This window comes from Hyperolius riggenbachi, chromosome 2 (genome assembly GCF_040937935.1).
Source record: "Hyperolius riggenbachi isolate aHypRig1 chromosome 2, aHypRig1.pri, whole genome shotgun sequence".
In the NCBI taxonomy this organism is placed as follows: domain Eukaryota; kingdom Metazoa; phylum Chordata; class Amphibia; order Anura; family Hyperoliidae; genus Hyperolius; species Hyperolius riggenbachi.
In genome coordinates, this window is record NC_090647.1 from 369,491,135 (window position 1) to 369,633,427 (window position 142,293).

At 46.5% G+C, this 142,293-nt stretch overlaps 2 long non-coding RNA genes across 2 annotated transcripts; both read left to right on the forward strand.

Moving 5' to 3' along the window:
• The first annotated feature begins 46,274 nt into the window (after positions 1-46,274).
• On the forward strand, positions 46,275-120,910 carry LOC137544489 (uncharacterized). The gene is made up of 2 exons (XR_011025881.1): positions 46,275-46,316; positions 120,388-120,910. It is a non-coding gene; the product is annotated as an uncharacterized lncRNA (long non-coding RNA).
• On the forward strand, positions 79,690-80,696 carry LOC137544487 (uncharacterized). The gene is made up of 2 exons (XR_011025879.1): positions 79,690-79,799; positions 80,616-80,696. It is a non-coding gene; the product is annotated as an uncharacterized lncRNA (long non-coding RNA).
• Positions 120,911-142,293: the final 21,383 nt, after the last annotated feature.

The window sequence follows — 142,293 nt, forward strand, 5'->3', positions numbered from 1 at the left end:
CAATGACACAGTAATCCTAAGCTTGTGTGTGAGGTCCTTGATCACAACACCCCAGAACTGGTCTAAAGTATAACACAGCAATGACACAGTAATCCTAAGCTTGGGTGTGAGGTCCTTGGTCACAACACCCTGGAACTGGTCTAAAGTATAACACAGCAATGACACAGTAATCCTAAGCTTGGGTGTGAGGTCCTTGGTCACAACACCCCGGAACTGGTCTAAAGTATAACACAAGCGTAATCTGGCTAAGTGTGAATTCCCGAGGTCCACCTGGTTCTAACACACTGTGGGATCTGACTATGGTCTGAGTGCTTACACGTATGTATTCGCAACGGCAGAAAACTTGAGACTGACCAGCGAGATCTATATATAGTGAAGCGCTCCTCAGCGCCACCCAGCGCTACTCAGCCAATCAAAGCCTGCGCTGGGATCAGCTGATCAACCTGATCAGCTGATCCCTCTCCTACTGACATAAAGGTCCTGCCTCCCAGCGCGCGCGCGCGTAGCTCTCCATCTGTGTGCACTAGAAGGCTCAGACAAACCAGACGCATGCTGCTGTGCGGAAACCGCCGGTCTGAACGCGGAGACCGCCGCCCCGCTGCCAGACCGCGCGGCGGCATCTCCGCAATCCATTACACTAAGAGCCCACACCAGGGGGGCTGGTGAGTGCTATCAGCAAAAGTAATCAGATAGTTTAACTAGACCTCACCAGAGAAGCTGGTGGGTACTATCAGAGCACCTCTCCAGTGACTAGGGCTCACTGGAGAGTAGAAGGGTCAGACAGGCAAAGTTCAGCAACAGAGAGGCAGGTATAATACAAAATCAGAGGGCAAGAGAATAGTAAAGATTCAGGCAGAGGTTCGGCAACTAGATCAGATGGGCAGAAGTACAGAAACGTTGAGCAAAAGCAGAGTCAGAGATAAGCCCGAGTCATACACAGAATATCAATAATACAATAAAGCAATAATCCTAGTCTTGTGTGAATTCCCTGGTTTCCTCCCAGATCAAAGCACACCGGATACTAGTCTAAGGTCTGAGCGCTAACACTTACGTATTCGCAACAGCAGACAGTTTGCAAGTGAACGGAGAAAGCTTTTAAAGCAGCGAGGAGAGCCCACAGCCGCGCCCATGCCCAAGCAGCCAATCCGAGCGCTGTGAGTCTCCCCTGATGTCAGCCGACCGGCAGGTCAGCTGACGTGCCTTCTCCCAGCATAAAGGTCCTGTCTCCGCGCACGCGTGAGACAGCGACCCTATGAGCAACAGACAGTCCCGTCCCTGGCGCGCTAGACGCCGGCGGAACAGATGAGGCCTCAGAACAGGGAACAAAGGTGGCAGAGACATCCTGCATACCCGCAGCCGCCATCACAGGGGATGTTACACATGCCTTTTGTTTTGTTGTTGCAGCTGCAGTGCAATCAGAAAAATTAGGCAGGCATGTACACGCACCAGAAAAATTATTACAGCGGCCTTAAAAATTCAGGAATCCACCTGGAGTCCTGGACCCTGTTGGTGGTGGCAGAGAAGGCAGTCAAGCGGCCTGCAGGCAGAGATGTTGTGTGGGGACGAACTTAGTCATGGGGCAGGCAGTCACACGACATGCAGGCAGAGATGCTGTGTGCAGGGACTGACTTAGTCTTCGGGTGGGCAGTAGCCCTCCAGGGATCCGTGCCTCATTCATTTTGATAAAGGTGAGGTACTGAACACTTTTTTGACCTAGGCGACTTCTCTTCTCAGTGACAATGCCTCCCGCTGTGCTGAAGGTCCTTTCTGACAAGACGCTTGTGGCAGGGCAAGACAGAAGATGGATGGCAAATTGGGACAGCTCTAGCCACAGGTCAAGCCTGTGCACCCAGTAGTCCAAGGGTTCATCGCTGCTCACAGTGTCTACATCCGCACCTAAGGCCAGGTACTCGGCTATCTGCCAGTTGAGGCGTTGGTGGAGGGTGGATCCAGAAGGGCTAAGGCGAGACGTTGGACTAAAGAATGTCCGCATGTCCGATATCACCATGAGATCGCTAGAGCGTCCTGTCCTTGCCTGCGTGGACATGGGAGGAAGAGGATTACTGGCAGTGGCGCCTTTATTCCGTTGTGCTGTCACATCACCCTTAACCACTTGAGGACCTAGGGCTTTACCCCCTTTAAGGACCGGCCACTTTTTTTCCATTCAGACCACTGCAGCTTTCACGGTTTATTGCTCGCTCATACAACCTACCACCTAAATGAATTTTGGCTCCTTTTCTTGTCACTAATAAAGCTTTCTTTTGGTGCTATTTGATTGCTCCTGCGATTTTTACTTTTTATTATATTCATCAAAAAAGACATGAATTTTGGCAAAAAATGATTTTTTTAACTTTCTGTGCTGACATCTTTCAAATAAAGTAAAATTTCTGTATACATGCAGCGCGAAAAATGTGGACAAACATGTTTTTGATTAAAAAAAACCCATTCAGTGTATATTTATTGGTTTGGGTAAAAGTTATAGCGTTTACAAACTATGGTGCAAAAAGTGAATTTTCCCATTTTCAAGCATCTATGACTTTTCTGACCACCTGACATGTTTCATAAGGGGCTAGAATTCCAGGATAGTATAAATACCCCCCAAATGACCCCATTTTGGAAAGAAGACATCCCAAAGTATTCACTGAGAGGCATAGTGAGTTCATAGAAGCTATTAATTTTTGTCACAAGTAAGGGGAAAATGACACTTTGTGACAAAAAAAAAAAAAAAAAGTTTCCATTTCTTCTAACTTGCGACAAAAAAAAATGAAATCTGCCACGGACTCACCATGCCCCTCTCTGAATACCTTGAAGTGTCTACTTTCCAAAATGGGGTCATTTGTGGGGTGTGTTTACTGTCCTCGCATTTTGGGGGGTGCTAATTTGTAAGCACCCCTGTAAAGCCTAAAGGTGCTCATTGTACATTGGGCCCCTTAGCGCAGTTAGGCTGCAAAAAAGTGATACACACATGTGGTATTGCCGTACTCAGGAGAAGTAGTATGTTGTGTTTTGGGGTGTATTTTTACACATACCCATGCTGGATGGGAGAAATACCTCTGTAAATGACAATCTTTTGATTTTTTTTACACACAATTGTCCATTTTCAGAGTTATTTCTCCCACCCAGCATGGGTATGTGTAAAAATACACCCCAAAACACATTGTACTACTTCTCCCGAGTACGGCGATACCACATGTGTGGCACTTTTTTGCACCCTAACTGCGCTAAGGGGCCCAAAGTCCAATGAGTACCTTTAGGATTTCACAGGTCATTTTTAGAAATTTCGTTTCAAGACTACTCCTCGCGGTTTAGGGCCCCTAAAATGCCAGGACAGTATAGGAACCCCACAAATGACCCCATTTTAAAAAGAAGACACCCCAAGGTATTCCGTTAGTAGTACGGTGAGTTCATAGAAGATTTTATTTTTTGTCACAAGTTAGCGGAAAATGACACTTTGTGAAAAAAAACAATAAAAATCAATTTCCGCTAACTTGTGACAAAAAATAAGCATGAAAGATGCCACCTGCACAAAGTTGGATGCAGATGTACTATCCATCTCCTCTTGCTCTTCCTCAGTGATGTCAGCTAAGTTCTCCTCCTCCCCCCAGCCACGAACAATACCACGGGAAAGTTAAACAGCACAAGCCCCCTGCTACACCTGCTGCAGTTGTTCTTCTGCCGCCTCCTCCTCCTCCAAAAAAAAAAACACCTTCCTCATCATCTGACTCCTCTTCCCCGCACGACTCTTCCTCCTCCTCCCCCTGTGCTGCCGCAGGTGTTGAGGAATCATCTGCTTCTGCTGAGAATTAATCCCACAATTCTTCCTCCTGTTCCTGTTCCTGTTCATGCTCCTCCACAGCCTGATCCACCACTCTACGCATGACACGCTCCAGGAAGAAAGCATATGGGATCAAGTCACTGATGGCACCTTCACAGCGACTAGGTTTGTCACCTCCTCAAACGGCCGCATGAGCCTGCAGGCATTTTGCATGAGTGTCCAGTACTTCGGCCAGAACATCCCCATCTCCCCAGAGCGTGTCCTTTGACTGTAGGTGTAGAGATACTGTTTGACAACTTTCTCAGGTTGTAGCAGGCAGTTGAACATCAGGAGGGTCGAATTCCATCGAGTCGGGCTATCACAAATCAAGCGTCTCACCGGCAATTTGTTTCTCCGCTGAATATCGGAAAAGCGTGCCATGGCTGTGTAAGACAGCCTAAAATGCCCACACACCTTCCTAGCCGTGGAGGTGTAACAACTTGGTCCACTGCACAGCCATGTACTCCCTGCTTGCCAGTGGTCACCAGGTTGACCCAATGGGCTGTGTAAGTAATGTACCTGCCCTGACCGTACTTGGCAGACCAGGCATCTGTGGTCAGATGGACCCTTGACCCAACACTGTGTGTCAGAGATGACACCACTTGCCTTTCAACTTCACAGTACAGTTTGGGTATCGCCTTTTTCGAGAAATAATTGCAGCCTGGTATCTTCCACTGCGGTGTCCCAATGGCTACACATTTTCGGAAGGCCTCAGAGTCCACCAGCTGGTATGGTAACAGCTGGTGAGCTAACAGTTTCGCTACGCCAGCTGTCAGACGCCCGGGCAAGGGGGTGACTGGCAGACATTGGCTTCTTCCGCTCAAAGATTTCCCTCACGGACACCTGGCTGCTGCTGTGTGCAGAGGAGCAGGAACCGCTCAAGATGATAGGTGGTGTGGAGGAGGTTGGCTGAGATTGTGAAGGTGCAAGGGAGAAAGCGGCTGAAGATGATGCACCTGAAGGAGGAAGAGGAGAAGGAGTTTGGCTTTGCTTTTGTGTGCTGCTTTTCCTCTGGTGCTCTTTCCATTGCAGTTTGTGCCTTTTCTCCATGTGCCTTCGTAAGGCAGTTGTCCCTACACGGCTGTTGGCCTTTCCATGGCTCAATTTTTGGTGGCAGAGAGAACAGATGGCATTGCTCTGATCTAAGGCAGACACACAAAAAAATTTCCAAACCACTGAGCCCCCCTGGGGTGTGGGCACTATGGTGGCCTCAGCAGCTGACGTTGAAGGGCATGTTGGCTGCTGTCCATAGGTGGCGATACATGGCGACGGACACTGCCACCAGCTGTTTCTGAAGATGAGCTCCCCCTGCTTCTTTCAGCAACTTGTCTCCTCCTACTCCTCTCTGACTCCCCCTCTGAATTGTCCCCTTGGTCATCTTGCCTCTTAGGATCCCACATGGCATCCGTATCATCATAATCATCATAATCATCCTGCCCAGCTTCGCTTGCCTCAGACACCTCATAAACTGCACCAACAGCAGGTACTTCAACCTCCTCCTCCTCACACGTTACACCCATAGTGTCGCCTAACTCAGACATATGAGGTGGTGTAACTTGCTTAGCGCCTTCATCTTGTTGTAACAATAATGTCTGTGAATCAGTTAATTCCCCACCAAATAACTCCTGCAAAGTGTCAAATGCAGCCGATGTGGTGCTTGTAGTAGCGCTGGTGGCTGCAGAAGATGAGATGTTCTGTGTTAAATAGTCAACCACGTCCTGACAATCTTGGGAGTTAATGGGACGTGCCTTCTTGTGAGCACCATACTTTGGGCCAGGGCCGCACAAAATCATGTCAGTACGACCTTGAACAGACCTGCCGGGTAGCTTGCCTCTGGGTCTGCCTTTGGCTCTGCCTCTGCCTGTTGTTTTGTCCATATGTGCAGTCACACAGGTGAAATGAAAGTTATGCAGTGACTGGTATTACAATACAATGTACAGCTGTCACACACGTGCCGTTAACAGGTATGCACAGACTGGTATATTACACAGCATGCGGTCACACAGGTGCTGTGAACAATTATGCAATGACTAGTATTACAAATGTGCAGCTGTCACACACACAGGTACCGTGAACAGGTGCAGTGACACTGCATATATAACACTGTGTGCAGTCACGTAGGTAGGTAGGTGCACGAAACACAGGTGGGTATGCAGTGATTGGTATTACAAATGTGCAGCTGTCACCCACACAGGTACCGTCAACAGGTGCAGTGACACTGCATGCACTCACGTAGGTAGGTAGGTGTACTGAACACAGGTGGGTATGCAGTGATTGGTATTACAAATGTGCAGCTTTCACACACACAGGTAGTCACTGAATGTGCTGGGCCTGGCAGTGGCACAGTAGGAATTACCAAGGGGCCAAGGTCCCACCAGCAGCTGCGACTGACTGACAGGGCTGTATATGCAACACAAGTGTCTGTGGGACACACACACCAACAACAACAAAAATAGATCACAATAACAACATTAGCTCTCAAAAGAGCTGTTGAGGATGAAGAGTGCTTTTTAGCAATAAGATCAGCAAGAAACAGCAACCTAACAAGCTTAACACAAGAGCCTAACTAAGCTTTCCCTATGTCAGCAGCAAGGTTCTCTCCCTTCTTTAATTACTGTAGCCACAAGAGTGAGTGAAAAGGCTGACGCTGCCTGCCTTTTATAAGGGCGGGGGGGGGGGGGGGCTCCAGGAGGGAGTGTAGCCTGATTGGCTACCCTGTGCCTGCTGACTGTGATGTAAAGGGTCACAGTTGACCTTAATGATGTAGTATAGGGGGCGGGTCGAACTCGCATGTAGAATGTTAACCACCGAAGTTCGCGCGAATAAGTTTGCGGGCGAACCGTTCAAGCCATCTCTAATCCTTGTAAAACAATACTACAGCATAAAGATGATTACATAGTGTACTTGTTGTACATAGATTGCATGAGGAATAAAAATGGCAAGCATTCTGATATTGAGCAGCATTTATATATGGCTGTTTCTCAAGCACCAATATAGCAGGAGCTGAAAAACAACTTGTCTTCCCTTTAACTGAAAAAGAGACATTGGTTCCACCTATTGCAATATATGTGGCTAGGGACCAGGGCCGGGCCGAGGCAGAGGAGAGAGAGAGGCTCCAGCCTCAGGGCGCAGTGTAGGAGGGGCTCACAACTCACTCAGCTATCATTCCCCTGTTGTGTTTGAAGCAGAGATAAATAATAAAAGGGGATACATGGCAGTGACTGCAAGCCAGATAACTAGAGATTAAGGTGTTGGGGCCCTGGGCCGCCTCTTAGTCTGATAGCAATCAGTGTGTTACAGCTGGGGTGGGAGGGATGGAGGGGCGCACTTTGGTGTTACAGCCTTGAGTGCCGGAGGACCTTGTCCCGGCTCTGCTAGGGACACCATGTGCGGGCTTGCCTCATGTCCCCTTATACCCTCTTTTGAGAGTTACTCAATTTTGGGAACAAGTATGCACAGTGACTTGGGAGCTGGTTTACCTGGAAGCTGAAAAAAAACAAAACAATGGATAATTGCATGAAGAGCAAAATAGCAAGCACTCTTAAACCAAGCTGAACCTGCTTAATATGGTGCTTTTGAGCCAAATAAAGGAGCAGGCACAACATTTGTATACAGGTACAAATGCTTTCAAACCTATCTAAATATAAAGTGAAATAAATCCACAGCAAGGCTGGTGCTGACCAGTTCAGCACTACCTACCCTGATGGTCCCATGGCATCCATCACTATTTATTTTGTATAGTTTTCTGTTTAAGTATGGTCAAGACAAGACAAATAACATTTATATCGCGCTTTTCTCCTGGCGGACTCAAAGCGCCAGAGCAGCAGCCACTAGGACGCGCTCTATAGGCAGTAGCAGTGTTAGGGAGACTTGCCAAAGGTCTCCTACTGAATAGGTGCTGGCTTACTGAACAGGCAGAGCCGAGATTCGAACCCTGGTCTCCTGTGTCAGAGGCAGAGCCCTTAACCATTACACTATCCAGCAAAGCCCATTGCTGAGAAAAGTAAGGCCTCTAATATTTAAAGAATATAAAATTACTGGATTTAAAGAGACACTGAAGCGAAAAAAAATGATGATATTATGATTTGTATGTGTAGCACAGCTAAGAAATAAAACATTAAGATCAGATACATCAGTGTAATTGTTTCCAGTACAGGAAGAGTTGAGAAACTCCAGTTGTTATCTCTATGCAAACAAGCCATTAAGCTCTCCGACTAAGTTAGTCCTGGAGAGGGCTGTTATCTGACTTTTATTATCTCAACTGTTCCTGGACTATTTACTTTTCCTCTGCTAGAGGAGAGGTCATTACTTCACAGACTGCTCTGAAAGACTCATTTTGAATGCTGAGTGTTGTGTAATCTGCACATATTATAGAATGATGCAATGTTAGAAAAAACACTATATACCTGAAAATAAAAGTATGAGAATATTTTCTTTGCTGCTAATCTTCTAGTAATTATTCATAGTACACAACCAATTCACTAAATCATATTTTTTTTCCGCTTCAGTGTCTCTTTAAGTTACACTTGTTTTTATAACAAAAAAGGAGAGAGAGAGAGAGAGAGAGAGAGGGGGGGGGGGGGAGAGAGAGAGAGAGAGAGAGAGAGAGAGAGAGAGAGAGAGAGAGAGAGAGAGAGAGAGAGAGAGAGAGAGAGAGAGAGAGAGAGAGAGAGAGATTGGTAACATGAGGTTGAAAAAACCAACTGTACATGGATAGAAATACAATATGGAAAAGCCCTGATCCTTGAGCTTTATATGGCGAGGTAGTTTATTTCTATTTTTATTCTTACAATTACATGATAAAATTCACTACACTACTTGTAGAAATGCCAAATATGCCAAACACTCCTTTCTGTCTCTTTAGGGATGGACATTTTTTCAAATTCCAAAATAAATTATATGGCATTGTTATAATATGGTCTGAAGTGCTGAATGTTAAGAGAAGTAATATCGACAGGCAACAATGAAAGGAGCGAAGATAGTTAGATCCTTTGTATCTCTACTAACCTTGTAATCATTACTACAAGCACTTGGTATCAGATCCTCAGATACAATCTTGATTGCCCTTGCAGTAAATAGGCTTTCCATAGCTGTTGGTTAAGGTACTTGCAGCCTCAAAGGGTGACCTTGCGTTTGGATGAAATGTTTAGCTTTACTTGACCTTGAATTTTATGCACAGGTAAAATCCCAGGGGGACTCCTTTGTAATGCATATATTTCTATTCATGGTACTACTTTAATATTTTAAGTGATTAAATGTTTCAGTTTATTTTTCCTGTGTTTGCAAACTTAAGGGCAAGCTTTCTGCTTGTTATAAATACATTCAAAATAAATATGCCAGAAAGTTGCTGAACAATTCATAATGCATTTATTACCATATAGGGTAGTAATCATAATAAATATGAAAGAGTCAATATCATCAGTTGCACTGATTACTGAATAGAGATCTAAAATGCATGAAATTCCTATATTGCAACTATATTTCTATATTTTCATAATTCCTCCACAGTTTCAAAAAATACATAAAAGTGGCATTTCGTGTTATATGGTTCATAGGTTTTCTACAGTGTTCTTGATGAAGATATTACTCCACCATAGTTCACTTCACTTGTGAACATCTACTAATACACACATAGGGCCACCATTAGAAATTGATGGACCTCATACTGGACAAACCTACTGGAACCCCCTCATTCGCCAAATCTCAATCTGTATAACAAAAATCTGGCTGTCACATCTTCTCCCCTGCTTTGCTGTGTGTTTCTCAATCATGCAGCATGGGGTAAAAGTAACGGACAGCAGCTGAAAGCAATGGCACTAGACCTAGCACAGCTCCCATGCCTTAAAGTGAACCAGAGACAAAGCACCCTCATGTATTTTACCATATATATCAGTGGGAACATTAGGGAAAACACCTACCCTGCTCTCCGTTTCATCCTCACTGCTAAAAGTGTCTGTTACCAGCTGTGATAAGAATCCCGGACTGAGCATTCAGTCTGGCATTGGCCCCGTTCACACTTGCGTTTTGGCAAGTAAACGGACCGGATCCTGATCGGATCCTGACCTGATCCTGATCAGAACCGTACGGTTCCGATCCGGATCCTGTCCGTTTGTATCGGGCATGCATCAGGCTGCCATCCGGATCCGTGGGCAAAAAATAGCGAAATTTAAAAAAAAAATGTTGGGGTCAGCAGAAGGTGCACCTGGTGCACCTGTAGAATCAGGTTCCTCTGCTGTAGGCCTCACCTCCACCTCCGACATTCTGCCAAACAGCTCCAGCACGTCTGTCACTGCTGCTCCACTCCAGACATGCTTGGCCCATGTGTCCCCATCCGAAATGGCCGCTTGGATACGCATAGGAAGTGGGGTAGAACGTCAGGTTTTTGTAGGCAGTGTGTTCTGTGCCTTCCGTTCCCCATTGGTTTCTGTGTATTTGTTCCGGCTGCGCAGGGCTCAGGCGGCTGGGGGGACCCTCTTTCGCAGAGCGGCGGCGATCGGGCAGCACACGCGGCTGGCAAAGTGCCGGCTGCGTGTGCTGCTCTTTATTTCATCAAAATCGGCCCAGCAGGGCCTGAGCGGCACCCTCTGGCGGTAATGGACGAGCTGAGCTCGTCCATACCGCTAAGGTGGTTAAAGTAGATCCACAAAGGGGCAGGCTTGGGCTTGAAAAGACACCAGAGAAGACAGACTCAGCTATAATCATTCCTTAGCAAAGCTAGACTGAATGCTCAGTTGGGGATTCTTATCAGAGGTGATAACTGTCAGATTAAACAGAGAACAATGAAACAAAGAGCAGATTAGGTGTTTACTGTCATGTTCCCACTGATTTATAAGGTAAAATACATGAGGGTACTTTGTCTCTGGTTCTCTTTAAATGGCCACACTGTGGGTGCATAAAGTAGTAATTGTTAGTTGGAGCCCCAAAGGCACTGCCACTGCTTGGGCCCCAGCCTGCCCAAAGACCACATATGGCAGTAATACTTGTACTGCCCTGATGGGGGCCCTGCACGCTACTTTACCCCATTTGAAGTAGAGTTTTTTTTTCTTTACCATTGCTTTTTTTCCCCAACTTTCTGGCAAACGATTTCTTTTTTTGTGTGACTTTTCCTATTTCATCAAGATACAAATTTACATTGTACTCTGTCAGAAACTACATAATAACAAAATAAATATATTGAAAATATATAAACATATCATACATATATTTAATAAAAAGTTTGAAGTTCAGTATTCATGATATAGTAAGTAAAGGATACCAAGCAGCTTTACATAGTGGCAGGACTAACTTGCTTGGCATAACATAATTCCTCTGACTTCTATGGCCTTGCATTCTCACACTATACATTATTGTCAACATTTAAATTAAATATACCTGGTGCAGTTTCACATAGGGTACATTATACCAATGAATAGGGTCTCATGTTTGAATCTCAGCCAGGACACTTTCTACAAGGAGCATGCATGTTCTACCCCTGTTGATTTCCTCTGAGTAATTTGGTTTCCTCCTCCTCCTCCCACACCTCAAAAGCATATTATATGTTAACTGGCTCCTCCCATATTGGCCTTAGACTATGATAGGGAAATTGGACCAGGGTTGCTTGAATGTACCAAAATTTAATTCGGGTACATTCGAATTCGGGCCCGCGGAAAATTCAGATTCGGATGCGATCGCCGAATTCGGTTCGGAATCGAAATCTGGTTCTGGTTGCATAAAAAAATTCAGGAAAAATTCGTGTTCGCGAACTCGGATGGGTTTTTTTTTTAAAGGGAAATCACATGTAAATAGGTCTAATATAAAAAAAAAAAAAAAATATGATGGAAAACTTTTTTTCAGCATTTCTTGTTTATTCATCGTCACCGTCTTCTTTTTTTTCTCTCCATCTTTTTCTTCACCATCTTCTTTTTCTGTTTTACCCTCTTTTTTTTTCTCGTCATCAATCATTCATTACTATCATCTTCATCATCTTCTTCTTCACTGGCATCTGTTTCTTTAAGTTCTTCTTCTTCTTCACCTGGTTCTTCTTCAATTGTTTTTTCATCTTCTTCTTCACCTGGTTCTTCTTCGTCTTCTTATTCTCCTTCTTCATCATTATCATCTGGTTCTTCTTCACCTTGTTCTTCTCTTCTTCTTCTTCACCTGGTTCTTTTCTTCTTCTTCTTCACCTGGTTCTTCTCTTCTTCATCTTCACCTGGTTCTTCTCTTCTTCATCTTCACCTGGTTCTTCTCTTCTTCTTCTTCACCTGGTTCTTCTCTTCTTCTTCTTCACCTGGTTCTTCTCTTCTTCTTGTTCACCTGGTTCTTCTTCATCTTCTTATTCTTCATCAACATCATCTGGTTCTTCTTCACCTGGTTCTTTTCTTCTTCACCTGGTTCTTCTTCTTCTTCTTCACATGTTTCTTCTTCTTCTTCTTCACCTGGTTCTTCTTCTTCTTCACCTGGTTCTTCTTTTTCTTCTTCTTTACCTGGTTCTACTTCCTCTTCTACTACTTCTTCACCTGATTCTTCTTCTTCTTCACATGGTTCTTCTTCTTCTTCTTCACCGTCCACCACCAACATTCTTTGTTTTTTCCCTTACCGAACTGTACTGTAAAATGTTATCTTCAACACCAGCATAGCTATTGTAGTGGCATAATAGCTAGTTGTGCATGGCAGCAGCGCATAATTCTGTGGACTTTGGCGGTGGGAACACAGACAGGCAGGAGGATAAACTTAGCAGGAGGAGGAGGAGTGGCGAATAGCAGGAGGCAATGTGTGGACCCTGGTGGTGGGAACACAGACAGGCAGGAGGATAACTATAGCAGCAACAGCAGCAGCAGGAGGAGGAGTAGTGACGTATGGCAGCAGGCAATGTCACAGGCCAATGGTACCTAGCGTTGGTACCATGGCTGCAAATAAACACCAAAGAGCAGAAGGAGGTTCCGGACAGCAGTCGTGCAGCCCAAACTGTGCCCAATGCACAACTGGGACAGCACAGTTTTCAACCCAGACACCTCAGAACAGTATAGCTATTGTAGTGGCGTAATAGCTAGTGGCGCATGGCAGCACATAATTCTGTGGACCCTGGCGGTGGGAACACAGACAGGCAGGAGGATAACTATAGCAGCAGCAGCAGCAGGAGGAGGAGGAGGAGGAGGAGTGACATATGGCAGCAGGCAATGTCACAGGCCAATGGTACCTAGCGTTGGTACCATAGCTGAAAATAAAACACCAAAGAGCAGGAGGAGGTTCCAGACAGCAGTCGTGCAGCCCACATTGTGCCCAATGCACAACTGGGACAGCACAGTTTTAAACCCAGGCACCTCAGAATTTTTTTTTATACAACAGTATAGCTATTGTAGTGGCGTAATAGCTAGTGGCGTCTGGCAGCAGCGCATAATTCTGTGGACCCTGGTGGTGGGAACACAGACAGGCAGGAGGATAACTATAGCAGCAGCAGCAGCAGGAGGAGGAGGAGAAGGAGTAGTGACGTAAGGCAGCAGGCAGTGTCACAGGCCAATGGTACCTAGCGTTGGTATCATGGCTGAAAATAAACACCAAAGAGCAGGAGGAAGTTCCGGACAGCAGTCGTGCAGCCCACATTGTGCCCAATGCACAACTGGGACAGCACAGTTTTCAACCCAGACACCTCAGAATTTTTTTTTTATACAACAGTATAGCTATTGTAGTGGCGTAATAGCTAGTGGCACATGGCAGCAGCGAATAATTCTGTGGATCCTGGTGGTGGGAACACAGACAGGCAGGAGGATAAACTCAGTAGGAGGAGAAGGAGTGGCGAATGGCAGCAGGCAATGTATTCTGTGGACCCTGGCGGTGGGAGCACAGACAGCAGGATAACTACAGCAGCAGGAAGCGGAGTGACGTGTGACAGCAGCAGGCATGCATTGTGTGGTGAACAGCAGGAGGATGAAAATCAGCACTTCGTAATATGTTGGCGCTGTATAAATACAATAAATAAATAAATACACAAATAAATAAATTCATAAATAAAGCAGTAAATTCATAAATATATAAATACATCAGCAACAGTAGCAGGAAGAGGAGTGACGTGTGGCAGCAGCAGGCATGTCACGGACCATGGTAGCTAGCGTTACTACCACAGCAAGTGAAGAAACACCAGGCCAAATTATCAGGACCCCGGGAATGAAGCTTTATGTTGTCAAAGAATGATTCCGAGGCACCTCATGTCCTCCTCTCGCCGACAGTAGGTGCCAGGAATGGCCTTCAATCCAGGTCTGGTTGATCTTCAAAAATGTCAGTCTGTCCACTCCCTCTGTGGACAGACGAGAGCGCTTCTCGGTGACTATGCCACCGGCCGGACTGAAGCACCTCTCGGACAGCACACTGGAAGGGGGGCAAGACAAAGACAGTACTTCCAGGGCGTACTGCGCCAGCTCACTCCAGCTGAGCAACCGCTCCACCTAGTACTCCATGGGGTCCACGCTGCCGGTGTCAAGCCCACTGAAGGACCCCATGTACTCAGCCACCATCTGGGTCATGCGCTGGCTGTGGCTTTCAGAGGAGGTGGCTGATGCTCGCACCTCCTCTCTCGGCTGTTCTACCATCATGTAGAGCGCCTGCATCAAGGACAGCAGGTCTCCTGGGCGCCTGACGCTGCTGCTGCTGGCCGCAGGCACCGGCTGCTGTGCTGGCTGGTCAGGGACAGAGGGGGTGGAAGCCTGGGGGAAGGCTTCCTCCAGTCGCCGAACAAGGAGCTGCTGCAACTCGCTTGTGCACTGCTCACATCCTGTAGCAGGCAGAAACTGAGCCCAATTCCCCCTCAGCCGTGGGTCCAGGATCATGCTGATGTAGGCGTCCTCCCTCGCTTGCATCTGCTTCACCCTGGGGTCTGTGCGCAGGCAACGCACATGTGCGCTGCCACCATGGGGAGCAGGGTGGTCCGTGACACAGAGACATCAGGGTCAGCGTCCTCCTCTGGCTCCTGAGCCTCTTCCTCCTCTCTCCACCCTCACACCACTGCTGCTGCGCTCCGCTGTTCCCCCTCAGTAGTGACATCCAGCACCTCCAACTCCTCCTCATCCTCCTCCAGGGATTCAAATTCCTGCACAGCAGTGGACTGCGCAGGCGGCTGCTGTTCCAGCTGGTTCCGGGCCTCCTCCCCCAAATCCACCAAATCGCCAAGTGCCCTGTCCAGCAGACAAACAAAGGGCACCCACTGGCAGAGGGATGCCCGCTCCTGGCTCACCAGGTTGGTTCCCTGCAGGAAGGGAGCCAACACCAAGCAGACCTGCTGCATCTGCCCCCACTGTGCGTTGGTGAGGAGCTGGAGTTTGGTGGTGCCTTCGAGAGTGCCATCCACGATGTACCAGTTGACAGCCCTCCTCTGCTCAACCAGCCGCTCCAACATCGCCAGGGTGGAGTTCCAGCGAGTCGGCACATCGATGACAAGGCGGTGTGGTGGCAGGCCCTCGCGCTGCTGGATCTCTGCCAGCTGTGATGCAGCAGCAGCTGAGCGGCAGAAAGTGCGCACAATTTTCCGCCCCGCGCCCAACAGCTCCTCCATCCCCTGGTAGGTGCGCAGGAACTTCTGCACCACCAGGTTCAGGGTGTGGGCCAAGTAGGGGATGTGGGATAAGTGTATCCCGCCGATGGCAGCCAGCAGGTTGGTGGCATTGTCGGACACCACCAATCCGACTCGGAGGCCTCTGTGGGTCAGCCACATCTTCTCCTGCTCCCTCAGGTAGCGGAGCACGTTGGCTGCTGTCAGACTGTTCTTCCCCAGGCTCACCATCTCCAGCAGCGCTTGGCAGTGGCGGGCCTTCACGCTGCTGTTGCGTTGTCGCTTGGCGGCGGGAGCTGCTGCTTCTCCCCTGACCCCGCGTGGTGGCACCACATAGTGGGTGACTGGTGCCGCTGCTGATGCGCCCGAGGGTGGACCTGCTGCTTCCTCGCTCAGGCTTTCCACCAGGCTGACCCAGTGTGCCGTAAAGGACAGATAGCGTTCTGTCCCAAAATGGCTGCTCCATGAATCCATGGTTATGTGGATCCGCGCACTCACAGCATGATCGAGTGTGCAGCCCACGTTCGCCATGGCAAACCGGTGCAGTGCTGGGATCACAGTGTGGGAGAAGTAGTGGCAGCTGGGGACTTGCCACTCCAGGATCCCAAAATGCAGCAGCGCTCTCATGTCACTCCCCTCCTGCACGAAGGAATATGGCAGGAGCTGGGAGCACATGGCCCGGGCAAGCAACCCGTTCAGCACCCGGATGCGCCTGTGAGTGCGAGGCAACACCTCGGTCACACCGGGAAAGGACTCACTGAGCAGGGTCTGGCGGCGTTTACCTGCGCGGGAGGATGAGGAGGCCACTGTGGAGGGAGCTGATAAGGCCACTGTGGAGGGAGCTGATAAGGCAACTGAGGACTGGCTGCCCGGGGGGGGGGGGGGGAGGAGTGAGTTGCTGCTGCTGTGCTCCTGCTGCTGCTGCTGCTGGGTGGGATGCTGCTGCTGCTGCTGAAATCTGTGCAGTGTGCTCTCTGGCTTTGACCACCACTGCCTGTGCCACTTTGCATCAGCTTCTCATACTCACATAAATTCTCAAAATGCCTGGTCTCTAAGTGGGTCGACAGGCACAAGGTACTCAGCTTGAGGAGATCGAGACCTCTGCTGAGACTGACCTTGCAACTGTTGCAAATTGCACGGGTCGGGTCCTCTGTGCACTTAGTGAAGAACCGCCAGACTGGGGACTTCAACCTGCCCTTTGAGCTTGAGGGCTGGGGTTTTTGGTGCCCTTTGAGGCTTGTGCCTTTTTTGGTTTGGTTGGAGGTTTGCTGCGGGTGGTGGTAGCGGCTGAAGCAGCAGGCTGTGGCTCCTGCCTTCCACGCCCTGTGTTTGCCGCCTTGCTGCTGCCATGCCTCTGCGCCAGAGATACCTCCTCCTCCGATGACGAGCTGCCTTCAAGCAAGTGTGCTGGTGGTACTGGTGGTGGCACATAGGGAGTATCCAGCATGTCATCATCATCCTCAAACATGTCCTCTGAGCCCGCCTCAACCACATCCAGTAGCCCAAAATCCCCTGCATTCCAAAAACATACGGATAAGTTAATTGGCTCCCCCTAAAAAATTGACCCTAGACTACAGTACTTACACTGCATAATATAGACATATGGCAATGGTAGGGATTAGATTGTGAGCTCCTTTGAGGGACAGTTAGTGACAATATATATATACAGGTATACACTGTACAGCGCTGCGTAATACGTCGGCGCTATATAAATACTAAATAATAATAATAAAATAATAATAATAATCACGCCCCTCCTCATCAACAACAAACTGCAACAAACTGCTCCACCTCCAACTCCTCCTCCTCCTCCTTGCCTGATGATGTCCCCATTATCTCCTGCTCAAACTTCTCCACAACATCCCTGTACACGGCTGCAGTCACTGGGGTGAAGACCGAGCTCAGTGAGGGCAGGCTGGTCAATGGGGTCACCGTGACCTCAAGCAGTGGTGGAGGCCTGCTGTGGACCGAAGTGCTGATGGTGGTGGCACTGGTCTCGCTGCTGCTGGAGGCCGGGCTGGAAACGGTGGCTTCCTGCTCCACCATCATTTCCTCCACAGCCTGCGCCTGACTCTCCACAATGGGCCGGGGGCGACGACCCCTTCTCAAAGATGAGCGCAATGCGCTGCTGTTGCGCCTCTGCTCCCTCCTCCACAACTCTGCGGTCAGTGGCTGTCGGCGGACCAGTCACAGACCTGCTGCTGCTGCTGCTGGCAGTGGCTGCTGTAATGGCGCTGCCTCTCCTGGTGGTGCCTCGTCCTCTACCTCTGCCAGTCATTTTGCACTTATATACGTATAAACAAATGTGTAGAAAACGGCGGGAAAGGGTGTAAACTTTAATAAAGTCTGGGTTGGTGGTGACAAAAAAAATGATTTTTTTTTAAGTAGTAGTAGTAGTAGTAGTAGTAGTAGTAGTAGTAGTAGTAGTAGTAGTAGTAGTAGTAGTAGTAGTAGTAGTAGTAGTAGTAGTAGTAGTACTACTACTACTACTACTACTACTACTAGCAGTGAGTCTCTACAGTACTAACTCATGTGACAGTGGGTGACAATTACGGTCGGTCACACACGGTCAGACGCAATCAATAGGGTGCGCCGGCAAATGACAGTCACAGCAGGTGACAACAAGGGATGCTGGCCTGCAAATGTAACAATTTACTACAGAAAGGTAATAAATGACACAGTACCAAATGAAAAAGATTAAATGAAGGGATGGGTGGTGGTAGTAGTAGTAGTGGAAGACTACCACCTACCTAGTAGTAGTATGGTTGTATGCGCAGGTAGTAACTATTAAACGCCTGCTGTACTAAACAGTACACAATATAACTAACTGCCAGACAGAGGGTGAACAATTACAGTCAGTCGGGCACACACGGTCAGACGCAATCAATAGGGTGCGCCGGCAAATGACAGTCACAGCAGGTGACAACAAGGGATGCTGGCCTGCGAATGTAACAATTTACTACAGAAAGGTAATAAATCACACAGTAACAAATGAAACAAATTAAATGAAGGGGTGGGTGGTGGTAGTAGTGGAAGACTACAACCTACCTAGTAGTAGTACAGTTGTACGCTCAGGTAGTAACTATTAAACGCCTGCTGTACTAAACAGTACACAATATAACTAACTGCCAGACAGTGGGTGACAAATTACAGTTGGTCGGTCACACACGGTCAGACGTAATCAATAGGGTGTGCCGGCAAATGACAGTCACAGCAGGTGACAACAAGGGATGCTGGCCTGCGAATGTAACAATTTACCACAGAAAGGTAATAAATCACACAGTACCAAATGAAAAAAATTAAATGAAGGGATGGGTGGTGGTAGTAGTAGTGGAAGACTACCACCTACCTAGTAGTAGTACGGTTGTAAACGCAGGAAGTAACTATTAAACGCCTGCTGTACTAAACAGTAAACAATATAACTAACTGCCAGACAGTGGGTGACCAATTACAGTCGGTCGGTCACACACGGTCAGACGCAATCAACAGGGTGCGCCGGCAAATGACAGTCACAGCAGGTGACAAAGGATGCTGGCCTGCGAATGTAACAATTTACTAAAGAAAGGTAATAAATCACACAGTAACAAATGAAAAAAATTAAATGAAGGGGTGGGTGGTAGTAGTAGTGGAAGAGAGACTACTACCTACCTAGTAGTAGTACGGTTGTACGCGCAGGTAGTAACTATTAACCGCCTGCTGTACTAAACAGTAAACAATATAACTAACTGCCAGACAGTGGGTGACAAATTACAGTGGGTCGGTCACATACGGTCAGACGCAATCAACAGGGTGGGCCGGCAAATGTCAGTCACACAGCAGGTGACAACAAGGGATGCTGGCCTGTACACAGTCAATCAGTAACTAACTAGTATTAACTAACAGTACTGAAGCTATAAACTAACAGACTACAGCAAACAGCAGCAGTACAATTTAACTAAACTACTATAGTACACAACTAACTAGAATTCCTAACCTACCTAAGCTAGTAGTAGGCTAAGGCTGCCCTAGGCTAGCAGGCCTAGCCTGCACACAGACTAACACTAGCCTAGCACAGTATACAGTACACACTAGCTGACTACAAACAATCAAATTACTATCTATCTATATAATAGTACAATTAATGTGTTTAGGAGGTGTTTAGGAAGCAAAACGCTAGGTTTAGCACAGAATACACAGACATGCAGCACAGCACTGGAGATGCTCTCAGTACCAGCTCAGTCACACAAGTGCGTAGCTCCACAAAATGGCCGCCGCCTTATATAGAGGAGGGGAGGGCCAGCCTCCCCTCCTCTGATTGGTTGCTAGCATTGCCAGGGACTCGGCTGGAGGAATTCTGATTGGCCCGCATCACTCCCGAATCCCGAATGCGAACCCAACGCGTCATCCGGCCGAATTCAAATGCGCACATTCGCCCGCCTTCGGCTTCGGGTCCGGCGCATTCAGCTTTGGCTTCGACTTCGGGAACGCCGAAATTTACCCGAATAATTTGGGTAAATTCGCATTCGGGAGTCCTGGAGAGTAAGCTCATATAAGGGACAAAACTGATTATGTACACTTTAACCACTTGCCGACCGGCCACCGCCGATGGGCGGCGGCAAAGTGGACGCCATAAGGACCGCAATATGCCCAAGGGCGTTGCGTCCTTTCGGCATGCCGGGGGAGCGATCGCGTCATTGACACGCTTCCCCCGGCAACTGGCTCCGCCCACCCGCGACGCCAACCCGCCGGCCGTTTACATCTATTGTTTACATCTGTTCTCTTCTGTAAACACCCACTAATTACCCATCAATCACCCCCTATCACCACCTGTCACTGTTACCTATCAGATCAGACCCTAATCTGCCCCTTGCGGGCACCCAATCACCCGCCCACAAGCTCAGATTGCAATCAGACCCCCCCTTTTTAATTCGCCAGTGCATTAATTACATCTGTTCTTCCCTGTAATAACCCACTGATCACCTGTCAATCACCTGCCAATCACCTATCACCCATCAATCACCCCCTTTTACCCCCTGTCACTGCCACCCATCAATCAGCCCCTAACCTGCCCCTTGCGGGCAATCCGAACACCAACCCACACAATCAGATCGCCTGCAAACCTGTCGTCAGATCACCTCCCAAGTGCATTGTTTACATCTGTTCTCTCCTCTAAACACCCACTAATTACCCATCAATCACCCCCTATCACCACCTGTCACTGTTACCCATCAGATTAGACCCTAATCTGCCCCTTGCGGGCACCCAATCAACTGTCAACACGCTCAGATTGCCCTCAGACCCCCCCCCCTTATCAATTCGCCAGTGCATTATTTGCATCTGTTCTTCCCTGTGATAACCCACTGATCACCTGTCAATCACCTGTCAATCACCTATCAATCACCCCCTGTCACCCCCTGTCACTGCCACTTATCAATCAGCCATTAACCTGCCCCTTGCGGGCAATCTGATCACCCACCCACACAATCAGATCGCCCGCAAACCTGTCGTCAGATCACCTCCCAAGTGCATTGTTTACATCTGTTCTCTTCTCTAAACACCCACTAATTACCCATCAATCACCCATCAATCACCCCCTATCACCACCTGTCACTGTTACCCATCAGATTAGACCCTAATCTGCCCCTTGCGGGCACCCAATCAACCGCCCGCATGCTCAGATTGCCCTCAGTGCATTATTTGCATCTGTTCTTCCCTGTGATAACCCACTGATCACCTGTCAATCACCTATCAATCACCCATCAATCACCCCCTGTCACTGCCACCCATCAATCACCCCCTGTCACTGCCACCCATCAATCAGCCCCTAACCTGCCCCTTGCGGGCAATCTGATCACCCACCCACACCATCCGATCGCCTGCAGACCCGCCGTCAGATCACCTCCCAAGTGCATTGCATCTGTTCTCTCCTCTAAACACACACTAATTACCCATCAATCACCCCCTGTCACTTCTACTCATCAGATTAGACCCCTATCTGCCCCTAGGGCACCCAATCCTCCGTCCACACCCTCAGACCCCAGCCCTGATCACCTCGCCAGTGCATTGCTTGCATCTATTCCCCCCACTAATCACACCTTGAGACACCCATCAATCACCTCCTGTCACCACCTGTCACCCCCTAGCACACCTACCTATCAGATCAGGCCCTAATTTGCCCCGTGTGGGCTCCTGATCACTCGGCCAAATGCTCAGATCCCCCTCAGACCCCCTTCCGATAACCTCCCCAGTCAGAATCAGAATCAGAATCAGAATCACTTTATTTCGCCAAGTACAGCAGGAGCTGTACTCGGAATTATTTGTGGTTCACATGGCATAGACAGAGTATAAGACAGACGCACAGCACGTACAATATAAAAAATGCAGTTATCAGATCATATCGTCCATTTCACTGTGGAGCAAGAGAAACACCCACAAAATAATACAATTACAATAATAATGATGGAAATAATAATAATAATAATGATGCAGGTAGTAGCCCGAGTCTGTCTGGATAGGCCAGGCAGGCCGCAGCGGGGACCTGTCGATCGACCCAGCTAGAGCGCGATGGTATGCGGGCCCGACAGGGGGAGGTTGGAGTTCAGTAGCCGAACAGCTTGGGGGAAGAAGGTGTTCCTCCGCCTGGTGGTTTTGGATGGTATAGTCCTGTAGCGACGGCCCAGCGGGAGGAGCTTGAAGTAGTGGCTGCCTGGGTGAGAGGGGTCACGGGAGATCATGGTGGCCCTCTTCCTCATCCTAGTGGAGTGGAGGAGATCGAGGGGTGGAAGGGGAGATCCGATGATCTTCTCCGCGTCCTTTATGACTCTCTGAAGTTTGTGTTTGTCGCTGGCCGTCGCGCCAGCATACCAGACAATGACTGAGGAGCAGAGGATGGATTCTATGGTGGAAGTATAGAAGCTGGTCAGCAGCTCCCTGGGCATGCCAAATCTCTTCAGTTGGCGCAGGAAGAACAGCCTCTGCTGAGATTTCTTCTGGATCTTGGTGGTGTTTTGCTCCCACTTCAGCTTGTTAGTGAGAGTTGTGCCGAGGAACCGAACAGATGTCACCTTAGATACTTCTGTACCCCCAATGAGGACAGGTGGGAGGGGGGTAGGGTTCCCGCCTGAAATCTACCACTAGTTCAACGGTCTTTGCTGCGTTGAGGACTAGGTTGTTGTCTTTGCACCAGTTGCATATTCTCACGACTTCGCTGCGGTACTCCTGCTCCCCGATGCTACCAATAAGGCCAATGATAGTGGTGTCATCTGCAAATTTGATGACTTTCACAGAGTCAGCGGATGAGATGCAGTTGTTGGTATAGAGGGAGAACAGTAGAGGTGACAGAACGCAGCCTTGTGGAGCCCCCGTGTTGGTGGTTCGAACGCTGGAGAGGTGGTTGCCGAGCTTCACCTGTTGCGTTCTGTTAGTCAGGAAGTCATTGATCCATGCACGGAGGGTGGGGTCAACTCCGAGCTGCGACAGATTGGCGAGCAGGATGTCTGGGCAGATCGTGTTGAATGCTGAGCTAAAATCCAGGAACAGGATCCGAGCGTAGGAGGCAGGGCTGTCTAGATGCTCAGTGATGTATGCCACGCTGGCATTGATGGCATCCTCCACAGATCTGTTAGCCCTATATGCAAATTGGAGTGGGTCTAAAAGGGCATCCGTGGACCTCTTCAGGTGGGCAAGAACCAACCGCTCAAGGAGTTTCATGACGTTCGAGGTAAGGGCCACTGGTCGGAAGTTATTGTGCTCGGTACTGCCTGTTTTTTTTGGGACTGGTACAATGATAGACTTCTTAAAGCAGGAGGGGACTATACCATCTGATAAGGACTGTTTAAATAGGGAGGTGAGCACCGGGGCTAGCTGATCGGCGCAGGATCTCAGGCAGGTAGACGACACTCCATCTGGGCCGGAGGATTTCCTGGGGTTCAACTTATGGAGGTGCCTGAGTACTTCTGATTCCAGAACAGCGACAGGAGACCGGGCGGCAAGTTCATCCGAAGGGGGGGGCACCAGAGTCGATGCTGTTCGGCTCACGGGCTGGTTGGGATGATGCTCGAATCTGCAGTAGAACTCGTTGAGCTCCTCTGCCAGTAGAAGGCTCGGGGTCGCCGTTTGGGGTACTGGTTTGAAGTTCATGGCTGCTCTCAGGCCCTTCCATACCTCCCGTGTGTTTGATGACTGGAGGCAGAGCCTCAGTTTATCGGCGTAGGCCCGCTTTGCAGATCGCAGTTCTTTTTTCAGGGCATACCTGGCCTCTCTGAATTCCTCTGAGGAGCCCGACCTGTGCGCTTCCTCTTTGCGTTTCCGAAGTCGGCGAAGCCTGTCGTTGAACCAAGGCTTGTTATTGGGGTAGACTCTGAAGGTCTTGGATGGGACACATGTTTCTTCGCAGAAGCTAATGTAGGAGGTGACGTTCTCGGCCCATTCATCAAGGGTGGGTGCCTCCAGAGTCGTCCAGTCGGTGGTTTCAAAGCATGCTTGGAGCTCCAGTTTGGCCTCTGCAGTCCATTTTTTAGTGGTTTTGACGATGGGCTTAGAGGTCTCCAGAAGCCTCCTGTAGGTGGGGATCAGGTGTATTGTGTTGTGGTCGGAGTTCCCCAGGGGGACGCCTTGGATGGCCTTGTAGGCATTCTTATGGACCGTGTAGCAGTGGTCCAGGGTGTTACTGTTCCTGGTAGGGCAGGTGATGTGCTGCTTGTAGCAGGGCAGCTCGTGCCGAAGGTTCGCCTTATTGAAATCGCCCAGGATGATGAACAGGGCCTCCGGGAGGGCAGTTTCCCACCACGAGATGCAGTCGCTGAGTACATGCAGGGCAGTCCTGGAGCATGCATCGGGAGGGATGTAGACCCCGACGAGGACAAGGGAAGAGAATTCCCTCGGGGAGTACTGAGGCCTGCAGTTTATGACAAGGAGCTCAACATCTGGGGTGCAGGCCTTGTGGAGAGTGGTGGTGTTGGAGCACCAGGAGGTGTTTATGTAAAAGCAGATACCGCCACCCCTCGTTTTTCCCGAGAGGGCAGCGTCCCGGTCTGCTCTTAGGAGGGTGTAGCCTGGAACATGTAGAGAGTTGTCGGGGATACTGTCGCACAGCCAGGTTTCGGTGAAACAGAGAACAGGGGTGTTCTTGCTGATCTGGGGTTTGCTGTCGAGTAGGAGGAGCAGCTCGTCCAGTTTGTTGGGGAGTGAGCAGACGTTTGTAAGTAGTATGGCAGGGACAGGGGAGCGTAGGCCTTTCCTTTTGAGACGGGCCTGGGCCCCCCCCTCCTTCCTCTGTGGCGGCGTTTGCTTGGTGCTCGTTTGGTGGCGAGGTAATCGATGTGTGCAGTGACGGCATACCACAGGGAAGAGCACGGAGAGGGCTTTGGGCTAACCGGGGGTTCCCATTTGAGAAGGGCCTCTCTGGAAAGGGTGTCAATCTGTTCAGCGCCCATGGCACAAGCTAGATGGTATGGAGCGGCCCGCCTGGCACCGATAGATGTAATGGAGCAGGAGGCACAGATAGGTGGTATGGAGCGGGCGGCACAGGCAGACTGTCACACAAATAGATGAGCAATGCACCTCAAACCCTCATATGAGAAATGCAGCACAGTCCGTCACATGGGCAATGCGACACAGTCTAACACATGAGCAGTGCAACACAGTCCAGCAATGCAACACAGTCCAGCAATGCAGCACAGTCCATCACATGAGCAGTGCAACCACCCAACCATCACGTGAGCAATGCAGCACAGTCCTGTCAGCACAGTCCATCACATGAGCAAAGCAGCACAGTCTAACACATGAGCAGAGCAGCACAGTCTAACACCTGATCAGTGCAACACGTTAGGAGGGGAGAGATCATCTGTGGGCAAGCCACGGCTCACAGCAACAAGCAGTGAGCACCCCTCGAGTTTGGAGCAGGGAGGCAGAGGGTAAAGAGCAGTAGTGCCTCACCTGGTGGTGCTGTAGTGGGGGGGCTCTGCGTGCTGATGGTGAGGGCAGACCGTCCGAGGAGTTTGCAGCACTCTCCAAGGTTGGAGCAGGGAGGCAAGGGGTAAAAAGCAGAGGTGCCTCCCCTGATGGCACTGTAGTGGGGGGCTCAGTGTGCTGATGGAGGGGACGGAGTCCCGTGCGGATGTCCGTGAGGGCACGTGGAGACCGCGTGGGCTGCGGCCGATGTGACGGAGATCAGCAGCGGCCTTCAGCAGCGGCCTTGCCAGACAGCCGGCCAGGTGGCTTTTTTGCGGTGACCCTGTAGTCCTGAGGCGGCAGCAGCAGAGAGTGCCCCGGCTTGACCGGAGGCCGGCCAGGCAGAGCGGACAGAGTGGAGTCTACCTAACCTCCTCGCCGGGCGGGGGTGTTGACCCGGAGGTCAGGTTGAAGCTGAGCAGGCTGGCCACATGGGAGACGTACCTCGGGATGGGAAGGGATCCGAGCGGCGGCAAGGAGCAGCGGGGCACGTGGCAGCGGCAGGATGCTGGAGGCTCGGATGCAGCATCAGCCAGGTGTGTTGCCGGGGGTGTGGCTCCAGGAGACGCCTTCAGTGAGCAGGCCGTGTGAAAGCGGTCCGAGGGAGCATCGGCAGTTGGGGCCTGAGGTTGCAGCGGCGGCCTGGAAGTAGTGGCCGGACAAGCGTGCTGTGGACGGGAGCCGTGAAGGTGAGATGGATGCAGGCCGGAGTGGGGGGCCTGGGCAGCAGGCTGTGTGAGGGCGGCATCAGGCAGTCAGGCAAGTGTCAGGACGCCAGGGGCTGGAGTTGCAGCGGCAGCCGCCTGGATCCAGGGGTTTGCAGCCAGGCGGTCTGTGGACAGGACGGCTCTTGTGTGTCCGAAGGTGGAAGGCAGGCAGGAGCGGCAGTCATGCAGAAAGCTGCTAGATGGGAGCTATCCACCTACGTACTCAGGTATAGAGGGCTGTTTCCAATTATCATTAAGCTATCACTAAAAAAGCTAGTGCATTGATTGCATCTATTTTCCCCTCTAACCACCCCCTGAGACACCCATCAATCACCTCCTGTCACCCCCCTAGCACTCCTATCCATCAGATCAGGCCCAATACAACCTGTCATGTAAGAGGCCACTCTGCTTATGACCGGTTCCACAAAATTCGCCCACTCATAGACCACCTGTCATCAAAATTTGCAGATGCTTATACCCCTGAACAGTCATTTTGAGACATTTGGTTTCCAGACTACTCACGGTTTTGGGCCCGTAAAATGCCAGGGCAGTAAAGGAACCCCACAAGTGACCCCTTTTTAGAAAAAAGACACCCCAAGGTATTCTGTTAGGTGTATGACGAGTTCATAGAAGACTTTATTTTTTTGTCAAAAGTTAGCGAAAATTGATTTTTATTGTTTTTACACAAAGTGTCATTTTTCACTAACTTGTGACAAAAAATAAAATCTTCTATGAACTCACCATACACCTAACAGAATACCTTGGGGTGTCTTCTTTCTAAAATGTGGTCACTTGTGGGGTTCCTATACTGCCCTGGCATTTTAGGGGCCCTAAACCGTGAGGAGTAGTCTAGAAAACAAATGCCTCAAAATGACCTATGAATCAGAAGAATCAGAATCAGAAATCTTTTAATCGCCAAGCACGACTGGGTCGTGCCCGGAATAGGGTTTGGCACATTCAATTGCTCAGAGAGAGAAGTAGAAGTAGTATCAACATAAGAATAAGAGCATAGTCATACAATCATACAACATAATCAGTGGTACATATTAATAGTTAGATGTGCAGCGGTATAACGGTAGTCTGCAGGGTGCGGTTTAAACAGTTTTACACTAGACAGCCCAAAAGGTCAGCAACTGCAACATTAGGGGGGGAAAAGCGCTAGAGATGGGATGGCCTGAAGGGAGTTCAGGAGGTTGACGGAAGAGGGGAAGAAGGAGTCTCTATTCCTCGAAGTTCTGGTGTAAATGGCTCGAAACCTGCGGCCTGAATGGAGCCGGCTGAAAAAGCGGTGGCCCGGGTGTGAGGGGTCGCTGGCAATCCTCAGTGCTCTAGATCGTAATCTGGAGTTGTGGAGGGGGTCGAGCGAGGGGAGAGGTCTACCGATGATTCTCTCTGCCGATCTAATGACCCACTGTAGCTTGTGTTTGTCGCTGTTGGAGGAGCCAGCGTACCAGACTAGGATAGATGAGCAGAGGACTCAATGGTGGCTGTGTAGAAGTTCGTCATCAGCTCCTGAGCCATGCCAAACTTCTTCAGTTGTTGGAGGAAAAAGAGCCTCTGTTGGGCTTTCCTCTGGGTCAAGGCAGTGTTTGCTTTCCATCTCAGGTCCTTAGAGATGGTAGTGCCCAGAAGGCGGACGCTAGCCACTCTTTCAACCTCTGTGCCATCAATGTAGATTGGCGATGGAGTGGGGGCCTGCTTCCTGAAGTCCACTATCAACTCCACAGTCTTGGCTGTATTGAGGACCAGCCTGTTCTCCTTACACCACTGGAAAATTCTGTCAACCTCCCGGCGATGTTGGGCCCCTTAGCGCACCTAGGCTGCAAAAAAGTGTCACACGTGTTGTATTGCCGTACTCAGGAGAAGTAGTACAATGTGTTTTGAGGTGTATTTTTACACATATCCATGCTGGGTGGGAGAAATCTCTCTGTAAATAGACAATTGTGTGTAAAAAACACCACAAAACACATTATACTACTTCTCCTGAGTACAGTGGTTCCACATGTGTGGCACTTTTTTGCACCCTAAGTGCGCTAAGGGGCCCAAAGTCCAATGAGTACCTTTAGGATTTCACAGGTCATTTTGCGACATTTGGTTTCAAGACTACTCCTCACGGTGTAGGGCCCTTAAAATGCCAGGGCAGTATAGGAACCCCACAAATGACCCCATTTTGGAAAGAAGACACCCAAAGGTATTCCGTTAGGAGTATGGTGAATTCATAGAAGATTTTTTTTTTGTCACAAGGTAGCGGAAAATTACACTTTGTGAAAAAAAAACAATTAAAATCAATTTCCGCTTACTTGTGACAAAAAATAAAATCTTCTATGAACTCACCATACTCCTAACAGAATACCTTGGGATGTCTTCTTTCTAAAATGGTATCACTTGTGGGGTTCCTACAATGCCCTGGCATTTTAGGGGCCCTAAACCGTGAGGAGTAGTCTAGAAAACAAATGCCTCAAAATGACCTGTGAATAGGACGTTGGGCCCCTTAGCGCACCTAGGCTGTAAAAAAAGTGTCACACATGTGGTATCGCCGTACTCAGGAGAAGTAGTATAATGTGTTTTGGGGTGTATTTTTACACATACTCATGCTGGGTGGGAGAAATCTCTCTGTAAATGGACAATTGTGTGTTAAAAAAAAATCTAAAAATTGTCATTTACAGAGATATCTCTCCCACCCAGCATGGGTATGTGTAAAAATACACCACAAAACACATTATACTACTTCTTCTGAGTACAGCAGTACCACATGTGTGTCACTTTTTTGCACCCTAAGTGCGCTAAGGGGCCCAAAGTCCAATGAGTACCTTCAGGATTTCACAGGTCATTTTGCGACATTTGGTTTCAAGACTACTCCTATTTTTTGTCACAAGTTAGCGGAAAATGACACTTTGTGAAAAGAAACAATTAAAATCAATTTCCGCTTACTTGTGACAAAAAAAAACATCTTCTATGAACTCACCATACTCCTAACGGAATACCTTGGGGTGTCTTCTTTCTAAAATGGGGTCATTTGTGGGGTTCCTATACTGCCCTGGCATTTTAGGGGCCCTAAACCGTGAGGAGTAGTCTTGAAACCAAATGTCGCAAAATGACCTGTGAAATCCTAAAGGTACTCATTGGACTTTGGGCCCCTTAGCGCAGTTAGGGTGCAAAAAAGTGCCACACATGTGGTATCGCTGTACTCAGGAGAAGTAGTACAATGTGTTTTGGGGTGTATTTTTACACATACCCATGCTGAGTGGGAGAAATATCTCTGTAAATGGATAATTGTGTATAAAAAAAAATCAAAAAATTGTCATTTACAGAGATATTTCTCCCACCCAGCATGGGTATGTGTAAAAATGCACCCCAAAACACATTATACTACTTCTCCTTAGTACGGCAATACCACATGTGTGGCACTGTTTTGCAGCCTAACTGTGCTAAGGAGCCCAAAGTCCAATGAGCACCTTTAGGCTTTACAGGGGTGCTTACAATTTAGCACCCCCCAAAATGCCAGGACAGTAAACACACCCCACAAATGACCCAATTTTGGAAAGTAGACCCTTCAAGGTATTCAGAGAGGAGCATAGTGAGTCCGTGGCAGATTTCATTTTTTTTTGTCACAAGTTAGAAGAAATGGAAACTTTTTTTTGTCACAAAGTGTCATTTTCCGCTAACTTGTGACAAAAAACAAAATCTTCTATGAACTCACCATGCCTCTCAGTGAATACTTTGGGATGTCTTCTTTCAAAAATGGGGTCATATTGGGGTTATTTATACTATCCTGGAATTTTAGCACCTCATGAAACATGACAGGTGGTCAGAAAAGTCAGAGATGCTTCAAAATGGGAAAATTCACTTTTGGCACCATAGTTTGTAAACGCTATAACTTTTACCCAATCCAATAAATATACACTGAATGGTTTTTTTTATTATCAAAGACATGTAGCAGAATAACTTTTGTGCTCAAATGTATAGGAAATTTTACTTTATTTGAAAAATGTCAGCACAGAAAGTTAAAAAAGTAATTTTTTGACAAAATTCATGTCTTTTTTGATGTATATAATAAAAACTAAAACTCGCAGCAGCAAACAAATAGCACCAAAAGAAAGCTGTATTAGTGACAAGAAAAGGAGGTAGAATTAATTTAGGTGGTAGGTTGTATGACCGAGCAATAAACCGTGAAAGCTGCAGTGGTCTGAATGGAGAAAAAGGCTCTGGTCCTTAAAGGGACACTTAAGTCAAACAAAAAAAATGAGTTTGACTCACCTAGGGCTTCCAATAGCCTCCTGCAGCTGTCCGGTGCCCTCGCCGTCTCCCTCCGATCCTCCCGTCCTCGCCGGCAGCCACTTCCTGTTTCGGTGACAGGAGCTGACAGGCTGGGGACGCGAGTGATTCTTCGCGTTCCCAGACACATTAGCACCCTCTATGCTGCTATATGGTATCTGATATATGCTATAGCAGCATAGATGGCACTATTGTGGCCAGGAACGCGAAGAATCACTCGCGTCCCCAGCCTGTCAGCTCCTGTCACCGAAACAGGAAGTGGCTGCCAGTGGGGCCAGGAGGATCAGAGGGAGACGGCGAGGGCACCGGACAGCTGCAGCGGGCTATTGGAAGCCCCAGGTAAGTAAAACTCATTTTTTTTGTTTGACTTAAGTATCCCTTTAAGGGGTAGAAAGACTGTGGTCCTCAAGTGGTTGAAGGGAAGGTCCGAGGAGTATAAAACAAACAATACACTTACCTGCAGCTTCCTCCAGCCCCTGGCAGCTGTCCTGTGCCCTCGTCCCAGCTCTGGTGGCTCCTGTTCCCCTACGGTGGAGAAGCCAACCTCGCCAGGTTGTCTTCCAGGTCTGTTTCTCCCGCGCTTCAGCATGCGGCACACTGAGTCGCATTGACATCATCCGGACTGTAATGTGCAGGCGCAGAGCTACTGTGCCTGCACAATACAGTCCAGATGACATGAGCACGACTACGTGAGATGCGCGCTGGAATGCAAGTAGGCCTCTGGTACCACAGGGGACTCCGGACCACTGGCGGGGAGTGGAGCTGCGGCGAAGGCACAGGCCGTCTGCTAGGGGCTGCAGGAAGCCCCAGGTAAGTGGCTTTTTTTATGCTCCTCAGGGATGCTCAGCAGAGCTCGAATATTCGAGTAGCTCGAATATTCGAGCTCTTTTTCAGCTATTCGAGGTCGAATATCGAGCTCGAATAGCTGCAGCTATTCGAATGGGCTATTCGAGTGAACTCGAATAGCCCACTCACGATTCGAGCTATTCGAGCAAACAGCGCTATTCGAGCTCAAATACCGAGCTCGAATAGCGTCATAGCCCAGATTGATGTCCTTAGAGCCAATCAGAGGGCTCCCAGGCCCTCTGACGGCAGCCAATCACAGAGGGGGACCCTGGCCAGCCCCTACCCTATAAATAGCGGCCGCCATGTTCGTTTTTTCCGTCCTTGCCTAAAACTTGTACAGAGAGAAATCTGCTCCTTTGTGCTTTGGCTTAGCAAGTGCTCTATAGTGGTCAATTACCTAGCGTTTTTGCTCACATACACCTGCTATATACACCTATACTGTTGTTAGCTAGATAGAGATTGTAGTGTAGTTTAGTTAGTAGCTTGTGTGTTACACAGAGACAGCTGCTGCTGCAGGCAAGCTTACACAGCTTTAGGCCTCAGGGCCTTGCCTGTGTGGGCAGCTGTCCTCCTGTCCTCTGTTAGTTTATTTCTCATCTATACCAGTGTTTCTGCTGTGTTTTCTACCCTGTCTTGTCCTTTACTTACTGAGTGATTCTTGTATTTTGTAGTTATACTACTGTACTAGGGACACTCACTGTTCATAGCTCCTGCGTGTGTGTGTGCGTGCACTGTCTGTAGTGTACAGTACATAGTATTCCCTTCTACTGAATCATCTGATTACTACTGAATCTGATTATTGTATTTTCTAGTTGTACTTACTGTACTAGGGACACTCAGTCACTGTTCATAGGCTAGCTCCTGCGTGTGTGTGTGCGTGCACTGTCTGTAGTGTACACACACTCTATTTTCTTCTACTGAATCTGATTACTACTGATTATTGTATTTTCTAGTTAGTGTACTAGGGGACACACTCACTGTTCACTGTTCACACTTATTGTATTTTGTATTTGTACTGTACTAGTAATCACTTAGCGATCTAATCACTTAGTGATTAGTGTCACCTCACCCACTAACCCACTCCATTAAAGTACCCCACTTTTTCACCCGCCCTTTTAAAAAACTTTTTTGTTTACGCCCAAAACATCTAAGATGTCTGGAAGTGGCAGCCAGCGCGGTTTGGGCAAAGGGAAGGGCAGCAAGGGAATCAGGAGGAGAGGGAGCAGCATTGTGGCAAGCCGCGGCCACGCCACCATGCACAGTTCCGCAGCAGCAGCAGCTGCGTCAGTGGCTAACATTCCGCCTATAGCCACTGGCCGTGGATGCCTTGGGCGCCGCCCAGCAGGAGCATCTGCAACTCACGCTGCAGAGACACAGCAGCAGCAGCAGCGTGTAGTACCTGCTCCTATTTTCCTCCAGCCGGGTCGGAAACGTCCCATTGAGGAAAAGGATGCAGCCACTGTGGTGCAACTGATGATGGAGGATGAGCAGCCCGCCATCACCTCTGCAACCGAGGCCTCCACCCTCACCACCACCACCACCCCTGTTCGCAGCAGCCGCCTAGCAGGGCCTGGGGAGGAGGCCAGTTCACCGTCAGTTGGCGATCTGTCATTCAGCAGTCTTTTGACCCCAGGCATCATGAGTCAATTGTCTGCTGTTGTTGGCGATTTTGAGGAGGATATGCTGATGGGCACTTTGGGGGAGGAGGGATTGGACAGCAAGACTGTGGCGACAGTCAAGCAGCCCATCCATGCATCAGGAGAGGAGTTTGGGGGGTCATCATCCCAGCAGGACATGTTTCAGGAGGGGGAGGATGATGATGATGACAGGGTGACAGACAAAGACTGGGTGCCGCCACCACCAGCACCTGGGGATGTCATTATCAGCAGCTCTGAGGAGGAGGAGGAGGATGCGCTTGTGGGCCTTGCAAGGAGGTGCATCATTGCAAGCATTGGCAGCAGTAGGCAGGTCCCACAGCCTGCTGGTGTCTCAGGCTCAGCAGCAGCAGCAGCAGCATCTGCCAGTACCACCACCAGCCACACCCAAGCCCCCCCCCCCCCCCAACCACCACAGGGAGACAGGCAGCAGTGGCTCCAGGCCGTAGGGGGGTTTTCTTGTCAGCAATCTGGCAATTTTTCACCATGCCCACAGTTGACAGCAAGTACGCCACTTGCAACCACTGTCAGCGGAAGTTGAGCAGAGGTGCAGACCCCTTAAATTTCAGCACCAGCTCTCTGATCAACCATCTTGCTGCTAAACATTACCACCAGCATGAAGAGTTCCAGAGGCTGAAGGCATCTGGTGCTGGCAGTGGCACCACACCCATCACTGCACAGCCTTCAGCAGCAGCAGCAGCAACAGCAGCCACCCGCCCTCCTGCTCCTCCAGCACCACCAGCAGGAGTGCGGAAACGCACTGCTCCTCCCCCCTCTGCAACTCCTGCCACCGACACTGAGGCCTGTTCTGGCAGCCAGTCCTCAGTGGCCTCCTCTGCTGTCTCCGCTGATTCCCGTGCTAGCAAAAGGCAACGCCAGAGCCTTTTGAGCGAGTCCTTCCAGGGGGTGGTTAGGGCTCTGCCTCCCAGCAGCCGTCGCGTGCGGCAGCTGAACGGCTTGCTGGCACGGGCCATGTGCTCCCAACTCCTGCCGTACACGCTCGTGCAGGAGGGAAGCGACATGCGTGCGCTGCTTGCTTGTGCAGCCCCAGACTGGCAGCTCCCCAGCAGACACCGCTTTGTCATGGCCAATGTGGAGCGAGGGCTGGAGCACGCGGTTGGTGAAAGGGTCCACGTCACCATGGACTCCTGGAGCAGCCGCTTCGGGACAGGCCGCTACCTGTCCTTCACTGTCCACTGGGTCAGCTTGGTGGAAGGGGGTGAGGATGGGAGAGTAGCAGCGGGCACAGCAGCAGCAGCAACACAGTGGGTGGTGCCACCCCGCAGGGTCAGGGGAACTGCAGCAGGTTCCTCCGATCCTCTGCCATCCTCCGGCACACCTGGCCAAACCCCCCGCCTCAGCAGCAGCGTGAAGCCACGCCACTGCCAAGCGCTGCTGCAAATCAAGCCCTCCGACAAGGGGGGCAACGTTGTTGTTATGGGTGTGCAGGCCTACAGGGATATGTGCCTTGATATACTAACTCGGCAGGAGTGTTATGTGCGCGTCTCCGCGTCCAGAGTTGCAAGATGCCAAAAACAATTTTTCACCATTATTGATGACGCCCTGAGGCGTAGTGTTATAGGGGAGGATATTGTACAGTTTTTGAAGGTTACACACCCCATAACACCTACTTTTTATGCCTTACCAAAGATTCATAAGTCCAGGATAAGTCCCCCTGGCCGTCCTATTGTTTCCGGTCGTGGTTCCCTGACTGAGTGGGCGAGCGTGTACATTGACCGGCACCTCCAGCCTCATGTGCAGGCCTTGCCCTCTTATGTCAGGGATACCATGCATCTTTTGAGGATCCTGGAGGGGGTGTTTGTCCCTCCTGGGGCATACCTTGTTGCTCTTGACGTGGAGGCGCTGTACTCAAGCATTCCACACGATCTTGGCATTGCTGCTGTTGAGACCTTCCTGTGCGAGCTCGATATTAGACAAACGGCCCATAATATCTTTTTATTGGATCTACTGAGATTTTTACTTTTGAATAACATTTTTGTTTTCGACGGATTACACTACCTCCAGGTGCAGGGGGCGGCTATGGGGACCACCTGTGCCCCCTCCTACGCCAACCTGTACCTGGGGGAGTGGGAGCGTACCACCTTTTCGGACGATGGTCTCTCGATGTACCTGTGCCACGTTTTGATGTGGCACAGGTACATCGATGACATCTTTATCGTCTGGACGGGGACCTCCTGCGAACTTAGACAATTTGTCGACATCCTTAATAAAAACACAAGGAACTTACGTTTTACGATGACGTTTGATAGTAGAAGGATCTCATTTTTGGACATTTGGATCATCATCGATGATCATGGCTGTTTGTCCACGGGCTTATACAGGAAGGAGACTGCGACGAATGCCCTCCTTAGGGCCGATAGCTTCCATCCTGGACACACTGTCAGGGGCATCCCTGTGGGCCAATACCTCCGCGCGAGGAGGAACTGCTCTTCCATCGACAGCTTTGAGGAGGAGGCAATGACCCTAAGATCGCGCTTCAGAGATCGGGGATACCCAGACCACATTTTACGACAGGCATACCAACGGGCTCGGATGGCCGATCGAAGTGCCCTTTTGGCCTCTGGCGGGTCTCGGAGAGACGTGGCGGATTGCGCTCGCCTTTGCGTGCGTTATTCTGCGCAGTATAAAGAAATTACACGCGTTTTGCAACGTCATTGGTATATTCTTACCAATGACCCTAAAATCGAACCATTGGTGACACCGGAACCCAAAATTACATGCAGGCGCGCGCCGTCTCTCCGCGACCTGATTGTCAGGAGCCATTTTCGGGGCACTGAGATTACGCGCCCTCACTGCATCGTAACCGGGACATATAGCTGTGGTGGATGTACTGTCTGCCGATTTTTATCCATTGGGAGGGAAGTTGTCCTTCCCAATGGTCATCACTGGCGTCTACAACATTTTGTGAATTGCAATACCAAATTTGTAGTCTACCTTTTATTGTGTCCTTGTGGCGCTTTTTATATAGGTAAGACCGGACGTGAATTTAAATCTAGAATTGGCGAACACATCGCCAATATTAAAAGCATTACGTCCACCACACCGGTTGCGAGGCACTTCAGATCCGAGCACAGTGGTAATGCCTCAGGTATACGATTTGTCGGTCTTGACCGTATACATACCACGATTAGAGGGGGTAACTTTGATCGTTTACTGTTACAAAAAGAATCTAGGTGGATCTATGAGTTGGAGGCCACTGAATACCCTGGCCTCAATGAAACGGTCGGTTTTGCGGCCTTTCTGCCTAACTGATGCTTCCCGCTTTTTCTCACTTGCCCTGCTATCTCCCTTCCTGCCCCCCTCCGTTGGTCTGCTCCTCCATTGCCCCCTGTGTCTGCGGGCTTGTATACGCTCCGAGCTGTTGTCTCCATGTGTCTTTCCCTGTGGCATCTGCCGTTCATAGCTGGCATACGTTGCTGCTCAGTTTTTTTGCCTTTTTGAGTGCGCTGATTTTCCGCACTGTTTGGACTGTGGTACTGCGTTGTCGCAGTCCCCTTGAGTCTTACTTCTACAGTGAAGATGATTGTATGCTAATATTTGCTGACTCTGAGTTATGAATATATAGATTTCTTTCTGTTTGTCTGTGTATGTTGCGTTTGTATGGTTTCGATTCACTTTATTTTTATATACGTTTTTTCTGTTATATATTTCTTATGCTCTCATGTGCTGCCCCACAGCCCCTTTTTCTCTGCCCCCACTTTGCCCTCTCACCTGTGATTGCCACCATCACGCATCAGGCCGACTTAATTTGTCTGGCCTGTTGATCGGGCCTTGGTGGGGGCGAGGCCGAGCTGCGTGTCCGTTGCGGCGTGAGTGCGCATGTGTACGCGTGCGCGTTGGCTGACGCGTACGTAATTACGCGTGCGTGCGCGCGCGTGACTGATGACGCTGCCCTATAAGGAGCCTCAGGCGGCACATGATTCCAGCCACGCCTCCCTTTGAAAAAGCCGGTAGACCCGGCGAAACATGTCAGGGCTGCCGGCGTGGTGCTAGCACCTGTCTGCCTTTGTCCCGCTGCCCTCCCACTCTCCGCATCCACCCTCTGCTGGCCTGAGGCATCTCTACGATCTCCACCTGGAAGACCACTAGCTCTCTGCCTTCATGGGACTTTGCTCCAACCATCACAGCCTGCCACACTAGCACACTGGACCTGATTCCTCCATCGGATCAACAGTCACTCCCCCAGCCTTGGGCTTCTACACATGGGGTTGAGAGACCTGACAGCCTTCAGGAGCTAACTGGACTCTGTACCGCTGTACCAGGATTGGGTATAGTATGGCTTATGCTTCATGCCATTCCTCTGATTTGTGCTTGCTGCAACTTGCATTCCACCTGTCCATGCTGGCTATGCTGTTTCATTGAACTGTTTGTCTGCAGATGCTTTATTGGCTTCCTGGTCTCTGCTGGATATATTGACTTACTTTGCCTCTGACATCTGTTCCGGCCTGCTTTAACTGCTACTTTCCCATTGTCCTCATTTTTGATGCACTATACTTGTCTAGGCCTATTTTTTACAGGACATTTGGGATCCCTGATCACATTAGGTGGTCTTAGGCAGAGGTGTGTCTGATGTCTGATTGGTTGCTGAGCGTGGCCTTTTGGCAGTTTACGTTGGTGCTTTTTAATATGCTCAATTATAATATTAATAAATTTTGTAATTTTTCACTTATCTTTTGATTTTTGTGATTTGTGACATATGCTCCCCAGCCCCCCTTTTTTCCTTTACATTTACGTTCCAAGCGCTGCTGCAGTTGGTCAGCCTTGGGAAGACAAAACTGACGGCAACCCATGTGTTGGCCAAACTCCAGGAGCAGGAGAGGATTTGGCTGACCCCCAGAGGCCTCAGAGTCAGAGAGGTGGTGGCTGACAATGGGGCCAATCTGGTTGCCGCAATCGACAGGGGAAACCTGACCCACATCCCCTGTCTTGCCCACGTGCTGAACCTGGTGGTGCAGAAGTTCTTGCGCACCTACCAGGGGATGGGCGAACTGCTGGAAACGGCAAGGAATGTTGTGCGTCACTTCCGGCGCTCGCCTGCAGCCTTTGCGAGCCTGGAAGACGTGCAAAAGGAGCTGGAGCTGCCACGCCATCGGCTGATCCTTGACGTTCCAACTTGCTGGAACTCCACCCTGGCGATGTTGGAGCGTCTGGTTGAACAGAAGCACGCTGTCAACCAGTACCTTGCCCTGGCCACTGTGTCCGCCGCTGAGAAAAGGGACAAGACCAGCAACATCCCGTCCATCGTCCCCGATGACGACTGGGGGCACATGCAGCAGGTGTGCTTAGTGCTGGCTCCCTTTCTGCAGGCCACCAACATGGTGAGCAGGGACCATGCTATGGTGTGCGAGTGGGTGCCCCTGGTTTGTCTGCTGAACAGGGCCCTCGATGCTTTGCTGGAACAGGGAGTGGCAGCCTTGGCCCAGCAGGAGCGGCATGCAGCTGCACAGTCCACCTCTGAGGGGGAGGAGGAGGAGGACTTGGTGGAGGTCCCTGACCTTGCTGCTGATGAGGGGGATCAGCACAGTGCAGCTGAGTTGGTGCGGGGGTGGAGAGAGGATGAGGCGGCAGAGGAGGAGGATGAGGACAGCACTGCCGTCGATGTGCCAGCACACGTGGCCCGCCTCTTCCCAATGGCAGCTCACATGCTGACGTGCCTGCGCAAGGACCCCAGGGTGATCCAGATGAAGCAGAGGGAGGACATCTGGATCAGCATGATGTTGGACCCGCGCCTCAAGGGGAAGTTGAGCCAGTTCCTGCCTCCTGCAGGAGGAGACCCAGCGCAACAAATAAGGAGCTTGCAGCAGGCCCTTGTTGAGCGCTTGGAGGAAGCCTTCCCCCAGCCTTCCACCCCCACTGACCAGCCAGCACAGGGGCAGCAGCAGGTGCCTGCATCCAGCAGCAAGCGCCCCACAGACCTGCTGTCTCTCAGCAACGAGCTCTACAGGACTGTAGAGGCTCCAGCAGTGACTAGAGAGGAGGTGCATGCAGCAGCATCCTCCTCCGGTCACAGCCAGCGCCTGACCCGCATGGTGGCTGACTACATGGGGTCCTACAGCGGGCTTGACATCGATGCCCCTGTTGATCCCATGGAGTATTGGGTCAAGCGCCTGGAGATCTGGAGCGAGCTGGCGCAGTACGCCCTGGAAATGCTGTCCTGTCCCCCTTCCAGCGTGCTGTCCGAGCGCTGCTTCAGTGCAGCTGGTGGCGTGGTCACCGAGAAACGCTCACGTCTGTCTCACAAGTCTGTGGACAGACTGACGTTTCTCAAGATGAACCAGGCGTGGGTGGAAGGCGAGTTCCTGGCCCCTGTTGTCGGCGAGAGGGGGACATGAACTGGCTGCCGGAACCATCGTTAATATGCCTTACCATCCTTTACCACCTCCTGGCTCCTGCTCACTACTAAGCCAGCCTGGTTCAGTTTGACTATTACGTCGCCTGTAGCCACACATTTTACACCTACAGTGGGCTGCTGTGTACTGCCCTTCTGCTGTTTGTCTGCTGTGTTTCCCACTGCCAGGGTACACAGATTTACCTTCTGCTGCTGCCACTCTGCCACCAGCTATTACGTCAAACAATAGCTATATCTGTGTAATTTGCTGTAAAAATAAAATAAAAAAATAAACCATTAAAAAAAAAAAAAAGGTTTAATTTTTCTGAGGTGCCCGGGTTGAAAACTGTGTTGGCCCAGTTGTGTATTGGACACGATGTGGGCTGCACGACCGCTGTCTGGGACCTCCTGTTGTGTTTATTTACAGCCCTGGTATCACTGCTAGGTACCAGGGCTATTATGTCACGCTGCCTACCTGCTGCCACACTCACACTACTCCTCTATTCCTCCTGCTGCTGCTGCTGTCGGTCTGTGTTTCCCACTGCCAGGGTACACAGATTTACCTTCTGCTGCCACTCTGCCACCAGCTATTATGTCCAACAATAGCTATATCTGTGTAATTTGCCGTAAAAAAAAAAAAAAAAACCATTAAAAAAAAAAATGTTTAATTTTTCTGAGGTGCCCGGGTTGAAAACTGTGTTGTCCCAGTTGTGTATTGGACACGATGTGGGCTGCACGACCGCTGTCTGGGACCTCCTGTTGTGTTTATTTACAGCCCTGGTATCACCGCTAGGTACCAGGGCTATTATGTCACGCTGCCTACCTGCTGCCACACTCACACTACTCCTCCATTCCTCCTGCTGCTGCTGCTGTCGGTCTGTGTTTCCCACTGCCAGGGTACACAGATTTACCTTCTGCTGCCACTCTGCCACCAGCTATTACGTCCAACAATAGCTATCTGTTAAATTTGCCGTAAAAAAAATAAAAAATAAACCATTAAAAAAAAAAAGGTTTAATTTTTCTGAGGTGCCCGGGTTGAAAACTGTGTTGTCCCAGTTGTGTCTTGGACACGATGTGGGCTGCACGACTGCTGTCTGGGACCTCCTGTTGTGTTTATTTACAGCCCTGGTATCACCGCTAGGTACCAGGGCTATTATGTCACGCTGCCTACCTGCTGCCACACTCACACTACTCCTCCATTCCTCCTGCTGCTGCTGCTTTCGGTCTGTGTTTCCCACTGCCAGGGTACACAGGTTTACCTTCTGCTGCCACTCTGCCACCAGCTATTACGTCCAACGCTGTCTGGGACCTCCTGTTGTGTATTTATGGGCTGGTGCCACCGCTAGGTACCACAGCCTATTATGTCTCGCTGCCTGCCTCATTGACTGCCTGCTGCCACACAATCATCCTCCTCCTGCTGCTGCTGCTGCTGAATTTACCTCCTGCTGTCTGTGTGTTTCCACTGCCAGGGAGCACATACAATGGCGCTTCCACCATGCACCACCAGCTATTTATTACGCTCAAAAATAGCTGCATTTCTTTAAAAAAACGAAAAAAATATATATACTTTTTAATACTTTGTGATATTATTTTTAAAGGTGTCCGGGTTGAAAACTGTGTTGTCCCAGTTGTGTATTGGACACGATGTGGGCTTCACGACCGCTGTCTGGAACCTCATGCTGTGTATTTACGGCCTGGTACCACTGCTAGGTACCACAGCCTATTATGTCTCGCTGCCTGCCTCATTGACTGCCTGCTGCCACACAATCATCCTCCTCCTGCTGCTGCTGCTGAATTTACCTCCTGCTGTCTGTGTGTTTCCACTGCCAGGGAGCACATACAATGGCGCTTCCACCATGCGCCACCAGCTATTTATTACGCTCAAAAATAGCTGCATTTCTTTAAAAAAAAATATAGAAGAGAAATAAGTGAAGAAGAAGAAGACGATATAGAAGAAGAAGAAGATATAGAAAAAGAAGAAGAAGGAGAAGAAGAAGAAGATATAGAAAAAGAAGAAGAAGAAATAGAAAAATAATAATAAGAAGAAGATATAGAAAAAGAAGATATAGAAAAAGAAGATGAAGAAGAAGATGACGAAGAAGATGAAGAAGAAAAAGATGAAGAAGAAGAAGATGAAGAAAAAGAAGAAGAAGATATAGAAGATGAAGATATAGAAGAAGAAGAAGAAGATATAGAAGAAGAAGATATAGAAAAAGAAGAAGAAGAAGATATAGAAGAAGAAGATATAGAAGAAGAAGAAGAAGAAGATATAGAAGAAGAAGATATAGAAGAAGAAGATATAGAAGAAGAAGAAGAAGAAGAAGAAGAAGAAGAAGAAGAAGAAGAAGAAGAAGATATAGAATAATAATAAGAAGTATATACAGTACTGAACAGAATTTTGGACACAACTTCTCTTTCCACCTTTTTTTTTTTTTTTTTAAAGGAACATCCTCACATAATCACTTGCTGTTGTTACTTGGAAAAAAAGATGTTTCTTGCATCATTCACCCCCAAAACAAGTGTTGGAAGCTATTTAAGGCCAATTCGAATAGTCAGCTTGAATAATGAGCTCGAATACTGACTCGAATAGTGAGCTCGAATTTCGAGGTCAAATCGAATAGTAAAACATATTCGACTCGAATATTCGACCGAACTCGAATAATTTACTATTCGAATTCGACCTAACTCGAATAATAAAAAGGGGTATCCGAGCAAATTGCTCCTCGGATGTATCCTTTAAATTGGTATGTAAGATGTCAGTAATCATAAAATTAGTTAATAATAATGCCATCACATCAATGCTTATGCCATTGTTAACTTTACCCAAGGGTCTATTCTACTGCTACTTTTCAGACCTCCAGAGTCTGTGTTGTACCTGTCATCTAATCCATTGGTTTAACTGTATTGGCATCAGCCTTCAACTAACTCTATGACCCAGCAAACAACCTGTTCTGATGAAAGCAAGAGCCCTAACAGGAAGTGACTGAGTGATACAGAGAATATTGCAAATGACTCAAATTTCTCCATATATTCTCCTTTCAAACTTGGGGCTTGAGTCATTTTTTAATCCAAATACTTCCCCAAACCATAGTAAACACCAGATTTTCTTACACTGTGCTTTTTTTTTTACCGCATTAAGCTTATATGCACTATCTATTAAATGCAGTAGGCAGAAGCCATGCACACAAATCTTTAATAGGCCTTCAGTAAATTAACATAAAACTGTATTCTCAGCTGTGGCTCAGCAGTGACATTTGCTTTGTCTCAGATAATCGTCTAGCCTAAGGCACATTGTCTTGTAAATTTGAGGAACTGGTTAAGCTGTCAAAGGCTGTTTACTGCAGCATTGGGAAGAGTAGATCTGAAATTATTAGCCACTTGTCAGGGACAATTTTTGTACTGTGTTATGTAGCAAAAAGCTTTTGTGCAACATCTGACAAATGCATTTAGATTATCCTGAGGGGTCTTAGCAAAAAAAAGTATGTCAGAAATGTAAACAAATGTATTCTATCTATTCTAATAGAAACCAGCTATTATAGAGCAGTGACCTACTGATTAGCAGTGCCAAATGAAACATCTGTCTGGTAAATAGATGGTACAGACAGAAGGCTTGTACGTACTGGAGAAAAACCTGGCATCTGATAGAGTTCTACTTTACTTAAACCATATGTTAAAAGGTGACTGACTATAGTTTAATTAATTATAGATGTGTTATCATATTAATCTGTTGTAATAAGTATAACTATGATGAGCATTTCATTATACTGCTCCTATATTTCTCCTGTATTTTTTTTTTTACCAGGTTATCTGACAATTACATTTGTGAGGGTATCTCACAGGGTTAAAGGGATACTGTAGGGGGGTCAGGGGAAAATGAGTTGAACTTACCCGGAGCTTCTAACTGTCCCCCGCAGGCATCCTGTGTTGGCGCAGCCACTCACCGATGCTTCAGCCCCGCCTCCGGTTCACTTCTGATATTTCAGACTTTAAAGTCTGAAAACCACTGCGCCTGCGTTGCCGTGTCCTCGATCCCGCTGATGTCACCAAGAGCGCACAGCGCAGGCCCAGTATGGTCTGTGTCTGCGCAGTACACTCCTGGTGACATCAGCGGGAGTGAGGACATGGCAACGCAGGCGCAGTGGTTTTCTGACTTTAAAGTCAGAAATTCCAGAAGTGAACTGGAGGCGGGGCCGGAGCATCGGTGAGTGGCTGCGCCAACACAGGATGTCTGCGGGGGACCATTAGAAGCCCCGGGTAAGTTCAACTCATTTTCCTCCGACCCCCTTACAGTATCCCTTTAAGTAACTATCAGAAGTGGGCAGACAAGGGGCAAGGATGACTGTAAAGTAAAAACAGTGATCTGAATAAGCCAAATGTCAATGTATATAATTGGCAGCTGCACCAAGATTTATTCAGAACAGCAATCACTTAGCATTTGCAAACTTCAATTGTCAGTAGTCAGAGCAGATGCTAACACATTATACCCTTTGTATAACTCATACGAGTTTCAGCATGTAATAATCCCAACTGCAAGGAAGCAGTTGTGAGTGTGACCACTAAAATGGCAGAGGTTAGACTAAGAGAAAACGTTTCTCTTCAATTTGTTTTTATAAGTCCGCTATGCACACTGTGACTAGGGCTCCCGTTATTTGTAGCGGCAGTTTTTCATAGGGATGGGCCCTGGCGTCTGCTATTTTATTGTGTTTTATTTTGAAAGAGGCTTTCAGAAGGACATGTCTCACACCCTTTTCAACTGTTTTGCTAACAACAAACAACACTCGCTCCTCCCATTAATTTGCCAATACCTTTATCGCTACTTATCACACCTAAAATATTTATACATTGTTTTTTGTATGACAGACTAGGCTATCTTTGGGTAGCACTTTTCATTTCCTGTGCATTTTAAATGGAATAAGAAAAAAAACTGGAATAAATGGAATAAGAAAAATAAAGCAAGTGTGTGTCACTGGCTCCTGGCTGAAGCCATGATCATTCATTCACAGGCACTTTGATCTGCTTTGAGAACATATAGTCCTATTCACAAATCAGTGTTCGGTGGGACAGCAAGGGCGGCATGTGCAGTGCATGAAAATAAAAAAAAAAGGAAGTACAGTGGCTTGCGAAAGTATTCGGCCCCCTTGAAGTTTTCCACATTTTGTCACATTACTGCCACAGACATGAATCAATTTTATTGGAATTTCACATGAAAGACCAATACAAAGTGCTGTACATGTGAGAAGTGGAATGAAAATCATACATGATTCCAAACATTTTTTACAAATAAATAACTGCAAAGTGGGATGTGCTTAATTATTCAGCCCCTTTTGGTCTGAGTGCAATCAGTTGCCCATAGGCATTGCCTGATGAGTGATAATGACTAAATAAAGTGCACCTGTGTGTAATGTAATGTCAGTACAAATACAGCTGCTCTGTGACGGCCTCGGAGGTTGTCTAAGAGAATATTGGGAGCAACAACACCATGAAGTCCAAAGAACACACCAGACAGGTCAGGGATAAGGATATTGAGAAATTTAAAGCAGGCTTAGGCTACAAAAAGTTTTCCAAAGCCTTGAACATCCCACGGAGCACTGTTCAAGCAATCATTCAGAAATGGAAAGAGTGTGGCACAACTGTAAACCTACCAAGGCAAGGCCGTCCACCTAAACTCACAAGGAGAACGCTGATCAGAAATGCAATCAAGAGGCCCATGGTGACTCTGGACGAGCTGCAGAGATCTACAGCTCAGGTGGGGGAATCTGTCCATAGGACAACTATTAGTCGTGCACTGCACAAAGTTGGCCTTTATGGAAGTGTGGCAAGAAGAAAGCCATTGTTAACAGAAAAGCATAAGAAGTCCCATTTGCAGTTTGCCACAAGCCATGTGGGGGACACAGCAAACATGTGGAAGAAGGCGCTCTGGTCAGATGAGACCAAAATGCAAAATGCTTTGTGTGGCGGAAAACTAACACTGCGCATTACTCTGAACATATCATCCCCACTGTCAAATATGGTGGTGGCAGCATCATGCTCTGGGGGTGCTTCTCTTCAGCAGGGGCAGGGAAGCTGGTCAGAGTTGATGGGAAGATGGATGGAGCCAAATACAGGGAAAACTTGGAAGAAAACCTCTTGGAGACTGCAAAAGACTTGAGACTGGGGCGGAGGTTCATCTTCCAGCAGGACAATGACCCTAAACATAAAGCCAGGGCAACTATGGAATGGTTTAAAACAAAACATATCCATGTGTTAGAATGGCCCAGCCAAAGTCCAGATCTAAATCCAATCGAGAATCTGTGGCAAGATCTGAAAACTGCTGTTCACAAACACTGTCCATCTGATATGACTGAGCTGGAGCTGTTTTGCAAGGAAGAATGGGCAAGGATTTCAGTCTCTAGATGTGCAAAGCTGGTAGAGACATACCCTAAAAGACTGGCAGCTGTCATTGCAGCAAAAGGTGGTACTACAAAGTATTGACTCAGGGGGCTGAATAATTATGCACACCCCACTTTGCAGTTATTTATTTGTAAAAAATGTTCTGAATCATATATGATTTTCGTTCCACTTCTCATGTGTACACCACTTTGTATTGGTCTTTCGTGTGGAATTCCAATAAAATTGATTCATGTTTGTGGCAGTAATTTGACAAAATGGGGAAAACTTCAAGGGGGTCGAATACTTGTGCAAGCCACTGTATATTCATACATATAAATATATGAAAATACATTAATAACAGCATAAAACAATAGTTAATATTAATATTATATTATTAATATACCGTATATACTCGGCTATAAGTCGAGAAATTTTGGACTGACTCAAAGTATAAAAGTGGGGGGGTCGCCTTATACTCGAGATAGTCCAAAATTTCCCCACTTATAGCCAGGAATGGGGAGGCACCTCTTTCTCTCCCCCTTCCTGTAATGTTAAGCAGACAGTTTATTGAAAATCCCCCTCCCTCCCACCACCATGCAAAGGAGCCTCTTGTCACTATTTCTCCCCCCTGTGTAATCGCTAAAGTGGAAGCTTCTCACTCACTAATCCATCGGAGCACAGCGCTCTTCTCCCTGTAGTCACGCTGGCTGGGCTGTGTGTGCATCAGCTCACAGCTACGAGCCCCGATGTCATGTGACTTCATGTATCACATTACATCGGGAGCTGTAGCTTATGCATACAGCCCAGTCAGCGTGACTACAGGCAGAAGAGAGCTGTGCTCGGATGGATTAGTGTGAGTGAGAAGCTTCCACTTTAGTGATTACACGGGGGAGAGATAGAGATAAGAGACTCCTTTGCGTGGTGGTGGCTGGTGGGAGGGAGGGGGATTTTCAGTAAACTGTCTGCTTTGCAGCGCGGGATAGGGCAGTGAGTGATTGCTGGCTTCAGTGATCACACAGAGGGGGGAGAGGTAGAGAGAAGAGGCCTCTTTGCATGGTGGTGGGAGGGAGGGGGGCTTTTTAGCAAGCTGTCTGCCAACACTGCTGGGAAGGGGACACAGGGGAATAGCTATTGCCCACCAGTGACTGCACAGGCAGGGGGACACAGGGGCCTCACAGCAGGAGCCACACAGCCAGGCGGACACAGAGGCCACACAGCCAGGGGGACACAGAAGCCACACAGCCAGGGGAAACAGGGGCCACACAGCCAGGGGAAACAGGGGCCACACAGCCAGGGGAAACAGGGGCCACACAGCAGAAGCCACACAGCCAGGGGAAACAGGGGCCACACAGCCAGGGGAAACGGGCCACACAGCCAGTGGGACACAGATGACACACAACTAGAGGGGCCACACAGCCAGGGGGACAAAGGGGCCACACTGCTAGAAGGGCCACACAGCCCTTAACTTTGCTGCACCGACTTATATTTGAGTAATTAATAAATTCCTGTTTAAGAGGGTCAAATATTGGGGTCGACTTATACATGAGGTCGACTTGTATCCGAGTATATACGGTAATGATAGCATACAAAATGGACCCATACCTATGCAAAAAGGCATAGTCTACCATTTTCTAGAAACTGCATATTAAGCATGGAATGAGGATATGGGCTTTCTGTAGAGGATAACTGGTTGCAATTCCTTCCCATGCCGAGGTTAAACACACCCCATTTAAACAAAAATTGGTCTTTTACCCCACTCATTGTAAGTGTCTGTTTATTTGCACATTTTACAAGCTCGTTCTCAAACAATTTAAGGAAGTATGTCACAATCATTCCCACCAAAACCACCATAATTTGAATAAGAATGAAAGGGATGCATTAAAAATATGGCCACCAATAAGATTTTGGTTGTGAAACAAGCAGACAAGGGAGGTGGGATTGTTATAATGGCTCACGATATATACAAAAAAAGAGGGGTTGAGATTACAATCTGATTCTTCTACATACTGTATGTACTGTTTTCAATTGATCCAAATGTCAACTTCAAAGAGATTTTGTCAGAGATTGTGGATAATGCATTTCAGAATTGTATCATTAATGAGAATAAGAAAAGGATTTTTACGGATGCAAAATCCCACAATACCTTTGGTGGCCATACACGGTACAATAAAAACGTTAAATTTTCCTGTTTATTTGATCTAAATGATCAAATTGAATGAAAGTTGAAAATATTATTTTTTTTTTTCGATCAAGAAATTTGAACGATTATCCCGTTTTTTCGGGAAAAATGATCGGACATGCTGGAAAAATCTTTATATTCGATCTAACGGAATAATCAAACTAAATTATCTAATTGAAAAATTGTACCATTTATGGCCACCTTTACTTCAGCCACATAGCAAAGGTACATAAGAATGTTGAACATCCTCCAAGCAGACCCATAGTGGCTGGGATGGGTGGTTTTCTAGTCAATATTTCCTCCCATGTGGATTATTGCCTCCAACCCTGTGTTTACAGAGCTGAGACATATACCAAAGGCTCCCTGCGTGTTCTTGACATCCTGTCCAACTAAACCTGGGAGGATGGGTACCAGTGGCCTTCTCTGGATGTGACCTCCTTATACACATGTATATCACATGAAAAAAAGTGCTTGAGGCCACCTAATATTTTCTGGGCAAGGACAATACACTTCTTCCAGAGCAAGTGAGCTTCATTATTGACCATTATTATTAAGATTTGCTCTCTCACACAACTATTTTTCATATATGGATTGCCTGTATTTAAAGAATTTGTGGGACTTCAATGGGGCTGGTTTTACCCCGAGCTTTACAAATCTTTATATGGCTCACTGGCAGAATCAACAGATCTTGATGAAAAACTCATAAACAAAGATATCTGGTATTTTACACCCATTATATAGACGATGTGTTGATTATCTGGGATGGCAGTAAGGACTAATTTATTGAAATTGTCAATTTCTGAAACAACAATCAGTTTGATCTTGCATTTACCTGTGTGATCAACGAAGACTGTATCATTTTTCTGGATCTGGAACTTATGGTAGATAAAAAGTACAATAAGATTTTTGTTTTAAGACCCATTTTAAGCCTACAGCAGGCCATTCATATCTTCATGCATCCATCCTCATCCTTGCTGGATATGTAATATGCCGTGGGGCCAATTCTGCAGACACAGGCAGAATTGCATGTCTGACTATGAGACATTTTTAGAAAAGGGTCATCAACAGCAACATTTTCAGGACACAATGAATGAGTTCTGGAACATTAACATGATAAAAGTCAGATAAACATAGAAAAAAATGCCCACAACAAAAAGGCCCCATGCTTTTTCACCACCTACAGCAAAGAGGCCAACCAGGTGATGAATATAATAAATAGGAACTAGCCACTAGTGCTTCAGGACCCGGTGTGAACCACTTAATGACAAGTGGATATACTATATATATATATATATATATATATATATATATATATATATATATATATATATATATATATATATATATATATATAAAAGAAATGAGGAGCTGCAGCACACGGCTCTTTATTGAGCAAATCAAGCAGATACAGGTAGCAGACGTTTCGGTTGTGTCCAGCCTTCCTCAATGCTAAAGTAATATGTGTAACATACAAATATATACCCGCCCAACAGGAAGTGACATACAAAGTATACACCCATTAAGGCAGATAGCAAAACAATGAGTTCAAAAAGCTACAGATAGTGTTAGGTTCACACTTATCTGTTCCAAAAGGCAGTCCATATATCAAGTTCCTGTGTCTTTATCCAGTTCATATCGTCCAATATGTAGGTACATAATCTGAAATGTCATAAATAACATATCTTGAGTATATCATAAATATATCATAAATATAAATGCAGGTCAAAGTCACTATTCAAACCGTGTGAGTGTTGGGACCCAAGTTTATGGATCCACATTACCTCTCGCTTTTTAAGGAGCAAAACCCGGTCCCCTCCTCTTCTGGGTCTCGGTATGTGATCTATAATGGTGAACTTGAGATCCGTATCCCTGTGGCCCATAGATCTCCAATGTCTAGCTACCGGAAGGTCAGAAGATCCTCCCCTGACAGAGCTCCTATGCTGGCTAATACAGTCCCGTACTTTTTGTGTGGTTTCCCCCACATATCGCAAGCCTAAAGGGCATGTTAACATGTACACCACAAAGGAGCTCTGGCAGGTGAGGAAATGTCTGATCTGAAAGTTGTCCCCAAATGTAGACCCCTTAATCATGTCTTGGCACTCAGTACATGAAAGACAGGGAAATGACCCTTTTCGTCTAGGGCCCAAAAAGCTGGTGATCTCACCAGTTGTGGGTAAAACATCGGCTCTAACCAACCTGCTGCCTATGGTCTCATTGCGCCTATAGGCTGGTATAGGAGGGGTATGAAATTCAGGAATTTCTGGATATGCGCTGCCCAGAATGTGCCAGTGGCTCCTAACGCATGCCATAACTTTATTGGATGAACTGTGAAAGTGGCACACAAAGGGCAGCCGCACACCCCGATCTCTTCCACCCGTCCCCACTTTGTTATCAACAGATTTAACCTTCTCCAGTTCCTCCTGAATCAAATCGGAGAGGTACCCACGCTCAGAGAGCTTATCAGCCATCTGCTGTCTCCTATTGTCAAGGACTTGACAATCAGTCACTATTCTTTCAACGCGGAGCAATTGGCTCCTTGCTACCGATTTGAAGACAGCAGGTGGATGAAAGCTCTCGTAGCGCAGTAATTGGTTACGGTCGGTAGGTTTCTGGTAAAAATCTGATACCAGACCATCCCCACAACGTCTGATCGTAGTGTCTAGGAAGTTCAATTCCATACGATCATATGTAATTTCAAATTTTAGGTTGGCATGAAACTGGTTGAGATCATGATGGAAGGACAGCAGGGATCCAATGTGGCCCCGCCACACCGCAAAGATGTCGTCAATGAAAAGCCACCAGACGCCACAGTGTCTGGTGTACGCCTCATTGTTATAGACATGTGTACTCTCAAAGCGGTGCACCGCTATAATTACAATTACATTATAATAACATTTAACATCAAATAAATTGTAATGCAACTCATCATAATGCACAATCACTGGGAGCTCTGCTCTTGTTTCCCTGCAACTAGCTGGTCCCATCTCGGTTATGGGAGACAAAGACACCCAAAGTGTATGTCCAGTCTACTCCATAATCTGCACACTTGAATGTGTTTTCTCCATGCAGATAAAAGCTGACAGCAGTGAAGCAGTGCACACATTTTCTCTATCAATTACATGCGCTTCTGTGATAAAGCACACCTGCTTTCACAGATACAGACACACATGATATGCAGAAAATGCATACAGAAAAATGCACACAGAAAACTGACAGTCTTGTGTGCTCCCAGCCTCAGCCTCTCATTATTACACTCACTCTGTCTTCCTCTGGTGGTGCAGAACTGGATCTGCAGACTCCTACGGCATCACTACAGTACACCACACTTGTGGAGGGCGTAGGGAGGCTGGAGGTAGGGTACACAAGACCCTGCTGCACACTGAATAGGTACTGTCTACAAATATTTGTCTACAAAACGTATGAGTCCTTATCTGTGGCTGAGCAGATGCAGTCATTTCAACAATTGTGGGAGAGCATAAAGCTTTTTTTCTCCGCACCCTTAGTTCGCAGTCTCTCAGGACAGAGACAGGCAGAGCCTGCTGTGAATGAATTGAAAGGCAAATTACTCTGCAGGAGGTAGGTCAGGGTCCAGTGAAATACATCCTGTGGACCACTATTAGGCCATGGACCCGGGGTTGGGGACCAGTGAATTTAGGGCATTTGCCCTGGGAGTGTTCCCGCTTAATTGAGTGCATTTATTCCTTTGATTATTGCTGAACAACTTAAGTTCAAAGATGTAAGGGGAGATGCAGAGAGCCCAGTATAGTGTAGTATGCACTGTGAAAATGGATGTGGGGAGTAAGTATAGGTGAATTATACTCACAAACAAGGGTTACCATCCAGGTAACCACTAAGAAGGCAGGTGGGAGATTAGACCTGTCCCCGAAGTCGCTCTCTGTAGATCGGGAAGAAAGGAGAATTCCCCTCCACCAGGGGTGGAAACAACCGGAGTAGTAGTAGTACAGAGGTGCCAACAGGGTAAAATCCCGTTTCTTTAAAATGGTTAAAATGAAGTAGGTAGTGGTGGACTTACCCCTCCAAAGCAGACACAAAAATTGCCGATTCGAGCAAAAATCTGTTTATTTACATACTCAGATCAAGGTGTAACGTGTTTCGTGGGTATATCCCATTTCTACAGGCAGTAAAAAGGAGCATATAACAAGTGCGGTCTAGTATGTAGCCTGGCGCCTCTGGACAGAGGCGCCAGACTATGTACCGGACCGCACTTGTTATATGCTCCTTTTTACTGCCTGAGGAAATGGGATATACCCGCGAAACGCATTGCACCTTGTTCTGAGTATGTAAGTAAACTGAATTTTGATTGAATCAGCAATTTTTGTGTTTGCTTTGGAGGGGTAAGTCCACCATTACCTACTTCATTTTAACCATTTTAAAGAAAAGTGATTTTATCATGTTGGCGCCTCTGTACTACTACAACTTAAGTTCAAAGATCATGCTGGGCATTAAAAGGAAAAGGTTTTCCACTGGCAAATGCAAATATGTAGACATACAATGACCATCCCGAATTATAAGGTATCTTAGCAAAGAATGCTAGTTAGCAACAAGCTTTGCTTTAATGAGGACCATTTATGGAATATAAATGCTTGCAGAAATGTTGATGCTAGGGTTTATCTGCTCTTTGAGCTGAACACAAGTGGAACAATTACCCAAACTAATCAAACAAGTACTCAGCAGTTAAATGTAACATATTCAGAAAGGTTGCTCTGTGCATTCCTTTTGCTCCAGTGTTGCTTGAACATTGGTTAATAATTTAGACTCAGAAAGGTCCAATGTGCACTGCTACTCTGCATGATATTGTAATGCTGGTCATGATGGAAAGTTATGTAGTCTTTGTGGCTACTTCTCATGCGCCACAAAAGTTAATACATGAATTTCATTTATCAGAGAAAATTTTGTTTTTTTCTTGTTTGAATTACCAAGAAAATGCGTGTACAATGCCTGTAAAAGCTTCTGTCTTTGGATTCTACTGTTTTAGTGATACACTGAAAAATACAGAAAAACAGCAACATAGATGTTTCAAATTACCAGAATGATATACTTTTTATTTCTTTTTTTACACATGTAAAAAATAGCAAAATACTACCAGTATGTTCTTTAGCTTGTTTTTTTTTGTTGTTGTTGTTGTTGTTTTGTTTTTTTTACTTTTTATAGTTCAAGGGTAAGAAAACATATTTCACTCTAAATATCCCCTTCCAAGTCTGTACGATAAATAATAAAGTGTTTTTATTTCCTTTCCATTTAGGATTTTTTATTTTTAAGACTATAAAATTGAAACTTTTTTTTACAGCTGACAGAAGTTTTCTAGGCAGACAAAATGTAATACCAAACTCACACAGTCAGCAGCAGAAATAATGACGCTCTTTCTGTGTGGATCCCCCCTATATGTCTGCTTCCACTGATTTATTATTGAATATTCACTCTTCAAAGTTCTGTCCAGTGTAGTACTACTCCTGCCTGTGTAAGTGCCTGCTGTTCTAGCTTGTGAAGTGATGTAAAGTGCAGATAGCTAGTAAGTGGCACAAAGATAGCACAAAGAAGAAAGTGAATTAGCAGAATTATGGAAGAATGCTTTTCATAAGAATGCAATTGCCTGTAAAGATGGAACCTAGGAAGAGGTTAACTAAGGAAATACAATGTACTATAGTTATCTTTTTTCAAACAGCTCGTTCCTAGAAAAGAGAATGCTGACCTGTGTGATTAGTAAGAAGTCCTGTGCCTGTTAAAATGAGAGACTTGCATATTTAATAAAAACTGCAAGTTAATACCAGAACAAATCTTTTCATGAAAGCATTTTTAACCTTTCCACAAGTGGATTTTTTCCCCTTTTTTTTTTGTTGTCTTTCTATTAGAGGAAAAGTGAGACAAAGAAATAAAACTATCTTTACTTACCTGGAGCTTCTTGAAGCCCCTACAAGTCACATGTGTCCCTCGCCGCAGCTTCTCCAGGCTGGCAGCCTCTGATGGGTCATCGTCTTCTGCAGATGTGCGGGCATGCAAATGCTCCCATGTCATCGGGAATGTCCTGCGACTAGGCAGTATTACTGTGCAGGTGCAGTACGTTCCTGATGACGAGGGGGCACACATGTGCAGAAGACACAGCCTTTAGAATGTGTGTGTGTGTGGGGGGGGGGGGGGGGCAGGTGGGAAGGATAGCTTATTGGCTGCCATGTGACTGCTGACTCTGGGGTGAAGGGTTCATTTTTGGCTCCAGGGATGGTCGCTGGATTCCGTGGAATTAAAAATTCCGTGATTCCGGACAGAATTTGATGATTGCTATATCACTATGGCGGAATTTCCGTGGAAAAATATAAAATTCCGCGGAATTTTACGGAATTCAAATTTTTTTTCCCACCGAACTGATTTCTGCCTAATAAGATGAATTTCTACTCGACTTCCTCCCTCTCTCCCTCCCGGAGGGAGGAAGGTCTCACCTTCCAGGGAATTGTAGGATTTCAAAAGCCAGCTTACATACCTTGGCTGGGAAGCGAACCCAGGTCTAGTGCTTGGTAGGTAGCTCTCTTCACCACTATACCACCACCAACACTACATGCTGAAGCCAGCCTAGCATGTACCATTATGATATATCCAAGAGAAAAATGAGCTTGCTTAGGGATTTGTAGGATATCAAAAGCCAACTCACATTCATTGAAATCGAACCCAGGCCTGCCGCTCTGTAGGCTGCTATCCTAACCATTATACCACCAACACAACACACTACAATGCAATATGCTGAAGCCAGCCTAGCATGTACCATTGTGATATACCCAAGAGAAAAATGAGCTCTTTCTAGGACTAGATGCCATTGAACTGAATTTTCAGCTTAAAACCATCAACGGATACCGGTAGAATTTCACAGGCAATTTCGGAATTCCGCCGGAACGCAACACTTGGGGAGCCCTTCGGAGGCCACCAATACGGGGGAGAGCCCGTTGGAAAAACTCATGCTGTTATGTTGTGGAGAACTTTGTAAGTGCAATACATTTTAAAGTGTTTTAAGCTAAAACGGTTTTACGCTATAAGAGGTTTTTTTATTTGGAGGTCAAATATCAGCAGCTGTGAATTTCCTGAGAAGTGATGTAGCCCCTGGTGGGAACACTAAAGATACAGATTGATAAGGTCGGGGGTGACCTTGGAAAAACCCTAAGGCAGGATTAAGACCTAATTGGAGGTCTTGGAAGAGGGTGAGTCCCTTTCCAATATTTGGTGTGGTGGTGGTGATAATCAAGGTCCAGAAACTACAGAGAAGTATCTGTTTGAGAACGAGAGACTGTGTCTCCTAGGAACAGCAGGATTGTGTGGCGCTATAATATTGAACATTATTGTACATTGGTCAGTGTTATTTTGCAAATGATTATCAGATAATTTTCGCAGATCGCTTATTTTTAAGGGCTTTGCAATGATTTGTATCTAATGCATGTAAATAGTTGAAGGGCTCGTTCTACTAAGTGCAAATTTGCATTAGTATTGACACCAATTTAATTTCAATGGTGAACTTTTCATTATATGCTTTCTTTTGTAATCTGCTCAATGCAAAATAAAATCTGACTGTTTGCAGCAGATTTTTGCACCACATATTGTTGCACATGCAATTCACATGTAATAAAAGTCAATGGTCCTGCATGTGATTTTCTATGTGAAAAAATGCACCTATTTTCCCATCTAACATCCTGTGTAGTTACAGTGGCGTGCCTATAAATCCACCACTGGGACATTTGGGTGCAGGGTAAAGCCAATAAATGGCTTACCCGGCTCCTGCACAAGTCCCAGCAGCATTAATTAGTATTCCACCTCCAGGCCATCATGGATAGTCTAGGAAACATGTAATTCGAGAAGATCTGTTGGGTCCCAGATTGGAGCAGAATTGGGAACATAATGACTTTAGTATAGTCCTGCAATATACATCGCAGTCAAATAAAATCACGAACATAATCCGCAAACATTGGGATGTGTTGAGGGAGGACAAGGTTATTGGTGACCGATTACCACCTGTTCCCAAGGTGGTATTCAAAAGGGCTCCCAATTTGGGATTATCTATTGCAACTGCAGCCAATGAAAACAAGGGGAGGGAGGATAGTGGGAGGGGGAGGGGTAGAGCAGGGTTCATGAGATGTGGGTTGTGCCTAAATTGCAAGAGGACCAACAATCCGGGTAGAATAGTGGAGGTAGAAACTATGGACTCAGTAAAATATAAGATTAGAGATCCCATTACCTGCACTACTTGTGGGGTGATTTATTGTATCCAATGTCCCTGCAATAAAAGATATATTGGGAGAACTAAGAGGTCATTGCAGAGTAGGGTAGGGGAACATTTTAATAATATTCTTAAAAGGAGTGAGGGACACCCGCTCTCTAAACATTATAAGGAACAACATGGGGGTATCTTAAGGGGTACCATATTTTTCGGTCTTGAGATTGTAGAACGCAGTGGGAGGGGAGGGGACTATATAAAGAAAATGTCACGGAATGAATCCAGGTGGATCTTTCAGCTAGACACCATCATTCCCAAGGGTCTGAATAGCGAAATGGAATTCTTTGCTTTTTTTGAGTAGGAACAGCACACTCAGGGTGGTAGTGACTAATATAGAACACACCCTGTGGATATAAATAGAGGGGAAGGTGTTGGGAACTGGGAGACTAATGTCTGAGGTTGGGGTAGATATGTGTGTATATGGATGTAAGCTTAAGGGTATGTGAGTGGAATGATGATCTGGTACTTTTTGCCTAATTGATGATCTGGTACTTTTTGCCTAATTTTGTATGACGCATTTGCACGCAATTTGTCTATATACAGATCACTCTCTAGCGGAGTTTTTAGCTTGTTTTTATTTTATTTTTTATATTAATTTTCATTTTTATTTTATTTTTTATAATAGGGATAATATCGGAGAAAATTGCTCAGCCCACTGTGACCTACGACCCCATGAATAAGGGGGTTGGACGATCTGCGAGTTGATATTTAAGAAGCAGGGAGAATCGGGACCTTAAGGCAGCCATACACTGGTCGATGTGCCATCAGATCGACCAGCTGACAGATCCCTATCTGATCGAATCTGATCAGATAGGGATCGTATGGCTGCCTTTACTGCAAACAGATTGTGAATCGATTTCAGCCTGAAACCGATCACAATCTGTTCAGCTGCTCCTGCCGCCTGTCCTCCCCCCGCGCATACATTACCTGACGCTGGCTCCCGGGCATCTTCTCCACGCTGCACCGCTCTGTTCTTGCTCCATCTCGGCGCTTCCTGTGTCACTCCGTGACCAGGAAGTTCAAATAGAGCGCCCTCTATTTGAACTTCCTGGGTCACTGCAGTGACCCAGGAAGCGCCGGGATGGAGCGGGTGCAGCGCTGAGAAGATGCGGAGAAGACGCCCGGGAGCCCGCATCAGGTAATGTATTTTTCATCGGATCGGCCGCCGCTAGCGACGCGCACTTTACCCGCGGGTGATCGAGGGTAATTTCCCGCACGGCGCGATCGACGGACCGATCCGATTTCGGGAGGAAATCGGATCGTCGGCGGCGTTTACCGCGAACGATTGGCAGCAGATTCGATCCCAGGATCGAATCTGCTGTCGAAACGGCCGGGAATCGGGCCAGTGTATGGCCACCTTTAGACTCACAAAATCCTCCTGAGGAAGGCCACCGCTAAGTGGCTGAAATGCATTGAGGTTTTAGACTTTTAAAAATATATACACTCTCTAAGATTAAGGAGCTTGCTGGAACTTGAATTATCCGCAGAAGCGCGCAGCGGTATCCTGTGTATTAAAGAGAACCTGTACTGAGTAAAAATATTTAAAATAAACACATGAGGTAACTTCAAATGAACATTACATAGTTACCTTGCCATCAGTCCCTCTCAGAAGCTCACCATTTTCTTCTGACAATAATCCCTTCCAGTTCTGACAAGATTTGTCAGATCTGAAATATATCAGTTGCTGTCAGTAAAATATCAGTTGCTGTCAGTTATAGCTGAGAGGAAAACTGCTATACCAGGTAATGTCCATGTTTCCCTATGGCTCAAGTGGGCGATGTTACAGTTTAACTGTGTGCTGACCAGGAAGCTGTTATGGGGTAATGGCCATTTTCAAAATGGAGGACGGAAAATTCCCTTGATCACAGTGAACAAACAGGACACAGGACAGGAGAAAGACACTGAGGAGAAGACTACATGGAAGGTAAGTATGACTTGTGTATGCTTATTTTGACTTTTAATGTTCAGTTCAGGTTTTCTTTAACCACTTGAGGACCCACCCTTTACCCCCCCTTAAGGACCAGCGCTGTCTTAGATGATCTGTGCTGGGTGGGCTCTGCAGCCCCCAGCACAGATCAGCGTGCAGGCAGAGCGACCAGATCGCCCCCCTTTTTTCCCCACTAGGGGGATGATGTGCTGGGGGGGTCTGATCGCTCCTGCCTGCCGGGTGTTGCGGGGGGGGGCACCTCAAATCCTCCCCCTCCCTCTCCTACCTGGCCCCCCCTGGAGATCCGGGCTGCACAGGACGCTATCCGTCCTGTGCAGCCAGTGACAGGCTGTCTCCTGTCACATGGCGGCGATCCCCGGCCGCTGATTGGCCGGGGATCGCCGATCTGCCTTACGGCGCTGCTGCGCAGCAGCGCCGTACAATGTACACAAAGCGGATTATTTCCGCTTGTGTTTACATTTAGCCTGCGAGCCGCCATCGGCGGCCCGCAGGCTATTCACGGAGCCCCCCGCCGTGAATTGACAGGAAGCAGCCGCTCGCGCGAGCGGCTGCTTCCTGATTAATCAGCCTGCAGCTGGCGACGCAGTACTGCGTCGCTGGTCCTGCAGCTGCCACTTTGCCGACGCACGGTATAAGCGTGCGGTCGGCAAGTGGTTAAGCTCCAGCGGACTCTATGGTGGTGACGTCACCCGAACCTATCCAATACGAGTGAGAAGCGGCTGGAAGTGCGGCGAGCGGACAACTGTGTCTACAGCACGGAAGTGACGTAGGCGGGCACTTGGAGACCAGCGCTAACGTGAGTAGTCTGACAACAGACGGTCTCGGTCTTGCAACGGCAGAGAGAGCCATTGAGGGTACCTTGCAAATACCTGAGGACATCAGCGGACCAAACTGTGAGTGTGGCACCTCTGTTTTTACAGATTGAACTAGGACGAGTAACCCATATTGAATGAAGAACAAACCTATGCGGTGATGGAAACCTGATGTACATAGGACACTTCATAGGGGAACTACTCTAGGACAACACTGAGCAATATCTTTTACATGAGAAAGCAAAATTTTTGTTCTCCATACATTATCTGATATCTCTTTGATCTTTTTTCACTTTTAATTTTTTTTGACCAATTTGACTTTGATTTTTAAAGAGTTCATCGGACTTTTTTTAGAAGGGCCCTTCTAGTATGTGCATGAAAGAGTGGTGCAGGTTGAATGAGTGACTATTTAAAGTGCAATATTTGGTATAAGTAATTGAGGTTTTTATTGAGGAGTTTTATCCAATAAAAAGAAAAATTAGATTTGAACTTTAAGCGCGTGTAGACACATTTTTTGTATTTTCTGGCTGTTTATGAGGTTTTAAGGGACCCCTCAGTACTACACGCTGCTCGTATTAATAGCTGATCCCCTCCAAGCGCCTGGTAAAACTTTATTCTAAAACATGTAATTCGGCTTCCAGCTATTGCTGGCAGCCGAATTACAGTGTTTTTATAGTAATTTGTGCTCTGTCTTTTGACGGCAACCAAATTACTCACTGAGCGCAGCCTATTACGGCCTAAGGTGGTGTCGGCTGCGCCCAAATCTCCTGCACTGTTTTTACAGCACTTGTCACAGAGAGGTCATGTTGCTATGTGGATTAAAAAAAATCGAATACGAAAATTTGGATTCAAAACGCATGCTTTTTCACAAATTTTCAATAAAAATGCATGTCCGAAACTGGACGCAAATCGCATGTGAGACAGCGGAAATGGGCACCTATACTTGACTTCACCTAAAAACCGGGTCTCCTACCTATGCCTAGCTAACTACTGGGGCACCTACCTATGCCTATCTACCTATACTGGGACACCTACCTATGCTTACCTACCTATACAGGGACTCCTACCAATGCCTAGCTAACTACTGGGGCACCTACCTATGCCTACCTACCTATACTGGGACTCCTACCTATTCCTAGCTAACTACTGGGGCACCTACCTATGCCTATCTATGCCTATACTGGGACACCTACCTATGCCTATCTACCTATACTGGGACACCTACCTATGCCTACCTACCTATACTGGGTCTCCTAACTATGCCTAGCTAACTACTGGGGCACCTAACTATGCCTACCTACCTATACTGGGACTCCTACTGTGATTTCTCCAGTTCTCTAATTTTATCTAAGAGTAAGTACAAGTTTTTTGTTTGGGATTTTTTAGTTAGGGAACCTATTTTGATTAATGAACCCCTTATTAGAGATGGCCCGAACCTCCGATTTTTGGTTCGCGAACTTCCGCGAAAGGTTCGGTTCGCGCGAACTTTCGCGAACCGCAATAGACTTCAATGGGGAGGCGAACTTTGAAAAATAGAAACACTTATGCTGGCCACAAAAGTGATGGAAAAGATGTTTCAAGGGGTCTAACATCTGAGTTTTAGCATGGATGAGTGGGATAGATGCTAAAAGTCCCGGGGAAAAATCTGGATTTGATGCAAAGCAGTGCTTTAAGGGCAGAAATCACATTGAATGCTAAATTGCAGGCCTAAAGTGCTTTAAAACATCTTGCATGTGTATACATCAATCAGGGAGTGTAATTAGAGTTCTGCTTCACACTGACACACCAAACTCACTGTGTAACGCACCGCAAACAGCTGTTTGCGTAGTGACGGCCGTGCTGGAGTGGTGCGCACCATGGCAAGAGTGCAGGCTATGGCGGTTTTCAAGCCCATATGGTCGGGCTGAGGTAGCTGAATGACAGAACAACAGTGACTTAATGTCCAGCTGATCGAATTTGGTCTGTCCACAATGAAGCAACGACCTTATTATCTTCTTGTATGTAGGTAGGCATAGGTAGGTGTCCCAGTATAGGTAGGTAGGCATAGGTAGGTGTCCCAGTATAGATAGATAGGCATAGGTAGGTGTCCCAGTAGTTAGCTAGGCGTAGGTAGGAGTCCCAGTATAGGTAGGTAGGCATAGGTAGGTGCCCCATTAGTTAGCTAGGCATAGGTAGGAGTCCCAGTATAGGTAGGTAGGCATAGGTAGGTGTCCCGGTATAGGTAGATAGGCATAGGTAGGTGCCCCAGTAGTTAGCTAGGCCTAGGTAGGAGTTCCAGTATAGGTAGGTAGGCATAGGTAGGTGTCCCAGTATAGGTAGATAGGCATAGGTAGGTGCCCCAGTAGTTAGCTAGGCATAGGTAGGAGTCCCAGTATAGGTAGGTAGGCATAGGTAGGAGTCCCAGTATAGGTAGATAGGCATAGGTAGGTGCCCCAGTAGTTAGCTAGGCATAGTTAGGAGACCCAGTATAGGTAGGTAGGCATAGGTAGGTGTCCCAGTATAGGTAGATAGGCATAGGTAGGTGTCCCAGTATAGGTAGATAGGCATAGGTAGGTGCCCCAGTAGTTAGCTAGGCATAGGTAAGAGTCCCAGTATAGGTAGGTAGGCCTAGGTAAGTGCCCCAGTAGTTAGCTAGGCATAGGTAGGAGTCCCAGTATAGGTAGGTAGGCATAGGTAGGTGTCCCAGTATAGGTAGATAGGCATAGGTAGGTGTCCCAGTATAGGTAGATAGGCATAGGTAGGTGCCCCAGTAGTTAGCTAGGCATAGGTAGGAGTCCCAGTATAGGTAGGTAGGCCTAGGTAGGTGCCCCAGTAGTTAGCTAGGCATAGGTAGGAGTCCCAGTATAGGTAGATAGGCATAGGTAGGTGCCCCAGTAGTTAGCTAGGCATACGTAGGAGACCCAGTATAGGTAGGTAGGCATAGGTAGGTGCCCTAGTATAGGTAGGTAGGCATAGGTAGGTGCCCTAGTATAGGTAGGTAGGCATAGGTAGGTGTCCTCGTATAGGTAAGTAGGTGCCCCAGTAGTTAGGTAGGCATAGGTAGGTGTCCCAGTATAGATAGTTAGGCAGGGCCTGGCTGGCACAGTAATAGCAATTACCAAGGTCCAGTTGCAACAGATAGGGCTGTATAATGCAGTGTCAGTGGGCAACACAAAAAAAAACACATCAGGAGAACATTAGCTCTCAAAAGAGATGTTGAGGGGTGCTATTTTAGCAATAACAATCAGCCAGGAGCAAGCTAACAAGCTTACAAGAGCCTAACTAATCTTTCCCTATGAGAGTCTGCCAGCAGCTGTCTCTCCACTAATTAATGCAGGCACACAAGTGAGTGTAATGGCCAGCGCTGCCTGCCTTTTATAAGGGGGGGAGTGGCTCCAGGAGAGAGTGTAGCCTAACTGGCTACAATGTGCCTGCTGACTGTGATGTAGAGGGTCAAAGTTGACCCTAATGGTGCACTATGGGGGTGAACCGAACTTCCGGAACGTGAACCACCGGAAGTTCGCCGGGAACCGTTCGCCAGCGAACCGTTCGGGCCATCTCTACCCCTTTTAACTGCTTTAAAGGCTAGCCATGTTATTGCCTCTCCAACTTCCGTCCCCTCATTCAGATCAAAATATTCTTGGATACTCTTTAAGATTTATTTTTTATTTTTTTTCGGAGTGAAGTAAAGAGTTATTGAGCCTCCAAGGAGGTCTGGGAGAGGTATGGGATAGCAAGTCCACCTGTAAAGAGATTAGAGCGTGGCCTGACAACGTAATAGAATGTATTGCTGAGTTTGAAATCTTCAGCAGAGAGTTTCTGTCTACTAGAAATAGAATGATTCCTGAATATGAGTGATGGACGTGTGAAAAATAGGTAAAGTCTTTTTCTGGGCCATGAAAGGTCCTCCATGTATCATACACATCCCATTGGGCCAATAGTGGAGATATAGTAGGGGATGATTTAATAGTGCGGTTAGAAGAGTCCAAAGCTGCATCTGCAATAAGATTAAAGTCACCTCCTATAATTAATCCAGGTGGTTTGTTCTTTAGAACTTTAGCAAACAGTTTCTTCAAGAATCTCAGTTGTCCAGAGTTTGGGGCATATAAGTTGAGTAGGGTATAGGGTGTATGATTAATTGTACATGAGATTAGTAAAAATCTGCCTTGGTTGTCTTTTTCAACAGATTTGATTGAGACTAGAAGGTCTTTGTGGAACGCGATTATTACTCCTCTTTTTTTTGTGAAAGCTGTTGTATACGATTTGTGGGTAGTTAGGATGACACATGTAGGCGCATTTCCTTCTTTAAAATGCGTTTCCTGTGCAAAAAAGATATCTGATTTTAATCTAATGGCTTCCTTCCACATAGAATGGCACTTCACTGGCATGTTGATGGAAATGAGATTAATCATAAGTTTTCTAAAGTAGGTTAGTAGTGTGCTGGTATAGTTTAAGTACTTGTGATATTGTTAATTCATATAGCGACCAGAGATACTCCGAGGATTTGGGAGGGAGGGAGGAAAGGGACCATCCTTGATTGCATAGGAGCTTATCTAACATTGGAAGAGTTTCTTGAAAAAAATTAGAAGAAAAAGTAAAGCATATGTGTAGCGATAAAAAATAAATGAGCAAGTTGCAGTAAACGTCTCTGAAGTGTGGGAGACAACAACAGAATAGCTCTTGGTGAAAGAGTGTCATTCTGAATGTGGTAACTATGTTCTTTCTATAGAGTTAGCAGACTCCTTTAAGATGCCGAGTGCCAGTCTTGTGGGACTTTGGTGGCAGGGGAAAAACGTTGTTGTTTCGGGGTTTCGTCTTTAGGTTTTATTCCCCAGGATGCTAACAGCTTTTCCCCCCACACTCCCTACTCTGTATTCTCTTCCCTGTCTCTTCTTCTTTCTCTCTTTCCTACCATCTCCTTCCTATTATGTTTATTACTCTGTTTTATACACCTTCCTCAGGGTGTATAATCAGCAATGTCTGACCTTAAGAGTCTGAAGCCTACAAAATGACATCTTCTTTTAGGCAGTCCTCTGCAGCACTAATGGCATAACTGAAACGCTGCTCTCCTGTGGCAAAACGAGGCCTTAATCACCCCAAATACTAGGGCAAAAATCCACGACTTTCCAGGCTGTGGATTGTGCTGCCCGGGGAGGCAGAGCTTAGCGCTGTAGCTCTGCCTCCAGAATAGCAGCGTTTCAGTTATGCCATCAATGCTGAAGAGGACTGCCTAAAAAAAGGTAATTTTGTACGCTTCAGTTCAGACTCTCTTTAACTACCTTAATGTTATTAATTTATATAGCACAGATTTCTTCTCTGGTGCTCTACAGGGTACATAGTCATGTCACTAAATGTCAGGGAAGGCCCTGTCTAGGGGAACTTAAGGAGAAGCATGTGATCAGTTTGAATTTTTGGCTACCTATACTCCAGCACCTATAGCTCGCTACCTAAACTGAGGGCACCTTGTGTACGCTACCTCGTATGGTTACCGGGGACTACCAGCATTTTGCTAGTATTTGGATCCACCCACAGCACATCTTGGCCACACCCAATTTTTCAGCGTTTTGCTCTTTCTTTGGTGTTGATTTTTTGACGAAATGTGCTTTGCGTGCCACTAATTTCGGGGAGGGGGGCCTCAAGTCAGTGCGTGCCGCTGGGGCTGATGGAAGAGGAGAGGATGTATGTGTGTAGCAGGAGCTGCCATGCGGTGAGTGACACACACCGAGCAGACATGAGTGGGAGCAACTGTGCTGAGGGCGGCAGGAAGAGCATTTTGTGGGGAAATGTGCTGCCAGTAAGATTGCATTTGTGGGGAAATGTGCTGCCAGTAAGATTGCATTTGTGGGGAAATGTGCTGCCAGTAAGATTGCATTTGTGGGGAAATGTGCTGCCAGTAAGATTGCATTTGTGGGGAAATGTGCTGCCAATAAGATTGCATTTGTGGGGAAATGTGCTGCCAATAAGATTGCATTTGTGGGGAAATGTGCTGCCAATCTCATTGCATTTGTGGGGAAATCTGCTGCCAATCTGATTGCATTTGTGGGGAAATCTGCTGCCAATCTGATTGCATTTGTGGGAAAATATGCTGACAATCTCATTGCATTTGTAGAGAAATATGCTGCCAATCTGATTCCATTTGTGGGGAAATCTGTTGTCAATCTCATTGCATTTTGTGGGGAAATCTTATGCGAATCTGATTGCATTTTGTGGTCGGCCAGCCTTCCACCATGTGGTCTGGAAAAAAAAACGGCCCTCCAAGCCTGTGAAGTTCGACAGCACACTGCTAAGGTCTTGTATATTTGGCCCCTCCCATGACCACGCCCACATGCTGTTGTGATCGTCCTCTTTTTTGGAAATAAATATATGGTCACCCTAGCATAATGCCCTTTGTTAGGCCCAAATAACTCAATTTTCGTTTCATCAGTCCACAGCACCTTATTCCAAAATAAAGCTGGCTTGTCCAAATGTGCTTTAGCATACCTCAAGCGGCTCTGTTTGTGCTGTGGGCGGAGAAAAGGCTTCCTCTCTGCATCACTCTCGCATACAGCATCTCCTTGTGTAAAGTGCGCTGAATGGTTGAACGATGCACAGTGACTCCATTTGCAGCAAGATGATGTTGTAGATCTTTGGTGCTGGTCTGTAGGTTGACTCTGATTGTTCTCACCATTCATCGCTTCTGTTTATCCAACATTTTTCTTGGAATGCCACTTTGAACCTTAACTTGAACTGAGCCTGTTGTTCTCCATTTTCTCATTATGTTCCTAACTGTGGAAACAGACAGCTGAAATCTCTGAGACTGCTTTCGGTATCCTTCCCCTAAACCATGATGGTGAGCAATCTTTGTCTTCAGGTCATTTGAGAGTTGTTTTGAGACCCACATGTTGCTACTCTTCAGAGAAAATTAAAACAGGAGGGAAACTTACAATTGACCCCCTTAAATACTCTTTCTCATAATTGGATTCACCTGTGTATGTAGCTCAGGGGTCACTGAGCTTACCAAGCCAATTTGAGTTCCAGTAAATAGTTCTAAAGTTTTTGGGAATCAATAAAATGACAACAGTGCCCAAATGTATGCACCTGCCCAATTTTATTTAAACCATTATTGCGCACTTTCTGTAAATCCAATAAACGTATTCTTCACTTCCCAAATATCACTGTGTGTGTCTCCTATATGATATATTTAACTGACATTTTTTTATCACAACAACCAATGATTTATACAGGAAAATCATGACGATTAACAAGGTTGCTCAAACTTTCGCATCTCACTGTATATATATATATATATATATATATATATATATATATATATATATATATATATATATATATATATATATACATATACACACACAAACATCCTTTCCTGCTTAACGGCCATGTTTTTGTTGTTGTAAATACTGCCTAAAACTGGCGATTAAAGCCAGGATCGCAGCGGAGAGGGATCCAGGCGATCACAGTGACTCGACTGGTATGTTTTTTATTGTGCAAATTAGAAAGTACAGAATCTCCAGATTCTCTTTAACTGAGAGGGATATTGGTGTTTCCTTTTAAACAATACCAGTTGCTTGTCAGTCCTTTTGATCTCTTTGACTGCAGTAGTGGCTGAATTACACGCCTGAAACAAGCATTCAGCGAATTCAGTCTGACTTCAGTCAGAGCCAGTGGTGCTCGCCAGGCATCGCAATTTCGAATTTACCCGTGATCATGGGTAGATTTTCATGGTTGCCGAAGTCGAATCCGAATTTGAAGAGCTATGCTGCTGCCGAATATGAATTCGAATGTACCCGAATAGGCGCTCTCGAATTCGGCCTTGATCACGCATGATCACAAATGCGGCTTCAGTATCCAGGGGATGACGTCATCGGGCCAATCAGAAGGCCCCCAGCTGAGGCCCTAGCAACCAATCAGAGGAGGGGAGCCTGGCCCTCCCCTCCTCTATATAAGGCGGTGGCCATGTTGCAGAGCCTGTCCTTGCTTGTGACTGAGCGGTACTGAGAGCATCTCCAGTGCTGCTGCGTGTCTAGCAAATGCTTTTCAACTGTGAAAACAGAGCGTTTTACCTCCTGAACACATTCTTAACACATTGATTATATTGATTTATAGTTAGATAGTGATTTGATTGTTATAGTACAGTCAGTGTATATACTGTATACAGTGCTAGGCTAGTGTTAGGTCTGTGTGCAGGCTAGGCCTGCTAGCCTAGGTAGCCTTAGCCTACTACTAGCTTAGGTATGTTAGGGATTATAGTTAGTTGTGTACTAGTTTACTTCTACTGTTATTCTGTGCATTTATTAGCTTCAGTACTGTGTTAGTTACTTTACAGAGGGCAGCATCTGTTGTGATCTGTGACTGCCTGTCATTTCTACCTGACCCTATTGATTGCGTCCGTATGTGACAGACTTTGATTGTCACCGTCGGTCACACGACTTAGTTATCGACTACTAGTCTACTACACTACAACTACTAGGGATTAAAGTTAGTTGTTATTTACCTATGTACTAATTTACCTAATTTGTACTGTTGTTAGTCTGTGCATTTATTAGCTTGAGTACTGTGTTAGTTACTTTACAGAAGGCAGCAACTGTTGTGATCTGTGACTGCCTGTCACATCTCTGCCTGACCCTATTGATTGCGTCCGTGTGTCACAGACTTTGATTGTCACCGTTGGTCACACGAGTTAGTTATCGAATACTGAGTGTAGACTACACTACAGTCTGTTAGTAGTACTACTACTTTTAACCACTTAACGACTGCCCACTGCACAGGGGCGGTCGGAAAGTGGAAGCCCCAAGGACCGCCGTACGCACAGAGGCGGTGGTCCTTTTAGGGGCATGGGCGGAGCAATCGCGTCATCCGTGACGCGATCCTCCGCCGGGGATCGATGGCCGGTGATTTAGCCTCCAGCCCACTGGCCAATTAGCAGCGCCGGCGGGCGGAGGATTTCAGAAATACAGCCAATTAAAGTGTATAAAGCACTTTGTTAGGTAAACAAAGTGCTTTATACACGCTTCCTCCTTGCCTCGTGGTCTCATTGTACTAGAGACCACCAGCAAGGAGGAAACAGTAGTGAGTATACACCACACATTTTTTTTTTTTGCACACAGCCCCCCTGATCTCCCACCCCAGCCTTCAGACCCCCCCTGATCACCCCAGCAGACCCCTGCCAGCACCCTTGCACCCCTCTAAAACCCCCACCCCCTCCCCACCTGTCACTAACTATCGACGCTATCCCCTAGATTAGGTCCCAAACTGCCTCCTAATCACCCCTGATCCCCCCTCCTACCTTTAGATCACCCCCAGACCCCATCCCAGACTACCCCCCTGTATACTGTATACATCTGTATACAGCTAGCTTACCCCCTGATCCCCCTCTGATCACCTGTCTATCACCTGTCCATCACCCCTCAGCACCCCCACCCATCAGAGCAGACCCTAACTGCCCCGCGGGGGCAACCGATCACCTGCCCAGACCCTCGATTGCCCTCAGACCCCCCTCCTGATTACATCCCCTGCGCATTGTTTACATCTGTCCTCCCCAGCAATCACTAACTGATCTTCGATCAGTAACCCCCTGTGTCTGCCTCTCATCAGATCAGGAGTCAGTCTGCCACGTGCGGGCTCCTGATCAACCCCCCACCCCCTCAAATCTCCCTCAGACCCCCCCCCTAATCACCTTCCGAGTGCATTGTATTTGACTGTGCTGTGATTGTATTCGATTGTGCTGCAATTGTATTCGATTGTGCTGCAATTTTATTCGATTGTCCCGTGATCTGCTTCGATTGTCCCGTGATTGTTTGATTGCCTCTGAGACCCCACTTCCCGGCACTCCCAACCCCCCTTCCCACCCCACCACCACTTCCAACCACCACCTTCCGAGTGCATCAGATTTGCTTGTGCTGTGATTGGATTTGATTGTGCTGTAATTGTATTTGATTGTCCCGTGATCGGCTTTGATTGTCCCGTGATTGTTTGATTGCCTCTGAGACCCCACTTCCCACCAACCCCAACCCCCACCCCCACCCCCCATCACCTTCCGAGTGCATCAGATTTGATTGTGCGGTGATTGGATTTGATTGTGCTGTAATTGTATTTGATTGTCCCGTGATCAGCTTTCATTGTCCCTTGATTGTTTGATTGCCTCTGAGACCCCACTCGCCACCACCCCCAACCCCCCCCCCACCCCCACCCCAGATCATCCCCCTGTTACTATCCTAGTGATCTAAAAACAGTGATCAGTGAAAACTGACACTTTTTTAGTATCACTAGTGTTAGCAGTTAGGCCAGTTAGATAGGCCCCTTTGTTAGGGTCAGTTAGTGCCCAGCCCACTGCACCGCATTCACCGATTAATCCCTGATTAGAGCCATCACTGTCGCTAATCAGCATTGGTACTATATAGTATCTAGTGATCATTCCTGATTGCAGACAGATCTGTAGCAGTACATTAGGGTCACCTTAGTGTAGGCTCCACTAAAAACGCAGTGTTTACCCAATCAGGCCTGATCGTTCGCCCGCACTTGCGTTCAGCCGCCCCACTGTAGTGACAGATTTTTTTTTCTGATCGCTGCAATAACACTGTACACTAGCTGTGGCGCTGTAAAGATCAGTTTTGATTTTTTTAATCAAAACTCAGTGACCACAGCTTTCTACCTCTCAAATACTCCCTTTTGCTAGGTAGGTGCTCTTTTTTTCTGGGTAGTCTCTGAGGAAAACCTTATAAATTTAGCAGTCCACAATGGCAAGAAGGGGGATTTCCGATGAGGAGGTATACAGGTACATGGACCAGTCGGATGAGAGCGTTTTGGAAGACTTAGCCGACGAATCATCCGGGTTCGAATTTGAACCTGTGGAAAGCAGTGGTTCTCTGACCGAAAGTGATGACGAGGTTTTGGTCCCGCCTAGAGCCAGGCGTACCAGACCCCATGTCGTTAGACCGCAGGTGGCGCAGGATCCGCCTTAAGGGCAGCAGGGTGGTGCTAGCGCTTATGAGCGTTTTCTTGGTGAGGCAGGCACCAGCAGCGCAGCATCTCCTGGACTTAGTACCAGTACTTCCGTAGACCCTGGTGAAGTGGTCAGCGCCAGCATGGAAGTTGAAACTGGTATGGTCGCATGTGCAGTAGTACCCCCATCGCAGCCACCAAGAAGAAGACGGGCCCGTAGTACCCATAGACTCCCAGAGGTGCTGGCAAATCCAGATTGGCAATCCCCTGATTCCGCTGCACCCGTAGTGCCCCCTTTCAACGCCCAGTCTGGAGTCCAGGTGGCGACAGCTGATCTAGGAACGGCCCTAAACTTTTGCAGCTGTTCATCACCCAGGTTCTCTTGGACTTAATTGTGGTTGAGACCAACCGTAAAGCCACACAATTCAACACCGAGAACCCGGATAGCAGCTATGCTCAGCCTTTCCAGTGGAAACCAGTCCAAGTTTCCGAACTTAAAATCTTTTTGGCCCTTTTCCTTCACTTGGGACTAATAAAACAGAATGTATTGCGGTCGTATTGGTCTACGAACCCAGTACATCATGTTCCCTTGTACCCTGCTGCCATGTCCAGGACACGATTTGAGTCCATCCTGCGCTTCCTGCAGTTCAATGACAAAAAAAACCAGTCATAAAAAGGACCACCCTGCTTATGACCGGCTCCACAAAATTTGGCCCCTCATAGACCACCTGTCATCAACATTTGCAGATGCTTATACCCCTGAACAGAACATCTGCATAGACGAGTCCCTCTTACGCTTTACCGGGCGCCTTGGCATCAAACAGTACATCGCAAGCAAGCGCGCCCGGTATGGGGTGAAACTGTATAAGCTCTGTGAAAGGGCCACAGGCTATACATGTCGTTTTAGGGTCTATGAGGGAAAAGACTCAAAATTGGAGCCAGTCGGATGCCCTGACTACCTGGGGAGCAGTGGAAAGGTTGTGTGGGACTTGGTGTCACCCTTGTTCCAGAAGGGGTACCATCTTTATGTGGACAACTATTACACAAGTGTAGCCCTTGTCAGCACTTAAAGTTAGAAAGAATCCGATGTTGTGGCACTGCGCGGCTTAGTTGCCAGGGCTTCCCCCAACGGCTCGTTACCACCAGACTTGAACGGGGCAGAGGGCCGCCTTGCGTACTGACGACCTGCTCACGGTGAAATGGAGGGACAAGAGGGACGTTTACTTTCTGTCCACCATTCACACAGGCACGACAGTCCAAATTCAACGGGCAACTGAGGTCATTGAAAAGCCCCTTGTCGTCCACGAATATAATGTCAACATGGGAGGGGTGAACTTCAATGACCAGAGGTTGGCGCCCTATTTCATTTCCTGGAAAACAAGACGCTGGTATAAGAAAGTGTCTTTTTATCTGATTCAATTGGCAGTTTACAACAGCTTTGTTCTCTACAGTAAGGCTGAGAGAACTGGATCTTTCCTTCAATTTCAGGAACAGATCGTTTTGGACCTCCTGTGTCCAGGAGGTGCCAGCCCCCCCCCCCCCCCCAAATGCAACTAGCCGACTGCATGGAAGGCATTACGTCTATCAGCTTCCGAGTACCCCAGGTCAACGCATCTGAAGAAAACGTTGTCGTGTCTGCAGCAGTGTCTGTCGTGTCTGCAGCTGACACCAGTTTTTATTGTCCCAAATGTCCTGACCAGCCTGGCCTATGCCTAGGGGAGTGTTTTGAGAGGTACCACGAGCAGGTACACTATTAGAACCTAGGGAACTCCAGACACAGGAGTAGGCACACACTCAGTGGTATTTCGCACATTGTCCCAGGGGGAGGAGAGGTAAGCTTGAAAACCAAACAAACAGGTAAGCATAAAAGTCGGAAGAGGGATCGGTTTCCATGCTTGATATTGCTGATCTGTGCTGGGTTGGTGATATAAGATGGCATGTTTGAATTTCCCTTGAGTGTGGACACCCCCAGTTTATATGTGATTTACTTTGGGCCTATGATGATACTTTAATGCCACACAGAGTCATCTATATTGGCAGGCATATTGCTGTATACTACAGGCATAATGCTGTATACTAAAGTTCTGAGGCCCAGTCACATAAGTTGGTGGCTCACACTGAGTGCAGGCATACCAAGGTACTCTGTTAGGAGTATGGTGAGTTCATAGAAGATTTTATTTTTTGTCACAAGTTAGCGGAAATTGATTTTTATTGTTTTTTTTTCACAAAGTGTCACTTTCCGCTAACTTGTGACAAAAAATAAAATCTTCTATGAACTCACCATAGTCCTAACAGAATACCTTGGGGTGTCTTCTTTCTAAAATGGGGTCATTTGTGGGGTTCCTATACTGCCCTGGCATTTTAGGGGCCCTAAACCGTGAGGAGTAGTCTGGAAATCAAATGCCGCAAAATGACCTGTGAAATCCTAAAGGTACTCATTGGACTTTGGGCCCCTTAGCACAGTTAGGGTGAAAAAAAGTGCCACACATGTGGTATCGCCATACTCGGGAGAAGTAGTACAATGTGTTTTTGGGGTGTATTTTTATACATACCCATGCTGGGTGGGAGAAATATCTCTGTAAATGGACAATTACGTGTAAAAAAATCAAAAGATTGTCATTTACAGAGGTATTTCTCCCAAACAGCATTGTTATGTGTAAAAATACACCCCAAAACACATTATACTACTTCTCCCGAGTACGGCGATACCACATGTGTGGCACTTTTTTGCACCCTAACTGTGCTAAGGGGCCCAAAGTCCAATGAGTACCTTTAGGATTTCACAGGTCATTTTGCGGTATTGAAAGACCAAACTCCTACGTTAGGATCCTGTTTTTGGACTTCAGCTCGGCATTCAATACAATCTGCCCAAACATATTGACCGACAACCTGACACATCTTGGAGCCGGCACCACACTCTGTGTGTGGGTAAAGGACTTCCTCTCAAACAGGACACAACTGGTGAAGCTCGGCAACTGCTTCTCCAGTGTGAGTAAGACCAACACAGGTGCTCCGCAGGGGTGTGTTCTGTCACCTCTCCTGTTCTCATTGTACACCAACAACTGTACCTCCGTAAAGGTCATCAAATTTGCGGACGATACCACTATCATTGGGCTCATAGGGAACACGAGTATCGCAGCGAGACTGAGAGAATCTGCAGATGGTGCGAAGACAACAAGCTTGTCCTAAATGCAGCCAAAACAGTGGAATTGATCTTGGACTTCAGGAGACCCCCCCCACACACACACAAAAAACAATCTTCATCAACGAGATTGAAGTGTCCAGGGTCCCCAGCGTTAGGTTCCTGGGCGCAACCCTAACGAGCAACCTAAGGTGGGCGCAGAACACCACCAAAATCCAGAAGAAGGCTCAACAGAGACTATTCTTCTTGCGCCAACTGAAAAAAATTGGTATGCCTCATAAGCTGCTGTCCAGCTTCTACACTGCCACTATTGAAGCTACTCTTTGCTCTGCCATTATCGTGTGGTATGCAAGAGCAACCACCAGTGACAAGTACAAGCTTCAAAGAGTTATCAGCTCAGTGGAAAGGATCATCGGCTCTCCCCTGCCGCCGCTAGACCTCCTCTACACCACCAGAATGAAAACAAGGGCTAGCAGGAACTCCCAGGACCCATCCCACCCAGGCTGCCGCTTCTTTAATCTCCTCCCATCGGGCCGACGCTACAGGACCACCCGCCCTAAGACTAACAGGCGTAGGGACACCTTTTTCCCCCAAGCAGCCCTCCTGCTGAACTCCTGCCTCCCGTCGGCACGCCAGTCGCTCAGGCCAACTTAACCAATCAGCCTGGTCAAGGCACACTGGAGCCCGGGCCTGTAAAGAACCCAGCTATTACCCTGGTGCTCTTCTTGGCAGAGCTGTACTCAAGGTGCGGACTCTTTCAATTAACTTACTTATCCATGAGCTGCACAATATCCAAACACGGAAGATTTCTGCTCGAAGCAAACCGCATATTGTACTGCATAGACCGTTAAAAATGGGTAGGCACTGACTGTCTCGTTGTACTATTGCCTGTCTTGTTTGTATTATTGCTATTTTTTACGACTGTCCCGCTTGTTATGTTCATTATGTTTATGTCACTGTCTATTGTCGGTCGCACTTGGCAAAATAAATGATTCTGATTCTGATTTGATTTCCAGACTACTCCTCACGGTTTAGGGCCCCTAAAATGCCAGGGCAGTATAGGAACCCCACAAATGACCCCATTTTAGAAAGAAGACACCCCGAGGTATTCTGTTAGGACTATGATGAGTTCATAGAAGATTTTATTTTTTTGTCACAAGTTAGCGGAATGTGACACTTTGTGAAAAAAAAAAAACAATAAAAATCAATTTCCGTTAACTTGTGACAAAAAATAAAATCTTCTATGAACTCACCGTACTCCTAACAGAATACCTTCCGGTGTCTTCTTTTAAAATGGGGTCATTTGTGGGGTTCCTATACTGCTCTGGCATTTTAGGGGCCCTAAACCGTGAGGAGTAGTCTGAAAAACCAAATGCCGCAAAATGACCCTTGAAATCCTAAAGGTACTCATTGGACTTTGGGCCCCGTAGCGCAGTTAGGGTGCAAAAAAGTGCCACACATGTGGTATCGCCGTACTCGGGAGAATTCGTACAATGTGTTTTGGGGTGTATTTTTACACATACTCATGCTGGGTGGGAGAAATCTCTGTAAATGGACAATTGTGTGTAAAAAAATCAAAAGTTTGTCATTTACAGTGCACAATAAGGGAAAGAGGCGCCCTGATTTGAATAAAAGCTTTTAAAACCAGTTTAAAAACGAAAAAGAAAAATGAGGTATCTTACCTCAATGACGAAATCTCTGTAAACTTACAAAAGATTTTTATTTGAGCACAGGCAACGCGTTTCGCGGGTCTGAGCCCGCTTCCTCAGGCCAATACAGTGCCTAGAACAGCAGAAAGAGTTCCTCAATGTACATACATATACATATTTCATAAAAAATTATAAAAATAATAACGGTCAGAGTACATATATAAATGAATAAATAGCATAACATGAATTTAATTTGGCAGATTTATCCATGCCCTAATAGTTGATTCAATGCTGTGCATATGAAAACGCATATTTATGCGCACGCACACACACATCAAAGAGAACACACTACTGTGTCTCATATCTAAGGGCAAACTTGATGGTTTAGTCTAAGCTCCATTTGCAGTAATGCACAATACCATTAATATTATGCACCTTCTAGATGAATGATAAATATATAATATATATAGATATATATATGGAAAAAATAAATTATATGCTGACCAAGGAAAGAAAAAAAAAAAAAAAGAGGGGGGGGGGGGGGGTTCCATTGATGATAATGTATGCATCATCAATTAAAAAGAACTAGGAACATAGTGGATATTATTCTAAAATTAGCCATGCGCCCATAGGAATGATATAATATAAAACACAGATATCTAGCAATGTATAAAAAACAACAAGACCATGGAGAACCTAGACAATCGGTTCCAACATCGTAATAAACTCTTTGAACAGTTTAGACTGAACAACCAAACCATGGAGGGCATAGCCTCAGAAGATATTACTGATCCCAAAGAGACTACGCCAGTTCCAGATTTAAAACCCTGGTTCTATGAATTAGAAAGCCTGTTAAAGAGTGAATTTTTTAATCAGGCCGACATAGCAATGCAGAAAACATACATTGAAGAGAGAATAGCACCAGAGGGACTTCGAGTTTTAGTCGAAACCTCTTTCCCCAACGATTTAGTCTACACTGCAGAATGGTACATATACCTCCAGTCATGCTCAGTGGGCATGATGGAGCGGATTATCTCAAAAAGAGAAAGCTTGCTACTCGAATTTGCTGAAAAAATAGTGAATCTTAGAAACAAGTTAGCTCCCTATACCAGCACACAGGAATATCTTACGCTTTCCTTCTCACTATCCAACCAGCTACACAGATTTGAGGCGGATATAATGGAGACCAAACTAAAAAAACTCAACCGTGACAGAGCCGCTTACGCTGCACATACACAACACAAAAGACGACAACATATAGATACACCACAGGGCGACCAGCCTGTGCTACCACAGCCTACACCCAATCACCCCATACCCAACAATGGTGGTATTGCCCCCTTATCCCCCCACAGGGCCCTAGACCCACCCGCCCCCCTTACCGCCCCCCACCTAGACGTCCTCGACGTCTCCCCACACGCCCCCTCCCCACAGCCCCAGTTCACCCCCCTTCCCCTCCATGTCCCATCCCTTCCCTCCTCACACTACCATACCCTCCCCCACCGTTCCTACCCTACCCCCTACCCCCGCACCCCGCCCTTCTCCCCCCCCTGGTAGTAAACCCCTACCACTTCTCCACACCCCGGTCCTTCCCGCCTCACCCGACCCACCCGCCCTCCCTAACCTATCCCCTCCCCCCACCACCCACACGATCGAGGTGGAAATCGACCCTCTCGACCTCACCACACACACAGCCACACCCGCCAGCACCCCCTCCCAACCTAGGTTCCCATCCCAGGTCCCCTCCCCCACCTCACATGTCCCATCCCAGTCACCACACAACACCCCCACTGACACTTCTACACAGTCCACCATGCCGTCTGCTCGACCCAAAGCAAACAGCACTATCCTGGATTATTTTTCCGCTGCCCAGGCCCCACGAGGGGATACCAGCTCCACCTCCATCCCCACCTCATCCCAATCAGATTCTGACACACCATCTTTTTTAGAGTTTCCTTCCCTTCTAACCAAAGACCCTCCCCTGCGACCTTTGATCTCAAGCCCAACTCCACAATACCATGTCACACATCACACAGCTCCGAGAGCCACAAAACGACCAGTATCCAGTCCCGAAAACGGGGTAGAAGGGGCGGAAAAAGGAAGGGACACAACAGGGAACAAGCACAACTAAAGCTATCCCCCCCTACCCTTCAATATAAGTCTATATTTAATCTGTCTTCCCACTGTCTGACGCCAATAGAAACTAAAGTCCTAAATCACGGTTTGTCCTTTTGTCCTACCAAAACATCAAACCTTTTTAAATTATTTGTTGATCTGAACGCTTTTGTGAGGAAACTTACACTAAGAAGATATTTCATTATGAAAGATTTTAAAAAATTGAATCCAGTTACTAATTCCACTATCCAAACTATCTTCACAAATGAACCAAACAATGGCCCAGATGTAATCTTAGATGCTGATATGTTTGAAACAGAGAGATTTATCCATACTGAATTCAAGAAAAAGTCACAATTCTACCCTACATCTTACAGAGGTCCACACGTTGAGAACTTCTACCTCTCCGTGCTAGAGGACCTCAGACGACAAGATAGTAAGCATGACAAATCCAAATCAAACCAGACACGAGCAGAACGCACTGCGATTAATTCCCTTAAAAACAATCAAGAAATAGTTATAAAGGCTGCAGACAAGGGGGGTGGTATCGTCATTATGGACACAACAGACTATACCACCGAGGCCCATAGACTACTACACGATCCAAATTATTATGTCAAATTACTTCAGGATCCTTCGCATGAATTTAAACTTCAATATGATAAACTAATTCTATCAGCCTTAAAGGAAGGTATAATCTCCAAAGATGAAAAGGATTTTCTCACCACTGCACATCCTAAGTTGCCGTTTTTCTATTTTCTACTAAAAATTCATAAGTCGATAAAAAATCCCCCTGGTCGCCCAATAATCTCTGGTATAGGATCACTCACCTCTCCATTGTCAGAATATATCGATCACTTTCTACAAAAATACGTCATATCACTCCCTTCTTACCTGAGAGACTCTAGCCAATTCCTTGAAGAACTTACATCTTTCGAATGGTTGCCGAGTTACCATTGGGTTACCTTGGATGTAGCTGCCCTCTACACTAACATCAAACACAATATTGGCCTCCAGTCGCTAGCCCATTTCCTATACTCAGACACCACTATGCCCATCCCCCAAAAAAACTTCCTCTTACATGCCACCAAAGTCATACTTACCCATAACATTTTTTCATTCCAAAAAACGATATACCTACAGATCCGAGGCACAGCCATGGGTGCTAATCTAGCACCATCCTATGCAAATCTGACGATGGGCCTTTTTGAGAAGCTATTTTTGAGTCAAAACCCCTATCAGAGCAATGTGGTTAAGTACTGGCGGTACATAGATGATATTATACTAATCTGGGAAGGAGAAGTTGACTCGATTGGTCAATTTGTGGACTCCATCAACAACAACGATTGGGGGCTTTCCTTTACCGTCAATACCCATCCTTATACCATAGATTTTCTGGACATAACCCTTTATGTAGAAAACAATGTTGTTAAATCAAAAACCTTTTTTAAAAAGGTTGATGCGAACTCATATGTCCATTACAAGACAAGAGTTGGAAAACAAACATTCCATTCGGGCAGTTCAGACGGATACGCAAAAACTGTTCAGATACATCTACATTTGACAACCAGGCAGACACCCTAGAAAGCAAATTTTTGGAACGATCCTTCCCAAAACCCCTGATAAAATCAGCTAGAACAAGAGCGAGACTTCTAGAACAAAGATCCCTCCTTACCACACAAAAAAGGAAAGTCACAGCCACTGACACACAACCCTCGTTCATTACCCGCTTCTGCTCTAACCACAACAATATAAGATCTGTTATCAATAAACACTGGTCAACATTGCTTAAAGACCCTTACCTTTGTCCAAAACTAGAATCCAAGCCCAAACTGATATTCAGAAGAGCCAAAACCTTAAAGAACATCATAGCCCCGAGCAGACCACGAGCACTTGCCCCCAGGGAACCCACCCTCAAAATCTCCCCTGGTATACAAAGATGCCATTCACAAAAATGCTTAGCCTGTGAATACCTGCACCCAGGAACCTCCTCTTTTAAATGCACTGTCACTCAAGAAACATTCAGCATTGACCACTATTTCACTTGCAGCACTACACACATCATCTATTTGATAACTTGTCCTTGTAATAAACAATATGTCGGCCGCACAAGTCAACAAACAAGAGCTCGCATAGGACAACACAGGAGGAATATTCAAAAAGCATATGCCAAACATAGCCTCTCAAGACATTTTGCAGAATTTCATAATTCAGATCATAGGCTCTTCACATTCATGCCAGTTGAATACGTATCTAACAACCTGTCCCATACCGAACGCATGACTTGCCTTCGGGCTAGAGAAATGTTTTGGATTTTCAAATTAAGAACATTGAAACCAGAAGGACTCAATGAATGCCTGGAGCACAATTACTAATCTAGCTCCGACATTAAGTACAAATTTTTCCGAACTAGCCTGTCATCTGGGTCCCCCCCCCCCACAAGTTATCATGCATGACACACACCAATGTTTGCTTATTATCCTGTATAACAATGTTCCAATTCATCCTTCTCCCCCTCACTCTTCCCTCCCCTCACACACCAACCCCACTTTTCTTTTCTTTCTCTCAGCTCGGCCATCCACCTGCCAATAAAATCATTCCACCACATAGTCATTCTCATCTACACCACTCATATGCACACATTTCATACATATTGGAAAATATAAAAAATAAAAATATCTTATCCTTATGACATCACTCATATGATTTTGAGAGTGACACATAAACTATTATATACACGTCCTGAGCATTATATATGTGCTAAACAGAGAGATATATACCACAAAACAATGCAGTTTTGTTGTATAATCGTGTTTAATGCAAAGATTCCTATATAATTTAATTCATCTAATCACTATTTTTACCACTAACTATTAGATATTTATCTAAATAATCCACTATTGCGCCAATGTATTTTAATATATATTTTGTCTTTCACCAACTAACTGTCAAAATCTATCACTATGAGAACAGAAATCCAGTCCACTAGCAATGAGATGCTAATGAGAAAGTCCCATCGCCATCTAGTGGCCAAATAATTTAATACATCAACTCCTGGTCCTATCTTTTCTATGAATCCAGCGTAGGACTGGCAAAATACATTGCCTTCCTATGCTATGCCCCTTTCCAATATGGCCCCACCACTACTTCCTGTGATTACATCATCACGCACCCTCCTCTTCCCTAATCTGCTGAGAGTGTGCAGACCTGCAGCTGCTTAAACAAATCAAGTAAGGTTATATAATGCAGAGACAGGGAATGTCCTGTAGAGGCTCCCTATGCTACATGATTTCTGTCATTTGGTGAGTATTACAACGTTGTTTTCTGGTCTCCATTGTATCCTGCCTTTTTACTCCCCCTGCTGACTGAACATGTGTTATGCTGTGCACAATGTACTGCAATGCTTTTAAAAGTCAGTGACCAGTTCCTTTTACTTATGCAGAGCAACACTGTGAAATGCTTGCAGCGCTGCCTGGATTTTGTCTTTGTTTAGAACTGGCCAAGTTTTTAGTATTTCTTATGTTGTTGTGTGTGTATGTATGTGTGTATATATGTATATATGTGTATATATATGTTTATATTTTTTATACATTGCTAGATATCTGTGTTTTATATTATATCATACCTATGGGCGCATGGCTAATTTTAGAATACTATCCACTATGTTCCTAGTTCTTTTTAATTGACGATGCATACATTATCATCAATGGAACCCCCCCCCCCCCCTTTTTTTTTTTTTTTCCTTGGTCTGTATATAATTTATTTTTTTCCATATATATATCTATATATATTATATATTTATCATTCATCTAGAAGGTGCATAATAATAATGGTATTGTGCATTACAGCAAATGGAGCTTAGACTAAACCATCAAGTTTGCCCTTAGATATGAGACACAGTAGTGTGTTCTCTTTGATGTGTGTGTGTGTGCGCATAAATATGCGTTTGCATATGCACAGCATGGAATCAACTATTAGGGCATGGATAAATCTGCCAAATTAAATTCATGTTATGCTATTTATTCATTTATATATGTACTCTGACCGTTATTATTTTTATAATTTTTTATGAAATATGTATATGTATGTACATTGAGGAACTCTTTCTGCTGTTCTAGGCACTGTATTGGCCTAAGGAAGCGGGCTCAGACCCGCGAAACGCGTTGCCTGTGCTCAAATAAAAATCTTTTGTAAGTTTACAGAGATTTCGTCATTGAGGTAAGATACCTCATTTTTCTTTTTCGTTTTTAAACTGGTTTTAAAAGCTTTTATTCAAATCAGGGCGCCTCTTTCCCTTATTGTGCATAGTTATGCCCCCGTACATGTTTGTCCGAGGGGTGGTGACAGAACACCCGTTGTTTTACCACGGTTAATGTTTTGTGCATCCTTTTTCATCTAAGAGAGCGACCGCAACCAGGTCCGCCCAGGACCACCCCGAGTGGAGTCGGGTTTATGGTCTCCACCTGCTTCCTGTGGTCGGTTGCCCCTTGCAACCCTCCTTTGTGAGTAGCCCTTTCAATCAATTGATTTCTCCACACACCTACTATTGACATACTGCACTATCGGGCTCCCTTTTTTGTCTCCTGTATCTTTTTTTTCCCATAGGGTGCCAAGACACCCCAACCACGATTGTCATTTACAGAGGTATTTCTCCCACCCAGCATGGTTATGTGTAAAAATACACCCCAAAACACATTATACTACTTCTCCCGAGTACGGCGATACCACATGTGTGGCACTTTTTTGCACCCTAACTGCGCTAAGGGGCCCAAAGTCCAATGAGTACCTTTAGGATTTCACAGTTCATTTTGCGGCATTTGATTTCCAGACTACTCCTCACGGTTTAGGGCCCCTAAAATGCCAGGGCAGTATAGGAACCCCACAAATTTTATTTTTTTGTCACAAGTTAGCGGAAAGTGACACTTTGTGAAAAAAAACAATAAAAATCAATTTCTGCTAACTTGTGACAAAAAAATTAAATCTTCTATGAACTCACCATACTCCTAACAGAGAACCTTGGTATGTCTTCTTTCTAAAATGGGGTCATTTGTGTGGTTCCTATACTGCCCTGGCATTTTAGGGGCCCTAAACCGTGAGGAGTAGTCTGGAAACCAAATGCCGCAAAATGACCCTTGAAATCCTAAAGGTACTCATTGGACTTTGGGCCCCTTAGCGCAGTTAGAGTGCAAAAAAGTGCCCCACATGTGGTATCGCTGTACTCGGGAGAAGTAGTACAATGTGTTTTGGGGTGTATTTTTACACATACCCATGCTGGGTGGGAGAAATATCTCTGTAAATGGACAATTGTGTGTAAAAAAATCAAAAGATTGTCATTTACAGAGGTATTTCTACCACCCAGCATGGGTATATGTAAAAATACACCTCAAAATACATTATACCACTTCTCCTGAGTATGACGATACCACATGTGTGGCACTTTTTTGCAGCCTAACTGCGCTAAGGGGCCCAAAGTCCAATGAGCACCTTTAGGCTTTACAGTGGTGCTTACAAATTAGCACCCCCCAAAATGCGAGGACAGTAAACACACCCCACAAATTACCCCATTTTGGAAAGTAGACACTTCAAGGTGTTCAGAGAGGGGCATGGTGAGTATGTGGCAGATTTCATTTTTTTTTTTGTCACAAGTTAGCAGAAATGGAAACTTTTTTTTTTTCTTGTCACAAACTGTCATTTTCCGCTAACTTGTGACAAAAAATAATATCTTCTATGAACTCACTATGCCTCTCAGTGAATACTTTGGGATGTCTTCTTTCCAAAATGTGGTCATTTGGGGGGTATTTATACTATCCTGGAATTCTAGCCCCTCAAGAAACATGACAGGTGGTCAGAAAAGTCAGAGATGCTTCAAAATAGGAAAATTCACTTTTTGCACCATAGTTTGTAAACGCTATAACTTTTACCCAAACCAATAAATATAGGCTGAATAGGTTTTTTTTAAATCAAAAACATGTTTGTCCACATTTTTCGTGCTGCATGTATACAGAAATTTTACTTTATTTGAAAAATGTCAGCACAGAAAGTTAAAAAAATCATTTTTTGACAAAATTCATGTCTTTATTGATGAATATAATAAAAAGTAAAAATCGCAGCAGCAATCAAATAGCACCAAAAGAAAGCTTTATTAGTGACAAGAAAAAGAGACAAAATTAATTTAGGTGGTAGGTTGTATGAGCAAGCAATAAACCGTGAAAGCTGCAGTGGTCTGAATGGAAAAAAAGGGTCTGGTCCTTAAGGGGGGTAAAGCCTGCGGTCCTCAAGTGGTTAAAAAAAAACTTTCATTTTTTTTTGTCGCTCACCACCAGTCACCACCAACCCAGACACTTTATTAAAGTTTACATCCTTTCCCGCCTTTTATATATATATATTTTTTGTTTTTCTTATTGTATTTGTATATTATTGCACAATGACTGGCAGAGGTAGAGGGCGAGGCACCATCAGGAGAGGCAGCGCCATTGCGGCAGCCACTGCCAACAACAGCAGGTCTGTGACTGGTCTGCCGCCAGCCACTGACCGCAGAGTTGTGGAGGAGGGAGCAGAGGCGCAACAGCTGTGTGTTGCGCCCATCTTTGCCTTGGGTCGTTGCCCCCGGCCCTTTGCGGAGAGTCAGGCACAGGCTGTGGTGGAAATGATGGTGGAGCAGTAAGGTACTGTTTCCAGCCAGACCTCCAGTGCCAGCGACACCAGTGCCACCACCACCAGCACTCTGGTCCGCAGCAGGCCTCCACCACCGCTTGAGGTCACGTCGAGCCCAGTGACCAGCCTGCCCTCACTGAGCTCGCTCTTCACCCCAGGGACCACAAGCGTTTTCAGGGATGTTGTGGAGCAGTTTGAGGAGAAGATGATGGGGCATGCAAGGAGGAGGAGGAGTATGAGGTGGAGGAGTTTGTTGTTGGCGCACAACAACCACAATTTGATGAGGAGGAGGAGGAGGGGCCTGATGCAGGGGATGTTGGGGCCGAGGAGTTGGTTGAGGCGGGCTCAGAGGAGATGTTTGGGGATGATGATGATGAGGCGCTGGATCATCCCTATGTGCCACCACCAGCACAGTTGGTTGAAGGCAGCTGATTATTGGAGGAGGAGGCGCGGCAGCAGCATGGCGACCAGCACAGGGCGTGGAAGGCAGGAGCCACAGCCTGCTGCTTCAGCCGCTACCACCACCACCCGCACCAAAGCTCCTCACAAAAAAAACAGCCCTCCAAAGGCAAAAAGGCTCCTCAGCCCTCAAGCTTGAAGGGCAAGTTGAAATCCACAGTGTACTTCACTGTGTGCAAAGACGACAAGACCTGTGCCATTTGCCACAGTTGCGGTGCCAGCCTGAGCAGAGGTCGCGATCTCAACAAGTTGGGTACCTCGTGCCTGCAGACCCACTTGGAGACCAAACATTTTCAGGACTACAATGAGTTTCTGAAGCTGAAGGACAGTGGCGCAGGCAGTGGTCAGAGCCAGACAGCCACTGCACAGACTTTAGCAGCAGCAGCAGCAACCCACCCTCCTGCTCATCCAGCATCAGCAGCAGGAGCACAGCAACTCACTGCTCCTCTCCGGGCAGCCAGTCCACAGTGGCCTCGTCATCTGTTACCTCCACAGTCACCTCCTCTTCCTCCCGTGCAGACAAACTAGTCATGACCAAGGTGCTGCCTCCCACCAACAGGCGCATTCGGGTGCTGAATGGGTTGCTTGCCCAGGCCATGTGCTCCCAGCTCTTGCTATATTCCTTTGTGCAGGAGGGGAGTGACATGAGAATGCTCCTGCAGTACGGGATTCCGGGGTGGCAACTCCCCAGCCGCCACTATTTCTCCCAAACGGTGATCCCAGAACTGCACCGCTTTGAAATGGCGAACAAGAGCCGCGCGCTCGATCACGCCATGAGTGAGCGGATCCACGTCACCATGGATTCATGGAGCAGCCGTTTCAGGACAGACCGATACCTGTCTTTCACGGCCCACTGGATCAGCCTAGTGGAATGTGCCAGCAAGGAAGCAGCAGGTCCATTCTTGGGCGCATCAGCAGTAGCAGCACCAGTCACCCACTATGTGGTGCCACCATGCGGGGTCAGGGGAAAAGCAGCAGCTTGCGCTGCCAAGTGAACCTGCCTCAACAGCAGTGTGAAGGCCCGCCACTGCCAAGCGCTGATGGTCAGTCTTGGGAAGACCCAACCGACGGCAGCCAACATGCTCCGCTACCTGAGGGAGCAGGAGACGATGTGGCTGACCCCCAGAGACCTCAGAGTCGGATTGGTGGTGTCCGAAAATGCGGCCAACCTGCTGTCTGCCATCAACAGAGGACACTTGACCCACGTCCCCTGCTTGGCCGACGTCTTGAACCTGGTGGTGCAGAAGTTCCTGCGCACCTACCAGGGGATGGACATTCTTTTGAAAGTGGCAAGGAAAATTGTGTGTACTTTCTGCCTCTCTGCAGCTGCCGCAGCAAACCTGTCTGACATACAGCAGCGCGAGGACCTGCCACGAAACCGGCTAATCATCGATGTGCCAACTCGGTGAAAATCCACCCTGGCGATGTTGGAGTGGCTGGTTGAGCAGAGGAGGGCTGTCAACTGCCACATCGTTGAGGGCACTCTCGCCGGCACCACCAAACTCCGGCTCCTCTTCAACGCACAGTGGGGGCAGATGCAGCAGGTCTGCTTGGTGTTGGCTCCCTTCCTGTAGGGAACCAACCTGGTGAGCAAGAAGCAGGCATCCCTCTGCCAATGGGTGCCCTTTATTTGTCTGCTGGACAGGGCACTTTGTGATCTGGTGGATGTGGGAGAGGAGGCCCTGATCCAGCTGGAACAGCGTAGCGCAGCTGCAGTGGTGCGAGGGTGGAGAGAGGAGGAAGAGGCTCAGGGGACAGAGGAGGACAGCTTTGCAGGCGCTGACCCTGATGTCTCTGCTGGACGGACCACCCTGTTCCCCATGGCAGCGCACATGCTGCGTTGCCTGCGCTCAGACCCCAGGGTCAAGCAGGTATGTGCTCGAGAGGACGCCTGCATCAGCATGATCCTGGACCCACGGCTGAAGGGGAAGGTGAGTCAGTTCCTGCATGCTGGAGACCGTGAGCAGCGAACAAGGGAGTTGCAGCAGATCCTTGTTCGGCAACTGGAGTAAGCCTTCCCCCAGCCTTCCACCCCCTCTGTCCCTGTCCAGCCAGCACAGCAGCTGGTGCCTGCAGCCAGCAGCAGCGTCAGGCACCCAGGAGACCTGCTGTCATTGACTAAGGCGCTCTACATGACGGTAGAGCAGTCAAGAGAGGAGGTGCGTGCAGCAGCATCGTCCTCTCAAAGTCACAGCCAGCGCCTGACCCGAATGGTGGCCGACTACATGGGGTCCTTCAGCAGGCTTGACACCGGCAGCGAGGAGCCTGTGGACCCCTTGGAGTACTGGGTCGAGCGGTTGCAGATCTGGAGTGAGCTGGCGCAATACGCCCTGGAAGTCCTGTCTTGCCCCTCTTCCAGCACGCTGTCCGAGAGGTGCTTCAGTGCGGCCAGTGGTGTGGTCACCGAGAAGCGCTCTCGTCTGTCCACAGAGTCCGTGGTTAGAATGCCATTCCTGAAGGTCAACCAGGTCTGGATTGAAGGCACGTTCCAGGCCCCTGTTATCGGCAACAGGAGGACATGAGGTGCCTGGGAATTATTGTGACAACTGACAACATCAACCTTCAGTCCCCTGCTACTTTGGCCTGGTTTTCCTTTAGGTGCTGTGGTACCACCGCTAGGTACCATAGCCCGTTACATTGCCTGCTGCCAAACTTCACTCCTCCTCCTCCTTCTCCTGCTGCCTCTGTATTTAACCTCCTTCTGTCTGTGTTCCCACCACCAGGGTCCACAGAATTAGGCGCTGCTGCCATGCGCCACTAGCTATTACGCCACTACAATAGCTACATTTTGTTGTAAAACAAAATTCTGAGGTGTCTGGGTTGAAATCTGTGCTGTCCCAGTTGTGCATTGGGCACAATGTGGGCTGCACGACTGCTGTCCGGAACCTCCTGCTGTTGGTGTTTATTTACATTTGCACAGTGGGAGACATGGCAGCGCTTTCAAACAACCTCATACCTGAAGGATTTAACTGCAATGGTGAGCAGAGCTCCAGAAACTGGACTAAATTACACACCCAGCATACACTGCAGGCAAAGAGAGGGAGGGGGAATTAGTGATTAAGCTGCATCAGTGGGCAGAGCTCCAGAGACTGGACTATATTACACACCCTGCATCACTATAGACCAAGGGGGGGTGTTAGCTTCAGTGATAATTAGTGCACAAATTATGACCTAATAGACTTCCCCACGGCGGTGACGTACCCCCTTGGGGAAGACCTACCTCTAACCTAGCAATAAAAACATAATTCCTCGTGCTGCTATTCATAAATGGTATACACATTTCATAAGACAAACAAAACAGACAAATGATAAGCGCTCAAGGATGCACCTGAATTGTAAGCCATCAGCGGCAATGCAGAGCCCCCTAGGGCTGAATACATGCCTCTAATGCAAAACAGATGCAAAATTATGTGCTAACTCTAATCTAAAAATTTGAGAGTGAATTTAAAACAGTGAAGGCAGCTAGCCAATAGTATACTTACATTTAAGTTTGCACAGTGGGAGACATGGCAGCGCTTTCAAACAACCTCATACCTGAAGGATTTAACTGCAATGGTGAGCAGAGCTCCAGAAACTGGACTAAATTACACACCCAGCATACACTGCAGGCAAAGAGAGGGAGGGGGAATTAGTGATTAAGCTGCATCAGTGGGCAGAGCTCAAGAGACTGGACTATATTACACACCCTGCATCACTATAGACCAAGGGGGGGTGTTAGCTTCAGTGATAATTAGTGCACAAATTATGACCTAATAGACTTCCCCACGGCGGTGACGTACCCCCTTGGGGAAGACCTACCTCTAACCTAGCAATAAAAACATAATTCCTCGTGCTGCTATTCATAAATGGTATACACATTTCATAAGACAAACAAAACAGACAAATGATAAGCGCTCAAGGATGCACCTGAATTGTAAGCCATCAGCGGCAATGCAGAGCCCCCTAGGGCTGAATACATGCCTCTAATGCAAAACAGATGCAAAATTATGTGCTAACTCTAATCTAAAAATTTGAGAGTGAATTTAAAACAGTGAAGGCAGCTAGCCAATAGTATACTTACATTTAAGTTTGCACAGTGGGCTTACAATTCAGGTGCATCCTTGAGCGCTTATCATTTGTCTGTTTTGTTTGTCTTATGAAATGTGTATACCATTTATGAATAGCAGCACGAGGAATTATGTTTTTATTGCTAGGTTAGAGGTAGGTCTTCCCCAAGGGGGTACGTCACCGCCGTGGGGAAGTCTATTAGGTCATAATTTGTGCACTAATTATCACTGAAGCTAACACCCCCCCTTGGTCTATAGTGATGCAGGGTGTGTAATATAGTCCAGTCTCTGGAGCTCTGCCCACTGATGCAGCTTAATCACTAATTCCCCCTCCCTCTCTTTGCCTGCAGTGTATGCTGGGTGTGTAATTTAGTCCAGTTTCTGGAGCTCTGCTCACCATTGCAGTTAAATCCTTCAGGTATGAGGTTGTTTGAAAGCGCTGCCATGTCTCCCACTGTGCAAACTTAAATGTAAGTATACTATTGGCTAGCTGCCTTCACTGTTTTAAATTCACTCTCAAATTTTTAGATTAGAGTTAGCACATAATTTTGCATCTGTTTTGCATTAGAGGCATGTATTCAGCCCTAGGGGGCTCTGCATTGCCGCTGATGGCTTACAATTCAGGTGCATCCTTGAGCGCTTATCATTTGTCTGTTTTGGGTGTTTATTTACAGCCGTGGTACCAACGCTAGGTACCATGGCCCTATTACACTGCCTGCTGCCAATCGTCACTCCTCCTCATCCTCTTCCTCCTGCCGATGTATTTAACCTCCTGCTGTCTGTGTTCCCACCGTCAGGGTCCACAGAATTGTGCGCTGCTGCCATGCGCCACTAGCTATTACGCCACTACAATATCTACATTTGGTTGTAAAAAAAAAAAGTTCTGAGGTGTCTGGGTTGAAAACTGTGCTGTCCCAGTTTTGCATTGGGCACAATGTGGGCTGCACGACTGCTGTCTGGAACCTCCTGCTGTTGGTGTTTATTTACAGCCGTGGGACCAATCCTAGGTACCATGGCCCCATTACACTGCCTGCTGCCAATCGTCACTCCTCCTCATTCTCCTCCTCCTCCTCCTGCCGATGTATTTAACCTCCTGCTGTCTGTGTTCCCACCGTCAGGGTCCACAGAATTGTGCGCTGCTGCCATGCGCCACTAGCTATTACGCCACTACAATAGCTACATTTGGTTGTAAAAAAAAAATTCTGAGGTGTCTGGGTTGAAAACTGTGCTGTCCCAATTTTGCATTGGGCACAATGTGGGCTGCACGACTGCTGTCTGGAGCCTCCTGCTGTTGGTGTTTATTTACAGCCGTGGTACCAACGCTAGGTACCATGGCCCTATTACACTGCCTGCTGCCAATCGTCACTCCTCCTCATCCTCCTCCTCCTGCCGATGTATTTAACCTCCTGCTGTCTGTGTTCCCACCGTCAGGGTCCACAGAATTGTGCGCTGCTGCCATGCGCCACTAGCTATTACGCCACTACAATATCTACATTTGGTTGTAAAAAAAAAATTCTGAGGTGTCTGGGTTGAAAACTGTGCTGTCCCAATTTTGCATTGGGCACAATGTGGGCTGCACGACTGCTGTCCGGAACCTCCTTCTGTTGGTGTTTATTTACAGCCGTAGTGCCAACGCTAGGTACCATGGCCCCGTTACATTGCCAGCTGCCAAACTTCACTCCTCCTCATCCTCCTCCTCCTCTTGCTGCCACTGTATTTAACCTCCTGCTGTCTGTGTTCCCACCGCCAGGGTCCACAGAATTGTGCGCTGCTGCCATGCGCCACTAGCTATTATGCCACTACAATAGCTACATTTGGTTGTAAAAAAAAAATTCTGAGGTGTCTGGGTTGAAAACTGTGCTGTCCCAATTTTGCATTGGGCACAATGTGGGCTGCACGACTGCTGTCTGGAACCTACTTCTGTTGGTGTTTATTCACAGCCATAGTACCAACGCTAGGTACCATGACCCCGTTACATTGCCTGCTGCCAAACGTCACTTCTTCTCCTCCTGCTGCTGCTGTATTTAACCTCCTGCTGTCTGTGTTCCCACCGTCAGGGTCCACAGAATTAGGCGCTGCTGCCATGCGCCACTAGCTATTACGCCACTACAATAGCTACATTTGGTTGTAAAAAAAATTCTGAGGTGTCTGGGTTGAAATCTGTGCTGTCCCAGTTGTACATTAGGAACAATGTGGGATGCACGACTGCTGTCTGGAGCCTCCTGCTGTTGGTGTTTATTTACAGCCGTGGTACCAACGCTAGGTACCATGGCCCCATTACACTGCCTGCTGCCAATCGTCACTCCTCCTCATCCTCCTCCTCCTGCCGATGTATTTAACCTCCTGCTGACTGTGTTCCCACCGTCAGGGTCCACAGAATTGTGCGCTGCTGCCATGCACCACTAGCTATTACACCACTACAATATCTACATTTGGTTGTAAAAAAAATAAAATCTGAGGTGTCTGGGTTGAAAACTGTGCTGTCCCAATTGTGCATTGGGCACAATGTGGGCTGCACGACTGCTGTCCGGAACCTCCTGCTGTTGGTGTTTATTTACAGCCGTAGTACCAACGCTAGGTATCATGGCCCCATTACATTGCCTGCTGCCAAACGTCACTCCTCCTCATCCTCCTCCTCCTCCTGCTGCCGCTGTATTTAACCTCCTGCTGTCTGTGTTCCCACCCCCAGGGTCCACAGAATTGTGCGCTGCTGCCATGCGCCACTAGCTATTACGCCACTACAATAGCTACATTTGGTTGTAAAATAAAGTTCTTAGGTGTCTGGGTTGAAAACTGTGCTGTCCCAGTTGTGCATTGGGCACAATGTGGGCTGCATGACTGCTGTCCGGAACCTCCGGCTGTTGGTGTTTATTTACAGCCGTCATACCAACGCTAGGTACCATGGCCCCATTACATTGCCTGCTGCCAAACGTCACTCCTCGTCCTCCTGCTGCTGCTGTATTTAACCTTCTGCTGTCTGTGTTCCCACCGCCAGGGTCCACAGAATTATGCGCTGATGCCATGCGCCAATAGCTATTTACGCCACAAATTTAGCTATGCTGTTGAAATTTTTTTTTACAACAGTTGAGTTCTGTAAGGGAAAATACATTGTTGGGTACAAGAGGAAGAATATGAACACAAAAGAAAAAAAAAAGATGGTGGTGGTGGTGAAGAAGAAGAAGAAGAACCAGGTGAAGAAGAAGAACCAGGAGAAGAATAACCAGGTGAAGAAGAGGAAGAATAACCAGGTGAAGAAGAAGAAGAACCAGGAGAAGAAGAAGAACCAGGTGAAGAAGAAGAAGAAGAAAAACCAGGTGAAGAAGAAGAATAAGAAAAGGAAAAATAAGAAGAAGAACCAGGTGAAGAAAAAGAAGAAGAAGAACCAGATGAAGAAGAACCAGGTGAAGAAAAAGAAGAAGAAGAACCAGGTGAAGAAGAAGAACAAGAAGAAGAAGAACCAGGGAAGGAAGAAGAACCAGGTGAAGAAAAAGAAGAAGAAGAACCAGGAGAAGAAGAACCAGATGATGATGATGATGATGATGATGATGAGGAAGAAGAAGAACCAGATAATTGAAGAAGAAGAAAAACCAGATAACGATGAAGAAGAAGAACCAGATGATGATGATAAAGAAGAAGAAGACAAAGAAGAACCAGGTGAAGAAGAAGATGAAAAACCAAGTGAAGATGAACCATAAGAAGAAGAAGAACCAGGTGAAGAAGAAGAAGAACCAGGTGCCAGTGAAGAAGAAGATGATGAAGATGATGGTGATGAATGATGACGAGAAAGAAGATGGTAAAACAGAAAAAGAACACAGTGAAGAAAAAGATGGAGAGAAGAAAAAGAAGAAGATAAAGACGGTGAAGAAGTATGAACAAGAAATACAGAAAAAAGTTTTCCATCAATTTTTTTTTTTTTACATTACACCTATTTAATTGTGAGTTCACTTAAAAAAAATTTGGCTTGAAGGCTATCCAAATTTGTGATCACGACTATTACCCGAATTCAATTACCGATCACGACTAAAATTCAAACTCAAATCGAATTCAATGGGCGTGATCACAACCAAATCCGAATTTGACCCGGACCCGAATTCGAATGTACTCGAATCGAATTTGGGTACATTTGAGCACCACTGGTCAGAGCACCTGATCCGCATGCCTGTTGAGGGGCTGTGGCTAAAAGTATTAGAGACACAGGCTCAGCAGGAGAGTCAGGCAACTTGTATTATTTTAAAAGGAAAAATCCATAGCCCTCTCAGTTTAGCTTTCCTTTAACCACTTGAGGACCGCAGTGTTCAATCCCCCTAAAGACCAGGCCATTTTTATGTAAATTGTCCACTGCAGCTTAAAGTTGCCACAGATGTCAGCACACAAGTTATCCCCCTCCCCCGTTTATTCCCAACAACAGAGCTTTCTGTTGGTGGGCTCTGATCCCTTTCCCAGTGTTAATTTTTTTTTCAATCTATATATATAAGTGCCTCAACCTTCAAACAAGAAGAAGAAGTACTTTGCATGAGAAAATTTATGCGTGCTCAAACACCAAGTTTAAGGCCTCTTTTCCACGGACTGTTGAGCTGTGTGCTCAGCAAGCAGTTACCAGGCAGCAGTGAGCAGATACCAGGCAGCAGCAAGTAGTTACCAGGCAGCAGCAAGCAGTTACCAGGCAGCAGTGAGCAGATACCAGGCAGCAACAAGCAGTTACCAGGCAGCAGCAAGCAGTTACCAGGCAGCAGTGAGCAGATACCAGGCAGCAACAAGCAGTTACCAGGCAGCAGCAAGCAGTTACCAGGCAGCAGTGAGCAGATACCAGGCAGCAACAAGCAGTTACCAGGCAGCAACAAGCAGTTACCAGGCAGCAGCGAGCAGATACCAGGCAGCAGCAAGCAGTTACCAGGCAGCAGCAAGCAGTTACCAGGCAGCAGCAAGCAGTTACCAGGCAGCAGCAAGCAGTTACCAGGCAGCAGTGAGCAGTTACCAGGCAGCAGTGAGCAGTTGTGAGAGTTTGAGAGCCATTTCACTGCCTATTCACAGTCCATGGAAAAGAGGCCTTACCCTAGCAAGTCTGACATTGCAAATCTGGCCTAATTGGCTATTCATGAGGCAAAGGCAATGCTCATGCAAATGCATGCACAAACCAATACCACAAAGCAGTCACCCTGCTACATGCTACATTAGCACTATCCGGCTTAGTGCACACCAGAGTGCTTCGGCAGCGTTTTGCGATCCACTTTCGGCTGCGGATACGCTTGGGTAATGTATTTCAATGGGCTGGTGCACACCAGAGCGGGAGGCGTTTTGCTGAAACGCATACCAAGAGGTGAGGCATTTTTTGGATTGCGGAGGCGTTTCTGCCTCCAATGTAAAGTATAGGAAAAACACAAACCGCTCTGAAAAACGGCAGTTCAGAGCGGTTTTGCAGGCGTTTTTGTTACAGAAGCTGTTCAGTAACAGCTTTACTGTAACAATATATGAAATCTACTACACCAAAAACGCTTTACAAAACCGCAAAATGCTAGGTGAAATGCTACAGAAAAATAAGAAAAAGCGTTTCAAAATCTGCTAGCATTTTGCGGATCTGCTAGCAGTTTTTGGTGTGCTCCAGGCCTCCAGGAGCGCCACGGGGAGGATTCCCAATGCCCTCTTTTTATACAACTGGGGGGACCGCAGGGTCCCAGGCTCTCTCACTGCCTGGAAACCACAGCGGCACCCCGGAGGGGGAGGCTGGGTGGCGTGGACGCCCCCCCCCCCCCAAGTGTGACCAGCGCCGGGGAGAGCCGTCTGTACCCACCTCCCAATATTAAAAACAGGCACTTACCTTAACGTCCATTGCGTTCTGCTACATGCGCATTAATTTGGGGGCACCACATGAGAAAGGAGAGATGCATGGGTCACCCCGAGCTTTAGAGCTCAGGGCTGGCTCACATACAGCACTCCAGAGGGGGGGGGGAGGACAGGCGCACTCACTCCAGGATTCACACCACCGGAGCAAGCCATCCACCACCTGCCTCCAAAGGATACAAACTGCACAAAATGCTTTCCATGAGAAAATGAATGCGCATGTAGCAGAACCCAATGGACATTAAGGTAAGTGGCTGTTTTTAATATTAGGAGGTGGGTGCGGACGGCTCTCCCCAGCGCTGGCCACGCTTGGGGGGGGGGGGGCGGCTGCGCCACCCAGCCTCCCACTCCGGGGTGCCGCTGTGGTTCCCAGGCAGCGAGAGAGCACTTTGCAGTATTGGTTTTTTGACCCTGCATAGTTTGGCATGCGAAAGCAAATACATATTTGCATGAGCATTGCCTCATGAATAGCCAATTAGGCCAGATTTGGAAAGCCAGACTTGCTAGGGTTAAACTTGGTGTTTGAGCACGCAAAATTTTTCTCATGGAAAGCATTTTTTGCAGTTGTATCCTTTGGAGGCAGGTGGTGGATGGCTTGCTCTGGTGGTGTGAGCCCTGGAGTGAGTTGTCTGCGCCTGTCCTCCCCCCACCCCGGAGTGTTGTATGTGAGCCAGCCCTGAGCTCTAAAGCTCGGGGTGACCCATGCTTCACTCCTTTCTCATGTGGTGCCCCCAAGTTAATGTGCATGTTGCAGAACGCAATAGACGTTAAGGTAAGTGCCTGTTTTTAATATTGGGAGGTGGGTGCGGATGGCTCTCCCCGGCGCTGACCACACTTGGGGGGGGGGGGGGTGCAGCTGCGCCACCCAGCCTCCCCCTCCAGGGTGCCGCTGTGGTTCCCAGGCAGTAAGAGAGCCTGGGACCCCGCAGTCCCCTGGTTGTATGGGGGCATTCGGAATCCTCCCCGTGGCGCTCCTGGATAGTGCTAATGTAGCATGAACTAATACCCGCAGGGCGATCGCTTTGCGGTATTGGTTTTTGGACCCTGCATAGTTTGGCATGCGAAAGCAAGTGCATATTTGCATGAGCATTGCCTCATGAATAGCCAATTAGGCCGGATTTGCAAAGCCAGACTTGCTAGGGTTAAACTTGGTGTTTGAGCACGCATACATTTTCTCATGGAAAGCCTACTTCTTCTTGCTTCAAGGTTGAGGCACGTACTCTATTAGATAGATAGATGCGGTGTATGCTACGACGCGGGTTGGCTAGTATTTATTTATTTTACTATTAAATTTTCCTCTTTTTTTATGTTCCCCCCTCCCTCCCCCCGCCAGCCAATCAGCGTGATCGGTTGCCATAGGCTTCAGCCTTTTCTGCTTCTGGAGGGGACAGCCATATCACACGGCTGTCTCCAGTACAGCGCTGCCTTAGATTGCAGCGCTGTAAAGCAATAAAAGACGGCAGTTTTGCTGTCTAACAGTCTCCCAGTGGGGATCAGAGCGAGGATGCGCGTGCATCGGCGCACGCATGATCGCCCACAAACCACGCCCCAAGGACCTTACACGGATTGGCGTTAGTCGTCCTGGGGCTGCGGCGGCGTCCACGCCCATTGGTGTGATGCGGTTGGGAAGAGGTTAAGGATAAGTTGAGAGTAGGGGGGAATAGATTACATTGACATACTTAGGCCAATCATATTTGCTTCTGGCTTTAGTGAATCATGACACTGAGTTTTGTGTGGCTGGAAGAAATGTGTTCAGGTTGTTGAAACCTGCTGGCAGCTGCTGCCACACACAGTTCAAAAGAGGTGTACTGATAGAAATATTTATTTTTGCACACAATAAATAATCATCTATTCATCTTTAATACACACCTGAAGTGAAAGATATATGGAGGCTGTGATATTTATTTCTTCTTAAAGGGGAACTGAAGAGAGAGGTATATGGAGGCTGTCATGTTTATTTCCTTTTAATCAATACCAGTTGCCTGGCAGCCCTGCTGGTCTATTTCTCTGCAGTAGTATCTGATTAAAACCAGAAACAAGCATGCAGCTAGTCTTGTCAGATCAGACTTATAAGTCTGAACCACTGAAACACCTGATCTGCTGCATGCTTGTTCAGGGGCTATAGCTAATAGTATTAGAGGCAGAGGATCAGCAGGGCTGCCAGGCAACTGGTATTGTCTAAATGGAAATAAACATGACAGCCTCCATATACCTCTCTCTTCAGTTCCCCTTTAAAAGACATCCCAGGTGACATGTGACAGAATGAGTTAGACATGTGAATGTACAGTGCCAAGCACTTTAATAACTAGGTTGTTTTCCTTTTTCTTCTTTCTCTGCTCGAAAGAGTTGAACATCAGGCATGCAAGTGACAGTTTCTATCCGGGTCGGGACCAGGTCGGACTGGGTCAGACTATAGCATAACCCTCGCTGATAAGTAATTACAGCCACAAAATAATGTCCTGTCAGTAAATGGTACACAGCCATCTGCCTGGATTTGACTGCTATCTGTCTGCCGCCTGCTCTGACCTCTGCCTGGCTTTGACTACTCTCTACCTGCTTCCTGCACCGACCTCTGCCTGCCTGTTATCTGCTATGGCATCAGCCTCCAGAAGGGGTTTCACACCGTCCACAAGCGCTAGTGGAGTTTGAGGACAGAGATCTGCAGTCACTGGTGGACTCGAGTGACAGCGATATACCTGAATATTTGTCATCTGAGCCAGGTAGCACCAGCGACAGCGACTCCATCACCACCAAGGTCTGTGATGTCCACATTTGGTGTCCTATAGACACTAGTCAGTCTCTGCCACCACCCCCACATTTCCCTTTTACTGGGGAGCCTAGCCTGAAGGTAGACTGCAAACATAACCCCCTGGCCTACCTGCAGCTCTTTTTTATTGCCGCTGTCATTGATAAAATAGTGGTGGAGGCAAACCGCTATGCCACCCAACACCTGGCTGCTCCACAAGGGCACTTTTCCAGGAGCAAGACATGGTAGCCAGTTACCAAACAGGCTCTTTTTGGCCTAATTATTCTGCAGGGGGTGGGGGGAAGCCCCTGCAGAAATGGAATTGGTCTACCAATAAAGTTATTGCTACCCTTTTGTTTTGGAACGGTGATGTCCGAATATCGTACTTATCGCAATTTTTGCACTTCACCAACAATGACACCTTCGAGGAGTCCACACTCCCTGCACCAAAACTTAAACGAATCTGGGAAGTGTATCAGATGGTGGTTGAAAACTTCTGCAGCACTTATGTACCACAGAGGGACATAAGCGTAGACGAGAGTCTGATGGCCTATAAGGGGAGGCTGAGTTTGATACAGTATATAGCATCCAAACGGTTCTGCTTTGGCTTAAAATCCTACATGCTATGTGAGTCGACAACCGGTTACAGCTGGAACACTATACTATACACCGGCAAAGGCCCAAAGTTCAACCCCAGGTTCAGCAACTATGGAGTGGTGACATCCTCTGTACTTTCACTGGTTGAGCCTTTACTGAACAATGGCTATTGTGTTGCTACCAACAACTTTTTACAGTTCCCCTGAACTTTTTGAGTTTCTCATAAAAACAAAACAGATGCCTACGGCACTATTAGGCCTAACAGGTGGGAAATGCCATCAACCTTTGCCAGACAGAAACTAAAAACTGAGGACATTGTTGCGTGGCAAAAGGCTGCTGGACAGGGGCGTAACTAGAAATCACTGGGCCCCCCTGCAAAACCTTGGATGGGGCACTATCACTACAGTACACAGCACTTGGGAAGGGGTAGAGAGGTTGGGGGCTGGGCGCTGTACACAAGACCCTGCTGTGCACTGAATAGGGACTGTCTACAAATCTGCTTGAGCAGACACAGTCATTAGAACAATTGAGCAGAGAGTAGGAAGCTTTTTTTCTCTGTGCCCAGACTCTTCCAGCATCACTACAGTATATGGGGAGGGGTAGAAAGGCTGGGGGTAGAACAGCGCTGTACACAAGACCTTGCTGAACACTTAATAGGGACTGTATATAAATCTTTCGCTTCAAGACTTTGTATTATTCCTTTTCAATAACTGAGCAGTTGCAGTCATTAGAACAATTGTGCAGAGAGCAATTTTTCTCTCCTTGCCCTTAATTGTCAGTCTCTCAGGATGGGGCCCCCTGTGGCTTCTGGGCCCCCCTGCAGCTGCATCCCTTGCATGGTCTATTGTTACGCCCCTGCTGCTGGATCTCAGCTGGTGTGACAAAAAGGATGTCTGTCTCCTGAGCCCAGTCCATGACACCTCGACTGTCACCATGAGGACAAGAGGCGGTAAAGGCATTCAGAAACCTCAGGTCATGGTGGATTATAGAGCCAACTAGGCGATAACTTTTTACCCTGCAGTAAGTAAGTAACAAAAAGAAATACTACAAAAAGATCTTTCGCCATCTCCTGGAACAAAGCTTGTTGAATGCCTACATCCTCCACAAGCAGGGCAGTGACAGGCCAGTAACACATGCTGACTTCATCTGGAAGATGTGTGAGTGCATCTGCTTCAAATACCAGACCTCGGCAGATGCCAGAGTTGGGCGATGTGACTTCTACATACTGAACCCGGAGCACCTCACTGGCTGTCACTTCATGGAATATATTTTGCCCACTCCCCCCAAAAATGCGCCAAACAGGACATTTGCTGTATGCTGCAAAAGTTCGTAAGGAATCCCGATTCTACTGCCCTGATTGTAATGTTGCCCTCTGTGCCGTTACCTGTTTTAACCACTTTACCCCCGCGCGTACATAATTCTCCGCCCCTTTTTCCATCCTTTAAAAACCAGGGACGGAGAAACACGTACTTTCCGCGTTCCCGACGCTGCCCGCGCTCCCGCTCGTAAACACGCCGCCCGCCGCTAGTAAACACGCCGCCGCCCGCTCGCCCAGAGATCAATGAACGGGAAAATCCATTCCCGTTCGTTGATCTAAGCCCCGCAATGATCAGCTGCTCTCCTATGGGCAGCGCGATCATTGTGAGAAAAAACTCACGTGTCCAGCCTCCTTATTCTTCCTCCAAGCTTCCGGAAGGAAGCTTGGAGGTCGCATTAAAACAAAAAGTTACTGTGGTCATCTTGTGGCCAAATAGTAAACTACACCCTACACATTTTTCACATACAAATAAATGACTTTTACACATAAAATTAACTCATTACCTCCCACACTCCCCATTTTTTTTTTTTTTTGTAATTAAAAAAAAATTAAAAAATTTACAATTAAAAAAAAATACATAAATAGTTACCTTAGGGACTGAACTTTTTAAATATTTATGTCAAGAGGGTATAACACTGTTACTTTATAAACTATGGGCTTGTAATTAGGGATGGACGCAAAACTGAAAAAAATGCACCTTTATTTCCAAATAAAATATTGGCGCCAAACATTGTGATAGGGACATAATTTAAATGGTTTTATAACCGGGACAAAAGGGCAAATACGTTTCATGGGTTTTAATTACAGTAGCATGCATTATTTAAAAACTATAATGGCCGAAAACTGAAAAATAATTATTTTTTTCCCCACATTTTTCCTATTTTCCCATTAAAACACATTTAGAAAAAAATAATTCTTGGCATAATGTCCCACCTAAAGAAAGCCTAATTGGTGGCGAAAAAAACAAGATATAGTTCATTTCATTGCGATAAGTAATAATAAAGTTATAGACGAATGAATGGAAGGAGCGCTGAAAGGTGAAAATTGCTCTGGTGCTCAGGGGGTAAAACCCCTCAGTGGTGAAGTGGTTAAAATATACCATACACGGCATGGGAGGTGTATTAGGTGTACATATGTACATACTGCATAATAATCTGGTGCCTTATTTGTACAGTTTCACTATTTTTTCAGTTTATTGATACATTTAATTAATGCAACAATTTTGTATTCCAGTCTTTTATTTATAAGCAGGACGTCTAACAGGCTTTTATTCTGATATATTTTGGTGAGTTAAGACTTAAGAATTGGAGGCCTAAAATTCTTGAAAAAAATGTACCGCTCTTAGACCCATAAATCCAGACAGAAATGCACTGCCAGGGAGGTAAATGTAGGTTATAGGCTTAATTGTTGAACATGTTGTTAAGTGGATTTGTACATAACACAAAAGGAATGCTCACTCCCAGACAGCACTCTGCCACTTATTTATAGTCCACAGACTGCCAGTCAGCCAATAAGAAGTGCAAATACATTACACCTAGTCTGCAGTACTTAATTAAGCAGAGGCTGAGCAATTCAGCCAAATGTTGGAGAGGGCTTCAGTTGCATATAGACAAGGGCTATATGACCAGCAGGGGGCACCAGCGTACAGGAATCTCCCTCCTATCTGCCCCCCTCCTAACTAAACTGCATAGGGAGCTGCAAATGAAGTTTAAAATATGTAAACACTAGTGCACATGACAGGTGGGGGCCCCAAGCACTGCCACTACTTGGGACCCCCAAACCAGCATTTAACACAATAGGGGAGCGCAGGCGAGCCCACGAGCTGCCACCACCAGGAACTCACCCTGAACTGTCATGTGCATTAGTGTTTGCATATTTTAAACTTTATTTGAAGCTCCCTATGCAGTTTAGTTAGGAGGTGGGCAGATGAGAGAGAGATTGCTGAATGCTGGAGCCCCCTGCTGGCCACATAGCCCTTGTCTATATGCGACTGAAGCCCTCTCCAATGTTTGGCTGAATTGCTCAGCCTCTGCTTAATTAAGTATTGCAGACTAGGTGTAATTTATTTGCACTTCTTACATATAAGTGGCAGAGTGCTGTATGGGAGTGAGCATTCCTTTTGTGTCTGGTAAGTTGAAGGAATGGTGGGGGCGAGTTCCTGGTGGTGGCAGCTCCCAGCCTTGCCTGCACTCCCCTATTGTGATACATGTTGGTTTGGGGGTCCCGAGTAGTGGCAGTGCTCAGGGCCCCCGCCTGTCATGTGCACTAGTGTTTGCATATTTTAAATGTTATGTGGATTAGTATACAGTTCTAAGTTCACATGAATTTTAGTTTAAGAACTGTTTTTCAGCTCCTATAAGCACCTAGAAGAAATTGGGACTTTTTGCAAAATGATTTTTCTTTATGCAATCAGCTACTGTATGTATTATTTTTAACATATACAGTACATAGCAAGAAATGTCCTCTATCCTCTAGTGGTCTCCAAATGTGCTTTTCAACAATAGGCATCATTTTCAAGTGGAAACTCAACAAAGATACAATAAAATGGCACTGGAGAAAAGTTTCAGTTTCCTGGACCTTGTGTGTCCTTTACTGTTATGAAAATGAACCTCACCGTCATTGTGGAATCTAATGAATACCAACCCGCACTTTCAGTTATGCTGCTATCAAAAGAAACTACACAATCTACAAACATACACTTCTATTGTGTCCAATCAAAGAACTGTAAAGAGTTTGATATGCTTTTCTGTGTCGAAAGAATAGATGGTATGGAAATCCCATTAAAGCAGTTACTTGGCTTCAGTGATATATTTCAGCAAACTAATATGCAAGCTTTAATGTATTATAAAGTTTCTGCTCATCCATCCTTCTCTTCAAATGTTACTGCAGCCATCTTTGGAAGTCAGGTTCTCTTATGTTCAGTTTTTATCACTTCATTTCATGCACTTCCTTTATGACCTACTGCTGAACTGGACTATAATGAGTACAGATGAGAGAAGGATTGCAATTCCCCCAGATGTGAAGAGACCAAAAAGCCTAAAGGTGATCAAACAGGGACTATTTACAAAAATGTCTAACTACAAAAGAGCCTTTTTTTCTATAGCAATGAATTTGAACGTATCCACATCTAGTGTACAACTCCATGCTGTTCAATATATATCTATTCAATGTAAAGTGTGTTTATACATGTATGCTTGTATGTGCATATGAAGTGTAAGGTTGGGGAGGGCTTTTCCAATACCCCTTATAGCATGTCTCCAGCCTCTAAAACAACATTTAATAGAGGTAAGGTAGATCCAGCCGTAACCACTTAGCAGCAAGCCACCGCATTAAAATGTCCTGCTGGAGCCTCTTAACGGCTCCAGGACATTTTAATGCTTCACTCGGCCCCGCCGCTACCAAGTACGCATGCACGCCTGCTGCTTGTACCCATCAGGACACAGAGATCCATGATTGGGGTTCCCCTAACTAATCACAATGCCTGGAATGAATGGACATGACTCAGAACAGGGGCCATGTCCATTCATGATACAGGAAGCATCAAAAGTATGTACCATGTAGAAAAAAAAATGAATACTTCCTGTAAATAAGGATAGTGTTTGCAACACCATCTAGTGGTGATAAAGTAAAAATACACACACATATGTTTATTATTTAAAAAATACTATAATTAATCCCTTCCACTTCCAAAGCCTCCCCCGTCCCCTCCCCCCAAAAAAGCATTAAAAAATGCCTAAATAGTTGCCTTAATATGTTTGTCATGAGGTTATATTTACTATTATTTTACTATGTAAGGGCTTTTAATTATGGAAAGGACACCCCCCCCCCCCCAGAAAAATGACACCTATATTTCCAAATAAAATATTGTTGCCATACATTGTGATAGGGACATATTTTAAACTGTGTAATAACCGGGATGAATGGACAAATACAATACATGGGGTTTAATTATGGTAGCATGTTTTGTGCTAAAACTATAATGGTTGAAATCTGACAATTATTATTTTACATTTTTTCATACTATTCCCGTTAAAATGCATTTGGAATAAAATAACGCTTACCGGTACTAAAATTTCCTACCCAAAGAAAGCCTAATTGGTGTTGAAAAAAACAAGGTATAGATCATTTTGTTGTAATAAGTAGTAATAAGGTTATTGGCAAATAAAAGGAAGGAGCACTGACAGGTGCTACTTGATAGCCAAACTCTATGTGCTACTAAGAGACACCCCACCATACCATCCCACTGATATTGCCAACAACCAAACCATTGTACCCAAAACACTCAGTAAGGAGTGCCAAAGCCACAGATTTCATTGCACCCAGTATACCAGAATGGACTGTGCACCCAATTGCAAAACAGCCCTCAGAAGGGTGTACTGAAGCACTAAGCATTGAATGGACCTGTCTGCAACAGCTAAAGTGTAACAAGGTGTCAGCGAGAGCACAAATATCTGATTAAGTGGTGATCTGCAGTATCACCACTAATGCAGATATATATTGACAAAAGTAATCAGTATCTTACTGATAGTAGATCAGCGGAAGGCTCACTAACACAATCAGTACTTTAATAAGAGTGTCATCACAGGTGATTAATGCACAGTATACAGGAGTACTCCTATGTGATAGCCCCCTGGCTGTAGGGACTATCACCAATAGAATGGTTGTACAGGCAAGGTCGGTAAGGATCGGTCAGCAGCAGTACAAAATCGTATGGCTAATCGTAGTCAAAGAGGAAGCTGAGGTCGGCAACGGGTCGGACAGATAAGGTACAGAATCAGGAGGCACAAATCAGAGTCAGAGGTACAGGCAGGAAATCGGCAACAGATCAGATAGCTAAGTACAGAATCAGGAGGCAAAATTGGAGTCAGAAATACGAGCAGTGGGTCATACACAATAAATCAACAATGATATTCAGTTATAATTATAGCTATCAAAGGTCTGAGCGCTAACACGTAGTATTCGCAACAGCAGACGAGGAGCAACTGGCAGCCAGATCCTTTTATGCTGGGAACACTCTGCAGAGTCGTCCAGACGCCCAGTCAATCAGGCAGCTAGCTGGAGTCAGCTGACCGGCGAGTCAGCTGACTCCCCTTCTTGTAGCATAAAGGTCCTGCTGCTGGGCGCGCGTACGCGTAGCCCTTACCCTGTGTGCGGCCGAAGGACCTGGCTGTGACAGCGTGGCAGGGACCGCCTCCGACTGAGATGCGGAAGCGACAGACATGCCGCTCTCAGCCGCGGCGGTATCCCGCCGCATGTTACATAAAGTGCACTGTGTGCACACACTGAACCGCAATATCACAAGATCAAAACACAGCCTTTAGAAGAGCTCTTGGGGTTATGCAGATGGTGTATTGGTACCGTAGCATCAAGAAACTGCACTGGGGACACAGAACACAGGCCTAACTAATGCTTTCCCTAATAGCAGTACAGCTCTGTCCCTAGTCTCCTTAACAGCACCGTCAGAGTGGTGCTGTAAAATGGCTTTCTGATAGGTGGGACGGGACAGTCCAGGTGGGAGGGATAGCTGATTGGCTGCCATGTGTCTGCTGACTCTGGGGTGAGGGGTCAATTTTTGGCTCCATTATAATGTATAGGGGGCAAATCGAGCACGCCATATGTTTGGGAATAGACGAGAACATGCGTTGGTCACCATTAACTATTTGCCTGGTGAACCATTTGGGCCATCTCTATTTCAGTCATCCCTGTAGTGTATTCCAGCTTTACAGTGTTTCCGTTAATGTATTTCAGCATTTTCTGAAATGTAGAACTCATGCACTGGTCACACACATTAACACACACATCGTTTACACATGCATGCACACATTTTTGCTTTTGCACATATGGGCCTTAATTCACTAAAGCGTGATAACTCAGTTATCATGCCTAAAAGCTTTGCACATACAAACTTGGCTGCTAAGTAGTTTGCCCATGCAAAGTTGTTGCTGTTAGCACGTGCAAAGTGTTGCTGTTAGCACGTGCAAAGTGGCTTTTCACTGGCGTGCTAACACTTAGCACACTTTTGTGAATCAAGCCCATAGCTTTCTTACTGCTTAAGCAAAATCTAATATACCCTACAATTGAACTTTTTAACCCTAAAATACATTATGGCATAACATTTTTACCTCTAGTTCTTAATTTATCATTTTATGATGTGCACAAATTTAGACCTTATTGTACACTGCAATTTTAGCACTTTTAGCTTTTTATAGGTAGTTTGGCTCTTGTTAAACAGTAGTTTATACTGCCCCCTTTTATACAGTAACTTATGCTATTCATGTTTAAGATGTTCACAATATTTTTTTAATTATTCACATATTAATACTATTTTGTGAGCAGGTTAACATTTATCAATGATTAGCAATGTTTCATTATTATTCATTCTTTTTGGTAGTAGTACTTCTAGTAATGCAATTATTATCTCTATACATAATTTGCAAGTGTCCCTGCATCTATCCCTGTGCCAGTGCTTTTTTGCACTGCGCATGTGCAGGGACAGACGCAGAGACACTGCCAAGAGCAGGAGGAGGACGGGGGCCAGAAGGGGCGGGCGTGTGTTCGCGCACGGCAGGTGCGTGGTGGGCGGCGCACACATGCGCACGGCGGATTAGTGACAGACCTAGCACATTTTTAAATAGGCTAAGGTCACTAGTCTTTTGATAAAATATCATATAACAACTATTGACGTTATCATTATTAAACTATTTTTATTTTTTACCGCCACTTAAGATAATATACATTTTTTAGCTTATCACCATGTTTATACATTTCAAGCCATGTAAGTTTAACCACTTGAGGACCCACCCTTTACCCCCCCCTTAAGGACCAGCGCTGTTTGTTGGGATCTGTGCTGGGTGGGCTCTGCAGCCCCCAGCACAGATCAGCGGGCACGCAGAGCGATCAGATCGCCCCCCTTTTTTCCCCCCTATGGGGATGATGTGCAGGGGGGGTCTGATCGCTCTGGTGGGCAGGCTTGTTGCGGGGGGGGGCACCTTAAAGCCCCCCTCCGCGGCGAAATTCCCCCCTCCCTCTCCTACCTGCTCATCCCCGGGGATCGGGGCTGCACAGGACGCTATCCGTCCTGTGCAGCCAGTGACAGGACGTCCCCTGTCACATGGCGGCAATCCCCGGCCGCTGATTGGCCAGGGATCGCCGATCTGCCTTACGGCGCTGCTACGCAGCAGCGCCGTACAATGTAAACAAAGCGGATTATTTCTGCTTGTGTTTACATTTAGCCTTCGAGCCGCCATCGGCAGCCTGCAGGCTATTCACGGAGCCCCCCGCCGTGAATTGACAGGAAGCAGCCGCTCGCGCGAGCGGCTGCTTCCTGATTAATTAGCCTGCAGCCGGCGACGCAGAACTGCGTCGCTGGTCCTGCAGCTGCCACTTTGCCGACGCACGGTATAAGCGTGCGGTTGGCAAGTGGTTAAACCTAACAAGTTATACTTACTTCAATACCTGCCAGTGAAATATTAATATGGTACTCGGTGTGTGTGTGTGTGTGTGTGTTTCACTTACCTGGGGCTTCTGCCAGCCCCCTGCAGCTGCCCTGTGCCTGCGATGTCACTAAGTGTCCCTTCAGTCCCCCGCAGTGACCCTCTTCTGGTCAGACGATTGGCGAGTCAATGATCCACTGCACATGCACTGCCATGTGGGTCCTCGATCATGCTCCTGTGCACAGGAGCATTCTGAGCATGCGCAGTAGAGATTTTTCATACTGCGCATGTGCAAAGTTCTCCCATGTACAGGAGCATGATTAGGAGGTGCACAGACTGGGGCCACATATTAAATCAGAACTAAGGAGCTGCGGGGGAACTGGAGTATTGTTCAGTGATGCCACAGCCACAACTGGAGTATTGTTCAGTGATGCCACAGCCTGAACTGCTGCAGTGCTTACGCACTCCTGTGCCATCCTGAATTGCTGCAGTGCTTACGCACTCCTGTGCCATGCAACAATCTGAGCCCCGCATACACTAATCTGAGCCTCCCGGGTTGCCGTATTGCGCTGACCTCCTGTATAGCTGGACCACATCCCCTTGCTGTCTCTTGAGGTCGTGCTCTCTTGTGCCATATCACATATCCCCCCCCCCCCCCCCCCGAGAAATGCCGCACATAGACACCCTGTCCAGAGAGGAGCTCCTAAAGTGGGACCCCCTCGCCAAAGATCCACCCCATGCCAGGGATCCCCCTACAGACTCTCCCCTGTGGAAGGCAGTCAGCGCGTACATCACCCACCTGGTCAGGGTCACCGAATTCTCCAAAAGTAAACGCCGCCACAGAGGGAGAAGGGCAGGAGCCCGGGTGAGACTCAAGAGGAAGGGCATACGCTCTCCCATCCCTGCCATCCTGCTAGGGAACGTCTGCTCACTCCCAAACAAGGTTGACGAACTGCTCCTACTAATTGGCAGTAAGCCCTCGATCGGCAGCTGCACCCCTGTTCTCTGCTTCACCGAGACCTGGCTAAATGACGGCATTCCTGACAACTCCATTGCGGTGCCAGGCTATGACCTCCTCCGCGCGGACCGTGACCAAGCACTGTCTGGGAAGAAAAGAGGGGGCGGTATATGCTTCTACGTTAACTCCACCTGGTGCTCCAGCACCACCACCCTAAGTATAATCTGCACCCCTGACGTAGAGAGTTTATAGTCATTAACTGCAGGCCTCAGTATTCCCCCAGGGAGTTCACTTCTATTGTTCTCTTTGGGGTCTATATTCCCCCTGACGCAAACACAAAGAACGCCCTGAGTGTACAGCATCACCAAGTGGAAAACTGCCTTCCCAGAGGCCCTCTTCATCATTCTGGGAGACTTTAACAGCGCAAACCTGCGTCTGGAGATGCCCCGCTTCAAGCAACACATCTCCTGCCCCACCAGGAACCGCAACACCCTGGACCATTGTTACACGACCCTTAAGAACGCGTACAAGGCAACTCAAGGCGCAGCACTGGGGAACTCCGACCACAGCCTAATCCACCTGATCCCCACCTACAGAAGGCACCTGGAAACGACAAAGCCCGCCACAAAGACTGTTAAAAGGTGGACAGCCGAGGCTAAGATGGAGCTACAGGCCTGCTTCGAATGCACCGACTGGTCGGCACTAGAAGCACCCTCCCTGGAGGAATGGGCAGAGAACATCACCTCCTACATCAGCTTTTGCGAGGAAATGTGTGTCCCTACAAAGACCTTCAAGATCTTCCCGAACAACAAGCCGTGGTTCAACAGCAAGCTGCGCCGCCTCCGGAAAGTCAAGGAGGTGGCGCACAAGCACGGCACCCCTGATGAGTTCAGGGATGCAAAGAACGCCCTACATCGTGAACTACGTGCTGCAAAGAGGGCCTACTCTGACAAGCTGGGTCACTACCTCCAGTCAAACAATCCACGCGAGGTGTGGAAAGGCCTCAGAGCAGCTACGAACCTCAAACCGCCCCCCCAGCATGCGACCCCCAGCACCTCACTATCCGAGGAACTAAATAAGTTTTATGGTCGGTTTGAAAACAGTCCCAAGCAGCTTGCTAACGCTGCACCCTCGACAACGCTCTCCCCGAAGGTCCAAGTTGACCTAGCGCTAGTAGCAGTCCAGGAAGAAGATGTTCTCCATCACCTCCGCAGACTTAATGTCAGGAAAGCTGCCGGCTCAGACGGCATATCACCAACTTGCCTGAGGACTTGCGCAGACCAGCTGGCCCCCACGCTCACCTCCCTTTTTAACAGGTCCCTGGTGGAAGGTAGTGTCCCCTCCTGTCTTAAGAGGTCCACAATCATACCGGTCCCAAAAAAGCCAGGCAACACAGAATACAACAACTTCAGACCTGTGGCCCTCACCCCCATAGTCATGAAGATCCTAGAACGTCTGGTTCTGGCCCACCTGAAACGCCTTGCCAGCCCCCTCCTTGATCCACATCAGTTTGCATACAGGGCAAATAGGTCCGTGGATGATGCCATCAACATCAGCCTGGCATACATCACGGAACATCTCGAAAGACCAAACTCCTACGCCAGGATCCTGTTTTTGGACTTCAGCTCTGCATTCAATACAATCTGCCCAAACATACTGATCGACAACCTGTCTCATCTTGGAGTTGACACCACACTCTGCGCATGGGTAAAAGACTTCCTCTCAAATAGGACGCAACAGGTGAAGCTTGGCAACTGCTTCTCCAGTGTGAGCACTACCAACACTGGGGCTCCACAGGGGTGTGTACTGTCCCCTCTGCTGTTCTCATTGTACACCAACAACTGTACCTCCTCCGACGACTCCGTAAAGGTCATTAAATTTGCGGACGATACCACTATCATTGGGCTCATCGGAGAGGCGGGGGAACATGATTATCGCAGCGAGATAGAGAGAATCTGCAGATGGTGCGAGGGAAACAAACCTGTCCTTAATGCAGCGAAAACAGTGGAACTGATCTTGGACTTTAGGAGACACCCCCCCCCCCCACACACACAACAACCAATCTCTATCAACGAGATTGAAGTGTCCAGGGTTTCCAGCGTTAGGTTCCTGGGAACTACCCTAACGAGCGACCTAAGGTGGGCGCAGAATACCACCAAAATCCAGAAGAAGGCTCAGCAGAGACTATTCTTCCTGCGCCAATTGAAAAAATTTGGTATGCCTCAGGAGCTGCTGTCCAGCTTCTACACTGCCACCATTGAAACTACCCTCTGCTCCGCCATTATCGTGTGGTATGCAAGAGCAACCGCCAGCGATAAGTATAAGCTCCAAAGAGTTATCAGCTCAGCGGAAAGGACCATTGGCTCTCCCCTGCCACCTCTAGACCTCCTCTACACCACCAGAATGAAAACAAGGGCTAACAAGATCTCCCAGGACCTGTCCCACCCAGGCTGCCGCTTCTTTGAGCTCCTCCCATCGGGCCGTCGTTACAGGACCATCCGCCCGAGGACTAACAGGCGTAGGGACACCTTTTTTTCCCCAAGCAGCCCTCCTGCTGAATTCCGGCCTCTCGTCGGTACTCTAGGTGTGGTACGAAGTTACTTATCCCTGAGCGGCACAATATCCAAAACCGGAGGTTTCCGGTAAGAGCAAAGCACATATTGAACTGCATCGACCGTCTAAAACTGTGTGTTACTGCATGTCTTGCTTATCTTGCTTGTATTATATGTTATTGTCGTATGCCTGTCTTGCTTGCACTATGGCTATTGTCTTATGCCAATCTCTGTCCTTGCTATGTTGCCACTGCCATGTGAACCACAACCAATTCCGGGTACGACCTCGGTCGCACTTGGCGAAATAATAAATAATAATAATAATAAATAAAGGCGGCTGCAGGGTGCTGATCGAAGCCCCAGGTAAATAAAACTCTTTTTTTTGGTCAGTTTAGGTTCACTTTAACCCCTGAAACAACTCTGGGTGCCCGCTAAGCAAACTGTGAGCACCTACTATTAGTAGCCATAGTTCACATTTCTGGTAGCCCCGGTGCTGGCTACACTAACACAACATTTGTATCCACCTCTTTTAGCTGTTCCATTTTCATGGAACAACACTTTCTGAGGTATGACACTTTGATACAATGTAAAGTAGTCAGTGTACAGCTTGTAAATTTGTAAACAGTTTAAATTTGTTGCCCCAACAAAATAACTCAACACACAGCGATTAATGTCTACACCCCTTAGTGAACAATGTTAAAATTAGGCCCAAAGTGTCAATATTTTGTGTTCTCACTACAAGCTGTGATCTTAGGGATCGGATTCTTGCAATATAGGATTCCATATTAGCTGTAGAAAACCATGGTTTATCGGAGACTTTAAATACAGAGTTTATTTTTAAGAGATATTTCTAAAAGCACAATACCGAGGGTTTAGAGAAATATTTTGTTTGTGTTCCAGAAGGCCATAGAGCAACTTATCAGCTCAAATGTGCCGACATACAGGTAGTAGCAGGGTAAACAGAAAACAATCCTCTGAGGAACAGACAACAGTTCTTTCCCAGAATTTAGGGTACAGACCACCGGAAGCTCCAATTCTGGAATAGGTCACAGGGCACATGCAGTAAGGACTGTGCCTGCCACACCATCACATGCTCCGACAGCCATTTGCAGGCGTGGCATGTGATGGACAGTGGTCTCCAACCCCAAGGGGGGGGGATCCCAAGTTAACCCTTGGCTGGCAGTTTATAAGAGGCTGCCCGGCTATAGAAAGCACTTCTAACTTACTTCTAATTTTGTGAAACTTCTTGTATCTTTACTCCAGCTTTACTTCACCTGGTACATATGCACATATGCGATATTTGTCTTAGGGTAACAAAACATAGAGTATTCTTAGGATGAACCTGAGCTATTCGCTAGGATTGGACTCAAGAGCTATGAAACACAAGATGAATTTCAGATTCCTGCTTTGCTGAGGCACCCTTAAAGATGTATGCCTGCATTTCTGCTGCTATATACCTGTATTGCCAAATAAATCTAATTAGTCTGATTTGAAGATGTCTGTGAGTCGAACACAGTGAATCTAGCGCTGGAGACTTGGGCGCAGTCGGCGCCACCATAGGCCATAATAGGAATTACGGCTATAGCAGCGCACAGGGAGTAACTTCGGCGCTGTCAGAAGATGGAGCTGAAGTTACTTTTAAAACACTGTAATTTGCCTTCCAGCAATTGCTGGAAGCCAAGTTATTTAATTCCCCACCATCCATGGCGGCCTGGAGGGGGAATAGTATTTAACAAGGCCGGGAACTTGTGCGGCAGCAGGATCAGCCATATACCAGCTGTATCCTGTGCTCAAGTCTCCTGCCCCGATATCTCTTGTACGCCTGTGAGTTCCCTCCATTGTCTGCTGCTGTAAGAATGTACTGATGGTGCCAAACAGTGATGTAACCCCTAACAAGCACCAATTACATTTTTACACCCACTGTTATTTCCAGGCACTGACTTAAAGAGAAACTCCGACCAAGAATTGAACTTTAGCCCAATCAGTAGCTGATACCCTCTTTTACATGAGAAATCTATTCCTTTTCACAAACAGACCACCAGGGGGCACTGTATGGCTGATAATGTGGTGAAACCCCTCCCACAAGAAACAAGAAAAATACGTACTCTTGGCAGTTTCCTGTCTGTGAATCTTTCTGCATTGTGGGAAACTGCCAAAAATCATGCAGCAGCTACATCACCTGCCAACAGTAAAAATGTCACCATGTAATAAATGTCAGAATGTAAATCAGGGATTTAAAAGATTTTACAATGGACAAACACTGACTAAATTATTTATACATAATTATTGTAAAAATGAAGCACTTTTTTATTACATTATTTTCACTGGAGTTCCTCTGTAAAGAGAAACCATAACCAAGGCTTGAACTTCATCGCAATCAGTTGCTGATACCCCCTTTCCCAAGATAAATCTTTACCTTTTCTCAAACGGATCATCAGGGGGCTCTGTATGGTTGATATCCTGGTGAAACCCCTCTCACAGTGGAATATTAGCACCAGGGTGCTGACATCCACTGTGGGAGCCTTGTTGCATTGTGGGGAATGACATCTGTTTCCAACTGCCAAAAATGCATCATGTCTTTCCACAGACATCACCTACCAGCAGTAAAACATGTTGCCGTGTGATAAATGTCAGAATGTAAATCAGGGAGGGGAAAGATGTTACACTTGGCAAACACTGACTAAATCATTTGTAAATCATGTAAAAAATAAGCACTTTTTTCCTCTTAAACTCTCTTGGGCATGTTCACTGTAGGCTGTAGCGCATATATATATAATATATATATATATATATATATATATATATATACAGTGGGTTGCAAAAGTATTCAGCCCCCTTAAAGTTTTCCACATTTTGTCACATTACTGCCACAAACATGCAACGATTTTTTTGGGAATTCCACGTGAAAGACCAATACAAAGTGGTGTACACGTGAGAAGTGGAACGAAACTCATACATCATTCCAAATATTTTTTACAAATAAATAACTGCAAAGTGGGGTGTGCGTAATTATTCGGCCCCCTGAGTCAATACTTTGTAGAACCACCTTCTGCTGCAATTACAGCTGCCAGTCTTTTAGGGTATGTCTCTACCAGCTTTGCACATCTAGAGACTGAAATCCTTGCCCATTCCTCTTTGCAAAACAGCTCCAGCTCAGTCAGATTAGATGGACAGAGTTTGTGAACAGCAGTTTTCAGATCTTGCTACAGATTCTCGATTGGATTTAGACCTGGACTTTGACTGGGCCATTCTAACACATAGATATGTTTTGTTTTAAAACATTCCATTCTTGCCCTGGCTTTATGTTTAGGGTCTTTGTCCTGCTGGAAGGTGAACCTCCACCCCAGTCTCAAGTCTTTTGCAGTCTTCAAGATGTTTTCTTCCAAGATTGCCCTGTATATGGCTCCATCCATCTTCCTATCAACTCTGACGAGCTTCCCTGTCCCTGCTGAAGAGATGCCCCCCCCCCCCGAGCATGATGCTGCCACCACCATATTTGACAGTGGGGATGGTGTGTTCAGAGTGATGTGCAGTGTTAGTTTTCTGCCACACATAGCGTTTTGCATTTTGGCCAAAAAGTTCCATTTTGGTCTCATCTGACCAGAGCACCTTCTTCCACATGGTTGCTATGTCCCCCACATGGCTTGTGGCAAACTGCAAATGGGACTTCTTATGCTTTCTGTTAACAATGCCTTTCTTCTTGCCACTCTTCCATAAAGGCCAACTTTGTACAGTGCATGACTAATAGTTGTCCTATGGACAGAGTCTCCCACCTGAGCTGTAGATCTCTGCAGCTCGTCCAGAGTCACCATGGGCCTCTTGACTGTATTTCTGATCAGCACTCTCCTTGTTCGGCCTGTGAGTTTAGGTGGATGGCCTTGTCTTGGTAGGTTTACAGTTGTGCCATACTCCTTCCATTTCTGAATGGTCGCTTGAACAGTGCTCTGTGGGATGTTCAAGGCTTTGGAAATCTTTTTGTAGCCTAAGCCTGCTTTAAATTTCTCAATAACTTTATCCCTGACCTGTCTGGTGTGTTCTTTGGACTTCACTGTGTTGTTGCTCCCAATATTCTCTTAGACAACCTCTGAGGCCCTCACAGAGCAGCTGTATTTGTACTGACATTAGATTACACACAGGTGCACTCTATTTAGTCATTATCACTCATCAGGCAATGCCCCTCAGATCAAAGGGGGCCGAATAATTATGCACACACTACTTTGCAGTTATTTATTTGTAAAAAAATGTTTGCAATCATCTATGATTTTCGTTCCACTTCTCACGTGTACACCACTTTGTATTGGTCTTTCATGTGGAGTTCCAATAAAATTGATTCATGTTTGTGGCAGTAATATGACAAAATGTGGAAAACTTCAAGGGGGCTGAATACTTTTGCAACCCACTGTATATATACATATATATATATATATATATATATATATATATATATATATATATATATATATATATATATATATATATATATATATATATATATATATATATATATATATATATATATATAGTGGGCGCTGTACCTGAGGAAGCAAACATAGACCCATAAAACACTACTTACGTACCAATAAAGCCTTCTTTATTATCAACAGTATCAACAGTAATTGGAAGTCCTTTCTAGCACCTTTGAACAGTGGGTGCAGGTATCCCCCAATGTCCCCCAACTGGTTGTTAGTGGTCAGGCTTGTTGTACAATCATGTACAATAATCACTGTTATTTTCCAGCGCAGCTCACCAAAACTTGCTATCACTTATCTCCCTCCATCCTCTCTACGTGGCAGAATGCCTACTAAGCAGATTATCGAGCAGTGTGTTTGCACAGAAACAGTTTGCCAGTCTGCCTAAAACTATTGGGTATAGCATTTAGCAGTGGTGTAGCAATAGAAGAGGATGCAAAGTTAGCGGCTGCACCGGGGCCCTTGGACCAGAAGGGACCATCAAGGGCCCTCCTTTAACTACTGTATTAGCTCTTCATTGGTTCTATGTTGGTAATAATCTCCTCTATATGTACTTTGAATAGTGGTAATCATTAGCAAACTATTCTCCTCCTCCTGCTTACAACTCTGTCACTGCAGCTGTTTTTGGCAGATTTTGGTGCTCCATATTAATTGCTTTAGAGGTGCCCAATGTAAAACTGTGTATAATAATGTGTGACTGTGGTGAGGACATTAGCGTGTAAGCTCCAGGGCCTGGCCGAGGTAGAGGTGAGAGAGTCCCCAGCCTCAAAGCGCAGTGTAGGAGGGGAGGCACAACTCACTCAGCTATCATTCCCCTATTTTGTTTGAAGCAGAGATAAAAAAAAGGCATAAATGGGAGTGACTGCAACCTAGATAACTGGAGATTAAGGTGCTGGGGGGGGGGGGGGGGCTTTGGGGCCCTTGGTCACTTCTCTAATTGCAGTCAGTGTGTGATGGCTGGGGTGGGAGGGATGGAGGGGCAAGCACCTTGTCCTGGCTCAGTGCAATAGGCTTTAATCAAGAAAAAATAGTTGTTGCAGTGTTGCGCCTAAATCTAAATCAGCAGCTGAGTCTGAACGTTGGGTTTCCCACTCCCAAGAGGTAAAGCTTAAACAAATCAAAATAACAGACTGCGCTTAAATGAATGTATTAAATATAAAAAGACACTAGTAGTCAGCGTCGGACTGACCCACCGAACTACCGACGTAAAATTCGGTAGGCCGCCTTTAAGTGATGTGACGTCATCAGTCACATGACCAGAGGGCCCCCCTCTCTCCTATCCTGGCAGCTGGGCCTGCACCAGTGAGATTACAGCCAGGCAAATTGACAAGCCAGCTGCTGCGCTTGGAAAACGAACGCACCTCTCTGCATCGAAACCCGGAGTTCAAGTATTCAGCCTGTCCCTCTCCTGTTTCCCTGAGCGCTGATTGGCTGAGAGTGCCCTCTGACACACTGCTCCGCCCACCCTCTGTGCTCTCTCGTTTCCATAGTTGAGGCGGCAGATTTGAGCTGCGGACGGTTATCATCAATCTCAGGTTAGCTGTTCATGTGAAGCATCCCCCTCCTCTCAAACAGCACACTGGTGCCTTCAGCCTGGCCAGACAGCTTATCTCCTGCATTCCATCTTCTCTCCTGGTAAGGGGGGGAGCTGAGGGGGCAGGGGCGGATATACAGCGTGCAGCCGCACAGGGGCCCTTCATGTTCAATTTCTTCAGGGCCCATTAAGAATGGTGATTAGTACTAGTAACTTTATTTTTTAAATTTTCCACCCGCAGCCGCTCGCTGCCTGCACCGCACGATTGGAGGTCAGTGGTCATGGTCACATCCATCACAGACAGTCAGGGTACTGCGCTACTTCCTACCCTTCATTTGGTGCCCCTCCCCCGTCATTCCGGCTGCAGTGACTGTCTGAAGAGCGGCAAGTTTGTATGTGTGTAAACACGTAGCCACTAGATTATCCAGCAATGGATCTGTCCATCACTGGCATGCAGGAGGAGTAAAGAAACATGAACAGTGGTTATCTTACTTCAGATGGCATTCCGTTCCTCGGTTGCATCCAGGTGACTTCTGTTTTCATGCTTCAGCAGTCAGGCATTGCCTATGATCTCTGTCCGTGTGATAGATGTTAGTTTCTCTCCCCCCTCCTGGTGCTGATTTTAGGAGCCATGTAGTAAAAGTTTGGCAGGGAGGAGGGGGTTGGGAGGTTACACGGTGCTCTGCTTGCAGGTCTCTGTATTGGAAATGTGCATGCTGCAGGGACTAGGCAGATCCTCTTTCTTCTTGTTTGCCCATAGGTATGCATAGTCCTTCTTTACAGCATTACACATCCTCTAATGCTAGGCACACATGATGCAATTTTCTGACAGATTAACTGTCAGATCTTCTATTTCCAACAGCTCCAATCTGATTTCCGATTGATTTTTCATAGAAGTGAATGGAAAATCGATTGGAAACCAGATCGGACTTGTTGCAAATAGTCGATCTGAGTAAATCTGTCTGAAAATTGCATTGTGTGTACCTAGCATAACTCTGAACTTTCTCTATTACAAATTCTCCATATACTTAAATACTATCTGTAAATGGGTTAATTTTGAGTATCTGTGAGTTCATTGTATGGCACAGCAACATCTGTGCGCAGTACCCACTTGCCTGGGGCATGGTGTTGTCGCCTTTGACTCAGTCTGGACTGTCACTTGAGTCAGTCTGTTCCGCTCCTTGGCCAGCCAGCCTATCAGCCACTGTCCGATCATCCCAGGAACAGCCCAGCAGTGCAGCGGAGGTGCCACTTGCAGATGTGCGCCCTTGCCATCACAACAGACAGGAAGGTACACTATGAGTACTAACTCATCCCTAATTTAAAAAAACAACAACAGCCAACTGGTCCAGTAAGCTTTAACTCAGAGAAGGTAGGCATTTTCTGGCTCCCAAGAGACTGGGAGCTGCAGTTCCCACACTTTTAAGCTGGCCATACACTAGGCCGATTCCCCGCTGATCGACAGCAGATTCGATCACTGGGATCGAATCTGCTGTCACATCGTTCACGCTACACGTTAAATTTTGATCTATTTCATCCCAAAATAGATCGATCCAGTCGATCGCTCCGTGCGGGAAATTACCGTTGATCGACCGCGGGTAGAGAGCGCATCGCTAGCGGCGTTCGAGTGCCCGGCGACCGCCGCAATACAGCTGCAATACATTACCTGCTCCGCCGGCGCGACTCCCCAGGTCTCCGCTGTCTTCTTCTTCTCCGCTCTGGTCTCCGGCATGCTTCACTTCTTCCTGTCCCGGCAGGAAGTTTAAACAGTAGAGGGCGCTCTACTGTTTAAACTTCCCCCAGACATGAAGAAGTGAAGCATGCCGGAGACCAGAGCGGAGAAGAAGACAGCAGAGACCTGGGGAGTCGTGCCGGCGGAGCAGGTAATGTATGTGGGGGAGGGGCGGGTGGCAGCCAGCACCACCACAGATTGTGAACGGTTTCAGGCTGAAATCAATTCACAATCTGTTTGCAGTAAAGGCAGCCATACGATCCCTCTCTGATCAGATTCGATCAGAGAGGGATCTATCTGTTGGCAGGGCCGGATTTAGGCCTAAGCCATGGCCTAGGGCACCACAGGAGCAAGGGCACCAAAGCAGCAGGCTGAACTTTTGCAGCATTTGCAAACTTGCAAATACTGCAATCCACGGAGATCAGGCGAGTGCCTGGCCATGGTACTCTGCTGCTAGCTGCCTGTGCAGAGGCCATCTTGCTCTCTGTGCACGTTTGCATTGTGGCCTGCGACTATGGACTTGGGCAGCATTGGAGACCGAGGTAAATAGGATGCTTCGGCACTGGAGATGAGCTGAGAAATGAGTGACATTGATGGCTGCTGCGGTGTGAAGGCAAGCTGGCTACCTATACTGAAAGGGTAAAAGTGGAAAAAGGAGGCTTTAAAGATTAGTATAGATAGCTAGCTGGCTATCTATACTAGAGGGAAAGGGGGGAGGATTCATCTGGCTACCTATACTGGGGGGGTGGGGGTCATCAGGTTACCTATACTAGAGGAAAAGGGGGAGGGGTCATCTGGCTACCTATACTGAAGGGGGGCGGCTGGTGACAGCGGCCTTGGGCGGTAAAGAGTACAAATCCGGCCCTGTCTGTTGGTCGAATCTGATGGCAAATCAACCAGTGTATGGCTACCCTTAGGTGCTGAGGCATCCTGAGATGGGACTGGTTCTGCTTTACAAAAGAAGTGAAAGGCCTACGTGTTATAACACTGGGCACAGGGTGAGACAAAGTACTGCTCACCCTGCTGCCACTCAAATTCCCGGTGGCGTTAAATACTATTCCCCCTCCGAGTCATAGCAACTCAGAGGGAGAAGTAATTTGGGGTCTGTCGATTGCCGGAACCCATAATTACATTTGCACGGGTGCGCAGTATAGTATTAGCACCAAGTGCCGAAACCACCTGCTTTAAGTGAAAAGGCTTATTGTTGTTGCGATAGGTGCGTGCTGTGGCCTCAGAGCCCCCTTTCTTTTACCACTGCAGCCTGTGGCCAAACGTGTCCTTGTCTCCTGCACAGCCCAGCCATGTCCTCCTGCCCATTGCGGAACAGGTTGTTGAGTGATCATTAAAGAGAACCTGTAACGACAAAAAGTTCCCTTGGGGGTACTCACCTCGGTAGGGGGGAAGCCTCAGGGTCCCAATGAGTTGCAGGCAATCCAGTGCTGGCTCCCCCGAAGTGTTTTCCGCAATCCTGGCCCGACAAGCCTGACAAGGCTTGCTATATTTACCTTCCCTGGCTCCAGCGGGGGTGCTGTTGCGGCTCTCATGACGGAGATAGGCGTAAATAGCCGATCTCCGTCGGGTCTGCTCTACTGCGCAGGAGCAGGAGACTTGCGCCTGCCCAGTAGAGCGGCCCAACAGTGATTGGCTATTTCTGCCTATCTCCGAGCGGAGAGCCGATACTGTGCCTGCGCTGGCAAATATTTACATCCACGCCATTCGGAGGGCCGGAGCGAGACCGCCGCGGGACACAGGAAGACGGGGGAAGCCTCGATAGGATCCGGAGGCTTCCTCCACCCGAGGTGAGTACCCCCCAGGGGAACATTTTGTCATTACAGGGTTTCTTTAAAGGACACATCCGAGGACCTTCTAAATAAAAAAAAAAAAAAAAAAAAAAACAACACTTACCTGGGGCTTCCTTTAGCCCCTGCCAGCCGTCCTGTACCCACGCAGCAGATCCGCTCTATGCTGGTGGTCTGGGGTCTCTTGTGGCGCAATAGAGAGAGTGACCAGGGGGACGGTTGTTGCTTGGTGTGTGGCCTGGAATCTGGAGGCCAAAGAGGCAGGAGTCAGGACTCAGAGAAGGAGATGACATTTGTGTGGGCAACTGGGGGAAGTTGCTGTCTGGTGGTGTCTGGCTGTCAGCCATGGTTGGGTGGTGGACTTGGGTATATCTCTATACTGGGGACACCTATATACCTGCCTACCTAAACTGGAAAATCTGCCGGCTGCCGTTAATCTGATTGCATTTTGTGGGGATATCTGCTGCCAATCTGCATTTTGTGGGGGTATCTGCTGCCAATCTAATTGCATTTTGTGGGGGTATCTGCCGCCAATCTGACTGCAGTTTGTGGGGGTATCTGCTGCCAATCTGATTGCATTTTGTCGGAAAATCTGCTGCCGTTTGACTACTTGATGAATTATCATGAGGCATGTAACTACTTGATTATTTTATCTAAAATGTATCTGGTCAGACCTAATTTCCGTGAATAACACCGCTAATTATTTTGTGGGGGGGTTTAAGTCTGCCCATGACCCGTGATGACCACGCCGATGTTCCAGTGCGTGGTGACACAGTTATTTTTGCTGCGGCGCGCTGAGTGCGCCGCATGTGGACATATTCCTGTTGGAGACTGTCCTCAGAAGTGCTCACAATCTATTCTCTACCATAAAATCATGCAAAATTTCTAGAGTACATGTGTATGTGAGCCCAAAATGGGGGGGGGGGGGGGCGCGGGCGCAGGCTGGAACTTTCTTGGTGGGCCCAGGCTGGAACTTTCTTGGTGGGCCCTTAGTGTCCCAGTCCGACCCTGCTAGTAGTGTGTCAGCAATAGATCATAAACTTTATATCATAATTTAATAGGTACTAAGTACCTGTACTGCAGTAGGGAAAAATGGCCATAAAATGTAAAAAAATATGTAAAATAACATAAAATAGAATCATAGGCATAAGTATTCCCATCCCCTTATGGGAATACATATGCCTATGATTCTATTTTATTTTATTTTACATATTTTTAATTTCAAGAGTTTATCTAAGTTTATATGAGGGGTCATGTATCTCATGTGTTGGTTTGATGAAACAACACTTTTTTATAAAGGAATATTCTAAAAATAAATTAGTTCTGTTGAACTGTTAAATACACCTGCAAAATAAACTTTTCTTTATTCATTCTGCTGTGTAGGTGACAAGGCTTAGTTACACATTAATATCAAGAGCAGATAGTGCTTTACTGTAATATGAAAACAACCTTCTATTTCTGAGACATTGCATGGGCGTGAATCTTAAACATAAAGAAATGTGTGATCTCACAACACACCTCTTAGTGTATGAATATAACATCGCTTACAAACCCTTGTTTGGTACGTTTCATTTTTCAATTTATATAAAATAGTTTTGTCTGTAGCATGTTTACTTTATATAAAAACTCAAAACATCTCAGTACCACAATTGATAACACGTTAACAGTCCAACCTGCAAAATACAGTATGTCTGTCAGCTGAAATAAGTAGTTATTTCATATCTATCTGCTCAGTCTTTTTTTTTTTTTTTTTAGACTGCTATGAATGATGATAGAGATTTTACCCTGAAGTATATAATCTAAAATGCAGCTGGAAGACTTTGATGTTACCCGAAGCTCACAGACTAAAGCATCATCTGCACTTTGAACAAACTGATCCTAGAAAACTGGCTGATTTATGTTTAATAGAAATCTGACGACCCTCATTATCTCTTCAGCTGCATCACAGCAAAACAGAAGCAATAAAAATCAGCTTTTCCTAGTCCAGATTACCTGATTTTATTCCGACAAGCAAAAGCAAAATATTCCAGCACTCCAGCATATATCAATGCTATTGTTGGAACGTGGAAGCAAGAGATTTGCATAGACCTGGTTTTAGTACATTGAACCTCTGGTGAAGTAGTCTGGCATCATTACACTCATGTTGCAATTTCCTATTCTATTTTTTTATTTTTTGTAAGGTCACAGTTACATACAATGTCACATTCTAATATGCTATTTTATATTTACTGGAAGTTATAAAGCATTTGTTGAAAAAAAAAAATGAATCTTAAATAAACCAGAAGCTGTAGCTTTTTGTCTCAACCAGTACAAGTATCCTGCCAGAACTATAAGGTAAATGTGAGAAAACGCGGAAAAGCCGCCGCGTGTACTGACAGCAAGGCGGCTGATTCCGCGTCCAATGCGGCGGTCTGCACTGCGGAAGCGTGCATCTAGTGGCATGGCAGAACGCGGAAAAGCCGCCGCATGTACTGACAGCAAGGCGGCTGGTTCCGCGTCCAGTGCGGCGGTTTGCACACAGCAGCGTGCAGCTGGTGTGGCTGAGCCTGTTAGTTCACACAGGTTTAGGGCTACGCACGGTCGCGCCAGAAGTCAGGACCTTTATGCCAGCAGGAGATGTGTCAGCTGATCAGGTTGATCAGCTGATTCCTGCTGGACTCCTGATTGGCTGAGTGGTTCGGGCGGGGCGGCAGAGTCCTGCAACTATATATACAGCTTGCTTGTCAGTTGCTGGTTGTCTGCCGTTGCGATCACTACGTGGAAGCACTCAGACCTTAGTCAGATCCAACAGTGTGTTTGAACCAGGAGGACCTGGGAATTCACACTGAGCCAGATTACTTGTGTTATTATTCTGTTATACATCAGACTAGTTCCAGGGTGTAGAGACCATGGACTTCACACCCAAGACTAGGGAACTTGTGTTATTATTCTGTTATACATCAGACTAGTTCCAGGGTGTAGAGACCACGGACCTCACATCCAAGACTAGGCATTGTTTGATATTTGTTATGACCTATTGCTTTCCTGACTATCCCTCTGCTTTCTGATTCGGTACCATGCATATCTGATATCTTGTTGCCAAACCCTGCCTGACTTGGATACCGAATCAGCCTTCTGTCTTTGTACTTTATCTGTCTGTGTGTTGCCGACCTGGCTTGCCCGACTTCGAGAGCTATCTCTCTCCACCTAAGAGATAGTCTCCTAGATCAGTCAGTGACATCCACCTTCAGGTGTCACTCACTCTCTGGTCCTTCCTACCTTCAGCCTGACTCCACCCCTTGGAGAGTCTCAGGCTGCTGGAAGGTTTCTGTATTCTCCATAGCAGTCTCTTCTGTACTGCTTAGGGTCACCTGTTGATCAGGTGGGTTGCTCAAAGTCATACTGTTACACCAAACACTCACCATATATATATCTAGAGGTGTCCAGAGGTTAACACTATATCTGTATTATTGGTGATTCTGCAGATCATCCATAATCAGGTATAGATCTGTATTCTTGGTGATACTGCAGATCACCAATAATCAGATTCTCTCTGCATGCTGACACCGATCGTTACAGTAAAATAGGCAAAATAGTTTGCTTCAGTGTGAGTTTGATTTTGAAATAAAAATCAATGCAAGGGACGGTGGGGGTGGGGGTGGGGGGGGGGGATTGGGGTGGGAGCTGCTGATTGTGAAATCCCTTATGCGGCCCAGCCTCATCCTGACTTTGCCTCCTGCGGCCCCCAGGTAAATTGAGTTTGGGGCCCCTGCCCTACGCAATGGATACAAAGTAATGCCGTGGGGGTGGAGGGGTTGGGTGGAATAAAAAGGATTGGAGATGGTTAAAAATTATCTATCCATTTCATTTTGGGTCCCTCTATGAAATGTAAAAACTGACAGTAAGGTAAAATAGCTTTTTATTTAAACTTTGCCAAAAGTACTCTATTTACTGTGAAGTAGAAGGAATACTACGGGCTTGATTCACAAAACAGTGCTAACTGTTAGCACGCTGTGAAAAGTGCTTCGCGCAAAATTCGCGTTCGCGCATTAACACGAATTTTTCATGCATTAACGGCCGCGTTCACGCGGTAAATTTGTATTAATGCGCGAACGTGAATCTTTGTGTGCGATAACCGTTTTTTTCATGCGAAAATGTGCTAAAACGTGCAAAACTCTGTGCTAACAGCCGTGCTAACAGTTAACACCGTTTTGTGAATCAAGCCCTACTTGACATGAGAGTGTCCACAAAACCTCATTTTGCTACATTGGTAATTAGCTGCACAGGGGGACAGGTTTCATTTTTAACACCTGCAGTAATCCATTGACAGGCAGTAAACTCTGGAACAATTCATAATGTAACATTTCAAAGTTGTCCACCATCTCCTCAGTGACATACTGCACATCCATCTCTCATCTCCTCTCAGGAATATAAAGCTATGACTTAATTGGGTTACAAGATGGAAACCTGCAGATATGCCATCCACATAGCAGGAGCATCATATCTGCTTGAGACGCTGAAGTCCTGCCTCCCGATTATCATGGATAGCAGCCTCTAAAAGGGACTCAAGGGAGTTAATTTTAGTCCGATCTGCTTGAAAAACATGACTGCTTTCAGACACATTGGCCTCAATTCACAAAGCAGTTTAGACTGATCTATTTAATGTTTGGTAAAATACTGTATTTAGTAGTGTACAAGCTAAATTCATGTAGAATTATGAACGTTTTACTGTATGTTTTATACCTAGTCTAAAAATGTTTGGTAATTCTGACATGAACTTTGAATTCACAAAAGTGAAAGTGTGCTGGTCCCTGTCAGTATTTAAAGAGAAACCGTAACCAAAAATGTTACTTCATCCCAATCAGTAGCTGATACCCCCTTTCCCATAAGAAATATTTTCCTTTTCACAAACAGATCATCAGGGGCTCTGTATGGCTGATATTGTTGTGAAACCCCTCCCACAGTGTGATGTCAGGGCCATGGTTCTGACATCACACTGTGAGAACCTTGTTGCATTGTGGGAAATAACAGCTGTTTACAGCTGTTTACAACTGCCAAAAAAGCAAGCAGCATCTCCTTCCACTGACATCACCTGCCAGCAGTAAAAATGATACCATATGATAAATGTCAGAATATAAATCTTGGAGAGGAAATATTTTACAATGGGCAAACACTGACTAAATAATTTATACATAATTATTGTAAAAATTAAGCACTTTTTTTTATTACATTTTTTTCACACTGGAGTTCCCCTTTAATATCTGTTAGGGAAAGTTACTTTAGGAAATTAGTTTAAAGTGAACCTTAACTGACCTAAAAAGAAAAAAGTTTCACTTACCTGGGGCTTCCACCAGCCCCCTGCAGATGTCCTGTCCCTGCACCGGGACAAACCGATCCTCCGGTCCTCCGCAGGCAGCCAGTTTTGTTTTCTGGGCAAGTGCGCCTGCTCGGCCCTGCCCAGGAGTGGCCCTCGATTGAGCTCCCTTCTCTATGGCAGTTCCATGCATGCACAGGACGGCCACACAGATGGGAGTGCAATCCAGGGCCAGGAAACTGGCTGCCTTCGGGGGACCAGAGGATCAGTTTGTCCCAGCTTAGGCACTGGACATCTGCAGGGGGCTGTGGAAGCCCCAGGTAAGTGAAACTTTTTTTTTTTTTAGGTCAGTTATGGTTCACTTTAAGTTCAAATGTCACTGCTAACATCACGTGAATTACTGTGGCAAGTTTATTCTGAAAAATACTGCATGAATCGGAATTTACCGAATACTTTAGACTACTTTACCACATTGTTTTAAACCTATTTTACCGAGTGTCACCGGCATTCAAAAACTCTTTACTGAATTAAAAAAAAAGCCAAATGCAGAGTTTTCCCTTATGGTGTTGATTTACCAAACAGCCCCAAGTGAATTGAGGACATTGGCCTCAATTCACTAAGATCATGCTGGAGATAATAAGGCAAGTGAAAACTTACCACCACACATTAATCTTGCAGTTATTTTTACATGCAGTTAATTAACAGCCTGTCTTTAAAAAGAAACCGTAACCAAGGATTGAACTTCATCCCAATCAGTAGCTGATACCCCCTTTCCCATGAGAAATATTTTCCTTTTCTCAAACGGATCATCAGGGGGCTCTGTATGGCTGATTTTGTGGTGAAAACCCCAGCGCATCCATCATACAGAAACAATCTGCACTGGCACTAATACTGTGACTGGAATCTGTTCAGGATGATAGCAAGCAGAAATATAGCTTCAAATGTGTGTAAATAATCATCAGCTGAAGCTCTGTGTTCCTGTCTGTGTTTGTCAAGTAAACAGCTTACAGCCAGGTTACAGTGCAACTCTGCCTCCCCCTCCTCGATGCTGAAACAAATTTTTCCAAAACAGCTGATAAACACAGATTTTTACACAGGCCGTACTGAGAGACCTCGGAAAAGTGTTTTATTGTTGCTGGCTAAAATCTCTATAGGTATGTGGAGTTTACAGAAAAAAAGTTTGTTTGATAGTTGTTCTTTAAGCAAGCATAATTTGCATACAAACTAGCAATTTACCCATTGGTATAACCACAAATCAGTGTTTGTGGTTCAATGTTATTGAGGCATCTGCACCTAAGAACATTTGAGCAATAGCAATGGATATAAGTGGGCACAGCAACATGCAGTCACATACAAGGATGCCTGTATTAGAGCCTAGTATTGATATATATATATATATATATATATATATTGCTTTTTATTATTCCCCTATATGCACAATGATTTACATTATTTACACCAATATCTGAACTTTCTGGGCAGATTTATTATTTAAAAATCAGCACCTACTCACTCAGTCGATTGCTCACATGGAGAGGTGGAAGCTAGTTTTTTTTTTGGGCACTCCCTGCTCTAGAGCTATTCAGTTATCTGCCTATCTCCAATACTACGGTGGCGTGGGGAGGAGCGGGCAGATCTGTATGAGGAAAAAAATAGTGCACGCATGGATAGTAACTATAAAACAGCCACTATGCAAGTGTATATGTGTGTGTGTGTGTGTGTGTGTGTGTGTGTGTGTGTGTGTGTGTGTGTGTGTGTGTGTGTGTGTGTGTGTGTGTGTGTAAATTTAAATACAGTACAGAATGTATAATAATGATATGCAATAAAATGCAAGGGTGGGGGGGGGGGGAGTCTTAAACGGGAGAGAAAGATATACAAAGTGTCTAAAAACTGTACATCTGACTTAAAGTGGACCTAAACTCTTGCACTGGACAAAAGGAGAACAGAGAGAAATGCACCCTGTATGTATTTAGAGAGTTTAGAATGTCTAATTACCCCTCATTTGTGTCTAATCACTAGTTGAATTCTGATCCCTCCCCTGTGTCACATGACTGCCTATGGCAGATAAGCCCATTTGAAAGTACAGGCTGTAAACTATATGTCTGCTTCCATGAATCAGGAAGTAGAAACAGTGCAAATTTATTTTAGGAATTGTATCTGCTGTAACAAAAAAATGTTCTTTGTATAACCACTTAATGGCATTGTATCATATTAAAACGTCATGTTTGAGCCTGTTAATGGCAACATGGTGTTTTAATACGTTGCTCGTTCTCGCCGCTGCTCCGCACGTGTGCGCGCCGCTCCCGCCGCCGCATCCATCGGGATTCTGTGTTGAGCGATTGGGGAAGAGGACCGTGCGGTCCTCTACCCAATCGCAATGACTGGAATCAATGGATGTGTCCGCGATCAGCGGCCATGTCCATTCATAAAACTTTGAAACAGTCACAGTGTAGTTAAATGTAAAAAAAAAGTGAACACTTCCTATAACGAGAGAGTGTTCACTAGCGCCATCTTGTGGCCAAAAAGTAAAATTACACATACAGGCCCATATATACATACACAATATTAATAAAATTAATAACTTACACTTCCAAAGCCTCCCCCCCCCCCCCCCCAAAAAAAAACACTTATAAAAAAAATCAGTTTAAAAGAAATACATAAATAGTTGCCATAGGGACTCAATTTTTTAATCTATATTTTATGAGGGAAAATTACTTTTACTTTACTACATAGGGGCTTGTAATTATGGAACAGAAAGGATGTGCAATCTTGCGCTGCTAGGGTGGTGACTAGGGGTGGCTGAGTTGGATACCACTTTAGCTGCTCCTTTAAAGCCTGGCTGTCAGAAAGGCTTGATCAGAAAGACAAAAATAGAGAAGGAGGAGCGCTCCATAGTGTAAAACCCTTTTATTAAAACAAATTGCGCAAAATAAAAATTCACTTACTAGATGCAAGTGGATACAAGCATGTAATCAGGCTTAGCAGCCTTACAATCCTTCCTTGGTGGGTGCACTTCAAACTGCCGTGGCCATCGGAGTTGGATGGGTCGGATGGAAAGTGACCCTAGATGCTCCCCCAAGGGATAAACGTGTGCTGGTGGCGTTATTACGCGTTTCGGCGTTGCACGCCTTCGTCAGATAACGCCGCCAGCCTGCACACAAAAGGTTTATATACCCTCCATTTGGAGGGAAAAGTGAAATGAGGGGGGTGGGGGCCGAAATAGGCTTGCCCTTCCCCTTTGGGTGTGTCATTGGAAAGGGCATGTGGATAGGTGAAAATGCCTGTCAATGGGCCCTGGGATGGGCGTTTCTAAGTGTGACAGCCAGGATTGGTTGAATCTTTGTCTGTCAAGAATGTGTAGAATGTAAACACTCTGCTCAATTGGAGCAATCTGGTCTTTAATAGAACAATCCTTTAAACGCTCACCTCTCATATGGGATAGGAGGAGGGGTGGAACCCTGCTTTAGGCTGTTCACTATACGTGGGTGCGGACAGATTATCCCATCGCCGCTCGGACCTAAACATCGGGCAGGAAATGGGCGGGGGGGGCGGGGTTATGGTGTAAAAGTGTTTCACCCTATCATCTGCCGCTTTGAAGGGGAAAGGGATGCGGCCTTCAGGTCGCATTCGGCGGCCAATAGCGGCCGCGGAGTTGTCGAAGGGACCACTCCATTGGCTGCCAAGACAGCACGTCTTAGCCGATGGGCGTGATCTCCATGCCGGGCGTGGGCCTGATTATAGGCTGCAGCTCGGTGTTAACTAAAGGGTAACCATAGCAACCCGACTCACGCCGCTCCGAAGAGCGACGTGACCGGGCGGGGTGACGTCACCTCTAACTGGGCATGTCAGCCCTGACGCTCCCATGGCAACCCAGCTTTGTTAGATTTTGATGCAGTGGGTTGCCATGACAAGTAATATATCAACGTCCATGGCAGCGATGAGAGGGACTTTACAATATTCAGAAGGAATAGGATCATCATGTGCTGAAACTTAATAGGCACAACGGCAGCTTGTGGCACTGATATCAAAAACTGCATTTGAGATGATCCATAAGAAAGACTGCATTTGGGATAATCCATAAAAAAGAAAGAAGAGGAGAGAGGAAAGGGAAAGGAAAGTATAAATAAGTATGAAAATTAAAAATAAAAATAAAAAATAAAATATATTATAAAATATAACATGTAAAAAATAATAAATAATAAATATTATATAAAATATAATATTAAATAAAATATAATATATAATATATAAAAAATAAAAAAGGGGGTAAAAAATATTAATGGTAATAGACCGATAACCATGTAAATGTAAGTGTGACAATATGGGGAAAGGGGAAGGTAAAAAGGGGAGGGAAAGGATGGGGGGGGGGGGGGGTTATAGGGGGAAATCGGGGTCGGGGAAAAAAGGGGGGAAAAACAGAACAGAAAGTTTCAAACAAAATTCGCTGTTTCTACTTCTTCGTTCAGGCCGCAGGGGGCCAAAGTGTTCAACTTGAAAATCCAGTGAGCTTCTTGTTCACACAATTTCCTAAACCTCACGCCGCCTGGTATACTTGGTGCAATGGTTTCCAGCCCGAGAACTTCTAGAGTGTCCGTGCTTTGGCCATGGTTTTCTAAGAAGTGTCTTGGGACACTATGGCCTTGATTGCCATCCTCTATCCCTCTTCGATGCTCGCCGAACCTTTCTCTCAGAGGTCTTGTGGTACGACCTACGTAATACTTGGGGCACCCACAGATCAATAGATATATTACATATGTGGTGGCACAACTGATACATTGCTTGACTTGAATTTTTACATTATTTGCCTGTATTGAGCTAGAGCGATGTTTTATATACTTGCAACATTTGCATCTCGGTTTCCCGCACTTGAAATTGCCTTGGATGCTATGATCTTTCTTTGGCATAATGTCTTTTTTAGCTCCAATATTGCTCTTTGCCACTTTATTTTTCAAAGATTTTGCTCTTCTATAAATCGTCTGTGGGCGTTCTGGGAGACATTGGTTCAGGATGGGATCTCGTAAAAGGAGCGGCCAGTTAGATTGGATGATTTGGTTGATTTTAGAGGCATTGGTGTTGTAAGGGGTAACAAACTGTGGGCCTTTATATTTTTCAGATATTGTCTTTGTGTTGCTCCTTCTATGTCCAGCTGCTTCTTTCTTTCGATATTCAATCTTCGCTTTTTCAATTACCATTTTGTCATGCCCCTTGTCCAAGAATTTGTTGGTGAGATAATCTCCTTGGATTTCATAATCATTATCCAATGTGCAATTACGTCGGAGGCGGCAGAATTGGCTACGAGGTATGTTGTTAATCCACCTCGGATGGTGACAGCTTTCTTTGTGCAGGAAGGAGTTGCCAGCTGTAGGCTTAAAATGGGTCCTGGATGTTATTGCTCCCTCCTCATTGTGTCCCAGCTCCAAATCCAAGAAGACAATAGTCTCACTGTTATTTATTGATGTGAATTCTAACCCAAAATTGTTGTCGTTGCAGAAACTTGTGAACTGTTCAAAAACCTCACTGGTCCCTGTAAGGAAACGCGGAAAGGCCGCCGTCTCTCGAGGTGAGGCGGCTGTTTCCGCGTCCAGCATGGCGTCACAACGCGGAAAAAACACCGCATGCCGCATAGGCAGTGCGGCGGAATCCGCAATGGTAACGGCGGAATCCGCATCAGAGGCGGCCCCCGCACTAGATACATTGCATGACAGTACTGGTGTGGCTGGGACTGATAGTCCACCAGGATTCAGACTTACACGCGCGCGAGCACAGAGGCAGAGTTTAAATAGCAGTTAGAAGGGTGTCGGCTGACCAGCTGGGTCAGCTGACAAATTCCACTGCTCTCATTGGACCAGCAATTAGGGAGGTCCTGGAAAGGTCCTAGAGTATATATACTGCTGGTTGTTCACTTGCTCTTTGTCTGGCGTGCGATCACATATGTGGGAGCACCCAGATCCGTAGTCAGATCCGCAAGTGTGCCGGGACCAGCTGGAGCTGTAATCCTACACTTAGCTAGATTCTGTTGATAGCTAAAGTACTAGTTTGATTGTGATTATATGTTATGACTTTTGCCTGCTTTGACTATCCTCCTGAACTCTGATCTTGTACCTCGATATTTCTGATACTCTGTTGCCGAACCCCGGCTCGTTCCTTGACTCTGTTTCTGCCTCCTGATTTTGTACCCCGATATATCTGATACCCCGTTGCTGAACCTTGCCTGTACTTTGACTCCGCCTTTGCCTCCTGATCTTGTACTTTATCTGTCCGTGTGTGTACGACCTGGCTTTTCCGACCTCGAGAACCGACCTTACTGTTAGAGGCGGTTCCTCGTTCTGTTAAGTGACCCTTCCGCCAGAGGGTTACTTTCAGTATATCCTTCCCGCTGGCAGCCTGACTCCTCCCGCCTTGGAGAGCTCAGGTTTGCGGAAGGAATCTGTACAGTACGCCTTACTGTACTGAGGCCCTGTCCTCTAAGTGTTACTGTTACACCAAAACACTACACTCTACTCAGGTGAACAGAGGTTAGCTAGTATATCGGATTATCAGTGATACTGCAGATCACGTATAATCTGGTATACATCTGTATTCCCATTGATTCTGCAGATCACTGGTAATTAGATCCTCTCTGTGCTTCACCGATCGTTACAGAACGCCAGACCAAAAATGCAAATGGATGCACACTGACCGTCTGGGCGCACTTGCCACTTCCGTGGAAAACATCAACCAAGTGCTGGGTAGCCACAAGACTATGATTGATGTCCTATCAGGCTCTGTGCAAACCCTCCAGACGTCAGTTGATTCAGTGCGATCCTCTCCTAGTGCTGACATACGTATGCCAGTACCTGATAAATTTTCCGGCCACAAGTCTGACTTCCGGAATTTTAGGAGTAGAGTGTTGTCATACTTCGAGCTGAGACCCCGATCCTCGGGGACTGAGACCCAACGGGTCATATTTATTAAAACTTTGTTAACCGGTGATTCCCAGACCTGGGCATACAATCTGTCTCCCACTGATACTGCTCTAACTTCGGTGGAGGAATTTTTTAAGGCCATGGCCGTAATATACGACGACCCTGACCTTGCGGCTACCTCTGAGCGCAAGCTCAAACTTTTGCGGCAAAGTAGAGGCTCAGTCGAGGATTACGCGGCAGAATTCCGCAGATGGTCGGTCACTGCCAGATTTGATAATTTTGCCCTGATGGATTAGTTCTTGTCTGGGTTGTCGGAGGAGGTCTCCGATTTAATGTTAACTTTGCCCGAACCCAGGACAGTCGATGAGGCCATCACATCGGCCATCCGAGTCGACCGTCGATTACGCCATCAGAGGCAAATTCGAGGCAGTCACCGTGTAAGGGCGACATCCTATGCGGCACCTTCTGCTACACCCTTAGTAACACCGTCTCCCTCTGTCTCATCCCCTCAGGCCTTGCCTCCACCCGAACCAATGCAGATTGGTCGATCGAAATTGACCCAGGTGGAGCGAAGGCGGAGGATGACGGAACAGCTGTGCCTATATTGTGCAACAGCAGGGCATAGGGTGCGAAACTGCCCTAACAGGTCGGGAAACGAGTTTGCCTAGGAGTAGTGGGGGGTGACACCCTGGGCACACAAATTTCACCCCTTAAAGAGAAAAAATTACTTCTCCCTTGTACAGTTACATCAGAGGATAAATCTGTATCCACTGAAGCTTTTATTGACTCTGGCTCAGCGGCTAGTTTTATGAATTTCGAATTTGCTCAGGAGTTGGGTCTTCCGCTCACTCCCGTGAGACCCCCCATTCAGGTCACAGCAGTGGACGATTCCCCTCTGCAACGGAATCGTGCTCTGTCGCAGACTCCGGTGGTGAAGCTCACCATAGGGGTATTGCATGGGGAACAGTTACAATTTTTTGTGTTACACATGTCAACCTCCACTATTATCCTAAGCATGCCGTGGTTGCAGATCCATTCACCACAAATAGACTGGGCCACGGGCCAGTTAACCTCCTGGTCTCCCCATTGTTTTCAGCAGTGTTTGGGGAAGTTAACATTGGGGCAAACCAGAGTTCAGGTGGAAGGTGTACCAGACCAGTATGCTGAATATTCGGATGTATTCTGCCCCAAAGCAGCCGATAAATTACCTCCACATCGCCCTTTCGATTGTCCCATTGATCTCCGTTCTGGTTGTGTACCCCCCCGGGGTCATTTGTACAATTTATCGGGACCCGAAAAAGTGGCTATGCAAGAGTACATCAGGGAGAATCTGGCCAAAGGTTTCATTCGCCCGTCCCGGTCGCCTGCTGGGGCAGGCTTCTTTTTCGTAAAAAAGAAAGACGGAGGCCTGCGGCCTTGCATCGATTACCGCGGTCTCAACAAAATTACAGTAAAGAATCGCTATCCGCTACCCCTGATAGACGATTTATTCACTCAGATCACGGGCGCCCAGATGTTTTCTAAGCTGGATTTACGGGGTGTGTACAACCTGGTACGTATAAGAAAGGGCGATGAGTGGAAAACGGCCTTTAATACACTGGATGGGCATTACGAGTACCTGGTGATGCCCTTCGGGTTATGTAATGCCCCGGCCGTTTTCCAAGAACTCATCAACGAGGTCTTCAGAGAGGCGTTGGGGAGATTTGTTCTAGTCTACCTAGATGATATTCTTATTTTCTCCAACAATCTCTCTGAACATAGGACCCATATGAGGTTCGTTTTGAACAAGCTAAGGCAGAACCTATTGTACGCAAAAATAGAAAAGTGTATCTTCGAAGTAACATCTGTCGCTTTTCTGGGGTACATAATATCCACCACAGGCCTGTCTATGGATCCTGCCAAGGTCTCCGCTGTTCTGGAATGGCCTCAGCCGGTAGGCTTGAAATCTCTTCAGCGGTTTCTTGGCTTCGCCAACTATTATAGGAGGTTCATAAAGGGTTACTCTACGGTCATTTCGCCACTTACCAGTCTCACCAAAAAAGGGGCAGATACCACTCACTGGTCTCCTGAGGCGTTACAGGCTTTTGCCACCCTGAAGGGCCTATTTTGTTCTGCACCCATCCTCAGACATGTGGATACATCTTTTCCATTTATTGTTGAGGTGGATGCCTCGGAGGTCGGGGTGGGGGCTGTGCTGTCTCAGCGATCTGGCTTGCAGGGTAGAATGCACCCCTGTGCTTACTTCTCCCATAGGTTCTCCCCTGCGGAAAGGAACTACAATATTGGCAACAGAGAGCTTTTAGCCATTAAGTTAGATTTCGAGGAATGGCGACATTGGTTAGAGGGAGCGGAGCATACGGTCACGGTCTACACTGACCACAAGAACCTAGAGTACATTGAGGGGGCTAAGAGGTTGAGCCCTCGTCAGGCTCGTTGGTCATTATTTTTCTCTAGGTTCTCTTTCATTATTACGTACACCCCAGGTAGCAAAAATGTCAAGGCGGATGCTTTATCCCGGTGCTTCGAGTCAGAGACAGCACAGCCCTCCATTCCAGAGACTATTATTCCCCAGAGGTTGGTACTAGCCGCAACTGAGACTTGGGAGGATTGGAAGGGGATGTTAATTCCCTTTCAACAAGACATCCCGGAAGGGAAGCCCGCAGGGGTGCTGTTCATTCCGATACCGTTCCGTCTCCAGGTTCTAGAGATGTTCCATGCACATAAAAATGCTGGGCATCCTGGGGCATCTAGAACACAGGATCTGGTAGCCAGATGCGCCTGGTGGCCGTCCTTGGCAGCAGATTGCAAGGAATACGTGAGGGAATGTGCGATTTGTGCCAAGAGTAAACCCTCCCGGCTGGCACCTGTGGGTACCTTGCAGCCTTTACCCACCCCGAGTGAGCCATGGACTCATTTGTCCATGGATTTTGTGGGTGAACTTCCTAAGTCAGAAGGTATGTCGGTCATTTGGGTGGTAGTCGACCGCTTCAGCAAAATGGCCCATTTCGTGCCCTTGAAAGGACTCCCCTCGGCCCAGGAGTTGGCTGACCTGTTTATTACACATGTGTTCCGGCTGCACGGCATTCAGGAAAACATAGTGTCGGATCGGGAAGTCCAGTTCATTTCTAGATTCTGGAGGGCATTCTGCCAACAAATGGGCATGAAGCTGTCATTCTCATCGGGCTACCACCCACAGACCAATGGGCAGACGGAGAGAATCAACCAGTCATTGGAGCAATTTTTGAGGTGCTATGTTGCGGAGACGCAGAGCGACTGGGTCAAGTTTCTGCCCTTCGCGGAGTTCGCACAAAACAATTTGAAAAGCTCCTCCACCGGATTCTCTCCATTCCAGGTTGTGTCTGGTAGATTGCCCAAGTTCTCACCATTGCCAGTGGCCTCCACCCCGTTTCCAGCTCTGGAGGCCTGGCAGAGGTCTTTTAAGGACATTTGGCGTACGGTGAGAAATAGTTTACAAAAGGCGTTTCTTACTCAGAAGGGTCAAGCTGACAAGAAACGTTCAGTAGAGTGGAGCTTCCAGCCAGGAGACTTGGTTTGGGTGTCCACACGTCATTTGGCCCTGAAACAGCCCTCAGATAAATTGGGCCCCAGGTTCGTCGGTCCATTTCCGGTAGTAAAAAAAGATTAATAATGTTACGTATACCGTCGACCTTCCCACCAGCATGCGGGGGGTAAGGTCCTTCCATGTGTCCCTTCTTAAACCAGCAGTCCAGGTGGGTCCCACTCCTCCTCCTCCCGTGTTGGTAGATGCCCAACCTGAGTATGAAGTTTCTAAGTGTGACAGCCAGGATTGGTTGAATCTTTGTCTGTCAAGAATGTGTAGAATGTAAACACTCTGCTCAATTGGAGCAATCTGGTCTTTAATAGAACAATCCTTTAAACGCTCACCTCTCATATGGGATAGGAGGAGGGGTGGAACCCTGCTTTAGGCTGTTCACTATACGTGGGTGCGGACAGATTATCCCATCGCCGCTCGGACCTAAACATCGGGCAGGAAATGGGCTGGGGGGCGGGGTTATGGTGTAAAAGTGTTTCACCCTATCATCTGCCGCTTTGAAGGGGAAAGGGATGCGGCCTTCAGGTCGCATCCGGCGGCCAATAGCGGCCGCGGAGTTGTCGAAGGGACCACTCCATTGGCTGCCAAGACAGCACGTCTTAGCCGATGGGCGTGATCTCCATGCCGGGCGTGGGCCTGATTATAGGCTGCAGCTCGGTGTTAACTAAAGGGTAACCATAGCAACCCGACTCACGCCGCTCCGAAGAGCGACGTGACCGGGCGGGGTGACGTCACCTCTAACTGGGCATGTCAGCCCAGACGCTCCCATGGCAACCCAGCTTTGTTAGATTTTGATGCAGTGGGTTGCCATGACAAGTAATATATCAACGTCCATGGCAGCGATGAGAGGGACTTTACAATATTCAGAAGGAATAGGATCATCATGTGCTGAAACTTAATAGGCACAACGGCAGCTTGTGGCACTGATATCAAAAACTGCATTTGAGATGATCCATAAGAAAGACTGCATTTGGGATAATCCATAAAAAAGAAAGAAGAGGAGAGAGGAAAGGGAAAGGAAAGTATAAATAAGTATGAAAATTAAAAATAAAAATAAAAATAAAAAATAAAATATATTATAAAATATAACATGTAAAAAATAATAAATAATAAATAAAAAATATTATATAAAATATAATATTAAATAAAATATAATATATAATATATAAAAAATAAAAAAGGGGGTAAAAAATATTAATGGTAATAGACCGATAACCATGTAAATGTAAGTGTGACAATATGGGGAAAGGGGAAGGTAAAAAGGGGGGGGGGGGTTATAGGGGGAAATCGGGGTCGGGGAAAAAAGGGGGGAAAAACAGAACAGAAAGTTTCAAACAAAATTCGCTGTTTCTACTTCTTCGTTCAGGCCGCAGGGGGCCAAAGTGTTCAACTTGAAAATCCAGTGAGCTTCTTGTTCACACAATTTCCTAAACCTCACGCCGCCTGGTATACTTGGTGCAATGGTTTCCAGCCCGAGAACTTCTAGAGTGTCCGTGCTTTGGCCATGGTTTTCTAAGAAGTGTCTTGGGACACTATGGCCTTGATTGCCATCCTCTATCCCTCTTCGATGCTCGCCGAACCTTTCTCTCAGAGGTCTTGTGGTACGACCTACGTAATACTTGGGGCACCCACAGATCAATAGATATATTACATATGTGGTGGCACAACTGATACATTGCTTGACTTGAATTTTTACATTATTTGCCTGTATTGAGCTAGAGCGATGTTTTATATACTTGCAACATTTGCATCTCGGTTTCCCGCACTTGAAATTGCCTTGGATGCTATGATCTTTCTTTGGCATAATGTCTTTATTAGCTCCAATATTGCTCTTTGCCACTTTATTTTTCAAAGATTTTGCTCTTCTATAAATCGTCTGTGGGCGTTCTGGGAGACATTGGTTCAGGATGGGATCTCGTAAAAGGAGCGGCCAGTTAGATTGGATGATTTGGTTGATTTTAGAGGCATTGGTGTTGTAAGGGGTAACAAACTGTGGGCCTTTATATTTTTCAGATATTGTCTTTGTGTTGCTCCTTCTATGTCCAGCTGCTTCTTTCTTTCGATATTCAATCTTCGCTTTTTCAATTACCATTTTGTCATGCCCCTTGTCCAAGAATTTGTTGGTGAGATAATCTCCTTGGATTTCATAATCATTATCCAATGTGCAATTACGTCGGAGGCGGCAGAATTGGCTACGAGGTATGTTGTTAATCCACCTCGGATGGTGACAGCTTTCTTTGTGCAGGAAGGAGTTGCCAGCTGTAGGCGTAAAATGGGTCCTGGATGTTATTGCTCCCTCCTCATTGTGTCCCAGCTCCAAATCCAAGAAGACAATAGTCTCACTGTTATTTATTGATGTGAATTCTAACCCAAAATTGTTGTCGTTGCAGAAACTTGTGAACTGTTCAAAAACCTCACTGGTCCCTGTAAGGAAACACGGAAAGGCCGCCGTCTCTCGAGGTGAGGCGGCTGTTTCCGCGTCCAGCATGGCGTCACAACGCGGAAAAAACACCGCATGCCGCATAGGCAGTGCGGCGGAATCCGCATTGGTAACGGCGGAATCCGCATCAGAGGCGGCCCCCGCACTAGATACATTGCATGACAGTACTGGTGTGGCTGGGACTGATAGTCCACCAGGATTCAGACTTACACGCGCGCGAGCACAGAGGCAGAGTTTAAATAGCAGTTAGAAGGGTGTCGGCTGACCAGCTGGGTCAGCTGACAAATTCCACTGCTCTCATTGGACCAGCAATTAGGGAGGTCCTGGAAAGGTCCTAGAGTATATATACTGCTGGTTGTTCACTTGCTCTTTGTCTGGCGTGCGATCACATATGTGGGAGCACCCAGATCCGTAGTCAGATCCGCAAGTGTGCCGGGACCAGCTGGAGCTGTAATCCTACACTTAGCTAGATTCTGTTGATAGCTAAAGTACTAGTTTGATTGTGATTATATGTTATGACTTTTGCCTGCTTTGACTATCCTCCTGAACTCTGATCTTGTACCTCGATATTTCTGATACTCTGTTGCCGAACCCCGGCTCGTTCCTTGACTCTGTTTCTGCCTCCTGATTTTGTACCCCGATATATCTGATACCCCGTTGCTGAACCTTGCCTGTACTTTGACTCCGCCTTTGCCTCCTGATCTTGTACTTTATCTGTCCGTGTGTGTACGACCTGGCTTTTCCGACCTCGAGAACCGACCTTACTGTTAGAGGCGGTTCCTCGTTCTGTCAAGTGACCCTTCCGCCAGAGGGTTACTTTCAGTATATCCTTCCCGCTGGCAGCCTGACTCCTCCCGCCTTGGAGAGCTCAGGTTTGTGGAAGGAATCTGTACAGTACGCCTTACTGTACTGAGGCCCTGTCCTCTAAGTGTTACTGTTACACCAAAACACTACACTCTACTCAGGTGAACAGAGGTTAGCTAGTATATCGGATTATCAGTGATACTGCAGATCACGTATAATCTGGTATACATCTGTATTCCCATTGATTCTGCAGATCACTGGTAATCAGATCCTCTCTGTGCTTCACCGATCGTTACAGTCCCATCCCATATGATTAGGATGTCATCAATGTATCTCAAATAAAGGGCGAGGTTTGCTCCAAAGGGGTTCTTATTCCAAATCTGATGTTCCTCCCAATATGCCATGTATAGATTGGCGGAGCTTGGAGCAAACCCCGCCCCCATAGCCGTGCCACAGGTTTGTAAGTAATACTCCCCGGCAAATGAAAAATAATTGTGTGAGAGTGAAAAATCAAGGAGGTTAAGAATAAACTGTGCCTGCTCTGCATGGAAAGTGCCCTCCGTGATCAAAAAATGTTGCACTGCCTCCAAGCCCCTAGAATGGGGAATGCATGTATATAAAGATCGCACATCCAGGGATGCCCATATGTAATCCCCTTTCCACTTGAAGGTCTTTAGAATGTCAAGCACGTAACTGGAGTCTCTGGTGTATGATTTGGTGTTAACTACAATTGGTTGTAAAAATTAATCTATGTATTTTGACAGAGGGGCTAGGATACTGTCCATACCCGCCACTATGGGTCTCCCTGGGGGGTTTTGTGAATTCTTGTGAATCTTTGGAATATGGTAAAAAATAGGGGATTAGTGGATGTTCATTGTGAACAAAGCGGAATTCTTCTTTAGTTATGATTCCTGCAGTATTGGCCTTGATGATCAAATCTTTTAAGGTAGCCTGAAAAGCTGCAGTGGGGTCTTCAGTAAGTTTTGTATATGTTGATGGATCTTCTAACAACCGCCATCCTTCCTCAAGATATTTTTGGTGATCTACAATGACAATCCCCCCTCCCTTGTCCGCCTGCCGGATGACTATATCTTTGTTGTCCATAAGTTGTTTCAGGGATTGTCTTTCTTCCTGACCTAAGTTGCTCTTCTTTGCACTATATTGTGTCCCAGAAATACAAACCAGTAGTTTCAAGCCCAAATCTGTTTTCAACCCCACCCAAGCTAAGGGACCTCACATCAACAATTTCTATCAAGCAGTTTGGTGTCAATTCAAAGCTCTATGCAGTCAACCACGGAATCAATATAGTGCAAAGAAGAGCAACTTAAGTCAGGAAGAAAGACAATCCCTGAAACAACTTATGGACAACAAAGATATAGTCATCCTGCAGGCGGACAAGGGAGGGGGGATTGTCATTGTAGATCACCAAAAATATCTTGAGGAAGGATGGCAGTTGTTAGAAGATCTATCAACATATACAAAACTTACTGAAGACCCCACTGCAGCTTTTCAGGCTACCTTAAAAGATTTGATCATCAAGGCCAATACTGCAGGAATCATAACTAAAGAAGAATTCCGTTTTGTTCACAATGAACATCCACTAATCCCCTATTTTTACCATATTCCAAAGATTCACAAGAATTCACAAAACCCCCCAGGGAGACCCATAGTGGCGGGTATGGACAGTATCCTAGCCCCTCTGTCAAAATACATAGATGCATTTTTACAACCAATTGTAGTAAACACCAAATCATACACCAGAGACTGCAGTTACGTGCTTGACATTCTAAAGAACTTCAAGTGGAAAGGGGATTACATATGGGCATCCCTGGATGTGCGATATTTATATACATGCATTCCCCATTCTAGGGGCTTGGAGGCAGTGCAACATTTTTTGATCACGGAGGGCACTTTCCATCCAGAGCAGGCACAGTTTATTCTTAACCTCCTTGATTTTTCACTCTCACACAATTATTTTTCATTTGCCGGGGAGTATTACTTACAGACCTGTGGCACTGCTATGGGGGCGGGGTTTGCTCCAAGCTCCGCCAATCTATACATGGCATATTGGGAGGAACATCAGATTTGGAATAAGAACCCCTTTGGAGCAAACCTCGCCCTTTATTTGAGATACATTGATGACATCCTAATCATATGGGATGGGACCAGTGAGGTTTTTGAACAGTTCACAAGTTTCTGCAACGACAACAATTTTGGGTTAGAATTCACATCAATAAATAACAGTGAGACTATTGTCTTCTTGGATTTGGAGCTGGGACACAATGAGGAGGGAGCAATAACATCCAGGACCCATTTTAAGCCTACAGCTGGCAACTCCTTCCTGCACAAAGAAAGCTGCCACTATCCGAGGTGGATTAACAACATACCTCGTAGCCAATTCTGCCGCCTCCGACGTAATTGCACATTGGATAATGATTATGAAATCCAAGGAGATTATCTCACCAACAAATTCTTGGACAAGGGGCATGACAAAATGGTAATTGAAAAAGCGAAGATTGAATATCGAAAGAAAGAAGCAGCTGGACATAGAAGGAGCAACACAAAGACAATATCTGAAAAATATAAAGGCCCACAGTTTGTTACCCCTTACAACACCAATGCCTCTAAAATCAACCAAATCATCCAATCTAACTGGCCGCTCCTTTTACGAGATCCCATCCTGAACCAATGTCTCCCAGAACGCCCACAGACGATTTATAGAAGAGCAAAATCTTTGAAAAATAAAGTGGCAAAGAGCAATATTGGAGCTAATAAAGACATTATGCCAAAGAAAGATCATAGCATCCAAGGCAATTTCAAGTGCGGGAAACCGAGATGCAAATGTTGCAAGTATATAAAACATCGCTCTAGCTCAATACAGGCAAATAATGTAAAAATTCAAGTCAAGCAATGTATCAGTTGTGCCACCACATATGTAATATATCTATTGATCTGTGGGTGCCCCAAGTATTACGTAGGTCGTACCACAAGACCTCCGAGAGAAAGGTTCGGCGAGCATCGAAGAGGGATAGAGGATGGCAATCAAGGCCATAGTGTCCCAAGACACTTCTTAGAAAACCATGGCCAAAGCACGGACACTCTAGAAGTTCTCGGGCTGGAAACCATTGCACCAAGTATACCAGGCGGCGTGAGGTTTAGGAAATTGTGTGAACAAGAAGCTCACTGGATTTTCAAGTTGAACACTTTGGCCCCCTGCGGCCTGAACGAAGAAGTAGAAACAGCGAATTTTGTTTGAAACTTTCTGTTCTGTTTTTCCCCCCTTTTTTCCCCGACCCCGATTTCCCCCTATAACCCCCCCCCCATCCTTTCCCTCCCCTTTTTACCTTCCCCTTTCCCCATATTGTCACACTTACATTTACATGGTTATCGGTCTATTACCATTAATATTTTTTACCCCCTTTTTTATTTTTTATATATTATATATTATATTTTATTTAATATTATATTTTATATAATATTTCTTATTTCTTATTTATTATTTTTTACATGTTATATTTTATAATATATTTTATTTTTTATTTTTATTTTTAATTTTCATACTTATTTATACTTTCCTTTCCCTTTCCTCTCTCCTCTTCTTTCTTTTTTATGGATTATCCCAAATGCAGTCTTTCTTATGGATCATCTCAAATGCAGTTTTTGATATCAGTGCCACAAGCTGCCGTTGTGCCTATTAAGTTTCAGCACATGATGATCCTATTCCTTCTGAATATTGTAAAGTCCATCTCATCGCTGCCATGGACGTTGATATATTACTTGTCATGGCAACCCACTGCATCAAAATCTAACAAAGCTGGGTTGCCATGGGAGCGTCTGGGCTGACATGTCCAGTTAGAGGTGACGTCACCCCGCCCGGTCACGTCGCTCTTCGGAGCGGCGTGAGTCGGGTTGCTATGGTTACCCTTTAGTTAACACCGAGCTGCAGCCTATAATCAGGCCCACGCCCGGCATGGAGATCACGCCCATCGGCTAAGACGTGCTGTCTTGGCAGCCAATGGAGTGGTCCCTTCGACAACTCCGCGGCCGCTATTGGCCGCCGAATGCGACCTGAAGGCCGCATCCCTTTCCCCTTCAAAGCGGCAGATGATAGGGTGAAACACTTTTACACCATAACCCCGCCCCCCCGCCCATTTCCTGCCCGATGTTTAGGTCCGAGCGGCGATGGGATAATCTGTCCGCACCCACGTATAGTGAACAGCCTAAAGCAGGGTCCACCCCTCCTCCTATCCCATATGAGAGGTGAGCGTTTAAAGGATTGTTCTATTAAAGACCAGATTGCTCCAATTGAGCAGAGTGTTTACATTCTACACATTCTTGACAGACAAAGATTCAACCAATCCTGGCTGTCACACTTAGAAACGCCCATCCCAGGGCTCCACTAACAGGTGATTGACAGGCATTTTCACCTATCCACATGCCCTTTCCAATGACACACCCAAAGGGGAAGGGCAAGCCTATTTCGGCCCCCACCCCCCTCATTTCACTTTTCCCTCCAAATGGAGGGTATATAAACCTTTTGTGTGCAGGCTGGCGGCGTTATCTGACGAAGGCGTGCAACGCCGACACGCGTAATAACGCCACCAGCACACGTTTATCCCTTGGGGGAGCATCTAGGGTCACTTTC